The sequence below is a fragment of the Microcaecilia unicolor genome, chromosome 4, assembly GCF_901765095.1.
Source record: "Microcaecilia unicolor chromosome 4, aMicUni1.1, whole genome shotgun sequence".
Classification (NCBI taxonomy): Eukaryota; Metazoa; Chordata; class Amphibia; order Gymnophiona; family Siphonopidae; genus Microcaecilia; species Microcaecilia unicolor.
The window spans coordinates 34369383-34513561 of NC_044034.1; the positions used below are offsets into that span (position 1 = coordinate 34369383).

The 144179-nt window shown below is 45.0% G+C and overlaps 1 protein-coding gene across 3 annotated transcripts in view; it reads right to left on the bottom strand.

The window, feature by feature from the left end:
- The window catches only part of LOC115468420 (disks large homolog 2), a 361629-nt gene extending 359260 nt beyond the window's left edge, over positions 1-2369 (bottom strand). For 2 of the 3 annotated variants that reach the window (XM_030200108.1, XM_030200106.1), the window contains exon 1: positions 2224-2369. The gene's annotated coding sequence lies outside the window, so the exon portion shown is untranslated. Of the gene's footprint in view, positions 1-2013; positions 2087-2223 lie in introns of those variants that run through there. The other variant, XM_030200107.1, reaches the window with a different exon arrangement.
- Positions 2370-144179: the final 141810 nt, after the last annotated feature.

Genomic DNA, 144179 nt, shown 5'->3' on the forward strand with positions numbered 1-144179 from the left:
TACCGCAGGAACCCTTATCGGGGCTCCCCGCCACATGGTAAGAGAACTCTTACCGCATTGGTCATGTTTGTCTGGGGGCGTTTTACACGCTGCGGTAAAAAGGCTCCTGGTGTGCGGTAAAATTGGCCCCCACCGCTGGTGCAGGGTCCTTTTTCCTGCAGCTTGGTAAAAGGACCCCCAGTGTGACTATTGATGGCCAGGGAAAGTCATTGAAGATTTCCAAAATTGCAGTAGTGTACTTTAAGTTCTGTTCCTAGTAATCTGCTACAAGGGCCTGGACGTCAGGCAGTGCAAAGTATGTCAAACTCCGATCTTCCACAGCAGCAGATTTGGCGTTCAGAATAGTGGCGTAGCCACAGGTGGGCCTGGGCCCACCCAGTTAGGGCTCAGGCCCATCCAACAGTAGCACATGGTAATGAAAATGCTGCTCTCCACAATACTGGTACCCAGTGGCGTTCCTGGAGGGGCTGACACCCGGGGCGGATCGCCGATGCACCCCGCCCCCCCGAGTGCAGCTTGACCCACCTCCCCCGGTGAAAGTACACCCCCCCATGGGTGCACGCCGCTGGGGGGGGGGGCGGTGCCGCGCACCATTCAGCGTCGGTCGTTTCCATGCTCCGTCTGTCCCGGAACAGGCTACTTCCTGTTCCGGGGCAGAGGGAGCATGGAAACCAACGACGCTGACCGGCGCGCGGCACCCCCCCAGCGGCGTGCACCCAGGGCGGACCGCCCCCACTGCCTCCCCTTGGTACACCACTGCTGGCACCTTTGCATTTTCAGTTTTCAGCACATGCCTGCTGCAGACTACCAAGGTGGAGACTGGAGAGAAGCATTTTCCCACCAGCTGAGATATTTTTTTGATGTGGGTGTGGGGAAGAGAACATTTGGTGCCCACCCACTTCTTGCCTAGGCCCACCCAAAATCTGCTGTCTGGCTACGCCCCTGGTTCAGAATATCCACAGTGAATATTCATCACAATTATTTCCATCCATCCATCCATCCCCTGACCCGGAGTATCACTGTTTAATTTGTGCATTTCGATTGTGCTGAAAACCAAAGCTCTCTGTGGCAAAAGTTTAGCACATCCCTGGCAGAAGATTATTGCAGGATGCTTCAGCGCAGTTTTGAATCTGCACAAACAATTTGAGCAGATAAAAGGGCCACATCTCACATAACCGCCTGGAGACCCAACAACAGGTGACATACTGCAAAGCCCTCTTGATTTCTGGAGAAATCTAATATACTTGCCTAATTCCGGCCACACATCATTGCTAATAAACTTCATTTACTATCAGTGTAGCTATTGTAATCCATCAGTCTATTTGCTAAAACAGAAATAAGGTGCAGCACTGCCAGAATGACACGCTAACTCTGACTGACTGTCATTATTTGTAAGTAACCTACCTTTTCAGTTACAGTAACCTGACATCTAAGTCTACAACTGAAAAGCATGCAAATATCCGCATATTTAAATCAGAAAGCAGTTATGGCACTAAACTAGGCAGGAGACCGATAAACACACACCATCGGGAACTAAAAATGCTCACCCCCCCCCCCCCCCCGCACCCCAGGTAACACGATTCAGACGTTAAATCCTGCTTCATACTTCTAGCCCCTTCCATAAGACCAGCACTTATATTTTGCTCACTATGACTCCTTAAATCTCACTGCAGAGCACACTGCAATCTTCCACCGCTCATGCAACTCCATACCAGAAATAACTGAGCCCTCTTGAGACCTACAGGGGGAAAATATGCCGACGGATTAGCCACACTTCAATTGGCGTCCAAGTTTTTTCATCCTCCACCATAATAGCCGTGCAGCACTTCCCTGGCAAACTGAAAACCATTCAGACAACTGGGTTCAAAACTGTGCTGAGATGGACGGGCAGAAAGCAACCTGGCAACTTTAATCATGGAAAACCTCTCAGTGACAAGGAGAACGGATGCAGGGCAGAGAAAACACGATACAAAAAGCTAGCAGGCAGCTGAATCAGCCGTGCACCCCACTCACCGAACGAGTTACACAAACGCACAGCAGCAGAGACGCAGTTCCTTCACACTCCCAGTGTCTCACTTCACACTTGCCTCGATAAGTAAACCGAGAGAGACTGAAAGATAACAACGCCAGCTCCCAGACTTTCCTGTTTTCTCTAATCGCAAAGGGTGGCCGGGCAGAACGTGCACCGCCCACGGATATCCCCGTTCTACTATAATAACTTACCCGGATAAATACATCGGGGCTGGCAGCAGTGACAGACACTACTGTGGTGATCTCAGGATGCACAAGTAGAAGCGCGCGGAAGACACATTGTCAGTGTCACGCCTTACACTATGCTAAAGCTCGCTGCCAGTACCTTGTTAAGGTGGAAGTACAGAGTGGGATGGGCCGTAAAGGGCAACGCCCAGTCCCTCTCCCCCTTTAGAAAGAACTTCGAACGAACAGCAACCTCTGCTAAGAAATGGGGGGGAAATATCCCCTGAAATGAAAATATACATTTTGAACCGAGTCATTAGTTATGCAAATCTGAGTTGATTTTATCCGAGATTCAAGCTAATTGCAAAAAAAAAAAAAGAAAAATCATCTTACATCTTCATCGCTTCAGGAAAACAAAGTATTAGCCTATCAAGGCAAGCTGAAGCTACGGAGAAGCACTGTTACACTATTTTAAGACGGGAGAATAGGAAACCCGTCGGGTAACAGGGTCTTTAGCAGACTATTATCACTACAGAACAGGATCCATTTACCTGCACTGGCCAGCTATTTTTAATTTTAATGTTACGCTCTTCTCTGTGAATGTTGTGCTAATTCACTATTTCAGAATGCATGCACAGGAGAAATTAAAACAGCCCATTTGGGTGAAAGTGACTCTGAACAGAGGTCCAGTTTCCTACAATGTGACTGCCTGGCAATTTAATCTGTGGCAGAGGGACTCAGCCTTTTTTTTTTTCTAGTTTATGATTAGAACATCTTCCAATGTGGTATATATCATTCAGTGTAAAAAATGTAACGAAGGATGCTATATTGGAGAAACAGGCCAGATGCTTAAGACGGGTTTTACTTCCATTGCTTTCAATGGAAGTAATTGAGCCAGCCGGGTTTTACTTCCATTGCTTGGAAAGCAATGGAAGTAAAACCCGGCTGGCTCAATCCGTCCTCCTTTTTCTGGAGCCATATGGTAACCCTACATAGACATCACATGAACAATACAGCCAGTAGGGCCCCCACCCCGGTGGGACAGCACTTCACAGAACCAGGGCACTGTACCAATGATTTCACAGTGAGAATACTGAAAGGTAACTTTAAAACCATACAAGAACGTAAGACCTTTGAAGTCAGAATGATTGAATATTTTAACACCCAACAGAAAGGACTTAACAAGGATCTGGGGTTCCTAGCCCATTATAAACCATAAAGCTGTATTTCTCTGTTGATCACCCCACCCCACCCCTCACCTATCCACACCCATCCTGTTAGAATATCAATGATATGCTTTGATGTCCCCATGCATACCTCCGACCCACCCCCATCCTCCCACCCTGTCAGACTGTCATAGTAATGCTTGAATGTTTTCACTTATATACACTGTCAGCTAGCACATTTGCTTATTTCCGATCTGACGAAGAAGGGCAACCTTCGAAAGCTAATCAAGAAATGTATTAAGTTATGTCCAATAAAAAAGGTATCATCTTATTTTCTTTTCCATGTTTTATTTTGTTTGATTTCTATTGATAACCTTAAGAGTGGACTAACACGGCTACCACACTCCTCAACAGAAACCTAGGAACCAGGAAAGTCAGATTCAGATCTCCAATAAAATTCCTCATGACCTTAATCAAGAAATTTGAGTTCCATTAAGTCAAGTTTTAACATAGGAGCCAATGCAGCATGGGGAAGTCATCCTAAAACCATTGCACTAAATAGTAGTCAATGCAAATCTCTGTATAAAAATAATTATCTTAAAATTAAAAAAAAAATTGCACTAAAATCTAGCTGCTCCCATCCAATCCAGATAGTTATGGCAACAGCAAGCAGCTACTACTAATCATTTCTAAAGCGCTACTAGATGTACACAGCACTGTACACATTATATGCAGGTACTCTCTCTGTCCCTAGTGGGCTCACAAACTAAGTTTTGGTACCTGGGGCAATGGAGGATTAAGCGACTTGCCCAAGATCACAAGAAGCTGCAATGGGAGTTGAACCCAGTTCCCCAGGATCAAAGACTGCTGCACTAATCACTAGGCTACTCCTCCACTCCCATCCAGTAATTCAGAGAATTGTTGTATTCAGCAGGGGCGTAGCCACGGGTGGGCCTGGATGGGCCCAGGCCCACCCACTTTTGCTACAGGCCCGCCCCGCCCGCGACAGCCCCCTGCACTGACCTGAAGCGCGTTCTCCCTCTAATCCAGCACCGGCAATCATAGCCAGCCTTCTACCACGTCCAGCAGGAAGTTGCAGAGTAGGCAGGACGCGCCTGAGAAGAAGCTCCGACGACGTGCGCTGGACGTGGTAGAAGGCTGGCTGTGATCGCCGGTGCTGGATTGGAGGGAGAACGCGCTTCAGGTCAGTGCAGGGGGCGATTGCGGGTGGACACAAAATGTGGTGGTGGCGGCGGGCGGGGGTGGATGGTGGAGAGGAAAGAGGTCTGTGCCCACCCAGTCCACCCAAAAATTAATCGCTGGCTATGCTACTGGTATTCAGTGCACTTTTTCTAGTGAAAAAGGTGCCGGTACTCAAATGCTAGGCCACCCTTCAGGCGTAGGGGTAATCACTGAAGGACCCTCCCCACAATAGCCAGGCCCCCTGCAACCAGTCACAGAACCTATGACAAGGCAGGAGTGGCTTAGCAAGGGATGGCGGGAGGGGCGGTCCGCCCCAGTTGTCAGCTCAGGGGGGGTGCTCCCTGCCAACTCCCCCCTTGGCGAATCGACACCCCCCGACCAGCTCCCGCACCCTACCTTTAAAAAGAATATCGGGAGGCGAGGCGCAGCGCCTCGCACCTGCCCTGCACGTAAAAGAAATGTGGACCGTCGGGTTTTCCCTCGCTCTATCTGTCCCGCCCTCCGCTGACACAACTTCCTATTTCCGCAAGGGTGGCACAGATAGAGCGAGAGAATGCCCGACGGTCCACATTTTTTTTACGTGCAGGGCAGGTGCGAGGCGCTGCGCCTCGCCTCCCGATATTCTTTTTAAAGGTAGGGTGCGGGAGCTGGTCGGGGGGGGAGGTGTCATCGTGCTGCACCCGGGGGGGGGGGGGTGCAACGGCGAACCGCCCAGCCCCGGGTGGCAGCTCCCCCTGCTACGCCACTGCAAGGCAGAATTGGTGTGTAGAGCCTGAGCTCTTTCATTAAAACTTGGGGACCATGGGTCAATTTTAGCAGACAATGGAAAAGGTGCCGGTACTCAGTACCCCCAAGTACCCCCTCAAAAAAAGCCCTAGTTGTATTGCAATCTCTTCATCTCAATCACTCTGACTCAGTCTCTTAGTCTCAACATGAAATCATGATTCACCTACAAGGCGTCTTCAGGAGACTAAACCGTAAAATTCCATATACAAACATTAACAACCTCTCCCCCTTTTCAACACCTCATAAACCCCAAACAATAACTTAAACTTATTGATTGGGGGTCACTCTGTCTGTGGCCATTGTGTGTACTGTCAATACTTTATAGTCACAGACAGAGTTGTTATCCCTAATATTGATAGGGAATTTAGACTTCGTCATAATACTGATTGCATTTCTCAACAAGTTGTATACGATATCAAATGTCGACATGGCCAAATGGTATCTGGGCCAAACGAGAAGATCAATTAAACAAAGAATTGCTCTGCATTTAAGCAATTTACTGGTCGATAGGAGTGAAGCGCCCCTTGTAGTTCACTGGCGTTTAGCAGGACATTTAGTTGATGATTTGCAATTTGTGGTTTTACAGCGTATTCAAACGTCGAGAGGAGGAGATGCTTCAGCATTGTTGGTGAGAACAGAGCAGTGTTTGATTTTTACTTGGAATATGGTAGAACCTTTTGACTTTAATAGGGAAACTGAGTGGGCTCACTTGTGATGGTGTCGTTCCATGGCGTTATTTTACATCATTTCCATTATTAGTATCACAATGAGATAAAAGTGGGAGGACGACCAAGGATTCCAAAGGCTGAGAACATGTAAAATAATAAAGATATTTATTAAGGTATAAAGACTTGACACAACGTTGTGTTTCGGCCGTTAGACCTGCATCAGGAGTCTTGTTATCAAATACCTTGGGAGCTATTGATGAAGACAATCCTCAAGACAAAGAGGGTCTTTAAAAAGACCGTTGTGGAGGTAAGTGTTCTTGGTGGTCTCGATGGACTACGCACTTGTAGTAGATTACCACAATTGGCAAAAGGCTGTATCAAAGAGCTGTCTTTGTTACAGCCTTTTGCCAATTGCGGTAATCTACTACAAACGCGTAGTCCATCGAGACCACCAAGAACGCTTACCTCCACAACTATCTCATTGTGTTGTTGTCCGTGGGGTGTTTTGAGTTCTCCGTCTTTTGACGGATTTCTTTCCCCCACTATTAGTATCAGACACCACCAGGGCTTGTGTTTAAAGCACCCTGTTGAGGTAACTACCAGGCCGGTGTTGTCCGTGAGAGATTTGGAAATACTTCTGTTTGGTAAGATATGTTTAAGTTATTGTTTTGGGTTTATGACGTGTTGAAGAGGGGAAGAGTTGTTAATGTTTTTATATGGAATTTTACAGTTTAGTCTCCTGAAGACGCCGTGTAGGTGAAATATGATTTCATGTTGAGACTAAGAGACTGAGTCAGAGTGATTGAGATGAAGAGACTGCAATTCTTCCATCCTCTGAATTGCTGCTAGCTGTTGTCAAGTGATTGGATTGGAACAGTCTGTGAGATGGAAGCAGTTCGACCAATATTATCAACGCAAGCACATTTATACTTTTGAGTTTCCTGGAGGTGAAGATTTATCATAACCAGTGACAGACTGTTGCACCCTTTGATATTTGAGACACTGCTAATAATGATATTCCATGTTTCAATTTCTGTATCCTTTCATTTTGTGCATGCTTAAGCATTGCTGGAGTGGGAACAATTATTGACTTCGCTGCCACATTTGAATTATAGCTAGTTAGTCAGAGAGATTGGTTTTAGGGTTGGTTTCATGAATAAAGTTTGTTATAGTATGATTTTGTTGTATTATTTTGATTTAGTGTGTGATTTCTTTGTTACTGATTTGCATATTCATTGGGTTATCAATAGAAATCAAACAAAATAAAACATGGAAAAGAAAATAAGATGATACCTTTTTTATTGGACATAACTTAATACATTTCTTGATTAGCTTTCGAAGGTTGCCCTTCTTCGTCAGATCGGAAATAAGCAAATGTGTTAGCTGACAGTGTATATAAGTGAAAACATTCAAGCATTACTATGACAGTCTGACAGGGTGGGAGGAGGGGGGAGGGTGATCAACAGAGACATACAGCTTTATGGTTTATAATGGGCTAGGAACCCCAGATCCTTGTTAAGTCCTTTCTGTTGGGTGTTAAAATATTCAATCATTCTGACTTCAAAAGTCTTACGTTCTTGTATGGTTTTAAAGTTACCTTTGAGGATTCTCACTGTGAAGTCACTGGTACAGTGTCCTGGTCCTGTAAAATGTTGACCAACAGGCGTGGGAACCCTGCTGGCACCAGTATTGTTCATATGATGTCTATGTAAATTGAATCTTGTCTTAAGCATCTGGCCTGTTTCTCCAATATAGCATCCTTCGTTACATTTTTTACACTGAATGATATATACCACATTGGAAGATGAGCAAGTGAAAGATCCCTTTATGTTGAATATCTTTCCTTGTAACACCCAACAGAAAGGACTTAACAAGGATCTGGGGTTCCTAGCCCATTATAAACCATAAAGCTGTATGTCTCTGTTGATCACCCTCCCCTCACCTATCCACACCCACCCTGTTAGAATATCAATGCTATGCTTTGATGTCCCCATGCATACTTCGTACCCACCCCCCTCCTCCCACCCTGTCAGACTGTCATAGTAATGCTTGAATGTTTTCACTTATATACACTGTCAGCTAGCACATTTGCTTATTTCCGATCTGACGAAGAAGGGCAACCTTCGAAAGCTAATCAAGAAATGTATTAAGTTATGTCCAAGAAAAAAGGTATCATCTTATTTTCTTTTCCATGTTTTATTTTGTTTGATTTCTATTGATAACCTTAAGAGTGGACTAACACGGCTACCACACTCCTCCATATTCATTGGGGAAATCCTGAAAATCTTGCCCACCCCTGTACATTTCTATGCATATATCAATTTGCGCTATGATTACTCTAACGTTTTGTATACAGATATCACTAAGGCAAACTTAAAACATCTGCAGGCTCTTTAGACTACCACTGCTAGGGTTCTATGTCGGTCAAAGCAACATGACCGTGTGACACCTTTGTTGAAGCAATTACATTGGTTTTCTATGACTCTAGAATCAAATGTAAAATATTGACTCTCATACACAAGATATTCTATGGTAACATGCTTGGCTACTTGTCGTCGCGGATCATCCCGTATACTCCTATCTGGACTCTTAGATCTCTTACAGACAACATACTTCTATTGCCTCATTCATCCAAAGTCAAATGGGAGTCAACTAGATCCCGCGCCTTCTACTTTTCAGCACCTGTGCTATGGAATTCTCTGCCAAAATATCTTAGAATAGAAAAACTAAATACATCTTCCAGGATTGCCCTGAAAAATTATTCATTTCATGTGGCATTTGGCAACCGATGATCCTGCAGCTGGAGCACATGTGGTGGGGGCAGTGTCAAGCTAAATGCAAAGCATTGAAAATGAAGACTAAAAGAGAATATGAAGAAAAACTGGAGACAAAAGCTCATAGCAATAACTTTCTCAGGTACTTCAGAAGCAGAAAGCCTGTGAGGGAATCCGTGGGACCGTTAGATCATGAGCGACCAAAAGAGGCACTCAGGGAGGACAAGGCCATAGCAGAGAGATCGAATGAATTCTTTGTTTCAGTCTTTACAGAAGAAGATATACGAGATCTACCTGTACAAGAAATGGTTTTCAATGATGATGATGCAGAGGAACTGAAAGAAATTTTGGTGAACCTGGAAGACGTACTGAGCCAAATAAACAAGCTAAAGAGTGATAAATCACCAGGACTGGATGGCATACACCCCAGGTTACTGAAAGAACTCAAACATGACATTGCTGATCTGATGTTAGTGAGCTGTAACCTGTCATTAAAATCATCCATAGTACCTGAAGATTGGAGGGTGACCAATATAACGCTGATTTTTAAAAAGGGTTCCGGGGTGATCAGGGAAATCATAGACTGCCAGGGAAAATAGTGGAAGCTATTATAAAGAATAAAATTACAGAACACATAGACAAACATGGTTTAATGGGACAGAGTCAATATGGGTCTTGCCTCACCAGTTTGCTTCATTTCTTTGAAGGCATAAATAAACATGTGGATAAAGGTGAGCCGGCTGATGTAGTATATCTAGATTTTCAGAAAGTTTTTGACAAAATTCATCATGAGAGACTCCTGAGAAAATTGAAAAATCACGGGATAGGAGGCAATGTCCTTCTGTGGATTAGGAATTGGCTATTGTACAGAAAACAGAAGATTGGGTTAAATGGCCATTTTTCTCAATGGAGGAGGGTGAATAGTAGAGTGCCGCGGAGATGTGTACTGGGACCGGTGCTATGTAACATACTTATAAATGATATGGAAAATAGAATGACGAGTGAGGTAATTAAATTTGCAAATAACAAAATTATTCAGAGTTGTCAAAACATATGCAGATTGTGAAAAATTAAAGGAAGTCCTCAGAAAACTGTCATCCAAATAGCAGATAAAATTTAATGTGGACAAATGCAAAATGATCCACACTGGGAAGAATAATCTGAATCATAGTTACCTGATACTAGGGTCCACCTTAGGAGTCAGCACTCAAGAAAAAGATCTAGGTGCCATTGTAGACAATACGCTGAAATCTTCTGCCCAGTGTGCAGCAGTGGCCAAAAAAGCAAACATGATGCTAGGAACTATTAGGAAAGGGATGCAGAATAAGACCAAGAATATTATAATGCCTCTGTATCGCTCCAGGATGCAACCTCGCAGTATCTCAAAAAAGATATAATGGAATTAGAAAAGGATCAAAGAGAAGTGATCAAAATGATAAAGGGGAGTGGAGGAGTGGCCTAGTGGTTAGGGTGGTGGACTTTGGTCCTGAGGAACTGAGTTCAATTCCCACTTCAGGCACAGGCAGCTCCTTGTGACTCTGGGCAAGTCACTTAACCCTCCATTGCCCCATGTAAGCTGCATTGAGCCTGCCATGAATGGGAAAGCACAGGGTACAAATGTAACAAAAAAAAACAAAACTCCTCCCTTATGAGGAAAAGCTAAAGGGGTTAGGGCTCTTCAACTTGGGAAAAAAGACAGCTGAGGGGAGATACAATTAAGGTCTATAAACTCCTGAGTGGTGTAGAAGTGAATCAATTTTTCACTCTTTCAAAAAGTACAAAGACCAGGGGACACTGAATGAAATTACATGGAAATAGGAGGAAATATTTTTCACTCAAAGAATAGTTAAGCTCTGGAAGTTTCTGCCAGAGGATATAACAGCGGTTAGCATATCTGGGTTTAAAAAAAGGTTTGGACAAGTTCCTGGAGGAAAAGTCCATAGTCTGCTATTGAGATGGACATGGCGAAGCCACTGCTTGCCCCACGACTGGTATCATGGAATGCTTCTGCCAGGTACTTGTGATCTGGATTGGCCACTGTTGGAACCAGGATATTGGGCTGTGGCGACGCCGGTAATTGGGAAAAAAATGGGAGCTGGGTAGACTTCTATGGTCTATGCCCTGATCGTCACTGAATAGGTAGGGATGGGCTGGAGTATAAATTTTAAGGGGCTTTGATGTTAGCTTCAGAACTTAGTACAAGAACAGTACTGGGCAGACTTCTACGGTCTGTGCCCTAAGAAAGGCAAGGACAAATCAAACTCGGGTATACATGTAAAGTAACGCATACCATGTAAATGAGTTTATCTTGTTGGGCAGACTGGCTGGACTGTACAGGTCTTTATCTGCCATCATTTACTATGTTACTATTAGGCTTATTTTCGAAAGAGAAGGGCGCCCATCTTCCGACACAAATCGAGAGATGGGCGTCCTTCTCTCAGGGTTGCCCAAATCGGCATAATCAAAAGCCGATTTTGGGCGTCCTCAACTGCTTCCCATCGCGGGGATGACCAAAGTTCATAGGGGCGTGTCGGCACCGTAGCAAAGGCGAGACTGGGGCGTGATTATCAGATGGGCGTCCTCAGCCGATAATGGAAAAAAGAAGGCGTCCCTGTCGAGCACTTGGTTGACTTTACTTGGTCCATTTTTTCTTGCGACCAAGCCATGAAAAGGTGCCCGAACTGACCAGATGACCACTGGAGGGTATCGGGGATGACCTCCCCTTTCTCCCCCAGTGGTCACCAACCCCCTCCCACCCTAAAAACAAAATTAATTTTTTTTTTGCCAGCCTCTATGCCAGCCTCAAATGTCATACCCAGCTCCATGACAGCAGTATGCAGGTCCCTGAAGCAGTTTTAGTGGGTGCAGTGCACTTCAGCCAGGCGGACCCAGGCCCATCCTCGCCCTACCTGTTACACGTGGTGGTAAATGTGAGCCCTCCAAACCCCACCCAAAACCCACTGTACCCACATGTAGGTGCCCCCCTTTACCCCTTAGGGCTATGGTAGTGGTGTACAGTTGTGGGGAGTCGGTTTTGGGGGAGCTCATCACCCAAGGTAAGGGAGCTATGCACCTGTGAGCAATTTCTGAAGTCCACTGCAGTGTCCCCTAGGGTGCCCGGTTGGTGTCCTGGCATGTCAGGGCGACCAGCGCACTACGAATTCTGGCTCCTCCCACGACCAAAGGGCTTGGATTTGGGCATTTTTGAGATGGGCGTCCTCGGTTTCCATTATGGTTGAAAACTGTGGACGACCATCTCTAAGGTCGACCATCTCAACATTTAGGTCGACCATCTCTAAGGTATTATCGAAACGAAAGCTGGACGCCCATCTTATTTTGATAATACGGGATTCCCCTCCCCTTCGCGGGCCATCCTGCGAGGACGCCCTCATGAAAACTTGGGCGCCCCGTTCGATTATGCCCCTCCACGTTACTCAGTATGGTTATTCTCATGTTCTTATGATGCTACATGATGTGTGCGTTGCCTTTGAGTGAATGACCTCCGATTGGTACTTGATGTGTGTGCTGTTCTGTCCTATCAAAAATGTTGTTCTTTTTCAAAGGCCTTTTTTGGAATTTTATGTAAACCTCCTTGACTCATACAGGATAAACCTGTGTTATTTTCAGTTTGCAGGTAGTAGTGAAGAGGAGGCGGGAGGGGATCCGGTACCCAACTCACATGCGTACAAATGCTAATTTTATGGAACTGAGTTGTGGATTTAGAATAAAAGCTGAGTTTGCACACTGTGGTGATATTAGTAAATAGCACTAATATTATGGGATTAAACACTATTGTAAAAAGTTCCTTGCTGGTTATAGCAGAAAGGAGTCAGGCTAATCTTGGCTGTATCTGAATAGATTTTAACCTAGGTAGCACTTTCCTTTGTTATGTAAGAGAATGCAATGCATGGTATAAAACCTCCTGACAATTGTATTGTGTTTCTCATATAATAGTACTCCCCCGGGCTGCTTTCCCCTTTGTCATTTATTGTTGATTTTTCTGAAGCAGGAAGGGTGGCAGTGGGGTGAGGAGACCAGCCTACTGTCTAGGCCTCCTTCCTTTGCATTCAGAAGTCATTTCCACCCACCTCCCTGGCTGGGTAGAGAACAGCATGCTTGCTTCCTAGTTCAGGAAAAGGGGGAAGGATAAAAAGCTTAAGGGTGGATGATCAGAAGCAAATGTGGGCGCTAGAGACTCTTAGCGCCGGACTAGCGCCTGCATTTGCTAGCGCTGGATGACCGGAGGGCTCTAGCATGGGGAGCACTGAGCGCACCAAAGCACAGCGCAAGAGGTAAGCAAATTCACATCAATTAAGTAATTATTCATTCCCTCACAGTGCTCAGAAGGATAGCGCCGAAACCCAAACTGTCTTACCGCCGCAGAAATAATGCCAGCTTTGAGTTGGTGTAAGGCAGTGGCATAGCTATGTGGGGCCACGGGGGACTGGGTCCCCCCCCAAAATTTCCTTTGGGCCCCTGGTTTTGTTGGTGGGGGTCCCAACATAAGGAGGAAGAGAGCAGGGCAGGCAATGCGGCGGTGCCGGAGACTGGCACAGGACAAGGCTTCAGCTGGCGGGGGTTGGGGACCCCCACCAGCCAATGTATTTGCTGCAGCAGTGGGTGGGGAGCGGCAGACTAAAATGTGCCCCCCCACCTTGGGCTCTGGCCCCCTACCGTTGCGAGGTCTGGCTACGCCCCTAAGGGTGCAGAAGAAGTCCCCCTCTCCTCCTCCTCCTCTCTCAACTGTTGCTTGATGTAGATTAGCACATGGGACAACCAATCCTGCTGTAGAAGGTGGGGCTCTGGGCTCAGGGGCCGCTTTTTTGCACTTCAGAGTGCTAGTGCAGGGACACCAGCTTGTTCTTTCATCTTGTCTTATGCGGTAAGGTTCTGGTTCCACTTGTCTTCCCCTCTGGTTGCTCTGTGAAGTTTCTGGTGGGCTGTTTCAGGGTAGAGTAGTTTTTAGAGTCTGTCTCTGTCGTATTTCTGCAGCGGCTTGTGCAGACCCTATACTGGCATTCCAGCTTTCTTCGCAGATTCTCACAGGCAGAGAAGTGCTGCTCATCCATTGGTTGTGGGCTCGGTTATGATGTAATTTAGGGCTGACTCCTGAAAGGTTGCAGAAATGATGTCAGGTTGCAGTCATAGGCTTGGAATGTTTCCCTGGAGTAGAGCTGGTTGGATTCATGCTCCGTCTTCGTGCCTAAGTGCATGCGCCAGGCACAATACAAAACAGCACACCAGAACCACTCCCGAATGCTCAACGCTTACAGCGCACCTATTTTTGCATGTAATTATCATTGAGCATTCGGGAGTGGTTCTGGTATGCTGTTCCAGTGCTGTTTCTCAGGCGCGGTTCAGTACAATCCGGAGTTTTGATCATCTGCACCTTAAAGCATTACTTCTCAACGTTCTCCTGGGGAGATTCCAGCCTTGTTTTCAGGATTCCCACAATGAATATGCATATTAGTTGGGCACCTGGTATATGCAAATCTATTGCATGAATATTCATTGTGGTAATCCCAAAAAACTGGCTGTCTAGCTGTGCCTCCAGAAGAGGGATGAGAGAAACTACTCTAGAGAGAGCTTTCATTGCAGTTGGCAGGAACATCTCCTCTCCCCTAGGTGTGGTCAAGGCCTGAGTAGTCCATTATCAAGAAAAAGATTATTATGGACCACCCTTTTTCCATGAATTCCACCAATGTGATCAATGTTCTTAGGCTTGTAAAACCCAGGGCCGGTCTTAGCAAGTGTGGGGCCCTATGCAGACCAATTTGGTGGGGCCCCATCCTAGCCCCGCCCCACTGTAGCCCCGCCCCACTGTAGCCCCGCCCCTACCTCCACCCCATTGATAAGATTATTCCATTTTTAGAACTTTATTTATGAAATTTCAAATAAAGACATGTAACTTCCGCAAGGGCGGGACATGAGGGAAGGCTGGCCAATGGACGAAGCGACTTTTCTTCTTTCACAGACGCGAGGAGGCACTGCCGCTTGTAGCTTTTTAAAAAATGCTGGGTCAGGTGAGGTGCCGGCGGGTCGGGTGGTAGACGAGGGTCGTTTGGCGGGTCGGGGAGGGGGGGCTCAGACGGCTGGAGGGAGGTGGAGCAGGGGAACGAGGACTGGAGAGTCGCGTCGCTGGACATGGAGGGTGTTGGAATGTAATTGTATTTTACATGCATTGCCTGTCACCTATTATTTCTCTGTGATTACTCTGTGACCTCTGATGTGAATTACTTAGAGAGGTCACACAGCTATGCAACTTCCTGTGGGGGTTAGATGCAGCAGATGCAGCACATGGAGCACATGGAGCTCATGATCTCTCCTAACCTGAGAGGATCTATGGTGGTGTGAGCATCCATTACCATCTAAGCACATGGAAGGAGCTGATAATACAAATGTATAGTAATATGTATATATAAGCCTGTCTGATTATAATCTAACTGCAAACTGTGAGTAAACAGATGTTTTGTTACTTCAACTTTAAAGTGACTCAGCAGTGAATTATTCAGGGATGAATGAGAGAGAGATGAAGAAAGAAATTAACATTTCTAAAGCTGAAGCTGTGTGTACTAAAATCTGCTAATTATTTACTACAAATAATCCAACAAAAGGGTTATGGGCCCAGGGCTCAGGAATTGAAAAAGAAGAGAAATATTACCAGGCAGAAAAAAGGCCACATTTTTCTCTTAAGTTTTAAAGGAAAGATTCAGTCTGTCTCTCTCTCCCCCCACACAGCAGACAGAAGGCTAAGAAAATGGCTGAGGGAAGAAATTCACCATTTTTCTATTCTCTCAAGGTGCCTAAATTAACTGAGTTTAATTATCAGCAGTGGGAACTAAGATTCATATGTCTCCTTCGAGCAAAAAGGATTAAATATATGCTTAGACCAAGACAGAACAGCTGAAAATATGGCTGAATGGGACAATGCAAACTATTATGTGAAGTGCATGCTTTTGGAAGCTCTCTCAGAGAAACAAGCCATATTAGTGGAGGGAAAAGATACACCAAAGGACATTTTATATAAACTGAGAACTATGTATGCAACTACATATGCAAAGCAGCAACCAATTTGGCTGGCAGAGTTGAATGAAACCAAATTAAGGGATAAAAGTAAATGTAATGATCACATTATGCATCTTATGTCTTCATTTCAAAAGCTAGAACTTTCTGGAATTCCCATGTGTGATGCATTGAAAAGAGCATTTCTTTTTACCTCACTATCAAAGAAGTTTGATGTTTTTAGGTCTGTAAATGAGGCCATTGAAGGGCAATCTTTTGAACAGACAACATCAAAACTAAGGCAGGAATGCATAATAAATGATTCTGAGGAGATGTGTTCTCAAAGCAAGTCAGAGAGAAATGAAACAAATTTCTTGGCAAAGAACAGAGGAAGGCGGAGCTATGGGAAAACTCCACCCAAGGGCAAGCTGATTTGCTACTCATGTGGAAAGGAGGGACATGTATCTAAATGGTGAAAGGAAACACAAAACACTCCCTCTAGCTCACCTAAGCCAATGGAACTAAAGAATTTTCAAACCAGGAAATGTATGAAGGACAAAGATAAACACAAGGGCTTTCTAATGGCAGAAAAATCTTTGACTATGGTAAATAATAATTCAAATGAAAGTACTTGGATTTTGGATTCGGGGAGCACATGCCATTTAACCAATTGTAAGGATTTCTTTCAGGAAATGTGTCCAGAGGAAGGTATTCTTAAAACTGCAAACGCAGGGACTGCTCAGATCCAAGCAAAAGGAATTGGATTCTTAAAATGCAAAGTGTCTAATGAAGTTAAAGAAATTCCTGTAAGTGATGTCTTGTATATTCCCCAAGCAGTTTGCAATATGCTTAGTGTATCTACATTAGATAAGAAGGGATTTGTGATTCATTTTGAAAACAGTAAGTGCACAATCTCTAAAAATGATGAAGTGTATGCTGAAGCTTTTATGCATAATGATGTTTATAAGCTGAACATTTCAGGTGAAGCCGCACATATGGCGCAAGTAAGGAAGAATGATGGTAAATGTAGTCTGGAAATCTGGCACCGCCGCCTGGGACATCGTGATTCTAAGGTGATCCAGGATCTTTACAGTAGGCAACTAGCCACAGGCATTCAGATAAGTGCAGATGCTGGTAAAATGGAGAAATGCATAGACTGTGTTACTCAAAAAGGTGTGAGACCCTCATTTCCTGCATACACAGGAAATAGGAGTAATAAAGTGCTGGACTTAATACACAGTGACTTATGTGGACCGTTTAATATCCCATCATTGGGAAATAACAGATTTGTGCTAATATTCTTGGATGATTTCTCTAGATATTGTGTGGCCTATTTGCTGAAAGAAAAAAGTCAAGTCACAGACATGCTGAAGAAATACGTAGCCATGGTGAGCAATAAATTTGAAAGAAAACCAAAGGTTCTTCAGACCGACAATGGTGGTGAGTTCACTTCACAAAGCATGCGCACATTTCTACAACAAGAAGGCATTCAACATATCACAACAGTAGCTTATACACCAGAGCAAAATTCTGTTGCAGAGAGAAAATTTAGGTCAATTGTGGAAATGACCAGATGTATGCTGTCAGATAGCAATCTCCCTAAAAGACTATGGGGGGAAGCCATTCTCACAGCAGTGTACCTACAAAACAGAATGCCAACTAAAGGCGCTGAGCGCACACCACATGAGACATGGCATGGTAGGAAGCCAAACCTGTCACACATAAGAACATTTGGAAGTACAGCATATGCTCATGTACCAAAGCAAAGAAGGCATAAGCTGGATTCCACAACAGAAAGGGGCATTTTAGTTGGCTATGCTCCAGGACACAAAGGATATAGAATTTTGAATCTGAAAACTGGCATTGTTGGCATAAGACATGTTACATATTTTGATGAAAACAAAAGGGTTGATAAAGGCTGGATTATCCCAGATGAGCCTTATCATCCAGAATATGAAACTAGAACCATAATAGACATGCCAGTGTATATAAATGCCATACCAAGGCAGATGTCTGAAAGCAACTCATCTGTATCTAACGAGGAACAGGCAGAGGAAGCAGACACAGAAAGGATCATTGAAGAAGACAGTACAGTTGGAGAAGGGGAATCAATTGGAGAAGAACTCTCAGATTTAGAGGATGCAGAAAGGTCAGACCAACCTGTTGTCAGACGCTCATCCAGGGAAAACAAAGGTGTTCCACCCCCAAGACTGTCTTACCTAACAAAGTCAGCAGAAGCTCAAGAGCCCTTAACATGGGATGAGATTGAGAAAATGCCAGCAGAAGAAGCTGCTGAATGGCGTAAAGCTGCACAAGAAGAAATTGATGCATTGGATAAAAATAATACTTGGATTCTTACAAAATTACCTCCTGGCAAGAAAGCTATAGGATGCAAATGGGTATTCAAGTTAAAAAGGAATGCACAAGGAAAAGTGGAAAGGTATAAAGCCAGATTAGTGGCAAAGGGATATCTTCAAAAATATGGAGAAGATTTTGATGAAGTGTTTGCACCTGTAGTGAAACACACGACAATTAGAACACTTCTGAGCATTGCAGTCTCAAAAGGCATGCAAGTCAAACACATTGATGTGAAAACAGCGTTTCTTCACGGAGATATAACTGAAGACTTGTACATGGAACAGCCAACAGGTTTCATAAATACAAAACAAAGACAGCTAGTGTGTAAATTAAACAAAGGTCTTTGTGGATTAAAGCAAAGTGCAGAATGTTGGAATGAAAAATTGCATGAAATATTGGCAAATTTAGGATTTAAGCAAGGTGAAGCAGATAAATGCTTGTACACTAGGTGCAGAAATGGACCATATGCATACATTTTAGCTTTTGTTGATGATCTGCTCATTGCAAGCGAAAGTGAGCAAGAGTACAAGGACATTGTAAAATATTTAAACCTCAATGTTGAGATAAAAGAACTTGGTAATGTGTCATACTATCTTGGTATAGAAATTGAGAAACAAAATGATGGTTCTTATCTTCTAAGCCAGAAGCAGAAAATAAATGAGCTTATTGAAAGTTTAGGTATGCAAGATGCCCAAGTTGTAAGCACTCCCATGATCACTGATTTTCTGAAGGATGAAACAGTAAGAGAACCTTTACCAGATAACATCCAATATAGATCAGCCATAGGTAAGCTTTTATATCTAGCTACCACATACAGGGCTGATATAGCAAATGCAGTAGGAATTTTGAGCAGAAGGGTCAGCTCACCTACCAAATCAGATTGGACTGCAGTTAAAAGGATGGTAAGGTATTTAAAGGGTACCATTGATTGTAAATTAAAGATTTCAGCCAATAGTAATCCAAAACTAATATGTTACTGTGATTCAGATTGGGCAGGGGATCATTCTGATTATAAATCCACAAGTGGATATGTGTTTATGTATGGAAATGTACAAATTTCATGGGCCAGTCATAAACAAAGTATTGTGAGTCTGTCTTCTACAGAAGCTGAATACGTGGCCGTATCGGAAGCGTGCAGAGAACTGATGTGGATTGAAAAACTTTTGCTGGATTTCGGAATAGCTGAAAAGAGACCAATCCAGATAATGGAAGATAATCAGAGCTGCATCCGACTGTCACAGAATGACAAGGTTCAGTCACGCACCAAGCACATCGCAACGAAATACCACAACGTGCGAGAGTTGGCGAAAGAAGTGGTCATCAGTCTACACTATTGTCACACCAGTGAGATGACAGCTGACATCATGACCAAACCGTTACCCAGAGAACATTTTGTGAATTTGCGTATAAAGCTTGGACTTTGTATGAATAAATAATTGCATGACAGTTATGCATGAGAAGGGGTTTGTTGGAATGTAATTGTATTTTACATGCATTGCCTGTCACCTATTATTTCTCTGTGATTACTCTGTGACCTCTGATGTGAATTACTTAGAGAGGTCACACAGCTATGCAACTTCCTGTGGGGGTTAGATGCAGCAGATGCAGCACATGGAGCACATGGAGCTCATGATCTCTCCTAACCTGAGAGGATCTATGGTGGTGTGAGCATCCATTACCATCTAAGCACATGGAAGGAGCTGATAATACAAATGTATAGTAATATGTATATATAAGCCTGTCTGATTATAATCTAACTGCAAACTGTGAGTAAACAGATGTTTTGTTACTTCAACTTTAAAGTGACTCAGCAGTGAATTATTCAGGGATGAATGAGAGAGAGATGAAGAAAGAAATTAACATTTCTAAAGCTGAAGCTGTGTGTACTAAAATCTGCTAATTATTTACTACAAATAATCCAACAGAGGGCAGGTGAGCATTGGCAGTGGTAGGAGAGGCGAGGCAGACTTGAGGCGGGCCGCACGGGGCCCCCTTAGGTGCGGGGCCCTATGCGGCCGCCTCGGTCGCCTCTGCCTAAGACCGGCCCTGGTAAAACCTACGTTACAGACTGGAAATCAAAGAAGATATTGTGACCTTGTGTTGTTGCAGTTCCCCTACCTCCTAAAGAAAATATGAGAAGCAGTGAGTGAACACATGTACAAGGAAAATATAGTACTCTGGCATAGGTATATTGATGACATGCTCATGATTTGGCAGGGTAAAGAAGAAGAATTACGTTTTTTTGTGGACTGGTTGAACTTCAGAGACAAAAATTTAAAATCCCAATGGGTGTTTGATAAGAAGGTAGTCGCATTTTTGGACATTAGTATTAGATATGCTAATAATGGTCTTTTCCACCTCTTTATATAAAAAACTTAGACATTAACAACATCTTACATTCTTCGAGGGGATGAAGGCATAATATTCTCACATGTGAGTGACATTATCCACAAAGCCTGTTGCGGACACTGCCATAGTGTACTGTCACTTTAAAACTGAGGCAGTGCTCCCACTGTGCATGTGTGGGTGCCTTTCTGCCCGACGCTCGAGCAGAGGTTGGTTTTCTAATCTCAGTGCGTCAAACTTTTCTATTTTGATGCCTTCCCTTTTCGGGACATTTTTGCTCTGAAATCACTCTCTTTTGTCATTGTATAATTTACTTTAAAACTCATTTTTTCCCCAGATTTTTTCAGTTTTTCGATTTTTAGCCTTAGGGCCCTCTGAGGCCTTTTTCTGACCGGGAAGCATCCACCTTTTTCGATCAGATGAAGGGGCTCTGCTTTTGAATTTGGGCAGATAACCCAGCTGATGGGTGAAGGCAGTTAGTGGAAATCAAACCTTGTGTTATACCTTAGAAACTTGCATGCACACCTATGCAGGTTCCTTAGGAGCAGAGTTTACTGATCACCACTGCTCATATTAATCAGACAGCTGTTACACTTGTCAAATCCATCTCCACTCCTTTTCTTCTGAGAAACTGACCAGCTCTGGTAAAGATAACGCCAAGGAAAACACACCAAAATGACTTTAAACAATAGGTCAAGAAGTGCAACATTCTAGATTTGTAGGCCATTAACCTTTTAAAGCATATTTTGAGAATGTTTTTAATTATCTAAGGAGCAATTTTCAAAACAGCTCACATAATTGCAAACTAACTGAATGCTTTAGAGTGGGAAGGGAAGTGGCAGCCTTTCAGCAAACACATGTGTGGAAGTCCTGCACTTCCTTTTTTCCTTAGTTACTGAGCTGCTGTTTAAGAGAAAGGAACAATGCTGGACCATTGGGGAGGGGAAGGGGGATGAGACAGTGGATGTTATATTACGATGGAGGGTGGGGGAGAGAATTCTGGGCTATGTAGAGGTAGAAAGGGAGAGGGAAGGAAGATAATGAAGGGAGAAGAGGAGGAAGAGACAGGGGGAGATGCTGAACCCCCAAGGGGGATGGGAAGGAAGAACTGGACTATGGAAGAGAGTGCTGGATTTTGGGGAAGAGAGGGGGCAGGGAGATGCTGGAATAGGAAGATAGAAAGGAAGGGAGAGGAGATGGGGGAAACCAGACTAGGAGGGGAAGAGAGACAAAGAAGATGCTGGACTGATGGAGAAAGAGAGGGGAGATGCTGAATTAAGAGAGTGAGGAGAGAGAGGGTCATATTGAACTGGAGGAAAGAAATAGGAAGATGCTGGACTGGGTGGGGAAGAGGGACAGAAGAGATACTGGACTGAGAGGGTAGAAAGAGAGAAAGGAGATGCTGAACTAGGGGGAAAAGGGGCGGGAGAAGATGATTGATGGAGGAGAGAGGGGAGATGCTGGACTAGTTGGGAGGAAGACAGAGAGAAGAGAGATGCTGAAATAGGGGAAGAGAGATAGAGAGATACAGGGCATTGTGGAGCCAGGAGGTACAGGCCATGGGGGAATGGGTTAGTAAGGGTTGATTGAGAGGAGGATAGAATTAGAACTGGGGAGGTGGTAAAAAGGGTAGTCAGATACTGGGTGTGGATAACAGACAGGAGAAAGGGACTGGGGAGGGTGTGAAAAACAATTGATGAATGCTGGTATGGAGGTAAATGCAGAGAGTAGAGGTGGCATGAGTGTGTATGCCTAAAATGCAGAGATACACAGGTAACTTACAGCATTCTACAAGTTACACTCATAAGTGTGAGTCTCTCTCATGCTCCACCCAGACTCTGCCTATGTGTATGCATGCCTACCTGAAAATGCAAGTATTTTAGTATTTACATGCATATCTGCACTCATATGCACATATATACCATTATTCTAATCATTTATGCATGCAATCCTGCAAGTCATGTTTCCCACAGTTAATGTGGAGGTTTAGGAGTTCCTGCCAGTTAATTTCTGCAATTAACACAGGGAAAGTGCAAAACCCTTACCATTCTTTTGTAAGTAGGACCCTTACAGGCTTATTTTCGAAAGAGAAGGAAGCCCATCTTTCGACACAAATCGGAAGATGGGCATCTTTCTCACAAGCTTGTCCAAATCGGTATAATCGAAAGCCGATTTTGGACGTCCCCAACTGCTTTCTGTCGCAGGGACAGCCAAAGTTCATGGGGGTGTGTCGGAGGTGTAGCGAAGGTGGGACTTGGACGTCCTTGACCCATAATGGAAAAAACAAGGACGTCCCTAACACTTGGATGACTTTACCTGGTCCTGTTTTTCTTATGACCAAGCAACAAAAAGGTGCCCGAACTGACCAGATGACCACCGGAGGGAATTGGGGATGACCTCCCGTTACTCCCCCAGTGGTCACTAACCCCCTCCCACCCTCAAAATAAATCTTTAAAAATATTTTGTGCCAGCCTCTATGCCAGCCTCAGATGTCATACTCAGCTCCATCACAGCAGTATGCAGGTCCCTGGAGCAGTTTTAGTGGGTGCAGTGCACTTCAGGCAAGCGGACCGAGCCCCATCCCCCCACACCTGTTACGTTTGTGGAGGAAACAGCGAGCCCTCCAAAACCCACAAGAAACCCACGGTACCCACATCTAGGTGCCCCCCTTAAGGGCTATAGTACTGGTGTACAGTTGTGGGTAGTGGGGTTTGGGGGGCTCAGCACACAAGGTAAGAGAGCTAAGTACCTGGGAGCAATTTATGAAGTCCATCGCAGTGCTTCCTAGGTGCCCGGTTGGTGTCCTGGCATGTAAGGGGGACCAGTGCACTACAAATGCTGGCTCCTCCCATAACCAAATGTCTTGCATTTGGTTGTTTCTGAGATGGACGTCCTTGGTTTCCATTATCGCCGAAAATCAGAAACAACCAAATCTAGGGACGACCAAATTTAAGGATTTGGACATCCCTGACCGTATTATCGAAACAAAAGATGGACGTCCATCTTATTTCAAAAATACGGGTTTCCCCGCCCCTGGTTGGGGACGTTCTGCGAGGACGTCCTCATGAAAACTTTGGACGTCCCTTTCGATTATGCCCCGCCATGTGTCACAGATCCCTACTCTCCGACATCACTTTGCATTATTCTACATTAAATTTCATTTGCCATTTGAATGACCTGAAGACGTATGAGGAGAGACTTGCTGACCTGAACATGTATACCCTGGAGGAAAGGAGAAACAGGGGTGATATGATACAGACGTTCAAATATTTGAAAGGTATTAATCCGCAAACAAACCTTTTCTGTAGATAGGAAGGCGGTAGGACTAGAGGACATAAAATGAGATTGAAGGGGGGCAGACTCAAGAAAAATGTCTTGAAGTATTTTTTCATGGAGAAAGTGGTGGATACTTGGAATGCCTTCCCGCGGGAGGTGGTGGAGATGAAAACGGTAACGGAATTCAAAAATGCATGGGATAAACATAAAGGAATCAGTTCAGAAGGAAGGGATCCTCAGAAACTTAGCGGAGATTGGGTGGCAGAGCTGGTGGTGGGAGGCGGGGTTAGTGGTTGGGAGGCGGGGCTAGTGCTGGGCAGACTTTTATGGTCTGTGCCCTGAAAATGGCAGAAACAAATCAAGGTCAGATATACACAAAAAGTAGCACATATGAGTTTATCTTGTTGGGCAGACTGGATGGACCATGAAGGTCTTTTTCTGCCATCATCTACTATGTTACTATCACGCTTATTTTTGAAAAAGAAGGGCGCCCATCTTCCGTCACAAATCGGGAGATGGGCGCCCTTCTCTCAGGGTCACCCAAATCGGCATAATCGAAAGCCGATTTTGGGCGTCCTCAATGCTTTCTGTCGCGGGGACGACCAAAATTCATGGGGGCGTGTCGGCAGTGTACTGGGGGGACTGGCGGCGGGACTGGGGCGTGGTTAAAAGATGGGTGTCCTCGGCCGATAATGGAAAAAAGAAGGGCGTCCCTCACGAGCATTTGCCCGACTTTACTTGGTCCCTTTTTTTTCAGGACCAAGTCTCGAAAAGGTGCCTGAACTGACCAGATGACCACCAGAGGGAATCGGGGATGACCTCCCCTTACTCCCCCAGTGGTCACCAACCCCCTACCACCCAAAAAACAAAATTTTAAAAACATTTTTTCCAGCCTCTATGCCAGCCTCAAATGTCATACCCAGCTCCATCACAGCAGTATGCAGGTCCCTGGAGCAGTTTTTACTGGGTGCAGTCCACTGCAGGCAGGCGAACCCAGGCCCATCCCCCCCCACCTGTTACACTTGAGGTGGTAAATGTGAGCCCTCCAAAACCCACCACAAACCCACTGTACCCACATATAGATGCCCCCCTTCATCCCTAAGGGGTATGGTAGTGGTGTACAGTTGTGGGGAGTGGGTTTGGGGGGGGGGGGGTTGGTGAGCTCTACCCCCCAGGTAAGGGAGCTATGTACCTGGAAGCAATTTCTGAAGTCCAATGCAGTGCCCCCTAGGGTGCCCGGTTGGTGTCCTGGCATGTAAGGGGGACCAGTGCACTATGAATGCTGGCTCCTCCCATGACCAAATGCCTTGGATTTGGTCATTTTTGAGATGGGTGACCTCAATTTCCATTATCGCTGAAAACCGGGGATGACCATCTCTAAGGTCGACCTAAATGTTGAGTTTTGAGTGTCCCCGACCGTATTATCGAAACGAAAGATGGACGTTCATCTTGCTTCGATAATATGGGTTGTCCCGCCCCTTCGCGGCACCGACCTTAGAGATGGGCGCCCTTAGAGATGGTCATCCCCGTTCGATTATGCCCCTCCAAGTTACTATGTTACTATGTTTTACTATGAATGACTTACAATTTGAGGCAGGACAAAAAGCCATCAGGTGAGGGACTGCAGAAAATCCACACAGCTAAGGGATTTCTCAGGACATGGGAACCAGAGTCTTGGGTTTCTGGAAATCAACTCTTTGAAAATCTGACTCTTGGTGCCTTGGATGTTTTTAAGTAATAATTGTAATTGCAGAACCATGAATGCTTGTGTTCAGGGTAGGTCTCAGCAGTTTATGCTCAAGAGCGGGATAGAGGGAAATTATGCATTGGTGCCTGCTGATACATACCACTTGTGCCCCTAAAGGTACAGACTACCAGCACTTTTGAGGGTGTGTTCACTTAGGTGTGTAAGCGGAAGAAACTTCAATATAAAGCAATTCATATTGCTGGATTCTCTTATCAATTCACTGAGATGGAACTCCCTTCCCAAACGATTATGTCATACAACTGACTCATATTTCGCAAATTGCTAAAAACTTACTTGCTAAGATCATCTCTCACTGAAGAAAGCAACTGAGTCACTGTATAATCATTAAGATGTACTATTCGTGTTGATTCTACTGCATGCTATCCTTGTTAATTACATTGCATTCACATATGTTTCTGACAGTATATCTAATGTAACTTGGACTTGTCAATCGTTCTACATTACTGTAAGCCACATTGAAACTGAATTTGCTTGGGATAATGTGGGGTACAAATGTCATAAATAAATAATCTGTTTTCATTCTATGGGCTACAAAGGGTACAGTACATTTGATGGGTATCTTGGACTTATTCCTAGTTTAGAGGTCTCAAGAAAGCAAAAAAAAAAAAAAATGCAGGGGTCCTTTTACTAAGGTGCACCGAAAAGTGGCCTGCGCTGGTGTAGACACATGTATTGGACACGCGCAGCTCCATTTTTCAGCGTCCCTGCAAAAAATGCCTTTTTTTTTTAGCCGAAAATGGATGTACAGCAAAATAAAAATTGGTGCACGTCCATTGTGGGCCTAAGACCTTACCGCCACCCATTGACCTAGCGGTAAAGTCTCACGCGTTAACCGGGTGGTAATCGTCAGCATGCGTACAATGCTGATTATTGCCCAGATAACACAGCACACCAAACATTTTCCGTGGCACGAGGGGCGTAGCTACGTGGGCCACGGGGGCCTGGGTCCCCTGTAGATTTGGCCCTGGACCCCCCTGCCGATGACCCTCTGGACCCCCTCCCGCCGCCAACCCGCTGTCGCCTACCTTTGCTGGTGGGGGACCCCAACCCCCGCCAGCCGAGGTCCTCTTCTTCCTTCGTTCTGTTTCTGAGTCTGACGTGCAGGACGTCCGACTTAGAAACAGAACAGAACAGAAACAGAACGAAGCCTTGACGTCCTGCACGTACAACATGCAGGACGTCAGACTCAGAAACAGAACGAAGGAAGAAGAGGACCTCGGCTGGCGGGGTTTGGGGTCCCCCGCCAGCAAAGGTAGGCGACGGCGGAGGGTTGGCGGCGGGAGGGGGTCAAGAGGGTTGTCATCGGGGGGGGGGTCAAAGTTGGTGGCGGGGGGGGGGGTCGGCAATGGTGGTGGGGTCAGCGGCGGCGGGGGGGGGGGGGGGCTAAAATGTGCCCCCTCACCTTGGGCGCTGGACCCCCCTCCCGCCGGTTTGGCTTCGCCCCTGCGTGGCACACAGTGGGCGTGTGTAAAAAATGAAATTACCTCCAAGGCTATATGGTAGCCGGGCGGTAGTTCAAAAGTGATGCACTTAGGATGTGCATAGGTCCCCCCAGGCTATCTAAGGGGAAGAATTGGTAACTGGGAAAGTAGGTAGAGGGGAACCCGATGATGACAAATGTATGAGGGCTCTAGCTGTCTCTTTCTCCAAATATCTGTATGCCTTTCTGAAAACCTTTTGGAGAGCTTGCAAATATATTAAATAGGAGATGACTATTCCTCTCTGTGACAGTAGGTATTCGGGAATACCTCCTAGAATCTTCCTGGAGATGAAAACTGCCTTCGTGTCTCGAGTCCTTATTAGCTCATGCATCAAAGGATTAAAAGGGAGAGAACTTCCGTTCACGAGGAGGCGATTTTTCAATTCTCTATGCATGAAAGTGGACTCCGCAACAATGATACTGCAGCTCAATTGTACTGTAAATTAATCTGGCCATATGAGAGTACAACAGTGCAGGGGTCTGCTATAAATAGAAACAGTAAAGCAAAATGTTCGTCTCTGCAAATTCTCCACAGAGTCATCTATTCCTATGTTCATTTCCAAGTGGCAAGGGGAATTCTATACTGATTAGAGGACAGAAGCTTAAGAATTAGTAAGGTTCTTAACAGAGGAGATAAGTCCGTTAAGGAAAAACTCCAGAGACATAGGGGGGAGCATGCCAGGAATTGATATGAATATTGTTTAGATCATGTCATCTGTGTTATTAGCTAGGAAGGTTTAGTGGGAATGCAGTTCGATTTACATTGGTACCCAGGGGCAGTCAACACAAACAGCAGGTAAAAACGGCAAAACAAAATCATATAATACAGACAACACCAAAAATCAATCATTCAGTTATTAAAAATAGTTATTTATTGCCGCTTAACATAAAATGCATTATTTTACTTTGGTTCTCGGTCTGAACTGCAGAAATATTTTTATTAATCAATCAATCCAAAACTCTGCTGCGCCGACTCATCTTCCGCCAAAGTCGCTATGCCCACATTAGCCCTCTCCTTAAGTCACTTCACTGGCTCCCTATCCGTTTCCGTATTCAATCCTAACTTCTCCTACTGACCTATAAGTGCATTCACTCTGCCGCTCCCCAGTACCTCTCCACTCTTGTCTCTCCCTACGTCCCCCCTCGGGTACTCTGTTCTGTGGATAAATCTCTCTTGTCTGTCCCCTTCTCCTCTACTGCTAATTCAAGACTCCGTTCCTTTTATCTCGCTGCACCTCACGCCTGGAATAGACTTCCCGAGCATGTACGTCTAGCCCCGTCTTTAGCCGTTTTCAAGTCCAAACTCAAAACCCACCTCTTTACCACTGCATTTGACTCCTAACTCACTTACCCTGTCCTTTATTCTCACCTCTTCATTCCCTTACCCTTAATTGCTCTGTCTGTTTACCTGTCTTATCTAGATTGTAAGCTCCTTGAGCAGGGACTGTCTTTTGTTTATGGTGTACAGCGCTGCATATGCCTTGTAGCGCTATAGAAATGATAAGTAGTAGTAGTAAGTAGTAGTATTATTTGTGTGCTTGTTTAGTCTTATATGTGTTTGTATACTTTGTGTATTGGTTTCAAACTGTATTAAAAATTTTACGCTGCAATCCACTGAAATTTCTGGATCAGCATAATAGAAGTATTTTAAATAAGCAGATAAAAATGAGGGGGTCCTTTTACTAAACCGCGTAAGGCTCTACATGCGCCTATCACGTGTCAAAATGGAGTTACCGCCTGGCTACCGCGTGTATCTTGCGGTAATGTCATTTTTGGCGCATGTCCGATACGCACGGCCAAAAAATAATTTTTATTTTTGGAATTACGTATCAGACGCACGGCAAGTGGCACTTGACGCGCGTAGGTCATTACCGCCTGGTTACCGCATGAGACTTTACCACTAGGTCAATGGCTGGCGGTAAGGTCTCAGACCCGAAATAGACGTGTGGCAATCTTCGTTTTGCTGCATGTTCATTTTCGGCAAAAATTTAAAGAAGGCATTTTTTTTGCAGGTGCGCTGAAAAATGATTTCTGCGCGCGTCCAAAACATGGGCCTACACTACCGCAGGCCATTTTTCAGCACACCTTAGTAAATGGACCCCTAGATTAGAAGGCAGTTTCTGGTGGAGTTGCTTTTACACAGAAAAATCAGAAAATAATCATTAGAACATAAGAATAGCCAAACTGGGTCAGACCAGAGGTCCACCTTGCCCAGTATCCTGCTTCCAACACCAGCAATCCAGATCACAAGTACTTGGCAGAATCTCAAATAGTAGCAAGATATTATGCTATCGATCCCAGGGCAAGCAGTGGCTTCCCCCATGTCTATCCCAATAGCAGACTATGGATTTTTCCTCCAGGAACTTGTCCAAACCTTTTTTTTAAACCCAGCGTTACTAACCGCTGTAATCATATCATTGTGTTGTTAAAATGTACAGGCCTGATATTCAACCACCACTGGTGTTATCCCCGTAAATTCAATGCCGGACCATGTCTGGGCTCCGGCATTTAATTTACGGGTATACAGGGCTGGTGAAAACAAAGCTGATTAAGTACGATATTTAGCACTTAATTGGCTATGATGAACCGCATAAAGAAAGGACTGGTGTTTATGCAGGTACCTTGGCTGGTTAAGGGGCTCTTTTTGTTGGAATGTAATTGTATTTTACATGCATTGCCTGTCACCTATTATTTCTCTGTGATTACTCTGTGACCTCTGATGTGAATTACTTAGAGAGGTCACACAGCTATGTAACTTCCTGTGGGGGTTAGATGCAGCAGATGCAGCACATGGAGCACATGGAGCTCATGATCTCTCCTAACCTGAGAGGATCTATGGTGGTGTGAGCATCCATTACCATCTAAGCACATGGAAGGAGCTGATAATACAAATGTATAGTAATATGTATATATAAGCCTGTCTGATTATAATCTAACTACAAACTGTGAGTAAACAGATGTTTTGTTACTTCAACTTTAAAGTGACTCAGCAGTGAATTATTCTGGGGTATATGAGAGAGAGATGAAGAAAGAAATTAACATTTCTAAAGCTGAAGCTGTGTATACTAAAATCTGCTAATTATTTACTACAAATAATCCAACAAAAGGGTTATGGGCCCAGGGCTCAGGAATTGAAAAAGAAGAGAAATATTACCAGGCAGAAAAAAAGGCCACATTTTTCTCTTAAGTTTTAAAGGAAAGATTCAGTCTGTCTCTCTCTCCCCCCACACAGCAGACAGAAGGCTAAGAAAATGGCTGAGGGAAGAAATTCACCATTTTTCTATTCTCTCAAGGTGCCTAAATTAACTGAGTTTAATTATCGGCAGTGGGAACTAAGATTCATATGTCTCCTTCGAGCAAAAAGATTAAATATATGCTTAGACCAAGACAGAACAGCTGAAAATATGGCTGAATGGGACAATGCAAACTATTATGTGAAGTGCATGCTTTTGGAAGCTCTCTCAGAGAAACAAGCCATATTAGTGGAGGGAAAAGATACACCAAAGGACATTTTATATAAACTGAGAACTATGTATGCAACTACATATGCAAAGCAGCAACCAATTTGGCTGGCAGAGTTGAATGAAACCAAATTAAGGGATAAAAGTAAATGTAATGATCACATTATGCATCTTATGTCTTCATTTCAAAAGCTAGAACTTTCTGGAATTCCCATGTGTGATGCATTGAAAAGAGCATTTCTTTTTACCTCACTATCAAAGAAGTTTGATGTTTTTAGGTCTGTAAATGAGGCCATTGAAGGGCAATCTTTTGAACAGGCAACATCAAAACTAAGGCAGGAATGCATAATAAATGATTCTGAGGAGATGTGTTCTCAAAGTCAGTCAGAGAGAAATGAAACAAATTTCTTGGCAAAGAACAGAGGAAGGCGGAGCTATGGGAAAACTCCACCCAAGGGCAAGCTGATTTGCTACTCATGTGGAAAGGAGGGACATGTATCTAAATGGTGTAAGGAAACACAAAACACTCCCTCTAGCTCACCTAAGCCAATGGAACTAAAGAATTTTCAAACCAGGAAATGTATGAAGGACAAAGATAAACACAAGGGCTTTCTAATGGCAGAAAAATCTTTGACTATGGTAAATAATAATTCAAATGAAAGTACTTGGATTTTGGATTCGGGGAGCACATGCCATTTAACCAATTGTAGGGATTTCTTTCAGGAAATGTGTCCAGAGGAAGGTATTCTTAAAACTGCAAACGCAGGGACTGCTAAGATCCAAGCAAAAGGTATTGGATTCTTAAAATGCAAAGTGTCTAATGAAGTTAAAGAAATTCCTGTAAGTGATGTCTTGTATATTCCCCAAGCAGTTTGTAATATGCTTAGTGTATCTACATTAGATAAGAAGGGATTTGTGATTCATTTTGAAAACAGTAAGTGCACAATCTCTAAAAATGATGAAGTGTATGCTGAAGCTTTTATGCATAATGATGTTTATAAGCTGAACATTTCAGGTGAAGCCTCACATATGGCGCAAGTAAGGAAGAATGCTGGTAAAATGGAGAAATGCATAGACTGTGTTACTCAAAAAGGTGTGAGACCCTCATTTCCTGCATACACAGGAAATAGGAGTAATAAAGTGCTGGACTTAATACACAGTGACTTATGTGGACCGTTTAATATCCCATCATTGGGAAATAACAGATTTGTGCTAATATTCTTGGATGATTTCTCTAGATATTGTGTGGCCTATTTGCTGAAAGAGAAAAGTCAAGTCACAGACATGCTGAAGAAATACGTAGCCATGGTGAGCAATAAATTTGAAAGAAAACCAAAGGTTCTTCAGACCGACAATGGTGGTGAGTTCATTTCACAAAGCATGCGCACATTTCTAGAACAAGAAGGCATTCAACATATCACAACAGTAGCTTATACACCAGAGCAAAATTCTGTTGCAGAGAGAAAATTTAGGTCACTTGTGGAAATGACCAGATGTATGCTGTCAGATAGCAATCTCCCTAAAAGACTATGGGGGGAAGCCATTCTCACAGCAGTGTACCTACAAAACAGAATGCCAACTAAAGGCGCTGAGCGCACACCACATGAGACATGGCATGGTAGGAAGCCAAACCTGTCACACATAAGAACATTTGGAAGTACAGCATATGCTCATATACCAAAGCAAAGAAGGCATAAGCTGGATTCCACAACAGAAAGGGGCATTTTAGTTGGCTATGCTCCAGGACACAAAGGATATAGAATTTTGAATCTGAAAACTGGCATTGTTGGCATAAGACATGTTACATATTTTGATGAAAACAAAAGGGTTGATAAAGGCTGGATTATCCCAGATGAGCCTTATCATCCAGAATATGAAACTAGAACCATAATAGACATGCCAGTGTATATAAATGCCATACCAAGGCAGATGTCTGAAAGCAACTCACCTGTATCTAACGAGGAACAGGCAGAGGAAGCAGACACAGAAAGAATCATTGAAGAAGACAGTACAGTTGGAGAAGGGGAATCAATTGGAGAAGGACTCTCAGATTTTGAGGATGCGGAAAGGTCAGACCAACCTGTTGTCAGATGCTCATCCAGGGAAAACAAAGGTGTTCCACCCCCAAGACTGTCTTACTTAACAAAGTCAGCAGAAGCTCAAGAGCCCTTAACATGGGATGAGATTGAGAAAATGCCAGCAGAAGAAGCTGCTGAATGGCATAAAGCTGCACAAGAAGAAATTGATGCATTGGATAAAAATAATACTTGGATTCTTACAAAATTACCTCCTGGCAAGAAAGCTATAGGATGCAAATGGGTATTCAAGTTAAAAAGGAATGCACAAGGAAAAGTGGAAAGGTATAAAGCCAGATTAGTGGCAAAGGGATATCTTCAAAAATATGGAGAAGATTTTGATGAAGTGTTTGCACCTGTAGTGAAACACACGACAATAAGAACACTTCTGAGCATTGCAGTCTCAAAAGGCATGCAAGTCAAACACATTGATGTGAAAACAGCGTTTCTTCATGGAGAAATAACTGAAGACTTGTACATGGAACAGCCAACAGGTTTCATAAATACAAAACAAAGACAGCTAGTGTGTAAATTAAACAAAGGTCTTTATGGATTAAAGCAAAGTGCAGAATGTTGGAATGACAAATTGCATGAAATATTGACAAATTTAGGATTTAAGCAAGGTGAAGCAGATAAATGCTTGTACACTAGGTGCACAAATGGACAATATGCATACATTTTAGCTTTTGTTGATGATCTGCTCATTGCAAGCAAAAGTGAGCAAGAGTACAAGGACATTGTAAAGTGTTTAAACCACAATGTTGAGATAAAAGAACTTGGTAATGTGTCATACTATCTTGGTATAGAAATTGAGAAACAAAATGATGGTTCTTATCTTCTAAGCCAGAAGCAGAAAATAAATGAGCTTATTGAAAGTTTAGGTATGCAAGATGCCCAAGTTGTAAGCACTCCCATGATCACTGATTTTCTGAAGGATGAAACAGTAAGAGAACCTTTACCAGATAACATCCAATATAGATCAGCCGTAGGTAAGCTTTTATATCTAACTACCACATACAGGGCTGATATAGCAAATGCAGTAGGAATTTTGAGCAGAAGGGTCAGCTCACCTACCAAATCAAATTGGACTGCAGTTAAAAGGATGGTAAGGTATTTAAAGGGTACCATTGATTGTAAATTAAAGATTTCAGCCAATAGTAATCCAAAACTAATATGTTACTGTGATTCAGATTGGGCAGGGGATCATTCTGATTATAAATCCACAAGTGGATATGTGTTTATGTATGGAAATGTACAAATTTCATGGGCCAGTCATAAACAAAGTATTGTGAGTTTGTCTTCTACAGAAGCTGAATATGTGGCAGTATCGGAAGCGTGCAGAGAACTGATGTGGATTGAAAAACTTTTGCTGGATTTTGGAATATCTGAACAGAGACCAATCCAGATAATGGAAGATAATCAGAGCTGCATCCGACTGTCACAGAATGACAAGGTTCAGTCACGTACCAAGCACATCGCAACGAAATACCACAACGTGCGAGAGTTGGTGAAAGAAGGGGTCATCAGTCTACACTATTGTCACACCAGTGAGATGACAGCTGACATCATGACCAAACCGTTACCCAGAGAACATTTTGTGAATCTGCGTATAAAGCTTGGACTTTGTATGAATAAATAATTGCATGACAGTTATGCATGAGAAGGGGTTTGTTGGAATGTAATTGTATTTTACATGCATTGCCTGTCACCTATTATTTCTCTGTGATTACTCTGTGACCTCTGATGTGAATTACTTAGAGAGGTCACACAGCTATGTAACTTCCTGTGGGGGTTAGATGCAGCAGATGCAGCACATGGAGCACATGGAGCTCATGATCTCTCCTAACCTGAGAGGATCTATGGTGGTGTGAGCATCCATTACCATCTAAGCACATGGAAGGAGCTGATAATACAAATGTATAGTAATATGTATATATAAGCCTGTCTGATTATAATCTAACTACAAACTGTGAGTAAACAGATGTTTTGTTACTTCAACTTTAAAGTGACTCAGCAGTGAATTATTCTGGGGTATATGAGAGAGAGATGAAGAAAGAAATTAACATTTCTAAAGCTGAAGCTGTGTATACTAAAATCTGCTAATTATTTACTACAAATAATCCAACACTTTTACTAAAGGGATGGCGCGCAGCAACAGGCATGCTGTGGGCCAATCTGGAACTACCATCGGGCTACCGCAGGAGCCCGGCGTTAGTTCCCACACCCAGCATGCACCATTTGTGGTGTTAGGAAAATATTTTCTATTTTTGTAGCATCGGTGCTTACCCGGCGGAAATCGGGCAGCGTGGGAGTCCTTACCGCCACCTCAATGGGTGGAAGTACTCCCCCCTGAAATGTCTGCATGGTAAGTGGTTCACTTGCCACACGGCCATTTCTTTTCAGAAAAAAAGGACAGCTTTTTACCCATCATGGTAAAAGTGGGCCTTAGCGAGTGTCAAAACCACACGTTGATGCTAGCACAGGCCCCTTTTTACCGCAGTTTAGTAAAAGGACCACCTCGGAACACCCCCAAAATAGCCAGTTTAACGTTGGGCTCTAACTGGACATTTTCAGCAGCACTGTCCAGTTAAGTGTCGCTTAATATGTCTACTTAGCCCTGGACAGGCGATTTAAATGCTCAGGAGATTTCATTTTGATTGGGTTGGATTTACATTTGTCTGTGTATGTAATCATTGCATTAAAAAAAAAGATACATTTCTTTAACATGAAATTCAGGGGTCCTTTTACTAAGGTGCGCTGAAAAATGGCCTGCGATAGTGTAGGTGCGTGTTATAGATGCGCGCGGAATCATTTTTCAGTGCACCTGCAAAAAAAATGCCTTTTAAAAAAATGTTGACCAAAAATGGATGTGTGGCAAAATGAAAATTGACGTTTGTCCATTTTGGGTCTGAGATCTTACCACCAGCCACTGACTTAGGGGTAAGATCTCACGCGTTAACCAGGAGGTAAGGGTCTATGCGCGTCAACTGCCTTTTACCACCCGGTAGCGCCGCACTGATGCACATAGGGGATGCGCACCAAAAATGAAATTACCGCAGTAGCCGGACGGTAACTCAGAACTGGCACGTGTTGGGTGCGCATAGGCCCTTACATGGCTTAGTAAAAGGGCCCCTCAATTAAGTGAATTTACATAGAACAAGAGATTGTATATTGAAAGAACACCAACAAAAGCACACCGACCTTCAAAACTTGCGATTTCTTATGCAGAAAAATAATACTCCCATCAAAAAACAGCATGAGACAATGCTACTGATTTAAGATACTGTCTTCAGGAGACGGGTTCACAGGTTGGAGAGTGAAATAGAATCTGTGTTTAAATTGGTGAAAGCCTTCTTCAAAATGGGAACAAAAGAGAAAGGACTGATGACAGGCATTGTTTAAAAAGGTTATGAAAACTGCTATTTTGTTCCCACGTGCATAAAAACAAGATAATCGAGCTGGGAGAACATAAAAGATTCTGACCCTTATTAACCCAGGCTTGGAACACAAAGAGGGGCATAATCGAACGGGGCGCCCAAGTTTTCCTGAGGGCGTCCTCACAGGACATCCTGGCGAAGGGGCGGGGAAACCCGTATTATCGAAACAAGATGGGAGGCCATCTTTCGTTTTGATAATATGGTCGGGGACGCCCAAATCTCAACATTTAGGTCGTCCTTAGGGATGGTCGTCCCCAGTTTTCGGCGATAATGGAAACCGAGGATGCCCATCTCAGAACAACCAAATCCAAGCCATTTGGTCGTGGGAGGAGCCAGCATCCGTAGTGCTCTGGTGTTCTGTCCTCCGACAGCCTCGCACTAGTTTATAACGTGATCCTAAAATGTGTGTAATGCTTTTACTGTTATTCTCAGCTCTAAGGACTATCATTGCTGCAGTTTCTCACTGCAAAGATACATGAGCAATGCACTGTGGGTAATGTAGTTCGCAGGCTGTGCAACATAAGTACATAAGTAATGCCATACTGGGAAAAGACCAAGGGTCCATCGAGCCCAGCATCTTGTCCACGACAGCGGCCAATCCAGGCCAAGGGCACCTGGCAAGCTTGCTTGGCTGTGTAAGAACTGTTCCAATGGTTGTGAGGCTGCCCAGACCTCCTCTCTCTCTCTGCCAAGCTTGGCTCTTTTGTCTTCCTGCTATCATTTCCTGGTCATTCTCACTATCTCTGTCCTGGGAGGTCAGCCAGGTATGACCTTTCCCTCCAATCGAGAGCCGCCCTCTAGGACCACCCCTTGCTACCCGATGGAAGGCTCTGTCCCCACTGGTCTCTATCTGCTCCTCCCTGAGCCTGTGTGAAGCCTCAACACCTCTTTGCCCCTTCAGCCATGAGGCATTCCACCACCATCTAGCCAGAGACATGGAGCATGCATCATCTTATTCCAGACAGCTATGTCCTGCTGAAACTCCCTGTAACGAACCTGTTTTTTTTACCTTGAAAATATCTCCTCCCTAATGAGATATCACACATTCCAGTCACCCAGCTTTGAACCATTTCTACCTGTTCAACTATCCTTTCCCCCCTGCAATATAGCTACCTCTCCTCAGATCTCCACCCCCAACAGCTCTCAGATTAAGGAGTCTTGGTGTCCTGGAGCAGCACCTCTGAACATCTATCTGTGAGTAAATTATTGTCACGTCTGTGGCCGTGACCACCCTCAGACTTACTTTGTTCCTGGGGGTCAGCTTCCTAGCTGGCTCCTGTTTCGTCTGTCTGTCCTTTCTGAGCTAGCTCTGGCTCTCTGTGCTGGCTGCATCCAGCAGCATGACACTAATTGCCTCACTATACTGCACCTGTGGGTGTTGCCTGGGTTAGCTCTCTCTCTCTCTCTCTCTCTGTGCTGGCTGCTTCCAGCATGACTCCAATTGCTTCACTACACTACACCTGGGTGTGGGAAGCCTCTTTGCAGATCCACGTGGAACACTCACACGCTATTCTATAAATGGGCACATGCGTGTGTTTTCACGAGGAACTGCCATTTCTGCCGTTTTGGTGCCTTGCATCTGTTACAATGCTTTTCACTTGCCACAGATACAGCATAGAAGTAGTGCCTAGCATTCAGCACCATATATACAATATCCTCCATACTGTATATTTCAATTATCAAATTTCTTAACATTTTTAAGTAGAGGAGTGTGGTAGCCGTGTTAGTCCACTCTTAAGGTTATCAATAGAAATCAAACAAAATAAAACATGGAAAAGAAAATAAGATGATACCTTTTTTATTGGACATAACTTAATACATTTCTTGATTAGCTTTCGAAGGTTGCCCTTCTTCGTCAGATCGGAAATAAGCAAATGTGCTAGCTGACAGTGTATATAAGTGAAAACATTCAAGCATTACTATGATAGTCTGACAGGGTGGGAGGATGGGGGTGGGTAGGAGTTAGAATATCAATGATATGCTTTGATGTCCCCATGCATACCTCTGACCCACCCCCATCCTCCCACCCTGTCAGACTGTCATAGTAATGCTTGAATGTTTTCACTTATATACACTGTCAGCTAGCACATTTGCTTATTTCCGATCTGACGAAGAAGGGCAACCTTCGAAAGCTAATCAAGAAATGTATTAAGTTATGTCCAATAAAAAAGGTATCATCTTATTTTCTTTTCCATGTTTTATTTTGTTTGATTTCTATTGTTAACATTTTTAGAAATCTAAAAGAGGCCCTTTTACTAAAGGGTTGCCAGTGTGGGGTCAATAGTCAGAAGATTTATGTGGTTAAAATGGTCCTTTAACTCCATAAATCAAACTGATTAAGTCAAGGACGTTATCAATGTGGGCTACCCTTAAGATGAGTTATTTTACCAATAACTTCTGCTATTTTAGCACAGGTCTCATATTAATAACCCAGATTAATAGTAAAATAATTAATCTTAATAGCAGCCCACATTGTTAACTTCCTCCCAAAGGATTTTATTTATGGGGATTTAGTCACCACCTTTATAAAGAGATTCATCTCATCCAAAAAAAATTGCATAGTGTAGCTGGGTCACCCTTCCAGGACCCAGCCAGGCTCAACGCTGCTCAGCTGCCTTCTCCTTCACAGGGCTGCTGCCTCTCTCCACAGCAATCTGGCTGCTCTGAGCCTCAGCTCCAGGCCCTGAGAACTTCCAGGACTCCTTCCTCCTTCCGTTCCTTTCACAGAGGCACATTCAAAGCACAAGTTTATAAGTAAGAGCTTTTATTTTCTTGCTTCAGGTCAACATACAGGTAAATGCCCAGGAACACCTTAACTCCAGGTTGTTTAGGGCTTGCTGCCCAAAGCACAAGTCAGGTTCAAAACAGTCCATATAACTTCACTTGACCTAAGATTACTTCTCTTAGGGAACAGTACATTATCAGAAAGAAAACACAGTAGCTTGGTAGGGTGCAGCCCAGACCTTTTCAGTATGAAACAGTTTACACAGTCTTTCTTGCAGCTCCTTACAGCACAGTTACACAGCTTCGTTCCCACCTGGTTCAGGCTGGGGTCTCAATTGTGCCCAGCCCTCTTTCTCTCCCAGGGCTGCACCTGTTTCCAGGGCCGCCAAGAGCAGGGGCTGGGCCCGGGACAAGGTCACCCCCGGGCCCCCCCCCCACCCGAGGTCGCCGCCCACCTGAAGTTGCCGGACCCCCCCTCCACCCGCTACCGGGCCCGCGCCAACTTCTTTCACTTCGTGCAAGCAGCAGCAGGGCAGACCTCTCCTCCTTCCTTCCGTGCTCCGCCCTCGCGGACGCTACGTCAGGTGAAGGTGGGACACGGAAGGAAGGAGTGGCCTGCCCTGCTGCTGCTTCTTGCGCAAAGTGAAAGAAGGAGACTTAAGGTTAGTTCCGGAGCGAGGAGAGGAGACGCGAGGAGGGCGGGCGGGCCACACTGCAGCGGTGGCGCCGGCCCCCCCCCCCCCCCCCGAGGCCCGGGCCTGGGAACTCTTGTCCCCCCTGTCCCCCCCTCTCGGCGGCCCTGCCTGTTTCCTCTTTAGTAGAGATCTCCCCCAGCGCCTCAGCCTCTCTCCTCCGGTCTTCCACCAGTCTCTCCAAGGCACAGCTAGCCACCCTCTTACAGCAGCTTTTTGGGTTTGAGCCAGAGCTCCAATCTCCATCTGTTCCTCCTCTAGCCCTTCAGTAATCTCCATTTTATCCTCCTCTTCAACTTCCCCTGCCCCCAACCTCTCCAGCTGGCCCTCCTCACCTTCCTCAGAGACCATTTCCCAATCTTCTATCTCCTCCCCTAACTCTTGCACAGCCGGGTGGGGAAGAGAAGGGATTCTGGGACTGGTAGTTCCTCCCCTTCTTCCTTAACCCAGCCAACCTCTCTGCCTCCGTTAGCCCAGCTTTCTAAATGTGGGTTTTGTGCACATGAAATCTGCCCCGTTGGGATTCCCCGGCTCCCTGCACCCCCTTTCTTCGTGCCTTCCTGGATCCCCTTTCACCTGCACTGTCACAATAGATTTATAGAAATAAAAAGGGGACACCCTCCTCAATTTTAAAAAGGGGTTAGACGGTTTCCTAAAGGCCAAGTCCATAAACCACTACTAAATGGACTTGGGAAAAATCCACAATTCCAGGAATAACATGTATAGAATGTTTGTACGTTTGGGAAGCTTGCCAGGTGCCCTTGGTCTGGATTGGCCGCTGTCGTGGACAGGATGATGGGCTCGATGGACCCTTGGTCTTTTCCCAGTGTGGCATTACTTATGTACTTTATTATGGAGTAGATTGAAGACCCCTCCTGATAATGGTTGTACAGAACTGAAGAGGGTATGCGAAAAGGACCTGAATATAACAATTGTACAGAAGAACTGGGTGAAATTTTGGTCCTCTATTTTTCATATCCTGTTATCTGCATCTATTACTCAGTCCATGTTTTTTTCTCACCCCCCAGTTAAGCTTGAGAAAGTGTCAGATTATTCTAGTCAATGTTGGTCATGTATGAAAGATGTAGTTACACTTCCGCATATGCCAGGAGTTTTTTTGTTTAAATTTATATATTTATTGGTCACCTGATATCTTAGGCACCCATCAGCCCCTGGCAGTTCCAGTTTCTCTAACAAAAGAGGATGTTTCTAGCTTTGAAAATCCTGATAACTAATTAGCATGATAATTCAACACTGTTGATGCATATGTGGTGGAGCAGTGTCTGCAAGGCACAGAGACATGAGGCTGCAGAGCTAGAAATAAGGAAATATATGCTTTTTATGCCAAAGAGTGGCAAACATTGGTTTTGTATATGTCTGAAGCTCTATAATCGGTACACAGTGTAACAAATAGCTATTACACTGTTGTTATTTTTTTAAAAATTGATATTATATTTGTTTGAAATACTAATAAATTTGAAATCAAACAAAAAAGGAGCTGGGCAGTGGTGTGTCTCAAGTGGGCTTTTCAGAATTAGTTAACTTAGCGCTAACCAGCAAAATCTGTACTGATAACTAGGGATGGGCATCCAGAGTTTTTGTTTTACGCTTGTTTGTTTTTATGTGAATGACAATGATTGCCATTAAGAGTGCACACGATCCCTCAGATTCTATTCAGAAAAATTTGGGCACAGATCCCGGATAATTAATCAGCTGTTAACAATCAATTATTGACATTAATTGACACTAATTAGGACTTACACACGGCACTGTTTATATGCTGTTCTGTAACAATGCGCACTTAAATGGTCTTGTATGCAACTCAAAAAGGAGTGCAGCCATGGGCAGATCAGGGGTGTTCCTGCATTTTATGGGCCCCTTTTACCTAGCTGCGGCAAAAGGGGGCCTGTGCTGGTGTTGGCATGCGTTTTTCATGCACACCGAGGCCCCCTTTTACCGCAGTGGGTAAAAGGGAAGTCTTTCTTTCCTGCAGAAAATGGCTGGGTGGCAAGTAAAGCACTTGCCACATGGCCATTTCGGGGGGGGGGGGGGCCCAATGAGGTGGCAGTAGGAGCTCCTGCACTAACCTGGCGGTAACCAGGCAGCTCGCGACACTGCCCGAATCCTACCGGATACACCCCGGCGCTACAAAAATAAATATATTTTTGTACCACCGGATATGATGGTGCGCTAGGGGTGGGAAGTACCACTGGGCTGCTGCGGTAGCCTGGCAGTTCTTCCTGTTTAGCGAGGGGTAAGCCCTCGTTGGGCTTACTGCTGCTTAGTAAAAGGGGCCCTATATGACCTATCTCGCTATATAATAATTTGTTCATCTGCATCCCTGGCTGGCTGGCTGGGTTCGTAACCGTATGCAAATCAGCTGACGTCAGCTCACCTCCAGCGTTCCCTTCCCTCTCAGTGTCCCGCCCTCGCGGAAAGACGAAATGACGTCAGAAGAGGGCGGGACACTGAGAGGGAAGGCAAGGGAAGGCTGGAGGCGACGCGACACAAGCCGAGCCTGCCGCTTCTGTGACCTGAGGTATGGATGGGAGGGGAGGGGAGAGGAGAATCGCTAGACATGGATGAGATGGGATGGGAGGGCAGAGGAGGGGAGGGGAGAATCGCTGGAAATGGAGGGGAGGGCAGGGGAGAGAGACAAGAAAATGCTTCGACGATAGCCGTCCTACGGCCCGTTTCATTTGTTCCGAAACGGGCGTTTTTCCTTGTTTTAGAATTATTTAGGCATGAAGATTTACACCAGGGTTCAGTTGGTGTAAATCCTTGCACCGAAAGTTAGGCGCAGATCCTGGCGCTAAGTATTATTCTATAAATTGCGCCTAACTTTGCATGCCATTTATAGAACAGAGCTGAGTGATTTGTTTTCGGCACCACTTATAGAATTTGGTCCAATATGTGCAAATAATGTGCATTCTTTAAGGAGACAGCACACTGTCCCCTATAGATGATGCCTAGATTTGCACGCCAAAATTTGGGCATGCTCCCAAGATGTACACACAAATTAATGGACGAGTGAGCCAATTAACATTAATAACTGGGCGATAACAAACCAGTTATTGATGTTAATTGGCACCCATTAAAATTTGCGTGCACGTCTCACTGCATGCTATTCTATATGGCCTAAACGCCTATCTCTAATAGCACATAACTCAAAAGGGGGCATAATTAGGGGTGTTCCGAAAAGTTATGAGCGTTGTTACAGAAAGAATATTGCCTTAGTGTGCTTATCTTGGACGCCAGTATTTACATTAGCTTTCAGCAGGCATGAGTCCGGTGTCCAAAGTTAGGTATGCGAATCAGTGCTAAGGACTAGGTTCTATATATCACGCCTAAAAAACTGGCACTGAATCAAAATAGGCCTAGGCATAATTCTATAAAGTATGCCTAAATTTAGGCATACTTTATAGACGAAGAGGCATATTTTCAAAGCACTTAGCCTTCCAAAGTTCCATAGAAACCTATGGAACTTTGGAAGGCTAAGTGCTTTGAAAATATGCCTCTAAGCCTAATTTCCACATGGTTTAGGGATGCCAAGCACCTGTCTGCGTGACTAGATTTAATCACGGGCAGTTATGCCAAGAAAAACTGGAGTAAATGCAGAAGCCTAAATTACACGCAGACTGGGTATACTCTATAACAATGCGCATACATTTTAGAAACGTCCATGACCCACCCATTCCACACCCACAGCCATGCCCCCTTTTCAACTATCCAGCTTATTTTCGAACGAGAAGGCCGACCATCTTCCGACACGAATCGGGAGATGGCCGGCCATCTCCTGAAGCCGGCGAAATTGGTATAATCGAAAGCCGATTTTCGCCGGCTTCAACTGCTTTCCATCGCAGGGCCGGGCAAAGTTCAAGGGGGCGCATGATTACGAGATGGCCGGCTTCGGCTGATAATGGAAAAAAGAAAGCCGGCTCTGAGGAGCATTTCGCCGGCTTCACTTGGTACATTTATTTTTAGGACCAAGTCTCAAAAAAGTGCCCCAACTGAGCAGATGACCACCGGAGGGAATCGGGGATGACCTCCCCTTACTCCCCCCAGTGGTCACCAACCCCCTCCCACCCCCCCAAAAAATTTAAAAATAAAATTTTTTCCAGCCTCTATGCCAGCCTGAAATGTCATACCCAGCTCCATCACAGCAGTATGCAGGTCCCTGGAGCAGGTTTTAGTGGGTGCAATGCACTTCAGGCAGGTGGACCCAGGTCCACCCTCCCCTACCTGTTAACACTTGTGGTGGTAAGTGTTGAGCCCTCCAACCCCCCCCCCAAAACCCACTGTACCCACATGTAGGTGCCCCCCTTCACCCCTAATGGCTATGGTGGTGGTGTACAGTTGTGGGGAGTGGGTTTTGGGGGGGGGGATTTGGGGGGCTCAGCACCCAAGGTAAGGGAGGTATGCACCTGGGAGCAAATTTTGCAGTGCCCCCTAGGGTGCCCGGGGATCAGTGCACTACAAACACTGGCCCCTCCCACAACCAAATGCCTTGGATTTGGTTGGGTTTGAGATGGCCGGCCTCGGTTTCCATTATCGGCGAAAACCGATGCCGGCCATCTCAAACCCGGCCATCTCTGACATTTGGCCGGCCTGAACCGTATTATCGAAACAAAAGATGGCTGGCCATCTTTTTGGATAATACGGTTTGGGACCGCTGTTTGCGGTGCCGGCCATATAGATGGCCGGCGCCGTTCGATTATGCCCCTCCACACGACTTTGAATTTACAGGCAGCACATTATAGAATACGCTTAGACAGTTCTGCATGTAAATTCTAATTAATGACAATTAGTGTCAATGATTGCTTGTTAAATGGCAATTATCAGTACTGATTAGCTTAAGTAATTAAGTTGTGCGTGAAAACCCAAAATATGATTGGATTTGAGAACATAACAAGTCACACTATATAAAATGCGGGAGTAAATACTATTCTATAAAGAGCATATGCCCCTTAAAGAATCACACGTAGCACTGATATTTTTCTGGTGCTGAATTTTGAGCGTCATTTACAGAAGTCCCCCCTGTAGCTCATGCTCTTATGGGTGGACGACATTTCTTTCAAAAAACAACCCATCTCTAACTCTGTTCACGTAAATTTAATTACACAACCTTTGCGATGTTGGATTTTATCAGATATTCAGCTACACCTTTAACTAGTAGAGTTTGATGTTCTAACTAGCACCAGAGTTTGCAAATATATTCATGCATGGTAAATGGCAAGTAAAGCATGTTATTCCATTTGCAAAACTTTGCATTCATTATTGGCTGTTTTAATGCACACTGTTCAGCTATTCTGAAATTCAGTACAACATCTATTAAAAAAAAAAAAAAACCTAGGCATTGAGCTACATCATTATGTAAAAGAGATCAATCCTCATGTTCTTATAGCAAAATAATAAGTTAAAACCTGTGGATGCCAACGCAGAGCTTTATTATTGCAAGAAACTTAATTACACCTCAGGGAGGTGTACTTAAGTTTATTTGCGATAATGGTTGCATTAACACAAGGAATTTAATGTGCAATATTTACCTCCAAACTCATATGCCTGCAACTAACATTTGCACTTAGCATCAATTAACATGCAAAAATACCCTGTTATCAGAAGTTAATATATGAGTGTGCCTAAATACTTGAACAAGATGAACCAATATGATTATCTGGATAACTTTCTCTCGCCTACTTTTGTTAAACATCACTGGGAGTTATTCTCAAGAAAGCAGAGTCTACAGTCAGTGGGAAGCCATTGGAAGACCTGCGGAGACCTAGCACTGGAGTGCCTGTGAGTACTACTCAGTCCGTTGGAGTAGAGGTGATTCCTTTGCATCAACCAGAGGTGTTCAGTTTAAAAATTATCTGGGATGCTATTTCAGCCTTACAACTGACTTTGAGTACGCAAATTGTGACATTTTCCTCGGTTTTGAAATCTGTGTAACCTGAGTCATTAGAGATGAAGATGAAAGTCTCTGATTTAGAGAAGAAGTCAGAGGATTTTGAAGGGAAATTGCAGACTTTGGAAACACATGGGGAGATATGGACGAAAGACTGTCCGTCTTATTTTCGAAAGTGATCGCTGGCCATCTAACGACATAAATTGGAAGATGGCCGGCGATCTCGCGAAAGCGGCCAAATAGGTATAATCGAAAGCGGCTTTTTTTACAGCATCGCCGCTTTCCTGTCGCCTCACCAGCGAAAGTTCAAGGGGGCATGTCAGTGGCGAAGCGAAGGCGGGACATCGGCGGGCATGGGCGTGGCTACCAGATGGCCGGCTTTCGCAGATAATGGAAAAAAAGCGGCGTTCAGCTGTATTTCGCTGGGTTTACTTGGTCCTTTTATTTTCACGACCAAGCCTCAAAAAGGTGCCCCAACTGACCAGATGACCACCGGAAGGAATCGGGCATCACCTCCCCATACTCACCCAGTGGTCACCAACTTCTTCCTACACTAAAACAATAAAACTAAAAAACTTTTTTGCCAGCCTGTATGCCAGTCTCAAATGCCGTACCCACCTCCATGACAGCAGAATGTGTTCTATCCTCTGACAGCCTTTCCCTGGTTGTGATGTGGCTCTCGGGTGAGTGTGACACCTTTTCTGTTAGGTGCACTGCAGAGTCACATCAGCAATGCATTGTGGTGGGTGTAGGGTAGTGGGCTCTACTCCCATGGTGCTTTTCCTCCTGCTAACTGGGTCAGAGTGTGTCCAGTTTTGTTTCCGGTAGTCCATGAGGTAATGGCCATTTTTGTCAGTCAGTTTTAGATTCCTTTCATGTGTTACCCACGTTAAAGAACTTAGTTCTTACCTTGAATGTTGCTGAAAGAGGGCATTGTACACCATTCTGCCAGCTCTGACCTACTGCTAATCTCAGTACCAGGGAGACTCTTTGCCAGTGGGGCACAACCTCTGATCTGCAGTTAACTGTGAGTAAACGTGCTTATTCAAATAAAGGACTTTTTCAAAGAGATTAGTCTTCGGGTGTCAACTGGTGTGCCAAGGTTATACAGCAGCAACAAGTCCTAGAGGCCTGCGTGTATGCAGGTCCCTGGAGCACTTTTAGTGGGTACCGCAGTGCACTTAAGGCAGGTGGACCCAGGCCCATCCCCCCCTACCTGTAACACTTGTGCTGGTAAATGGGAGCCCTCCACAACCCACTGTACCCACATGTAGTTGCCCCCTTCACCCCTAAGAGCTACGGTAGTGCTGTACATTTGTGGGTAGTGGGTTTTAGGGGTTGGGGGGTTGGGGGGCTCAACACCCAAAGTAAGGGAGCTATGCATGTGGGAGCTTTTTCTGAAGTCCACCGCACTGACCCCTAGGGTGCCCAGTTGGTGTCCTGGCTTGTCAGGGGGATCAGTGCACTACAAATGCTGGCTCCTCCCACAACCAAATGCCTTGGATATCACCGGGTTGGAGATCGCCGGCATTTTTTTCCATTATCGCTGAAAAACAAAACCCGCCATCTCAAACCTGGCGAACTCTGGCATTTGGCCGGGCTAAACCGTCTTATCAAAAGAAAAGATGGCCGGCCATCTTTTTCGATAATACGGTTCCGGCCAGCTGTAGCGCAGTGTCCACACATCCAACAGGATTTATATCCGGTATACTTGATGTTCGGGCAGCTGGATGCTGATACTGATGAAGTCCTGGTACTATGAACTACGATTGAACAATAAGCCCCCTATTTACAAAACAAGACAGGAGGGTAAGTTCTTAAAAAGATTTTCCTTGCTATTTGACATTTAAAGCATTGAGATATGGAACCTGTAGCAATATAGACCGTAGTTGGAGGGTTTTTTTGTGATGGAATGCATGAAGTACGGGTTGGTACTCATATACAGAAGATTCTAAGGCTTTTTCCTCCACTACTGGCTAATGCTGTTTGAAATTTGTTCAATACATTCTATGATATTATATTGATGGATTGGTTTTTGGTTTGTTAATGGTTTTATCCCCATTCCTCTTTTTTGATTGTGTGTTAAAAAAAAAAAGGTTTGGACAAGTTCCTGGAGGAAAAATCCAGTCTGTTATTGAGATGGACATGGGGGAAGCCACTGCTTGCTCTGGGATTGGTACCATGGAATGTTGCTACTATTTGGGTTTCTGCCGTGTACTTGTGACCTGGATTGGCCACTGTTGGGAGCAAAACACTGGGCTAGATGGACCATGGGTTTGACCCAGTGTGGTTATTCTTATGCTTCCCATCCAGACTCCACCTCCAGATGGTGCTTAAGCAGTCTGCCTAGGAAAATGCTGCTGAAAATACAGGTAACAGCCAGTGAACAGTTCTTATCCAGGTAGGAATCACTCATTCCTACCTGGGTAAGTTTTGCTGAAATTTCAGGCCCATCGTTTCCAAACCAATTGCTTTGCAATTATTGTATAGTTTAATGTATGCATCAGATTTATTTACCAATAGGCCTACAAATCCAAGTTTTCTAACATTAATACAACATAATTAATTGTAGTCACTCACGTACTGGTATTCACAATTTGTTTGGGAGGAGGTTAAAAAATATATTTATTTTATGATGAGGGCCCATCACACTTATTGCCTAGAGTCCATCAAAGGGTTAATCCTACCTCTCCCGGCTGTTTAAAATGCTTTGAATATTAACCCCATTATTTTTTTATTTAGTTATTTATTTTTAAATACGTTTATTCCACTCTATCCCTAGTTCTAGGTGGAATACAGATCAGCATACACAATAACTCATATATTAAAACAGCAAAATATAAATGTATGCTTCTTTAATTTTTCTAAGAGTCATCTTCTTGCTTTGTTTTATATTACTACATCATCATTTTAAAAAATATTTGACAAATAATTGGTTATGGAAAGTATTTGGAATTTGAAATCAAACATATAAATGGCGAGTGACCCACTCACTCGCAAATGCGCAGTAGAGACTTCCCTCTCTGTCCCGCCCCCGCGTCAATACGTGATGACGGGGAGGGGGCGGGACAGAGAGGGAAACTGCACCGCCGAGGTTGCTACCGCTCCCTCCCCCACTCGGAGTCGCCGCCGCCACCCCTCCACCCGGCCCGGGCCCTCTCTTCCCTTCTGAACTTACACATCCATTCGCCGAACGCAGCAACGCACATCAGCTGAGCTGCAGTGAGCCCTTCCTTCTTTGCCTGTGGCCCCGCCCTCCTGTGACGTAACGTCAGCGAGGGCGGGACACACACAGGCAGAGAAGGAAGGGGCAGCTCAGCTGATGTGCGTTGCTGCGTTCGGCGAATGGATGTGTAAGTTCAGAAGTGAAGAGAGGGCCCGGGCCGGGTGGAGGGGTGGCGGCGGCGGCGACTTCGCGGGGGGGAGGGTAGCGGTGGTGACCGCGGGGGGGAGGAAAACCTCAATACCAGCCCGTTTTTACGGGCTCAATGGCTACTTGTATTATGTTATCCTCTGGTAAAGGGTGATCCTTCTACTTCTAACTTAACAGAATTTCTTGAGCAGTTTCTAGGTCTGATTTCAACCAGAGCCACCTTAGGATGTCTTGTACCAAGTTGCACTAGTGTTTTTAGCTTAGTCGTTACATTTTTGGAGGAAAAAGACAAATTTTTAGTATCAAGATCTTATTTTTCTAAGAATGATATTTTATATCGTGGCTAGAAAATAACCAGTTTTCTAGACTTTACCAGATATATCAACTCCAGCGGAAACAATTTCTACAATTAAAACCCCGTGTTTTGCCATTGATGATATTTTTAAAATGTAGAATTCTAATTGAGAGACTGTGTAGGAAGACGAGAAGACTTGAATACCTGTGATTTGAATAGTAGATTTACAGGGGCGGGAGAGGGGTGGAGAAAGGGAGTTGAGAGGGGGGGTGAAGAGGGGGGTATGGGAAGGGGGGTAGGACACAAACATGTTTGAAACACATCTTTTGTTAGTAGCGTTATTAATATGTTAATTCCTTAAAAGAACGGAGCATAATTGTACACTGTTCATTTACCTGTTATCAATAAAATGATTGAAACAAAAAATAAATAAAATTGTAAACCCCCAAAAATATATATAAAATGTTTTCATGTGTGTACTCTGAGCCCTAGGAAGCCTTTCTGCTTGACCGATTGTGAAAAATTGTTCGTTGAGAATTTCCTTTTTATTAAGGGAGGAGTAATTCTCTTGAGGATTTTTTTTGCTGTTTTTACTTTTGCTGTTGCTCTGTGATTAATGTAATTTTTCCTATACTGCAGTACATAGATTGAATAGTCTACATTGTATAATGACTATTTTAGTTTTTTATGTTTTTGTTTTAAATTTCCTCTCAACCAGGCATTCAACAAGTACTTCGCTTACACTCCCACCCCAAACACGCCCAATTTTCTTACAATCATTCCCCAACCCTCACACATTTGACCCATCTTAGATCACCTCGACAACCAAACATCAACACCGACATTTATCGAAAGAAAAACTTGTTTATGTTGATAAATACAGATGCAGTCGAGTCAATGAACATAAAAGCAAATACTGCACATAGAACAACAAACAATTCTTACATTCAAGTATGAAATCAATATCAATGTAGTTAACGATTACACAATAAGAATCATAAACTACTCTTTTTGTGTGCTGATAAATTTAAAAAGAATGTTGAGAAAAAGAAAACTCAAGGAATGTTGCACATATTACAGTAGCTTGTGGTAGAAATAAAACAAACCTTTTATATGAAGACTGAATACTGGAAGAAAGACTGAGGAATACTGTCATTGTGTCTCCATGAAACTGAAATTGACTATTTCCAAAATATAACTTATGAATAAAGTCCTATTCTGATTCCAGAAAGAAGGCACTCAAAGTTGCACAGTTTGCTATTTCTTTCCTAGATAACTCAACTAAATTTAAGTTGTGCAGGGAGTTTGACACCTCTAGAGCACCCTCGCAGGATCAATCTGACGAACAGATCCTGCTTCATACTACATAGTACATTCTATGTAAAGCTAAAATAGCTTCAGACTTCATCTTGACTCAAGTCCCTCTAAAATATATTTTTTTAACATTTCAAATGGACAGATCAGCATATTCCTGGGGTAATTTGAAGATGGTAGATTCTTATCTATCATCCATCTCTGGCCGTCTTCAAATCTAAGCTAAAAGCCCACCTTTTTGATGCTGCTTTTAACTCCTAACCCTTATTCACTTGTTCAGAACCCTTATTATTCAGAATCCTCACTTTAATATTCCCTTATCTCTTGTTTGTCCTGTTTGTCTGTCCTAATTAGATTGTAAGCTCTGTCGAGCAGGGACTGTCTTTTCATGTTCAAGTGTACAGCACTGCGTACGTCTAGTAGCGCTTTAGAAATGATAAGTAGTAGTAGTACTTATATCCCATAGCATTTTCCATTCTCCAGTTTACAATGGAGACCAAAATTATTTTTTCACTAAAGCTAAATAGGCATTCCTTACAAGTTCCAGCTTTTCTTTAAAGAAAGATACTGTTAAATAATATTCCCCATTCTATTCCAAAAAATATTTTCGCTACCTCACCAGAAAAATAGTAAAACTGGGAGTGCCAGGATGTAAGGGTAGCCTTTATTCAGGTCATAAGGTTCCATAGCTGTAAATTGGGAACAAGACCTGCATCTCCTGCCAAGACCTGATGCATGGGCAGTGACTTGAGCATCCCAACCCATGGCCATGTGTACTGATAGCACTCTAGACTCTCCAGTCACCTTCAGGCTTGTTTATCAGTAACCGACTTGAAACTGGAAGACATGCTTCCGATGCTCACTTTGACATATTCAGAATGCAAGCATGCATCTCTGAACCTCATCTGAAGGTCAGAAATGGAGGAACCCACTTTGATGGACACAATACCTACCACTGACTTAACGGTAAGGTCTCACATGCTAACCGGGCGATAAGCGTTCAACATGCGTCAACTGCTAATTACTGTGGGTAAGCACCACGCAGTAGAAAATAGAAAATATTTTCTACCGCGTGTTTTGTTGGACATGTGTAGGCGCCTAGACGCCTTTGTAAAAGGGCCCCAATGGTTAGAGCAGCAAGTTAAGAACCAAGGCAAATCTGGTTCAAATCCCACTGCAGCTATAAACTTCAATTGTGAGCCATGGACAGAAAAATACCTACTGTACTTGAAAATACACCACTTCATTAGCTTGTAGACGGCATATAAGTAAATACAAGAGCTTGAGAGCTTTTATCGTCAGAAGAGTTATTTTCAGGTCTATATTTTACCTGAGTAACTTCTTAGCTACCCACTAAAACTCAGGTATAATCAGAGACTGGAACAGCAAGGCGGAAGGCGGGGGGCAGAGGTCTACAAAAGGTTGACTAATAGCCTGGAACAACTGGATGAGTAAGAGGAGCTCGTAGAGGTGAGATGTCAATGGTTTATATACACAGTTCATGGATTACAGAGTACAAATTACATATCATTTCTGCACTTCTGACTTTCGCCCTCATGATTCTACAGCTTTCTGTATATTATTCAGTTCTTCAAGTTAATGGCAAGTAACGTATTTAGTCAAAAAAGACATGCAATTTCACTTTTTCTTTTGGGATAATTGTACGTCTTATTCCATTTTTATAAGCAAAAGTACTTCCCATAACCATTCTGGGACATATCTCTAAGCATTCTCTTGATTTGTTTTATGAAGAAAAAATACATGTAGAATACCATTACAGTGTTTTGTATAAACTGATCATGAGAACTCTTTGGTCCTTTTACAAAGGTGCACTGAAAAATGGCTTGCGGTAGTGTAGGCGCAGGTTTTGGGTGTGCGCCGATCCATTTTTCAGCGTGCCTATAAAAAAAGGCCTTAAAACTTTTTTTGCCGAAAATGGACGTGCGGCATAATCAAAATTGCCACGCGTCCATTTTGGGTCTGAGACCCTACCGCCAGCCACTGACCTAGCGGTAAAGTCTCACATGTTAACCGGGCAGTAATGACCTGCGCGCGTCTGATACGCGTGGCCGAAAATAAACACTTATTTTCAGATGCGCGTATTGGATGTGCTGCAAAAATGAAATTATCGCAAGAGCCATGTGGTAGCCGTGCGGTAACTCCATTTTGGTGTGCTTTGGGCTCGCATAGACGCTTATGTGGCTTAGTAAAAGGGCCCCTCTGTGACTTGCTTCCAGAAGCGTTGGAAATTGTTAGGGCTGGTCACTCTTAAATTAGGAAGACTGGCTGTGGGAAAAGTTGGCCTTTGCATGCCCTTATGCAGGTATTTCCCACATGCTAAGGCTATTTTTCTTGCAGCAGGAAAATGGCCAATTTTCTATTTTTCATATTAATGGCTATGCACTAATGTTATGTTGTACAAAGAACCTCACAGATCCACTTATATCTCTACAAACAGGCGGAAAAGGACCTCAGACCGCTAGATGTTACAACTGCCACCTGGTTTGTGGCTGTTCAGCACATCCAAAGCGCAAAATGAATCATTGATCCAAATAAAACCCCAATAAACCCCGGTATAAATCTTTATTCAAAACTTTTAACTGTAATGTCCATTTGTGTGTTATTTTTTATCTCTTACTTTTACTGACTTTTTATATCATAAACTTAAAAGCAACTTGAGAATGAAAATATGGCACTTATCTGGAACAGTGGAGGGGAGAAGTTTTGAGACATGGTTCTGCAATGAGTGTGACTGACGATTTTGGTGAAACAGGTGCCTGTAAGGATCTTCTGTTCCAGATTAATGCTTATATTTTCATTCTCACGTTGCTTTTAAGTATATGATATAAAAAGTCAGTGAAAGTAAGAGATAAAAAAATAACACACAAATGGACATTACAGTTAAAAGTTTTGAATAAAGATTTATACCAGAGTTTTTTTTGGACCAGTGGTTGAGTTTACACTTTGCATGTGCTTAAGAGCCATAAACCAGGTGGCAGTTGTAACATCTAGCGATGTCTGAGGTCCTTTTTTCCCCCCTGTTTGTAGAGATATAAGGTGGATCTGTGAGGCTCTTTGTACATTATAGTTTTGCACTATCAAGACTGAGAGTACCTCAGGTTTTTTTGCCATTTTTTGGGGGGGTGTTATATGCGCTAATGTTGCCAGAAGCACACAGCCATTAACAAAAATCAGAGCATGATCGCTTACTGCCACCCATTTTGTAGGTGGTAAGGGCTTATTTGCCAATCCTGTACTAATTGGTTAGCATGCAGTAACGAAGATGGGCTAACTGATTAATGCACAAACACCCACTCTCTACCCTGACAAGTCCCCTCAATATAGCACAGAAAGGGTACAAAGTACAGAACAAGTCCAAAAATCAAAGAAAAGCACAAGGGGCCTTCAAAATCGGGACACAATTTATTTATTGATACACTTTGAACATCGATTTATTCCTTAATGACCCGACACGGGTCGTGTTTCGGCCCACAGCGCCTGCTTCAGAAATCAATGGGGTATTGTTCATTGAAAGCAACTAAAGCTTTCTTCTTTGATGATAACAGGATGGATGATTGTCCCTCTGTGTCGGGTCACTAAGGAATAAATTGATGCTCAAAGTGTATCAATAAATACATTGTGTCCCGATTTTGAAGGCCCCCGGTGCTCTTCTCTGATTTCTGACATGTCCCCTCCACAGAAAAACATAAAAAAAAATTCATTTGTATGCTGTTTGCACATGGTGATGCCCAACTTACTACAGGACGCTTGAGCGCGTTCCGCAGTAAGCACTTTTAAGCTGCATTAGGCATGTGTTAGCAGCTGAGTAAAGGGGCCCCTTGGAGACTGATGTTATTCCCTCTGAGTCACTGGAGGAGACCCATTGACCTGCACTGTTTCTGCACATAGAACCAGTGACTCCACTCCCAGGGAATCAAACTGGTCCCCAGGATTAGAAGAGTAGTTGTTGGGAGCACAAGAGTTACTTGGCTGTGTTGCTAGAGTCAGTAAAGTACTGCATACTTGGAACAATGTGAAAACTGAGAATATTAGACTTGAACCGGAGTGTGATGACCTGGATTGGAAGTTTCTGCAACTGGACTTGGTTGTGAGTAGCTGTTTGAACTGAAATGACCTAGAACTGATATTTATCCTCAGTTAACAAAAGAATCATATCGTTAGGTGAAAATACTGTTCACAGAAAGAGTGTCACACATCTAGTACATCACTAGGATATCATACCATAATTTAAGCATAAGAGACTGGTGTAAAAATTGTGTATGTCACAAAAACACTTCCTAAGAAAAACACCATATGCAACATGAGCTCTGTTTCTGGAGTGGAGTAGCCTAATGGTTAATTAGTGCAGCAGCCTGAGAACCAGGGGAACTGGGTTCAATTCCCACTGCAGAACAGCACTTAAGCTCAGGGATCACACTAACATTTAGGTGTGGATATATGCACCAATAAAAACATGGTGAAAATGCTCGTGCCTATATTTAGGTGTGGAGCTCCCTTATTCTATAGTTATGCTATTACTACTACTTATCGTTTCTATAGTGCTACTAGATGTACGCAGCGCTGTACACTGGACATATAAAGAGACAGTCCCTACTCGAAACAGCTTACAATCTAACTAGGACAGACAAACAGGACAAATAAGGGATAAGGGAATTTAGAAGGTGGGAAAGATAAAACATACAAGAGTACTGTACAAGTGAATAGGGGTTAGAAGTTAAAAGCAGCATCAAAAAGGTGGGCTTTTAGCTTAGATTTGAAGATGGCCAGAGATGGAGCTTGACGTACTGGCTCAGGGAGTCTATTCCAGGCATATGGTGCAGCAAGATAAAAGGAACAGAGTCTGGAGTTAGCAGTGGACAAGAAGGGTGCAGATAAGAGAGATTTACCCAGTGAACAGAGTTCCTGGGAGGAGCTTAGGGAGAGATAAGAGTGGAGAGGTACTGAGGAGCTGCAGAGTGAATAAACTTATAAGTCAATAAGAGGAGTTTGAACTGTATGCGAAAATGGATAGGGAGCCAGTGAAGTGACTTGAGGAGAGGGCTAATATGAGCATAGCGACACTGGCGGAATATAATTCGTACAGCAGAATTATATGAGTAACTAAAAGTCACACCCACAATCCGTCCACTGCCCTCCCATTTCTCCACTCCTTTTTCTGACTTGCGCCTAAATTTACACGTGTACTTGTGAACTGAATCTAATTAGTGCCAGTAATTGCTTGTTAAAAAGCCAATTATTCATTATTCAATTAAAATGCACACACAAATTGGGCATGTATTTTTTGCGCTTTTCATACAATTAGGGGATTAATGGCTGGATTTTCAACCAACATGGCCGCCAGATTACGTTAGGGCTCCTTTTACAAAGCGGTGGTAAGCCCAATGTGGGCCTACCCCTCACTAAACAGGAAGTACCACCGGGCTATTTATTTTTGTAGTGCTGGTGTGTACCTGGTGATAATTAGGCAGTGCCATGTGCTGCCTGGTTACCGCTGGGTTAGTGCCAGAGCCCTTACCACCACCTCAATGGGTGGCGGTAAAGTCTCCTTCTCTGAAATGGCTGCGCAGCACGTGCTTTACTTGCCGCACAGCCATTTCCTGCAGAAAAGAAAGACCTACCTTTTACCCAGCTGTGTTAAAAGGGAGCCTTGGTGCACGTCAAAACACATGCGCCGATGCCAGTGCAGGCCCCTTTTGCCGCAGCTTGGTAAAAAGGGTCCTTAAAGTTTAATATTTAATGTTTAAGATAAGTTTTAATATATCATCATTCGGCATTGCCAGCAAAGCACTTTACAATACTACAACATAAAAAGGTATTAAAAGGAAAATTTTATAATTTCATTCATTATATCATTATGATAGAAAAGTTGAACGGGTAGATGTGAAGCATCTGTTCATGCTTTCCAAAAATACTAGGACTAGGGGGCATGCGATGAAGCTACAAATGTAGTAAATTTAAAACGAATCGGAGAAAATTTTTCTTCACTCAATGTGTAATTAAACTGTTGAATTCATTGCCAGAGAATGTGGTAAAGGCGGTTAGCTTAGCGGAGTTTTAAAAAAGTTTGGACGGCTTCCTAAAGGAAAAGTCCATAGACCATTATTAAATGGAGTTGGGGAAAATCCACTATTTCTGGGATAAGCAGTATAAAATGTTTCGTACTTTTTTGGGATCTTGCCAGGTATTTGTGACCTGGATTGGCCACTGTTGGAAACAGGATGCTGGGCTCAATGGACCTTTGGTCTTTCCCAGTATGGCAATACTTATGTACTTATGTATTGTAAAGATAAAAGCAATAGTAGTAAAAGAGATAATTATATTTTCTATGGAGAGGAAAGAGAAAAAGAAATCTACCAGATTGACAGGTGACCACGCTGCTACTATCCATTTAGTTTAGTCCTGATAGTCAGTAGGTTAAAACTAAATAGAAAACTTACCCACAATGGGACAATTTTATTAACAGGGAAACTCCAATTAGGAGTCTGGAGGGAGCAAGTAGGAGCTTAATCTACTCTCGTTTATAGAATACTAGTATATTAAAATGGCTAAGGCTGTTCAGCTTGGAGAAGAGATGACCGAGGGGAGATATGATAGAGGTCTATAAAATACTGAGTAGAGTGGAACAGGTAGACGTGAATCGTTTGTTTACTCTTTCCAAAAATACTAGTAAAGGGGGCACGCAATGAAGCTACTAAGTAGTAAATTTAAAACAAATTGGAGAAAATATTTCTTCACTCAATGTGTAATTAATCTCTGGAATTCATTGCCAGAGAATGTGATAAAAGCAGTTAGCTTAGCAGGGTTTAAAAAAGGGTTGAATAACTTCCTAAAAGAAAAGTCCATAAGCCATTATTAAGATGGACTTGGGAAAATCCACTGCTTATTTCTAGGATAAGCAGCATAAAATCTGTTTTACTGTTTTGGGATCTTGCCAGGTACTTGTGACCTGGATTGGCCACTGCTGGAGACAGAATACAGGGCTTGATGGACCTTTGGTTTGTCTCAGTATGGCAACGCTTATGCTCTTATGTTCACTTATACCAATCATAGAGCACCTTAAGTGTGACATGGGCCTATGTTCTGCCCATGCTCTGCCAATGTGTACCCCTCCCCCTTACAAACACATGCTACGTAATTTCAGTGGGTAAATGCAGAATTGTACTTAGGTATCAGGTTAATTAATAAATTGGTGACTCCTTTTTGGTGCCCTGATGCAGCATAAAGCATGCCAATTCTATAATAGAATCAGCGTGCCCTAATTCTGTTACAGAGCACTTGCACAAACCCCCACTTGCTTGCCACAAAGCGTGCCTGCTTATCCCAAGACCATTTTCTCTGTAAGAGAGAACGATGTTGCACTTAAAAATTGAACCTCTTCCCTGACGAAGATTTGAAACGTGGCCATGCTGGCGGAGGTTCTCTCTACACTGAACGCTGTGCTGCCAATTAAGTAATACTAGGATTTTGAGTTGAAATATTCTGAGCATAAGAAAGCTTTTGAAACAAAGGGAAATTCATTGAAAATTGTGGATCAATGACGACTTGCACATCGCTGCTTTATGAAGTTGTACAGGCGGTGTTGATGCAGTGTGTTCTGATGATCCCAGAAAAACTAACCAGGAACAGCACAGCACCATAAGCACCAGAACATTATAAATATTGTAAATGAATTTAACGCCCATAGGGGTTGTGTGCCTACAGAGAGTAAAATACAATAAATCCATTCTGTCTTCGCGGCAATTAGGTGGTGACACTGGTCATTGGGAAGCAAAATCGGTGCTGTGCAGACTTCTACGGTCTACACCCTGATCGTGACTGAATAGATATGGATGGGCTGGAGTGTAAATTTTAAGGGGTTTCGATGTTAGCTTCAGAACTTTTAGTACAAGAAGAGTGCTGGGCAAACTTCTACGGTCTGTGCCCTGAGAATGGCAAGGACAAATAAAACTCGGGTATAAAGTATCACATGCCATGTAAAATGAGTTTATCTTGTTGGGTAGACTGGATGGACCGTTCAGGTCTTTATCTGCCGTCATTTACTATGTTACTATGTTACTCTTTGGGGTTCTACATGGAATGTTGCTACTCATTGGGATTCCGGAATCTTGTAACTCTTTAGAATTCCAGAATCTTCAGAACTTTTAGTACAAGAACAGTGCTGGGCAAACTTCTACGGTCTGTGCCCTGAGACTGGCAAGGACAAATCAAACTCGGGTATAAAGTATCACATACCATGTAAAATGAGGTTATCTTGTTGGGCAGACTGAATGGACAGTTCATGTCTTTATCTGCCGTCATTTACTATGTTACTATGTATGTTACTATGTTACTCTGCTAGTGTATGATAATGAAAGGATTAATTAAGTGCCTGGGACTGTGTTTTTATCCCAAGACAATGGCAGTCATAAGGAGGTGTGCCTAGATGTACCAATCCATATACACAATTTATAGTATTCTATAAACTGCATACGTAGGTTGTGTAAATAGCTTGGAAACTCTGTTTGTTAAAAAAAAATATATAAAGCAAGGTTAAAAGCGATGTTGATCAGCGCATGTTTGCTGACAATTCCAAAACTGCCAGCAATCAGCAGCATCTCTCAACCGTTCACAAGTTGCTAAGCAACCTGTGATCATTGACTCTAAAAGACTGCCAACAGGTTGCCACAGCAACTAATGGCAACTTCTTAGGATGACTGGCTTGCTTGGAGTTCTGAACCGCAGTACAGTTTCTCGCTCTTAGCGCTAGCTGAAATGGCAGTGTTTCACAGAGCCAGTCCATTGGTTTACAGCTGTAATCGTGAGAGGCTAAGGGAGATGTCAAATTACCCAGTTCCAGGCTGGAGATTTTGGGACAGTCCTGGATTTCTGACCACCCCCTCCTGGTGCATTATGGGACTTGCAGCGCTGATTTCAATGGGCAGGATCAGACACTACAAAATCCCACACTGCTCTGGGATGTAAGTTCAAAACCACAAATTGGGCACACGTCACACGCTCAGCCATGGCTTGGGCCCCCCAAAATTTCCTCTCGGCCCCTGGTTTTGCTGGCGGGGGTACCCAACCCCCACCAGCTGAAGCATCGTCCAGTGCCAGTCTCCGGCACTGCCACGTTGCCCTGCTCAGTCTTCCCCTCACGTCCAGCACGCTCCTTTTAGTGAAACTGAGCATGCTTGTTTTTGGTCTTATGTTAGCGCTGCTACAAAGAGGCCCAGTGGGAGAGAGAAACATGGCTGGAAAGGGTAGGGGAAGGGGGAAAGGGTGTCCAGAGGGAGGTGTTCAGATAGAGCAGAAGGTAGAGAAATAAGAGTGAGGACAGTGGAGGGTACAGAGAGAGAGAGAGAGCCAGAGAGAGATGGGGAGAGAAAGAGGGGACATGGAAAAGAACCCCCCCAATCTCCCTTCTAGCCACCCTGACAAAGCCCCCTCCTTCCCTTCCCTTCCCCTCCCCCCAGCTCACCGCCATGAAGAAGTCCCCCCACCTCCCCAGCAGGGCCGTGCCACCACAGTAAGTGGGGTAAGCATGGCAGGGGGGCACCATCCTCTGGGGGGGCGCTGCTGCACCATGCTTACCTCGCCCTGTCTAGCCATCCCTTCGCTCAGTGTTCCGCCTCCTTCACTAACGCTGCGCCTGTGCTGCCGGACGGAGGTAAATTTAAAAGAAAAAAAAAGGAAAGGGATGTTGGGGAGGGGGGGAGAAGAGGGCGGGCAGTTGGGACATGGGAGCGGGAGGGCAGGGGAGAGAGGAGCATGGATGCGAGGGCAGGGTTATGGAAGGAAGAGAGGGGAATTGCTGGATAGGGATGAATGGAGGGGGCAGGGGACAGAGGAGCATGGATGGGAGGGCAGGGCCCAGGGAGAGAGGGGAATTGCTGGATAGGGATGAATGGAGGGGGCAGGGGACAGAGGAGCATGGATGGGAGGGCAGGGCCCAGGGAGAGAGGGGAATTGCTGGATAGGGATGAATGGAGGGGACAGAGGAGCATGGATGGGAGGGCAGGGCTCAGGGAGAGAGGGGAATTGCTGGATAGGAATGAATGGAGGGGGCAGGGGACAGAGGAGCATGGATGGGCATGGATGGGAGGGCAGGGCTCAGGGAGAGAGGAGAAATTGCTTAATATGGATGGATGGAGGTGGGCAGGGGGCAGAGGAGCATGGATGGACATGGATGGGATTGCAGGGCCCAGGGAGAGAGGAGAAATTGCTTAATATGGATGTTTGGAGGTGGGCAGGGGACAGAGGAGCATGGATGGGAGGGCAGGGCTCAGGGAGAGAGGGGAATTGCTGGATAGGAATGAATGGAGGGGGCAGGGGACAGAGGAGCATGGATGGGAGGGCAGGGCTCAGGGAGAGAGGGGAATTGCTGGATAGGGATGAATGGAGGGGGCAGGGGACAGAGAAGCATGGATGGGAGGGCAGGGCTCAGGGAGAGAGGAGAAATTGCTTAATATGGATGGATGGAGGTGGGCAGGGGGCAGAGGAGCATGGATGGACATGGATGGGATTGCAGGGCCCAGGGAGAGAGGAGAAATTGCTTAATATGGATGTTTGGAGGTGGGCAGGGGACAGAGGAGCATGGATGGGAGGGCAGGGCTCAGGGAGAGAGGGGAATTGCTGGATAGGAATGAATGGAGGGGGCAGGGGACAGAGGAGCATGGATGGGAGGGCAGGGCTCAGGGAGAGAGGGGAATTGCTGGATAGGGATGAATGGAGGGGGCAGGGGACAGAGAAGCATGGATGGGAGGGCAGGGCTCAGGGAGAGAGGGGAATTGCTGGATAGGGATGAATGGAGGGGGCAGGGGACAGATGGGCATGGATGAATATGGATTGCAGGGCAGGGCTCAGGGAGAGAGGGGAATTGCTGGATAGGGATGAATGGAGGGGACAGAGGAGCATGGATGGGCATGGATGGGAGGACAGGGCTCAGGGAGAGAGGAGAAATTGCTGGACATAGAGGGGAGGGAAGAGAGATGAAGGAGATGAAATGAGGGAAAAGGAAGACAGGAGAAAAATTGCACTTGGATGAAGAAAATAGGCAGAAGCTGAGGACCAGAAATGAAGAAGAAAGGAGGAAAGGAAAGAAATGGAAAGGAAGCCCTGGAAACGGAGTTAAGAGGACAGATAGCAGCAGGCCAGCATGATCAGAAAAAGAAAGTCACCAGACAACAAAGGTAGAAAAAAAAATCATTTTATTTTCATTTTAGTGTTTGGAATATGTCCACTTTGAGAATTTACATCTGCGATCTTATTTTGCAATGTACAGTATAGCAATTTGTTTCTAAGAATATTGCTGACAATTCCTGTCAGTGTGGCAAGTTGTGAGCGATCATTTTCACGGGGGGGGGGGGGGGCAACTGATAGTCTGCAGGGGGGGCGCCAAAGACCCTAGGCACGGCCCTGCTCCCCAGAATGCCCCTCCCACACCAACCCTCCCCTCCACCATGTCGGTAGGCCCCCCATGCCTACCTGTTGTCCGTGGTGGTTTGTGGGGGTCACTGGGGGCAGGAGTGAAGACCCCTCGCTCCTGACCCTTGTTGCTTCCCTAAGAAAATGGCTATTGTGACTTCTGCTGTCCTAAATTTAGTATGTGGTTGCTGGAACTGAATATTGCTGACATCTGCTTAGCCCTGGGCTCCTCCCTAACACTGCCCTGTACTGCCCCTAACTTGCCCATTTTTTTATGGGTGGTCAAAGACAATATTTAGTGACACTGCATGTTTTAGTGCCTCTGAATATCTCGGGGTAGGTGGCCACAGGTGATATAAGCGGCTAGAAGCCTCTCTTGCCTGCTTAAATTGCTTTGAGTAAAGGCTGGTGGAGGAGTGGCCTAGTGGTTAGGGTGGTGGACTTTGGTCCTGGGGGAACTAAGGAACTGAGTTCGATTCCCAGCACAGGCAGCTCCTTGTGACTCTGGGCAAGTCACTTAACCCTCCATTGCCTGCCGCATTGAGCCTGCCATGAGTGGGAAACAGCAGGGTACAAATGTAACAAAAAAATAAAAAATAAAATCAAGATGATATTCAGATACATATAAATGACCTCTTATACAATACCTACTGGAAGAAGAGTATGCACTTTGACATGGGGGTGCATACTTTGTTGGCAGGTGTCTACAAGGGTGGAGTTTGGGCAGAATGCATGTGCACATACATACATTATAAAATACTAGTAAAAGAGGCCCGTTTCAGAGCAAATGAAACGGGCGCTAGCAAGGTTTTTGTCGCGAACACCCCCCCTCCCCCCTCCCTGGCCAACCCCTTCGTTGTTCTGCCATAGCTCCGCCCCCAACGTCATGACGTTTGACGCGAGGGCGGGGCCCGGAGCGATTTCCCACCACCCCCCCCGCCTCCCTGCCTCCCTCCCTGCCAACCCCTTCGTTGTTCTGCCATTGCTCCGCCCTCGAGGGCGGGGCCCGGAGCGATTTTGGTGGCTTCACCACCACGAACCTTCGAACCTTTTTGAAGGAAGTCAGGGCTTGGCTTCACTGACGTCAGTGTCCTCAGAACGTTGAGGGTGAGTTTTATTATAGTAGATGCTAGAGATTGTGGCAGCCATTTTGGTTATATAGCCATGACGGGCAGGAGCAAGTGGGCATCACTCTTGCCTGTAGGATCCCACTGGACCACTCTTGCCTGTAGGATCCCACTGGACCACCATGGCCTATGAGGTAGAACTGGGGTATGGGGGCTTGGGCAGGATTTCTTGGGGGGGGGGAGAGGAAGGGCAAATCAGGCCGGGGGGGGGGGGATTGGAAGGCTATACACAGAGTCCAAGACTCGAAACTTGGTTAATAAACTTTCTTAGACTACACAGCATCATTCTATTATCGTTTTTTTTTTTTGTCACCTTCGCTGTCTCCTGAGGATCTGGAATAAGGACCAGACCACTAATGCAGCCTTCACAGGAGAAATAAGGTGAAATAAGGTGGAAACCATCTATCCAGGAGAAGAATTAGGCCAGAGAACCCCAGTAGTGAATCCCAGTGAGGAAGGGATTGTATCTGAAGACTCAAAGCACCCTGCTCCCAGTGACATCATCTACTTTAAATCAGCCCCTCTCTGGACACAGGGTCCAGAATGTGAACAGCTGTTAAAGGTTTTTTTTCTGTAAAAAAAATTATTTTCTAAAACAGGGGATATACCAGAGCTGCTACTACTGTTACTTCTAAAGAGTCTGTAAAAGTGTTGAATTCTACTCTGTTTCTATTAATGACTGTAGTTATAAGGTGACATTGTCCAAAGTTGTACCTGCCTCATCCAAGTTAAATAAAGATTGGTTGGAATTTGCAGCTACTAGCCTGCCTTCCAGTCTATTTACTACTATTTTAGCATTTCTATAGTGCTACAAGGCATATGCAGCGCTACACAAACATAGAAGAAAGACAGTCCCTGCTCAAAGAGCTTACAATCTAATAGACAAAAAATAAATAAAGTAAGCAAATCAAATCAATTAATGTGGACTGGAAGGAAGAGAGGAGGGTAGGTGGAGGCGAGTGGTTACAAGTGGTTACGAGTCAAAAGCAATGTTAAAGAGGTGGGCTTTCAGTCTAGATTTAAAGGTGGCCAAGGATGGGGCAAGACGTAGGGGCTTAGGAAGTTTATTCCAGGCGTAGGGTGCAGCGAGACAGAAGGTGCGAAGTCTGGAGTTGGCAGTAGTGGAGAAGGGAACAGATAAGAAGGATTTATCCATGGAGCGGAGTGCACGGGAAGGGGCGTAGGGAAGGACGAGTGTGGAGAGATACTGGGGAGCAGCAGAGTGAATACATTTATAGGTTAGTAGAAGAAGTTTGAACAGGATGCGAAAACGGATAGGGAGCCAGTGAAGGGTCTTGAGGAGAGGGGTAGTACGAGTAAAGCGACCCTGGCGGAAGATGAGACGGGCAGCAGAGTTTTGAACCGACTGGAGAGGGGAGAGGTGACTAAGTGGGAGGCCAGCAAGAAGCAGATTGCAGTAGTGTAAACGAGAAGTGACAAGGGTGTGGATGAGGGTCTTCCATCTTGCTGACCCTGTCCCTGATTTAGCAAACAGTCCTAAAATTAATTCAAAGTAACCCATCATGATGCTCACTGGGCAAACAGGGATTACAGATGCAATGCGTGAGGTAGTGCGGACAAAAACAATGAAAGAATTCAAAAAAGCATGGGATAAACACAGAGGATCCCATATGGCAAGAGGATGGAATATAAGCATTGAACATTTTAACTCAAAGGACTGTGATTCTGAAAGCATTTTAGATTTCCGATCTAGAACTTCTCTAACATAAGCACGCGCCTGTGGAACGCACTGCCACAAGTGGTGAAAACAACTTACGATCACCTAAAATTCAGAAAATTATTAAAGACTCACCTGGTCGGAAAGGCATATCCGACTGACCCAACTTAAATGACTCAACCCTTCAACACTTCACTATCAAAGATCGTATTGGACATTAACAAACCCTTATACCTCAAACCCAACTTGATTGAATCCTATCTTCCCTATCCCACTACGACATTTTGTACTTATCCTGTACCGGACTTGGCGAATGCCTTCACAGTATTATGTAAGCCACATTGAGCCTGCAAATATGTGGGAAAATGTGGGATACAAATGTAACAAATAATAATAATAATAATATAGGTTTTCATTATGCAAAATCAACCCAAATAATCAGAAAATATTGTAAGATGTTAGTACCGCATTATCAGAAATGACTGTTATATAGCAGTTACAGAACCAGGGGGGGGGGGCTGAGCCCAAAGAAGGGGTGGGAGCACACTATTTTGCCCTGCTCCCATTCTCCACTTTCTGCCGCCCTGCTGACCGTGTCCCCCAAATACCTGAGCTGGTGAGGATTCCTGGCAGTCAGCAGCACTTTCCATGGGCCACTGCTGTGCTGACCCCCCCCCCCCCCCAATGCACATGCTCAGTTTATGCATATGCACGAAAACCAAACATGCATGGGGGCAGCTACTACTACTACTTATCATTTCTAAAGCGCTACTACACGTACGCATCGCTGTACACTTGAACATGAAGAGACAGTCCCTGCTTGACAGAGCTTACAATCTAATTAGGACAGACAAACAGGACAAACAAAAGATAAGGGAATATTAAAGTGAGGGTGATAAAATAAGGGTTCTGAACAAGTGAATAACGGTTAGGAGTTAAAAGCAGCATGAAAAAGGTGGGCTTTTAGCTTAGATTTGAAGATGGCCAGAGATGGAGCTTGACATACCGGCTCAGGAAGTCTATTCCAGGCATATGGTGCAGCAAGATAAAAGGAATGGAGTCTGGAGTTAACAGAGGAGGAGAAGGGTGCAGATAAGAGAGATTTACCCAGTGAACGGAGTTCCCGGGGAGGAATGTAGGGAGAGATGAGAGTGGAGAGGTACTGAGGAGCTGCAGAGTGAATGCACTTATAGGTCAATAAGAGGAGTTTGAACTGTATGCGGAAATGGATAGGAAGCCAGTGAAGTGACTTGAGGAGAGGGCTAGCATGGTAGTGGCCCATGGAAAGGGCTACTGCCTCACTGCCCTCCCATGTATTGCTGGAAACTGAGCATGTGTATATGTATGTGGTGGGGAGGGGGGATGGCTGTTGCAGCGGCGGCCCAGCGCTCCTGACTGCCAGGCCACCAGTGGAGGACCTCTTCATTTGGCAGGTCTTAGGGACCCCTGCCAGCCATAACAGCAGACGGTGCCGCAATTCTGGGGGGGACCAAATCCAAAGTAGGGATCCCAGGCCCCCTCCCTTGGCTATACCACTGCAGCTGTAGATACTTGTTTTTAGAGACTGGCTTTCTCTATTATGCCCCTGGATTAAATTCAAGCATGATTAAACCTCACAAAATATATATTTCAATTATAATTGCAGGCACACAAAGCCCATCTTCACTTTAGAGTCAAAAATAATTAATTTCAAAATACGTCTCCGGAAATATGAAAATTTCACATTACCTTTATTAACAAGACTTTGGTAGAATTATGTTCCAGCTAAAAATAGAATGTACCAGGATCTTGAATATTCCAGAGAATACATTTGAATATAATATACAGAATACTGCAGCTAAATGTCTCTCTCTCTCTCCCTCTCTCTCTCTCTCTCTCTCTATCTATATATTCAGATTTTCAAGTTGTTTATTAATGCTTTCTTCCTTGAATTGTGCAATATCCTCTCCATTACCAGATATGCCCTCGTGACTACCGAAGAGAAGTATTTATTTAGCACATTCACTTTATCCTTATCACTCTCCACATAGTCAACCCCAGACTACACCCTTCCTGTTTCAGATAGCCTGAAAATTCTCGGAGTTACAATTGACCAAAATCTCACACTAGAAAGCCATGTGAAGATTACAACAAAGAAAATGTTCCATTTAATGTGGAAACTCAAAAGAGTAATACCTTTCTTCCCAAGAGAAATATTCCGCAGCCTGGTAGAATCAATGGTGTTAAGCCACCTAGATTACTGCAATGCAATCTATGCTGGATGCAAAGAACAAATCATTAAGAAACTCCAAACTGTCCAAAACACAGCAGGCAGACTCATATTCGGAAAAACGAAATACGAAAGCACCAAACCCTTAAGAGATAAACTACACTGGCTTCCACTTAAAGAACGCATTGCGTTCAAACTCTGCACTCTAGTTCATAAGATCATTCACGGCGAGGCCCCGGTCTGTATGTCAGACCTCATAGACCTACCACCCAGGAACACAAAAAGGTCAGCACGCACATTCCTGAATCTCCACTACCCCAGCTGCAAAGGACTAAAATATAAATCAACATATGCATCCAGCTTCTCCTACATAAGCACGCAACTACGGAATGCACTACCAAACATCGTAAAAACAATGCACGACCTAACAAACTTCCGAAAATCACTAAAAACCAACCTGTTCAATAAGGCATACCACAATGATCCATCCTAAATACCAGACAACAAAACTTATACCAGAACTGGACAAAACCGAACGTCACTAATGAACTTTAATGCAATATCACTTTGTATTCCTCATTCCGGAAATGGCGATCGCCATCACAGAATAATGTAAGCCACATTGAGCCTGCAAATAGGTGGGAAAATGTGGGATACAAATGCAACAAATACACACACACTCACACATTATATATATATATATATATATATAATGTGTGTGTGTATGTATACACACACAGACATAATAATGTATATATACCACAATTATTTTTTTTAATTTATGGCAATTTTTCTTTGGAGCATTTATTCAAGGAAGGAAAAACAGTAGAATTACTACTACTACTACTTCTACTAATCACTTCTATAGCGCTACAAGGCATATGCAGCGCTGTACACCATACATGAAAAGACAGTCCCTGCTCAAAGAGCTTACAATCTAAATAGGACAGACAAACAGACAGAATAACTAAGAGGTAAGGGAATTAAAGAGGTGGGGATAAAAAGGGTACAGGGCAAGTGGTTAGGAGTCAAAAGCAGCATTAAAGAGGTGGGCTTTTAGCCTGGATTTGAAAACGGCCAAAGACGGGGCTAGACATACAAGCGCGGGAAGTCTATTCTAGGTTGTGGAGGAGTGGCCTAGTGGTTAGGGTGGTGGACTTTGGTCCTGGGGAACTGAGGAACTGAGTTCAATTCCCACTTCAGGCACAGGCAGCTCCTTGTGACTCTGGGCAAGTCACTTAACCCTCCATTGCCCCATGTAAGCCGCATTGAGCCTGCCATGAGTGGGAAAGCGCGGGGTACAAATGTAACAAAAAAAAAAATTCCAAGCATGAGGTGCAGCGAGATAAAAGGAACGGAGTCTGGAATTAGCAGTAGAGGAGAAGGGGACAGACAAGAGAGATTTATCCACAGAATTGAGTACTCGAGGGGGGGCGTAGGGAGAGACAAGAGTGGAGAGGTACTGGAGAGCAGTAGAGTGAATGCACTTATAGGTCAGTAAGAGAAGTTTGAATTGAATGCGGAAACGGATAGGGAGCCAGAGAAGTGACTTGAGGAGAGGGCTAATGTGAGCATAGCAATTCTGATGGAAAATGAGTCGCGCAGCAGAGTTTTGGACTGATTGAAGAGGAGAGAGATGGCTAAGTGGAAGGTTGGTGAGAAGCAGGTTGCAATAATCTAGGCGAGAGGTGATAAGAGTGTGGATAAGGGTTCTGGTAGAGTGCTCAGAGAGGAAGGGATGGATTTTGCTGATGTTGAGAAAGAAACGACAGGTTTTGGCAATCTGCTGAATGTGAGCAGAGAAGGAGAGAGAGGAGTCAAAGATGACCCCAAGGTTACGAACTGATGAGACAGGGAGAATGAGAGTGTCATCCACAGAAATAGAGAAAGGGGGGAGAGGAGAGGTGGGTTTAGGGGGAAAGATGAGAAGCTCGGTTTTGGCCATGTTAAGTTTCAGATGACATTGAGACATCCAGGCAGCGATATCAGATAGCGATATATTGATCTGGATGCTGGTTGAGATTTCGGGGGTAGAAACGTAGATCTGGGAGTCATCAGCATAGAGATGGTATTCAAAGCCATGAGATGATATCAGAGAGCCAAGGGAAGAAGTGTAGATGGAGAACAGGAGAGGACCGAGAACAGAACCCTGAGTTACACCAATTGGTAGTGGGATAGAAGTGGAAGAGGATCCACCAGAATGTACACTAAAGGTGCAAAGTGAGAGGTAGGAGGAGAACCAGGAAAGAACAGAGCCCTGGAACCCAAGTGAAGACAAAGTATCAAGGAGTAAGCTGTGATCAACAGTGTCAAAAGCGGCGGATAGATCGAGAAGGATGAGGATAGAGTAGAGACCTTTGGATTTGGCCAGTAACAGGTCGTTGGAAACTTTTGTAAGTGCAGTTTCAGTTGAATGAAGAGGGCGAAACCAGATTGGAGTGGGTCAAGAACAGTTTGAGATGAAAGAAAGTCAAGACAGCGGCGGTGAACGGCACGTTCAAGTATCTTGGAGAGGAAGGGGAGGAGGGAGATGGGTCGATAGTTGAAAGGACAGGTAGGGTCAAGTGAAGGCATCTTAAGGAATAATGTGACCATGGCATGTTTGAAGGCATCAGGAACAGTTGCAGTGGAAAGTGAAAGATTGAGGATATAACAGATAAAAGGGGTGAGAGTAGGAGAGATGATGATAAGAAGGTGGGTAGGAATGGGATCAGAGGAACAGGTAGTTTGTTTTGAGGAGGAGAGGTGTTGTTTCCTCATCAGTGATTTCGGGAAAGGAGGAAAAGGACAGAGGGGTTGGGGAGTTAGGGGAACGGACAAGGGGAAGGAGAGGTGGGGGTGGCTTGGTTGAGAATTTGAGGTTTATCTTCTGAACCTTGTCGTGGAAGAACTCAGCTAGGGTCTGAGGAGATAGTGAGGGGGGAGCTAGAGATGGAGGCACCTTGAGGAGAGAGTTCAGTGTGCCGAAGAGAAGTCGAGGGTTTGAGCCAAGAGAATTAGTCAGCTGGATGTAATAGTCCTGTTTGGCAAGCAAAAGAGCAGATTGGAAGAAGGTCAGCATGAACTTGAAGTGTATGAAGTCAGCAAGGGCACGAGATTTCAGCCAGTGGCGTTTTGCGGAGTGGGCACAGGAACATAGGTAGCGGATTTTAGAGGTCAGCCAAGGCTCGGGTTTGGTACGCCTTATAGGATGGGGCATGAGTGCAAGCGTGTCTAAAGCAGAGGATAGAATAGTATTGTAGGAAGAGACGGCTTCATTGACAGATTTGGATGGTGCAGTGGTAGAGAAGAGGTTCGAGACACTGGAGGATAGAGTAGTAGGGTCAATAGCCTGAAGATTCCTAGATAAGTTGGTTATGATTGGACGGGATTGGGCAGGAGGAAGTTTATTTATTTATTGCATTTGTATCCCACATTTTCCTACCTATTTGCAGGCTCAATGTGGCTTACAGAGTTCTGTTATGGCATTGTCATTTCAGGATATCATATACATTTATTGATGAGAGCAGGTTAAGTAAAGGGAGAAGAAAGATTTAAGAGAATAGTAAAGAGGGTAAATGATCAAGTTTAGGATGGGTTGGTGAAGTGATTCAGTAGAGCTATGGGTTTAAGTGTGAAGGTTATTAGATGATGGTCAGAGAGGGGAAGAACTGAGGCAAAGGGACTGGAGGGAGAGCAGTTATAGGAGAAGATAAGTTCAAGACAGTGACCATTTTGGTGAGTGGGGGAAGTAGAGCATAGTTGGAGATCTATTCTTCCTGTATCTCCCTTTTTCTCTATAGCTGCCCCTCCCCCCCATTTCCCCAGCATCCATTCTCTCACCTCACCCTTTACTGCACCCAACATATGGGCTTTTGTTCCTGTCTCTCTGTCCACAGTGCCATCCCTCCATCTCTCCCCTCTGTTTCTCTCTTCCTCTCCTCCTTGCTCCACCAGAATTAGCTCCCTGCCTTTCTTCTTCTTCTCCCCTCCCCTCAGGTATATGCTTTTCTCTCTATTTACCCTGGCAACCGCCACAGTCCCTAACCAACTAGGGACAAAGAAAATATAATACCTGTATGTGTAATATCATGTAAACTGCTTTGGTTGTCCCACAGAAAGGAAATATATCAAGAATCAAAAACAAAAACAGAGGTAAAACAGTAAAAAGCAGTTCCGTCACTTTCTTCCTTCCCAGTGTATCTCCCTAATCAAATGAATATTGAAAACTCACAGGCAGCATATCCCATCAATCAGAACTAATGGGTCCTTTTACAAAAGTGCGCTGAAAATGGTCTGCAGTAGTGTAGGCATGGGGTTTGGGCGTGCGCAGGTCCATTTTTCAGTGCACCTGTAAAAAAGACCTTTTATAAATTTTTCCCGAAAATGGACATGTCACAAAATCAAAATTGGCGCGCATCCATTTTGGGTCTGAGACCTTACTGCCAGCCATTGACCTAATGGTAAAGTCTCACGCGGTAACCATATGGTAATGACCTAAGCGCGTCAAATGCCACTTGGCGTGCGTCTGATATGTGCATCTGAAAAATATTTTTCAGACGTATCGGACACATGCCAAAATTGAAATTACCGCAAGAGCCACATGGTAGCCAGGTGGTAACTCCATTTTGGCATGCGTTGGGCGTGCGTAGACGCTTATGCAGCTTAGAAAAAGGGCCCCTATAAACTCATCCCAACCTTTTTCCTAACACACTGGTTTGCAAAGCTGGTCCTGGAGGCACCCCGGCCAGTCAGGTTTTTAGGATTCCCACAATGAATATTCATGAGAGAGATTTACATGCAGTGGAGGCAAAGCATGCAAAGCACTCTCATGAATATTCATTGTGGGTATCCTGAAAACCTGACTGGCTGGGGTGCCTCCATGACCAGGTTTGGGAACTACTGACCTAAGGAATTAAGGAATTAATACCTTTTCACATCAATAAGGAAATAGTGATCCCTATATATTCTGTCCAAAACCTCATGGGAATCCACATGAGAAAGCTCTCCAAACTTTAGACCAGGGCACGACCACATTTGAGGTAATGACCTGGGCAGGCCTACCATAAAGACATAAGTACATACATAAGTGCATAAGTATTGCCATACTGGGAAAGACCAAAGGTCCATCAAGCCCAGCTTCCTGTTTCCAACAGTAGCCAATCCAGGTCCAATCCAGGTCACAAATACCTGGCAAGATCCCAAAAAAGTACAAAACATTCTATACTGCTTATCCCAGAAATAGTGGATTTTCCCCAACTCCATTTAATAACAGTCTATGGACTTTTCCTTTAGGAAGCCATCCAAACCTTTTTAAAACTCCACTAAGCTAACCACCTTTACCACATTCTCTGGCAATGAATTCCAGAGTTTAATTGCACGTTGCGTGAAGAAATCTTTTCTCCAATTCATTTTAAATTACCTACATTGTAGCTTCATCACATGCCCCCTAGTCCTAGTATTTTTGGAAAGCGTAAACAGACGCTTCACATCTACCCGTTCAACTCCACTCATTATTTTATAGACCTCTATCATATCTCCTCTCAGTCGCCTTTTCTCCAAGCTGAAGAGCCCTAGCCGCTTTAGCCTTTCCTCATAGGCAAGTCGTCCCATCATTTGGTTTGCATCTCCAGAAGGTCATGCACTTTCTGTGGCTGCGCGAAGGGGGTCATGGCCACAGAATGATTGATAAGCACTGCTCGAATGTAATCAGGTTCTTGTGTACTACCTCAAAAAAAGACACAATTAGGAAGTCTACACAGCTTTTTTGTTTCCTTTAACCCCCAACCAACTTGGCTTACCAATCGCATAAACCAGTCTTGAAAACTGGCTGGCATCCTACATCCAATTTTGTTATGAACAAGTTGGTACACCACTGAGTTCTAAAGTAAAGCTTCACCAAATTCAAGCCTTTGCAGCGAAAGTGGCTGTCCTAAAACTCATGTCGCTGGATACAATCTGTAAAGCAGTGACATGGTCATAGGAAAATAAGAGTAGCCATGCTGGGTTAGACCAATGGTCCATCTAGCCCAGTATCCTATTTTCAAAACAGTGGCCAAGCCAGGTCACAAGTACCTGGCAGAAACCCAAATCGTGGCAACACACCATACTACAAATCCCAGGGCAAACAGTTGCTTCCCATTTCTGTCTCAATAGCAGACTATGGAGTTTTCCTCCAGGAATTTGTCCAAACCTTTTTCAAACCCAGATACACTAACGGCTGTTACTATATCCTCTGGCATAGGAGCCAACTTTTCAAAATTATTGGGGGTGCTAAGCCCAATGGAAATGACCCCTCCCTGGACACATACAAGGAATTTTCTCAATATTGGGGGTGCTCAAGCACCCACAGCACCCACAGAGTCAGCTCCAATGTCCTCTGGCAAAGAGTTCCAGAGCTTAACTATTCGTTGAGTGAAAAATATTTCCTCCTATTTGTTTTTAAAGTATTTCCATTTAACCATCTCGAGTGTCCCCTCGTCTTTGTACTTTTGGATTACTGTGTGGGTCAGGCCACAATAAAAGACTGTGCTTCAGTCAAGCTCTACTGACTATCTGATGTAGCGACTGTCACTTTTTAAGCAGGGCTGCCGAGAGGGGGGGCAGGGAGGTCAAAATTCCTCAGGCCCGGGCCTCCAAGGGGGGGCCCCGCACCGGGGTCTCTCTCTCTCTCTCTCTCCTGCTCCTGACGGGACCAGAGTGATTTTGTCCCGACAGGAGCAGGAGAGAGAAAAATCCGGCACCAGGCCCCCCCTTGGAGTCTGGGGAGGACCCGGAGCTTGCTCCAGCGCTGCTGTTCTGCCCATTGCTGAGCGGCTGCTTTTCCTCTCAGGCGCGCATGCTCGTTTTGAAACGTGCCGAGAGGAAAAGCAGCCGCAGGGGCAGGCAGTCAGCGCTGAAGGATGATGTCTTCTGCTGGCAAGGCCTCGGGATCCCCGCCAGCCAAGGTATTTTAATCCTGTTGTGGCAGCGATTGGGGGGCGGCAGCAGACAACGACCAGGGTGGGCGGCAACAGCCCTGCCCTGGCAGCAGCAGCCCTGCCCCTGGCTCGGTTCGGTCTCTCAGCGGCCCTGTTTTTAAGATGTGGGCTGCACTACCGTGTTTCACCGAAAATAAGACAGTGTCTTAAATTAATTTTTGCTCCCAAAGATGCGCTAGGTCTTATTTTCAGGGGATGTCTTATTCGGGAGTAGTAGAGGGACTGTGGCGGTCGGGAACAGTATTGAAGTGGGGGGCGGTATCCTGCAGGAGTAGGCCGTGGCTCGCCTATCTGCCCACAGTGACCGCAGGACTCGAGCGGAGCAGAGCCGCCCTGGCCGGGCTGGGAATGGAGGAGGGGTATGCACTAGGGAAGGTAGTGGAATGTGGAGCTGGGCTGCTCTGGCTGGGGGTCTCGGGAGTTTGTGAGAGGGCTTAGGGCGCAGGATCATCCCTACCGTATTACAAACGTTAAAAAGAAAATTCTACGGTAGCTCTGTTCCCCGTTGGTGGCGCTTTATGTGCTCCTCCTGTACATTTGCAACACTTTCCATCCTTCTAGTCTGACTTAGCCCTTGGGCGATGGAGCAGCGCCGAAAGGGCTCGGTTATTCATTTTCTTTTCTTTTATTATTTCTGCAAGGGGGATGTTTCTTTTCTTTCTGGGCTCACCGGTAGGTAGTTGATCTTCACAAAAGCGTGAAGGAGGATGGTAGGAGTCCGCTGGACGATAGATTTTCCACCTCAGTCTTGTTTCTTGCATTTTTTTAATGTCATTTCGTCTTTGGGTTACAGCGAAAAAAATGAAGGTTTCTGTGTCCATGTCCCATCAGGGCCAAACAAAAACTTTGCTAGGTCTTACTTTCGGGGGAGGCCTTATATTTAGCAATTCAGCAAAACCTCTACTAGGTCTTATTTTCAGGGGATGTCTTATTTTCGGGGAAACAGGGTACTATTTTGGACTTTGTTTAAAGATGTGAGCAGTCCTAAGTTTGGGAGTCACCCACTTGGGTGCCTAAGTCAATCCTGCTTTGTCGACAGGAAAAGCACTGCTGCTCATCTGTAACAGATGTTTTCCGTAGACGGCAGGATGGATCAGACACGCAATCCCTCCCACTTCCCCAGCAGTTTCTTAAATGTTTTGAGCTTTTGGACGAGCACAGGTGCTGAGGAGACCATTGTGCACAGGAAGGGCTGCGCACGCTCAGAACTTTACACTATGCTCCCAGACAGCTGTTGCATCCAGGTGATATGTGATAATGTCATCCACTCGTGTGCCTGATCAATCCTTCTTTTTATAGAAAACAACTGTTATAAATAAGCAACAATGATTTTTCATCTATAAAGAATACTTTATACTCAGAAAAAGTCTCATTCGCTCTCTCTCTCCCCCTCTCCTTATTTTACCATAATTGGGTTTGTGCAAAGATGTTCTTGATAGATCTTAATGCTTCCCTCTCTTCATGTTTCTCTCTCAATATTTTTTTCAGCGCCACACAAGACAAATGAACAGTAATATGTTGTAAACAAACTGCTTCTCTGACATCAGTAAAATACCTGTATTGGTCACATAAGCACTCAACCATGTATTATTTTATTGGTATCAGTATTTATGCAGGAACTGAATTTTTCCATATCCTGGATTGTTTTGCCGTCTCTTTATTATCTTCTCGCTAATGGCACTATTTCTTATCTACCGTTAGTCTATCAGATCGAATGATATTACTATGGCAACCTCCCACTCATTACTCCTGTAATTTCTTGTATCAGACTACTGAGGTACGATTAGTATTAAAACATATTCCTGGCTTCTTTATATTTGAAAATGCAGCTGAGACAGGAGAAGGATATCAACTGAGATGCGCAACAACAAAAATAAAAAAGAGAAAACCAAGCAGTCCCACGGGAAACAAAGTAGGCAAACAAAAGGGTGGGCACAGGCCGAAACATGGGGCCTGTGTCGAGTCCACCCTTCAGTGAAGTTTGCTGCTGTTATTGATATGTTGTCTTCAAGCAAATGCTGTTATCTACTATAATAAAACTCACCCTCAACATTCTGAAGACAACGTTCTGAAGTCACTCAGTCACTCCCTGAAGGGTTCATGGATTCATGGTGGTGAAGCCACAACACTGATCATGTCTCTCTGCCCCGCCCTCGCATGACGGACCAATCAGAAAAAACACCCTCAACATTCTGAAACACAAAGGGCCATCACAACACCGTTCCCAGGCAACACTAGGCAACGTAAGACGGACCAATCAGAGGAAACTACGTGACAATAAGGGAGGAGCATTCCCCAGCAGAATGGCTCATTATCTGTGCAGCACGGAGAGCACAGAACCACCGCTGGAAAAAACAAAACAAAACAAAAAAAGACACACATCAACAACCTGCACACACACCGCACTCACACACACACACACACACACAAAATAACTCTGTGACACATACACACACACAAAAAAAAAGCCACATGGTAGCGCCCGTTTCATTGGTTTCGGAAACGGGCCTTTTTTTACTAGTTTTATATAATAAAATCCTTGATTCATCACAACTTGGTCATTCCCACCCTCTTGTTTGCCTATCAACTGAGATAGCAATTTAGAAGAGCATGGGTGTTGGGGCTTACTAAGAAAACAGGGAAGATGTGTTATTATCAACCTAAATAGCACTGCTGTGATACTTGATTGTAGATTGTAGCTTGGAAGTCTTGAACCTTTTTACTTAGACTACGAGCATTTGTGCACGTAGCTTTCCATGTGCTAAGTGAGTTTGGGTGTTTTTTTTTTATATTTCCATGCAGGGCCGGTCTTAGCAAGTGTGGGGCACCATGCAGACCAATTTGATGGGGCTCCACCCCCACCCTAGCTCCAGGGCCGGCCACCCCTCCCTCTGAGCCCCCGGGTTGCTCCCTCCGAGCTCCAAGGCCCCCTTCCCCCTAGGGCCCCCAGCTCCAGGGCTTCCCCCCTAGGGCCCCAGCTCCAAGGCCCCCTCTTTCCCTCCCAGCTCCAAGGCCTCCCAGCTCCAAGGCCCCCCTCCCTCTGAATTTTAAGTTACCTCGTCGACGTCGGGTTACAGCGCCGGCAGGTAGCAGCAGCAGCTCAGTGAAAAGCGTGCGAGCTGCTCGGTGCTTCAGGAGCCTTCCTTTCCCTCGCTCAGATCTGGTCCCGCCCTCATGGAAACAGGAAATGAGGGTGGGACCAGAGCTGACCGAGGGAAAGGAAGGCTCCCGAAGCGCCGAGCAGCTCGCACGCTTTTCACTGTTGCTGCTACCTGCCGGCCGCTGTAACCCGACGTCGACGAGAGGTAACTTTTAAAATTCAGAGGGAGGGGCTCGGGCGGTCAGGGCAGGGCGACTTCAGGCGCGCCACGTGGGGCCCCCTTGAGCACGAGGCCCTATGCGGTCGCCTCGCCCTAAGACCGGCCCTGTTTCCATGACCTTTCCCTCTGCCATCATGTTTATTCTGGGGGTGATTTTCCGAAATCCCATTTCCTTTTGTCACCCCCACCCTCTAGTTTAAATTTCTAGAAACATACTGTCTGAACGTTAACCGGGCACCAGTCTGAATATTAGCCTGGTGCCTGGTTAACTTCCAGGTGACCACTTATACCTGGATGTTCAGTGCTGGGAGCTGCGCATGCTCCGGCACTGAATATCTGGGGTCAGTTCAGCCCATGGCTGTGAGCGGCTCAGATGCCTTTTACTGCCACGAGCTGAATATTGGGTGGATTGTTTTTATCTGTCCACATAAAAAATGAAATTCCTTAATTCTCTTATTTGTCTGACTTGAATAGATTATAGGCTCCATCCCCAAAATTCTATAAATGCACTTAAAACTGAGTGTGCAAATTTAGGAGCACACCCAATTTGTGCGTGCAATTTAATTGAATAATGAGTCAATTAGTGTTTATAATTGGATGCTAAAAATCAATTATTTGGCTTTAATTGAAACTTACATGTGCATTTTCAGTTTTGTGGCTCTGAAAAGGGGGATGCAGCCATGGGGGGGGGGGGGGGGGGGTCATGGGCGATCCTAGAATTTATGCGTGCTAAGGGGGATCAGCGTCTAATTTAGACATGAGGATTTACACCAGGGTTTACTTGGTGTAAACTCTTGCGTCTAAAGTTAGGTGCTAAGGGCTAGATTCTATATATCACACGTAAAAAATCGGTGCCAAAAAAAATACGCCTAGGAGTATTCTATAAAGTACGCCTAAATTTTGGTGTACTTTATAGAATACTAGTAAAACAGGCCTGTTTCTGACACAAATGAAACGGGCGCTAGCAAGGTTTTCCTTGGAGTGTGTATGTTTGAGAGAGTATGTATGAGATTGACTGTGTGAGAGAGAGAGTGAATGTGCAAGTGTGTGTGACAGAGAGAGAGAGTGAGACTGCTGGGTGCAAGTGTGTCTCTTCTGTCCCCCCTTCAGCCACCCAACGATTCTACTTTTTCCCTTGCCCCCCTCCAGCCACCCACCGATGTTCTTCTCTCCCCTGCCCCTCCTCCAGCCACCCAGCGAGTCTCCTCTGTCCCCTGCCCCCCTCCAGCCACCCAGCGAGTCTCCTCTGTTCCCTGCCCCCCTCCAGCCACCCAGCGATTCTCTTTTTTCCCTTGCCCCCCTTCAGCCACCCAGCGATTCTCCTTTTTCCCTTGCCCCCCCTCCAGCCACCCAGCGATTGCCCTATCTCCCCTGCCCCCTCTCCAGCCACTCCTCCACTTTAATCAGCATATATTAAATTCCCCCCATGTGCTACAGAAAAGCACCGAGCACATCCTCCTATATAATAAAACACACCTCCAACGTTCTGAAGCCGTAGTTCCGGAACGTTGCAGGAATGCTTCAAGGCTTCACTTTCTCGGCTTCAGAACGTTGGAGGTGCGTTTTATTACATAGGATGTCAAAATTGTCATGCGGTTTATAGAATATGCCAAGCGCCTGTCCGCATGACTAAATTTAGTCACAGGCAGTTATGCCAATTTAAACTTGGAGTAAATGCCAACACCTAAATTAGGTGCGGACCAGGTGTATTCTTTAACAACATGCATAGATATTAGAAATGCACGTGACCTGCCCATTCCATGCCCATGGCCACTCCCCCTTTTCAACTATACGACTTAGAATTTACATGCATCGCTTTACAGAATACGCTTAAGATAGTTGTGCATGTAAATTCCAATCAATGCCAACTAGTGCTTGTTAATTGGCAATTGTCGGCACTGATTGGCTTGTTAGTTAATTAAGTTGCGTATGCAAATCCAGAATATGACTGTATTGGTGCGTGCAACTTAAGTTATGTTATATAGAATCCGGGGGTAAGCGTATTCTATAAACAGCATGTTATTGGGGTTTTTTTTTTCAGCACATTTAGTCCTATGCATACATCTAGTAGCACCATCAAAATGATAAGTCGCAGACAGCAAAAAGAACATTAACCCCTTAAAAGCACTTTTGTATGAGAAATTTAATTGAGCTGGCATTTAAAGTTTCTGGCAGAACGTTAAAACTTTTCTAGTGCTGTTATATAATAGATTAAAAGAAGATAATTAGATGCAGTTGACATTCCTTCTGATATTCAGCTCACAGTAGTCAGCAATTTTTTGTTCAACAGCAGGCCACCACAGGGTTTTTTTCTGCCTACATATTCGTTGCGGGCTGTACCTGGATCACTTAAAACCTCAAAGGCTCACCAAAGGTCTACAACCATCAAAGTAATAAGCAGACCCAGCATTCACTCTAAGCTCTTTTGGGCAGGGACTGTCTTTTCTTCATGTTAAATTGTGAACCGCAAAACAGGTGGTATCTTACGCCTGCTCACCTGCAGAGGATATTCCCGAACTGTTCGGATAGATGCTGGAGTAAGTGTGGTCACAGGGGCACCATGGGGCACATATGGTGGGACTGTGTCAGGGTTCGAGCATTCTGGAGGGCGGTCCACTTCAGGCTTCAGAATTGGTTGGGGTGCACAATTCCTTGGGCTCCTGAGGTTTTCTTGTTTTCTGCCCGGATAGCACGCTTAGCGCCACATCAGCAGAAACTGGCGAACCAGGTAGTTGCCACAGCAAGGGTGGTAGTGGCTTCCAGTTGGAGACGTGAGGGAGTACCCCCGGTGGCTAAGTGGCTGTATAAACTGAGATATGTGAGAGAGATGGAGAGATTACTTGCTGAGCGTAAGCACCACATGGGGAAGTGGCACTTAGTATGGAATCAAATTCCGGACGGTGCTCTGTGAGACCTTATTGGTTATTGAAGTGATTGTACCGAAAGTACTTAGGTTATTGTATCCACCATGGGATGGGCTGGGAGGGGGGAGGAGGGAGGGGGAGGGGGAGAACTAAAAAAATTTGAAAAAATCTGAAGTTTTGTACTGTTTTTGAAGAAAAGGCGAAACTGTTGAGTGCTATATGGACAGGAGGATTCCTTGAAGATCAGTTTCAGTAGTGGAACATTGCTTCTTGTTTGACAATTTTGTGTATCATTTTTTTTTTTACTGACTTTTGCTAGTTGTGATTGTACAGTTTCATTGCACAATAAAGACTTCTTGCAAATAAAAAAAAAAAATTGTGAAGCGCAGCGTACGACTGGTAGCGCTATAGAAATGATTTATAGTAGTAGTAGTATATTGACACCAGGACTTGATAATGGTTTTCAACACCCAGTGTATAGGTGTATCCCACTTGTGACTGGTGTAATCATTGACAAAAACCCCCAACTACCAAAAACTATGTATATTATTATTATTATTATTATTATGATTAATTACATTTGTACCCCGCACTTTCCCACACATAGCAGGTTCAATGTGGCTTACATAGAGGGACATAACTGAACGAAAACATCTATCTCCATGGGCGTTTATCTCCGAGAACGGGTCCGTGAAGGGGCGGACCGAACCGTATTTTTGCAAAAAATAGACGCCCATGTTTTATTCGACAATTTGTGAGCTGGGCGTTTTTGTTTTTCAGTGATAATGGAAAATGAAAGCGCCCAGCTCAAAAACGAATAAATGCAAGGCATTTGTTCGTGGGAGGGGCCAGGAGACGTAGTGCACTGGTCCCCCTCACATGCCAGGACACCAACCGGGCACCCTAGGGGGCACTTTTACAAAAACAAAAAAAAAGGTCAAAGAGCTCCCAGGTGCATAGCACCCTTCCCTTGGGTGTTGAGCCCCCCAAATCCCCCTCAAAACCCACTGCCCACAAGTCTACACCATTACTATAGCCCTAAGGGGTGAAGGGGGGCACCTACATGTGGGTACGGTGGGTTTGGGGGGGTTGGACGACTAAGCATTAAGCAGCACAATTGTAACAGGTGGGGGGGGGGTGGGCCTGGGTCCACCTGCCTGAAGTCCACTGCACCCCCTAACAACTGCTCCAGGGACCTGTATACTGCTGCCAGGGAGGTGGGTATGACATTTGAGGGTGAAAATAAAAAGTTGTGAAACATCATTTTTTTGTGGTGGGAGGGGGTTAGTGACCACTGGTGGAGTCAGGGGAGGTCATCCCCGATTCCCTCGGGTAGTAATCTGGTCATTTAGGGCATTTTTTGGGGCCTTATTCGTGAAAAAACAGGGTCCAGGAAAAGTGCCCTAAATTCTAGCTACAAACGCATACTTTTTTTCCATTATCGGCGAAAGGCGCCCATCTCTCCTCGGCCGATAACCACGCCCCAATTCCACCTTCGCCACGCCTCTGACACCCCCCCGTCAACTTTGTACGCTTCCACGATGGAGTGCAGTTGCAAACGTCCAAAATCGGCTTTCCGTTATACCGATTTATTCGTTTTTGTGAGATAAACGTCTATCTCCCGATTTGGGTCGAAATCTAGGCGTTTTTCTCTTTCAATTATAAGGTGGATAGTAAACAGAATTACAAAGTCTTGAAGGAGAATGTTACAAGTTGTAGTAAAACTAGTAGTAGTGGGGTTTTGAGGATATGTAAATTGAGCATGGAGAGGTAAACAAAGATAGGATGAGCAACTTTTTTGTGCAATTTTTAAAATTTTAATAATTTGATCCTAATTTTTATATGGTACAAAACAACCAAACAGAATGAATGGCAGTTGGTCTAAAGATTCAGAATGCAATGTCACATATCTGCAAGGTATCTGATGAGCTTGCAGAGAAGTGACAAGACTTCTGGTCTTCCCAGCTTACAGATGCTGGGGTTCTTTTACTAAGCCGCGGTAAAAAGTGGGCTGCGGTAGTGTGTTTTTGGCGTGCGCTGGACCATTTGTTTACCACAGCTAGGAAAAAAGGCTTTTTTTTAAAAAAATGGGGGGCAGTAAATGGCCATGCGCTAAAATTAAAAGTAGCGAGTGGCTATTTACAGCCTGAGCCCTTGCTGCCACTCAACGATCTAGCGCTAAGGGCTCACGCGCTACATGCCCCCCACTGTAGAAAATAGAAAATATTTTCTACTGTGAGAAACTGTGCGCACCAACTTCAAAATTACCGCCAGGTGGGCGTGCTAACCGGGCAGTAGTGTCGATTTGGCACATGTTACATGCGCAGTAGCCCAACCGCCGCTTTGTAAAAGGGTCCAGCTGATGGTTGTAAAGGAAATACAGGCTTGCTGACTACACCAAATTTTCTATGACATTTCCCACCTCTTGGAGACACACTTGGTTGAGAACCACTGGATTAGATTAGATTAGAATTCTGCTATGGTCAATGGACATTGTTAAGAACATAAGAAAAGTGTCAGACCAATAGTCTATCTAGCCCAGTATCCTGTTTCCAACAGTAACATAGTAACATAGTAGATGACGGCAGAAAAAGACCCGCACGGTCCATCCAGTCTGCCCAACAAGATAAACTCATGTGTATACCTTACCTTGATTTGTACTTGTCTTTTTCAGGGCACAGACCGTATAAGTCTGGCCAGCACTATCCCCTCCTCCCAACCACCAGCCCCGCCTCCCACCACTGGCTCTGGCACAGACCGTATAAGTCTGCCCAGCACTATTCCCCGCCTCCCAACCACCAGTCCCGTCTCCCACCGCCGGATCTGGCACAGACTGTATAAGTCTGCCCACCACTATCTTCGCCTCCCCACCACCAACCCCTCTTCCCCCCACCGGCTCCACTCCAGTGGCCAATCCAGGTCACAAGCATCTGGCAGAAACCCAAATAGTAGCAACATTCCATGCTACCAATCCCAGGGCAGGCAATGGCTTCTACCATGTCTATCTCAATAGCAGACTATGGACTTTTCCTCCTGGAACTTGGCTAAACATTTTTTAAACTCAGATACGCCAGCCGCTTAGGACAAGCACAGGACTCCTAGAGAATCTTGCAATCCTGAACTTGTAAGTCTGACCCTCTCTCCTCCTTCTCAAGTACTACGGATGCTGCTGCAGCATGCATCCCTGTCCTTGGACAGCCTGGGGAATAGAAGACCTGAGGGGTGAACTAAAGCCAGAACCCTCCGCAGGGCACATCTCTGTTTTATGATGAAGGCTTTTGGGATTCTTGTATTCTTTTAGGCTACTCTGGCTGTATTTTTTTCATTTTGCTGTATTCACCTTAGTTAATGGAGTAGGGTAAGTCTCAACCATATATACATATGTGTAAGCGTAAGTAGAGGGCTACCATTGACTTCAGCACTGGGGAAAATAAGGGAAACTATTATAAAGAATAACATTACAGAACAAGTAGACAAATGTGATTTAATGAGACAGAGTCAGCATGGGTTCAGCCAAGGGAAGTCTTGCCTCACCAATCGGCTTCATTTCTTTGAAGTCATAAATAAACATGTGGATAAAGGTGAGCCAGTTGATGTAGTGTGTATAAATTTTCATAAAACATTTGACAAAGTTCCTCATGAGAGACTCCTGAGAAAATTAAAAAGTCAAGGGATAAGAGGCAATGTCCTTCTGTGGATTAGGAATTGGTTACTGGACAGAAAAAAAAGAGGGTAGGATTAAATGGAAAATTTTCTCAGCGGAAGAGGGTGAATAGTGGAGTGCCACAGGGACTGGTGCTATTTAACATATTTATAAATGATCTGGAAAATGGAACGATGAGTGAGGTGATAAATTTTCAGGTGACACAAAACTATTGTGAAAAACTGCAGGAAGACCTTAGGAAACTGGTTAGACTAGGCATCCAAATGGCAAATGAAATTTAATGTGGAGACATGCAAAGTGATGCACATTGGGAAGACTAATCTGAATCATAGTTACCTGATGCTAGGGTCCACCTTAGGAGGCAGCACCCAAGAAAAAGATCTAGGTGTCATCGTAGACAATATACTGAAGTCTTCTGCCCAGAGTGCAGCAGCAGCAAAAAAAAGCAAACAGGATGCTAGGAATTACTAGGAAAGGGATCGTGAATAAGACTGAAAATACTATAATGCCTCTGTATCGCTCCATGGTGCGACCTCACCTTGAGCATTGCATTTAGTTCAGGTCGCTGTATCTCAAAAAAGATATAGCGGAATTAAAAAAGGTTCAGCCACCAAAATGATAAAGGGGAGGGAACTCCTCCCATATGAGAAAAGGCTAAACAGGTTAGGTTAGGGCTCTTCAGCCTGGAAGACAGAGGACTGCGGGGTTGGGGGGGGGGGGGGGATATGATTGAGGTGTATAAAATCCTGAGTGGGGTAGAATGGATACAAGTGAATTGATTTTTCACTCTTTCAAAAAGTACAAAGATCAGGGGACACTCATTGAAATTACATGGAAATACTTTTAAAACAAATAGGAGGAAATATATTTTCACTCAAAGAATAGTTAAGATCTGGAACTCGCTGCCGGAGGATGTGGTAACTGCGGTTAGCGTATCTGGATCTAAAAAATGTTTGGACAAGTTCCTGGATGAAAAGTCCATAGTCCACTATTGAGATGGACACGGGGGAAGCCACTTCTTGCCCTGGGATTGGTAGCATGGAATCTTGCTACTCTTTGGGGTTCCGGAATCTTGTTATTGCTTGGGATTCCGGAATGTTGCTACTCGTTGGGTTTCTGCCAGGTACTTGTAACCTGGATTGGCCACTGTTGGAAGCAGGATACTGGGCTAGATGGACCATTGTTCTGACCCACTATGGCTGTTCTTATGTTCATTCATTTAACATTTAGAGGCATCTGATCACTCCATTGCCCCGCCTCTGCTCGTATCCACCATTGCAGCTACTAAGACTATGTTCTGCACGTTTCTGCTTCCTTTGTTATAGGATGACTAAGTCACTGACTCATGGTTCTGTTGTGCTCTGCCATTTATGAATAGCAGTCATTCATAAATCATTAAGTAAACTCATTCACAACCTGGTGTGGAGATGTTAGCAAACGGCATCATTCAGTCATGACAAGCACTTCCAAATCTTAGCTCATTGCCACTACTCATAATAACAGTTTGCATATAGAACCATTCCTAGACAGAATGCTTTATATGACAGACATCTACATGGAACCTCTCCAGAAATTCAGAGTCTTAATAGTAATTTTGTCAGTTGTATATGACAGACACTGAAAAGGGAGTAGCGAGAAACAACATTATTATTTTTATTCATAAGTTACAGATTTCTGGAGCACACGAGAAGCTACTTCTCAAATTGTTGAGAAAGAGCTTAGGTGCAATTAACATACATAGAGGGGCATATTCGAAAGGGGTGCCCAAGTTTTCCTGAGGACGTCCTCGCAGGACGTCCCGGCGAAGGGGCAGAGAAACCTGTATTATCGAAACAAGATGGGCGTCCATCTTTTGTTTCGATAATACGGTCGGGGACGCCCAAATCACAAAATTTAGGTTGACCTTAGAGATAGTCGTCCCCGATTTTCGGCCAAAATGGAAACCGAGGACGCCCATCTCAGAAACGACCAAATCCAAGCCATTTGGTCGTGGGAGGAGACAGCATTCGTAGTGCACTGGTCCTCCTGACATGCCAAGACACCAACCGGGCACCCTAGGAGGCACTGCAGTGGACTTCACAAATTGCTCCAAGGTGCATAGCTCCGTTACCTTGTGTGCTGAGCCTCCCAACCCCCCACCTCCCAAAACCCACTTCCCATAACTGTACACCACTACCATAGCCCTAAGAGGTGAAGGGGGGCACCTACATGTGGGTACAGTGGGTTTCTGGTGGGTTTTGAAGGGCTCACATTTACCACCACAAGTGTAACAGGTAGGGGGGAATGAGCCTGGGTCCGCCTGCCTGACCTGCACTGCACCCACTAAAACTGCTCCAGGGACATGCATACTGCTGTCATGGAGCTGGGTATGATATTTGAGGCTGGCATAGAGGCTGGCAAAAAATATTTTAAAAGTTTTTTTAGGGTGGGAGGGGGTTGGTGATCACTGGGGGAGTAAGGGGAGGTCATCCCCGATTTCCTCCGGTGGTCATCTGGTCAGTTCGGGCACCTTTTTGAGGTTTGGTCGTAAAAGAAATGGACCAAGTAAAGTCGCCCAAGTGCTCGTCAGGGTCGCCCTTCTTTTTTCCATTATCGGTCAAGGACGCTCATGTATTAGGCACGCCCCAGTCCCACCTTCGCTACGCTTCCGACACGCTCCCGTGAACTTTGGTCGTCTCCAGGATGGAAAGCAGTTGAGGACGCCCAAAATCGGCTTTCGATTATGCCGATTTGGGCGACCCTGGGAGAAGGACTCCCATCTCCCGATTTGTGTCGAAAGATGGGCACCCTTCTCTTTCGAAAATAAGCCTGATAGTAACATTAGATGACGGCAGATAAAGACCTGTATGGTCCATCCAGTCTGTCCAACAAGATAAACTCATATGTGCTACTTTTTGTGTCTACCTGACCTTGATTTCTCCCTGCCATTTTCAGGGCGCAGCCCATAGAAGTTTGCCCAGCGCTAGCCCTGCCTCCCAACCACCATTGCTGCCACCCAATCTCTGCTAAGCTTCTGAGGATCCCTTCCTTCTGAACAGGATTCCTTTATGTTTATCCCACGCATTTTTGAATTCCGTTACCGTTTTCATCTCCACCACCTTCCACGGGAGGGCATTCCAAGTATCCAAGAGCTCATCTATGATATTCTCTTTGGCTAGTTCTTATGGTAGTGCAAACTTTATTCATTTGTGTTTGCTTATCTGCCTTTCAAAGATAATCATCAAGGTGGTATATAAGTGAGGGGTCCTTTTACTAAGCTGCGGGAACAAGGGTCATGCGGTAGTTGCAGGGGCTGTTTATTCTGCGTGCCAGGGCCCTTTGTACTACCCTAGATAAAAAGCCCCCCCAAAAATAGCCATGCATAAGATAACTCTTATCATGCGGCCATTCAGTTTGGGAGCACTTACCGCCCCCTCCTGAGGTGGTGGTAAGGGCTCCTGCGGTAACCCGGCGGTAACCTGGCAGCGTGTGGCGATGCCCGATTACCACCAGGTTAGCGCTGGTGCACTAGAGAATTGGTGCACACTGGAGCTAGAACTAATAGTGTGCGGTAAGCCTGAGTTGGGCTTACCACCGCTTTGTAAAAGGGCCTCTGTGTAAGGAAAATTACAATACCTAAAATATGCAAAAATACTAAAACTGTAAGTTAACATTAAGCTTAAATTAAAAGAGAAAAAAATGAAATCAGGTGTATTATTTCCACTAATATTGGACAATAAGTATGTTTCCAACGAAATTAATTGACTATACACCATCTTGGGTTTGAAGAAGCCAACCAGACTATCAATGTGGAACAATGATTCACATAAATATTAACTGGGGATAATCAGGTTAATACCACGTTTTCTTTGTTTACTGTTGTTTAATTGATCTCCTTGTCTTGTTTCACTCTCCCTATTTATTTTGTGGTCTAAGAAAGAGAAAGATTGTATATAATCTATCTAGTTGAGATTGTTTTCCTCTAATATTGTATTAATGTACAGTCATCTCTGTATTACTGTTTGCAAGTGACCCTTGTAAAATGAAAAAGTATAAATAAATGATTTTTAAAAAACATTCAGCTTAAAAATACTGGGGGTAATATTCAGCCCGTGGCAGTAAACAGCTTGTAAACTGCTTCCAGCTGCTGGCTGACCTAACCCCAGATATCCAATGCTGGAGCACGTGCAGCTCTGATCGTTGAATATCCGAAAATGGGGTCCTTTTACTAAAGTGTGCTGAAAAATGGGGTGCGCTAGTGTAGGCGTGTGTTTTGGGTGCACGCAGATCCATTTTTTTCAGCATGCCTGTAAAAAAGGCCTTTTTAAAAATTTTTGTCGAAAACGGGCGTGCGGCAATATAAAATATTGGTGCGGTCTCACGTGGTAACCATGCAGTAATCGTCTACGTGTGCAGAATGATGATTACTGCCAGGTTTCCACCGCGTGCAGGAAAATTAAAAAAAAATTTCCAGCACACATTGCAGACACGCGTAAAAACCAAAATTACCGCCCAGGCCACACGGTAGCCGGGAGATAACACCAAATTGATGCGTGATGGGCGCATATAGATGCCTACGCTGCTTAGTAAAAAGGCCCCTATGTCTGCTGAGAGTCTCCTGCTTCATTAAACCCCGCTGAGCTGGCCAGTCGCCAATATTCAGCAGCATTTAACTGGGTAGTGCAGCTGAATATGTCCGCTAACCGATCATTCCTTAACAGGCTAGGTTAGGGGCAGTCCAGTAGCACAGCCAGCACTCAGCCTGTTAGTGGCAATATTCAGTCCACTAACCAGTTACATGAAATAGGAATTGAAGGTTCGGACCTTAACTGTTTACTGCTTTCTTGGGGAATAGACAATATATTGTTGTGAAAAAATAGAATAGAATTGACAATTTGGCAGTCAAAATGTGGGGTCCCTCATGGGCTGATGATCAGAAGCAAACGCAGATGCTAGAGGCTTTTAGAACCATGGGGCCTGCGTTTGCTACCGGCCCATGATCAGAGCCCCCGAGCTTGTGAAACAATGCGCTCACGGGCTCTGAACACAACTAGCATGCAAATGCATGCAAAACAGGGCTCAGTGCAAGTAGTATGCAAATGCATGCTAAGCATATTCCTCCCCAATGATCAGCGAGCAGCGTGGTCCGCAGCAAACCCTACGCCAGCTTGGAGTTGTCGTTAGGGTTTGCAGACCATTGGGGAGGAATGGTGAGCCCTGTCCAGCATGCATTTGCCTGCAAGCAGGCCCCCATTCCCCCCCCCCCCATGCAGCCCCCCATGCAGGAACAGGAACCCCGACCCCCCCAGCGACACAGAGGCTGGAGGTCCAGCAGACCTCCAGCCCCTCCAATCCCCCTTGGCACGAATTCAGGGGGAGTGGGGCTGGTGATCCGGTGGGTCGCCAGCCCCCCTAACCCCCCTAGCATCCCCCCAAGTAAGGACCTGGTGGCCCAGTGTATCGTGAATCAAGCCCCCCCCTACCTGGTGGTCTAGCGGCCTTCTTCCACCACCCCCTACCTTTGTTGGAGGAGGGAGGTAGACTCCCTCCTCTTCCAGCAGCACTGCCTTGAAAATAGCAGCGCCCTGCCCTGCCCAGTGCATCCTAGGATGCGCTGGGCAGGGCTTCACACCATTTTTCCCTTATATGATGTAAAGCCCCACCCAATGGTGTGGCTCGGGGTGGGGGTACTAGGCCACCAGGGCCATGCTGTTTGGGGTCCGGTGGTCCCAGGGACCTCCAGCCCCTGTGTTTGACAGGTCTGGGCTTTTGATCATAGGGGTGGTAAAGCCCTGCACTGTTCCAGCGCTATTTTTAGAGCGCTGTTTGGAACAGCACGGGGTTTTCGATCATCTGGGCATCAGGGATCTCCTCTGTTACCTCAATTATTCAATGTATATATGAGCTCTTTAAGAGGACATTTAAAAGATATGAATATCTTTTTTCGTTATCGTATGCAGATAATATATTTGTTCTCTGTCCCCACACAGCACTGGGAATATTTTTGGATTTGGTATTCCATGACCTGCCAGTTAGCTCCCTTATCGAGGGCTAGTGTTAGGGGGCTGCAAATGGGACACAATTGCCTTGGGTCTCCATATTGTCTCGGACCCCGGGATTTCTAACATCAGACCTGCCCTTATTTTTCCACATCTCATATGCTGACACACATTGCTCTGAGTAGGGGATTCAGTCTGCAGCTGCCTGCAATTGATAGGGAGAAGTTCACATTAGCTTTTCAAGTCATTTTTCTGCATTAACATCAGTCATTGAATCATGTTGCCAGTGGCAGCCTCTGTTCTAATCATCTGACATTTGATATGGAAAGATGAATGCCCCTTTGTCAATTTATTTCAGCTTGAAATGATCTGTCCTGGTCCAAAGGTCTAGAAGACATATGAAAGAATAACTTTACTTTATTTGTGATCTGAGCTTTTATGACCATTAGAATAAGAAAAATCCAACAGTTTTTTTTTCTGCAGCTAAGCTTCACATCCTTTGAGAAAACGTTTTTTATATGTCCTGCACTTGACAGCACAGTTAAAACTCAGAAATCACGCTTATTCCTTAATTTCTGATATCATTAGTCTATGTTTATTTATCATCTAATAAAGACTAAAGAGACCAGTATTCTAAGGGTTTAAACTCCACAGCTCCTATCTTGGCTTCTGAAAATTTATTAGGCCTGAGTTCCTAAATTTGTACTCGTTTTCATTAGGCCTCTATCAGGGGCGTATCTGTGTGGGGCCACAGGGGCCTGGGCCCCTGCAGATTTCGCCCTGGACCCCCCTACCGTCGCCAACTCTCCCCGGCCGTTGCTATCGCCTACCTTCGCTGGCGGGGGACCCCAACCCCCGCCAGCCAAGCCGAGGTCCTTTCATTTCTTCCACTGCAGTCTGCAAAGCTGGCGCCAAAAGTTTCTTCTGAGTCTGACGTCCTGCACGTACAACGTGCAGTGACATCAGAAGAATCTTTCGGCGCCAGCTTTGCAGACTGCAGTGGAAGAAATGAAAGGACCTCGGCTTGGCTGGCGGGGGTTGGGGGTCCCCCGCCAGCTGAAGGAATTCTTTTAAAGGCAGCCGGCAGCGGCAGGAGGAAGCGGACCTCGGCTGGCGGGGGTTGGGGTCTCCCGCCAGCGAAGGTAGGCGACAGCAACGGCGGGGGAGGTTGGCAATGCCAGCGGCTGGGGGGAGGGGGATCGGCAATGGCGGCGGCAGCAGTGGCGGCGGGGGGCTATAATGTGCCCCCTCACTCTGGCCCTGGCCCCCACTACCGCCGCAGTTCAGATATGCCCCTGGCCTCTATATTTGGGACCCTAAAGCATGGCTGCCAAGGATGAGAGAAAAAAGAAGTACTGAGTGCTAAGCATCTAAATTAGACCTCTAAATCTAAATAAATGACTAGCAATCCTTAAATTTAGATGACATTTTCAGCTACAAATTTAGGGGCCAATATTCAGCATGGTTTAAATGGGGAGGAGAAGGTTCTGCATGCTTAAACCGATCTGAGTGGGCCTGTTGCCGATATTCAGTGACACTTAACGAGGCAATACAGATGAACATCGGCACTAACCAGCCATGTAAGAACCGCCAGAAAAAGGGCCATTCAGAGCAAGAGTCAGGGAGAAGCCAGCAGGTATGTGGGTGTCTGATCCCACCTCTGCTGGGAGATTGTTCCACACAGCCACCACCCTTGCAATAAAAAACATCCGTCAACCAGTTCCTGATTAGGAACTGGTTGACGGACAGATGCCAGAGGGTGGTGGTTAACAGAATTCGCTCGGATGAGGGAAAGTTGAGTAGTGGAGTGCCTCAGGGATCGGTGCTGGGGCCGATTCTGTTCAATATATTTGTGAGTGACATTGCCGAAGGGTTAGAAGGTAAAGTTTGCCTTTTTGCGGATGATACTAAGATTTGTAACAGACTGGACACCCGGGAGGGAGTGGAAAACATGAAAAAGGAACTGCAGAAGCTAGAAGAATGGTCTAAGGTTTGGCAATTAAAATTCAATGCGAAGAAATGCCAAGTGATGCACTTAGGGAGTAGAAATCCACGGGAGACGTATGTGTTAGGCGGTGAGAGTCTGATATGTACGGATGAGGAGAGGGATCTTGGGGTGATAGTATCTGAGGATCTGAAGGTGACAAAACAGTGTGACAAGGCGGTGGCCATAGCTAGAAGGTTGCTAGGCTGTTTAGAGAGAGGTGTGACCAGCAGAAGAAAGGAGGTGTTGATGCCCCTGTATAAGTCGTTGGTGAGGTCCCACCTGGAGTATTGTGTTCAGTTTTGGAGGCCGTATCTTGCTAAGGATGTAAAAAGAATCGAAGCGGTGCAAAGAAAAGCTACGAGAATGGTATGGGATTTGCGTTACAAGACGTATGAGGAGAGACTTGCTGAAGAAATGCCAAGTGATGCAGGGGTGATATGATACAGGCGTTCAAATATTTGAAAGGTATTAATTTGCAAACGAACTTTTTCAGCAGATGGGAAGGTGGTAGAACTAGAGGACATGAAATGAGATTGAAGGGGGGCAGACTTAAGAAAAATGTCAGGAACTATTTTTTTCACGGAGAGAGTGGTGGATACTTGGAATGCCCTCCCGTGGGAGGTGGTGGAGATGAAAAAGGTAACGGAGTTCAAAATGTGTGGGATAAACATAAAGGAATCCTGTTCAGAAGGAATGGATCCTCAGAAGCTTAGTGGAGATTGGGTGGCAGAGCCGGTGGTGGGAGGCGGGGCTAGTGCTGGGCAGACTTCTACGGTCTGTGCCCTGAAAATGGGAGATGCAAATCAAGGTCAGGTATTTTTGTTACATTTGTATCCCGCGCTTTCCCACTCATGGCAGGTATACACATATGAGTTTATCTTGTTGGGCAGACTGGATGGACTGGATGGACCGTACAAATTTAGGGACCAATATTCAGCATGGTTTAAATGGGGAGGAGAAGGTTCTGCATGCTTAAACCGTCATCTACTATGTTAGTCACGTTCCCTAGATCAGTGGTTCTCAAAGCTGTACTGGGGGACCACCTGGCCAGATGAGTTTTCAAGATATCCACAATGAATATGAATGAGGTAGACTTGCAGACAATGGAGGCAGTGCATATTCATTGTCGATATCCCCAAATCTTGACTGGGCCATGCGGTCTCTGAGGGCTGGATTGAGAACCCTTGCCCTAGATTAGTTCTGAGTCTGCCCCCTTTCACCCTCATCCTATGTCCCCTTGCTCATGAGCTGCTCTTCAGAGTATGGAAAAGGGGTTTTATAAGAATTCCCAATTATTTATTGACCATGTCTTGATTTTCAGATGTATATATTTCTTCTTTGTATTCCTTTTGCTAGACAATATGTAATGTTTGATTTTCTACAGAGATGCCTTAGATTGGTTATTTCTATTTTTGCTTTGTTCAATCCCCAAAGGGTTTTTTTTTTATTTGTGAAGTATGGATTGTTTTTTTTCCCCTTTAATTATTTTCCTTTATTATTCTTCTCTCATTTCTACCTCAGTTGCAGTTTTCAAGATTACCTGTTGGCATATCTATTTACAATTTATAAAGACAGCAGAAATAAATCATCTTCAGAAAGTCCCATCTTGACTGTTTCTTTGGCATTCTCTCTCTATGGTATGAGGACATACAGTGCCTTACCACAGTTATGACAGGTGTTCAGAAGAAAAAAAAAATCCCCTACTGATTACATAAAAGCCAGTCATTTCTGAAGACTCTTTGGAAAAGCTAATTTTAACTTGAACAATGACGGCAAAAAAAAATCTGTATCTTAGTGTTTTTTTTTCCTCGTCTCTTCTAAATACTTTTCTCTGTAAGTGGTCACAACACGGCTAAATCTTATTTTTTTTTCCTTTGTTCAGGTGCTGACAGAGCTGTTCAGTTCTTGGGTTTAATTTATCCCCTCAGTGAAACAGCGGAGATGACAACTGCTGTTGGAAGCCTTTAAATAGCATAATCTCAAAAATATAAAATCCAAGAATGGAAAACAAACTTTCCAGTTGGTACCCAAGTAAATACAAAAGTGCGAAACCCCTAAGAGAGAAACTGCACTGGCTCCCGCTCAAGGAACGAATTGAGTTCAAAATCTGCACGACTGTACACAAAATCATCCACGCAGATGCCCCACTCTATATGTTAAACCTAGTGGACCTACCGCCAAGAAACGCCAAAAGATCGTCCCGCAAATTCCTCAACCTGAACTTCCCCAGCTGTAAAGGAATAAAATACAAACAGGCTTATGCTACTACCTTTGCGTACAAAAGCACACAATCTTGGAACGCACTACCCATGGCCCTGAAAACCATAACCAATCTAACCAACTTTCGCAAAGCTTTGAAAACACATCTCTTCAACAAAGCCTACAAAAGTCACCCTCAATGAAACAAATCATTCCTTAAACACCCAAGTACACCAAAAAACACCTCTCACACCATCTTATCTAACACCTTTCCATCTAAATCCTCTCTCACCTTTGCTTATGATCGACTGTGTTTTTTTAAATCATGTAACGACGTTATCAGATCTATACTCTGTAAGCCACATTGAGCCTGCAAAAAGGTGGGAAAATGTGGGGTACAAATACAATAAATAATAATAACCTTTGAAACGTAATACCACATTTTATCCACAAGAGTTTCTTTCTTTAACATATCTAACACTGAGGGGGAAGTTAATAAACTGAAGTAAACTATAGCATTTTACCATCGCTTCATTTATTGTGGAAGTCACTAATCTGAGGTAACTCAGTACTATAGGTTACTAATGCCCCTGACAAATGAATTATGCAAATTATTCTAAACTTCCCAAGATGCATTATTTCTCTCCCTGGAAACACTGAGCTGCTAATATGCAGCCTGATACTCCTGGGAGCATTTTCAAGGGCTAAGTGCTATATAGTAACATAGTAGATGACGGCAGAAAAAGACCTGCATGGTCCATCCAGTCTGCCCAAGACAAACTCATATGTCTATACCTTACCTTGAATTTGTACCTGTCCTTTTCAGGGCACAGACCATATAAGTCTGCCCAGCAGTATTTCCCGCCTCCCAACCACCAGTCCCGCCTCCCATCACCGGCTCTGGTACAGACCGTATAAGTCTGCCCTCCCCTATCCTCGCCTCCCAACCACCAACCCCTCTTCCCCCCACCTGCTCCGCCACCCAATTTCAGCTAAGCTTCTGAGGATCCATTCCTTCTGCACAGGATTCCTCTATGCATATCCCACGCATGTTTGAACTCCGTTACCGTTTTCATCTCCACCACCTCCCGCGGGAGGGCATTTCAAGCGTCCACCACCCTCTCTCCGTGAAAAAATACTTCCTGACATCTTTCCTGAGTCTGCCCCCCTTCAATCTCATTTCATGTCCTCTCGTTCTACCGCCTTCCCATCTCCGGAAAAGATTCGTTTGCGGATTAATACCTTTCAAATATTTGAACGTCTGTATCATATCACCCCTGTTCCTCCTTTCCTCCAGGGTATACATGTTCAGGTCAGCAAGCCTCTCTTCATACGTCTTGGAACGTAAATCCCATAGTATGTGACATCCACTCCCCGCCTCTGGAGCAGCACCCTGGACCCCCTTATAGTTCCTCTGCCCTGTGATCCCCTCAACCCCTTTGAAGGCATCCTTTGTACCTACCAATTCACATAAGACACCCTCCCCCAGGGCCCTATCAGAGGTTTTCTTGGTCTACAGGCTGGGGCAACAGCAATACTCTTATGGGTACCAGATTCAAAATGGCATCATTTGACCCTCTATTGGTGGTATAGGGGTCAAGTTGCCAAATAAGGGCCACAATTACATTAAGGTAGGGTTAATTCTATAAGACGCTGCTAGTTTTGGGTGGGGGGAAGGCGTGTAAATGGTGGTATTCAAGCAATTTATGCTCATAAGGGGCCACGTACATACGTAAATGGCCTCTTATAGAACATCAACTAGTGGTAAAGGAATCCACTGAAAACTAAATGATCAAGGGGTAAAGGGGGCATTTAGGGAGGACAAGGCCACATTGGAAAGACTAAATGAATGTCAGCTTCAGTCTTTACTGAAGAGGATGTATGAGATCTTCCTGTGTCAGAAATGGTTTTCAAGGGTGAGGATACGGAGGGCTGAAACAAAATCTCAGTGAACCTGGGAAACTTACTGAGGAACAGTGGCGTAGCCAAGGGTGGGCCTGGGTGGGCCCAGGCCCACCCACTTTGGGCTCAGGCCCACCCAGTAGCGGAATGCCTATGATTTGGCTAGCAGGGATCCCCAAGCCCCACTAGCCGAAAACTCCCAACAACTGTCCCTCCTGCATACCAGCCTTCCTTCTGATGTATTCCCGCCTATTTTGAAACAGGAAATTGCATCAGAGGGAAGACTGTGGGGCCAACATGAGCAGTGTGTATTAGTTGCTGCTCACTGCCGGTGAAAATCTGCTATTTAAAAGGTATACGGGGTAGGGGGGATATTTGAGAGACTATCCACCTTATAATTGAAAGAGAAAAACGCCTAGATTTCTACCCAAATCGGGAGATAGAAGTTTATCTCACAAAAACGAATAAATCGGTATAATGGAAAGCCGATTTTGGACGTTTTCAACTGCACTCCATCGCGGAAGCGTACAAAGTTGATGGGGGCATGTCGGAGGCGTGGCGAAGGTGGAACTGGGGTGTGGTTATCGGCCGAGGAGAGATGGACGCCTTTCGCTGATAATGGAAAAAAAGTATGCGTTTGTAGCTAGAATTTAGGGCACTTTTCCTGGACCCTGTTTTTTCCACGAATAAGGCTCCAAAAAGTGCCCTAAATGACCAGATTACCCCCAGAGGGAATCGGGGATGACCTCCCCTGACTCCCCCAGTGGTCACTAACCCCCTCCCACCACAAAAAATGATGTTTCACAACTTTTTATTTTCACCCTCAAATGTCATACCCACCTCCCTGGCAGCAGTATGCAGGTCCCTGGAGCAGTTGTTAGGGGGTGTAGTGGACTTCAGGCAGGTGGACCCAGGCCCATCCCCCCTACCTGTTACAATTGTGCTGCTTAATGCTTAGTCGTCCAACCCCCCCAAACCCACTGTACCCACATGTAGGTGCCTCCCCTTCACCCCTTAGGGCTATAGTAATGGTGTAGACTTGTGGGCAGTGGGTTTTGAGGGGGATTTGGGGGGCTCAACACACAAGGGAAGGGTGCTGTGCACCTGGGAGCTCTTTTACCTTTTTTTTTGTTTTTGTAAAAGTGCCCCCTAGGGTGCCCGGTTGGTGTCCTGGCATGTGAGGGGGACCAGTGCACTACGAATCCTGGCCCCTCCCATGAACAAATGCCTTGGATTTATTCGTTTTTGAGCTGGGCGCTTTCATTTTCCATTATCATTGAAAAACAAAAATGCCCAGCTCACAAATTGTCGAATAAAACATGGACGTCTATTTTTTTCGAAAATACGGTTCGGTCCGCCCCTTCACGGACCCGTTCTCGGAGATAAACGCCCATGGAGATAGACGTTTTCGTTCAATTATGCCCCTTTATATGGCATGCAGGCAAGAAAGTGAGAGACCAAATCACTTGTGGGACAGGGCGGAATTCTTCTGCCCATCCATCTTGGGCCCAGGCCCACCCAAATGTGGGTGTCTGGCTACACCCCTGCTGAGGAAGATGTGGGGAGACAGTCATGCCAGAAATGGTATTTAATGGTGGTGAGACAGAGGAACTGAAACAAATCTCTGTAAACCTGGAAGATGTAATAGGGCAATTTGACAAGCTAAAGAGTAGCAAATCACCTGGACCACATGATATATGTCTCAGAGTAATGGTAGAACTAATAAATTGCAGATCTATTATTAGTAATTTGTAATATATCTTTAAAATCAAATGTGGTACTGGAAGACTGGAGGGTGGCCAGTATAACACCAGTTTTTCAAAAGGGTTCCAGAGGCAATCCAGGAAATTATAGGCAGGTGAGCTTGATGTCAGTGTAGAGAAAAATGGTAGAGACTATTATAAAGAACCAAATAACTGAACATATACATAGGTATGGATTAATGGAACAAACATGGATTTAGCCAAGGAAATCTTGCAAAACTAATCCACTACATGTTTTTGAAAGGGTGAATAAACATGTGGATAAAGGTGAGCCAGTTAATATTGTGTATCTGGATTTCCATAAGACATTTGACAAAGTACCTCATGAATGACTCCTGAGTAGATTAAAAAGTCACAAGATAAGAGGAAGTGTCCTATTGTGCATTAAGATCTGGTTAAAAGATAGAAAACAGAGTTGTGTTAAATGATCAATAATCTCAATGGAGAAAGGTAAATAGTGGGGTTTTCCGGGGATCTATGTTGGGCCCACTGCTTTTTAACATTTATAAATGACCTAGAAAGAGGAATAATGAGTGGGGTATTTAAATTTGCTGATGGCATGAAGTTAAATCACAAGAAGCTTACATGAAGACCTTGGAAGACTAGGAGACTGTGCATTCAAATGGCAGATGATACTACCAGGGAAAAGGAACCCAAAACTATAGTACTACTACTACAAACCATTTCTATTGCGTTCCCAGTCGTACGCAGCGCTTCACAATTGAACATGAAGAAAAGACAGTCCCTGCTCAAAAGAGCTTACAATCTAAATCAGGCCAGACAGACAGGACAAATAAGGGATAAGGGTAGGACAGACAGATAGGACACATAGGGAAAAGGGACTATTGAAGAGAGGAAGACAAGATAAAGGTTACGAGCAGGTGACAAGTTAGGAATTAAAAGCAGCATCAAACAGGTAGGCCTTTAGCCCGGATCTGAAGGTGGCCAGGGATGGAGCTAGACGTAATGGCTCAGGAAGTCTATTCCAGGCATAGGGTGCGGCGAGATAAAAGGAACGGAGTCTGGAGTTAGCGATGGAGGAGAAGGGTGCAATTAGGAGAGATTTACCTAGTGAACAGAGTTCCTGGGAAGGAGTGTAGGGAGAGATGAGGGTGGAGAGGTAGTGAGGGGCAGCAGAGTGAATGCACTTATAGGTTAATAAGAGGAGCTTGAACTGTATATGGAAATGGATAGGGAGCCAGTGAAGTGACTTCAGAAGAGGGCTGATATGGGCATAGCGACTTTGGCGAAATATTAATCGTGCAGCAGAATTTTGAACAGATTGAAGAGGAGAGAGATGGCTGAGTGGAAGACCTGTGCAGTAGTCCAAGCGAGAGGTGATGAGAGTGTGGATGAGGGTTCTAGTAGCATGCTCAGAAAGGAGAGGGCGAATTTTGGCGATATTATAGAGGAAGAAACGACAGGTTTTAGCAATCTGTTAAATATGTGCACAGAAGGAGAGGGAGGAGTCAAAGATGATAGCTATATGATTCAAGGTTCTACATTAGGAGTCACCATCCAGGAAAAGGATTTAGGTGTCATTGTAGATGATACATTGAAATCCTCTGCTCAGTTTGCAGCGGTGGCTTAGAAAGCAAATAGAATGTTAGGAATTATTAGGAAAGAAATGGAGAATACAACTGAGAATATTATAATGCCTTTATGTCACTGCATGGTTTGACTGTGCCTCAAATATTGTGTGCAATTCTGGTCACTGCATCTCAAAAAAGATATAGCAGATCCAGAAAAGGTATAGAGAAGGGCGACCAGCATGGTAAAGGGAATGGGAAAAATTCCCTATAAGGAAAGTCTAAAGAGGCTAGGGGGCTCTTTTACTAAAGATTAGCTGAAATTATCTGCAGCAGGGCCCATAGGAATAAAATGGGCCCTGCTGCAGATACCTCGATCTAATCTTTAGTAAAAGACCCCCTAGGGCTCTTCAGCTTAGAGGAAAGATGACTGAGGAGAGATATGATAGAGGTCTATAAAATCATGAGTGGAGTGGAAGTAGACGTAAATCCCTTGTTTACTCTTTCCAAAAGTTCAGTGCTGCCATCTGTTGATGAATTATGGAAGTGGAGGCATTACTTTTCATTTAACCGTCATGGAAAGTGCTGAGTTACATCAGTCTTTTTGTAGACATGTAGTTTTAAGAAAGATTGCTGCCATTTGCATATAGGGAAAGTCATGTGTATTTCACATGACCCTATGCATGTTTTACACAAGACTGTGTTCAGTTGACCTTTTATAAAATCGGCTGGAAACCGAAACATGATAATTTGGATGTTTCATTCCCACCTCAATGCCCTATGTAAAATGGGGATTACTGAATTTTAACATGGCGGCACATATGATAAGTGGAGTACAAATGGACTGATATAATTTTTATTTCCTGGTAAGGGAAACTTCCAGATTTACTAGAATTTATTCTAAAGTGGCTCCATGATGTGTTAAAACAATATTACTGCCTTACACATGCTACCGCTGGAATAAAATAGGCTAGACATAAATGTGAAATCAAAAATAAGAAAGCAGGACACTGAAAAGTCAGGATAATATGATATATCACCACTAGAGAGGTTATCTTCCCTGTCAGGAGTTAGACAGCTATGCCATGGCAGCGGCCTGTCGAATCGATCAAAGCTGATTTTTCAAGCAGCTGCCCAGCCTGGAAACCGAGTGCATGCAATAATCAGTTCCATCCCTCGCTGGAGGCAAATTTGCATAGAAGCAAGTCATTCAAATAGCTGCTTTCACTGATTTCGCTCACCACAAGAGCCATGCAACTTATAATTTGAGCATAATTTGATTTTATATATGCCCCATACAGAAAATCAAATGAAAATAGATGGATTGCAGTCTTCAAAGCTAAGTGCCAGTAAACATGAAAACATACAAAAAAGATTTAACAAATCTTTCAGACACAATTCAAGCAAGTTCGGGCCCTCTAATATCAGAATTTGCCCACCACCTCCCAGACATTATAGCGTTTTTAATTCATTTAATTTCATCAGCTCCATTCTTTTTTCTATTTCAGAACTGCTGCGTTCTGCATTTGTGTGTCAAAACAAAGCGTGCATTAACTACTCATTCAACATCAATATATACAAGAATGCAACTTATTGGGTCATTTATATACACAAGCGTTTTTCGATTAAAGGATATTTAAAGGGAAGAGAGAGAGGGAGAATGTGATTCTGCAAGAGATCTTTAGGAATCCATTTCCACATCTGCAGTGCAGCTTACGATCTTTGTTTTGTTTACCTTGGATCAGTAACTGGCCGATGCTCAGAACTCCTGCGGTAAAGCCAACAGCTCAGAACCTAAACCGCAGGAACAGCGCAGAAAACTAGCTTACCAATGCTCAAAGGAAATGGTATTCAAATCATATGTGTGCTGTAAAAGCAAGAGCAAGGGGGGGGGGGGGGAATGTGATTGGCACATACGCAGAAGAGTTTTGCGGTAAGCTCAGCTCTTGTGCGCATGCGCCAGGCAAACCCGAAAGCGATTCACACATTAGGCACCTGTTTTTCTGCACCTTTAAATATAAGCTTTTCCATTTCTTTTTTTTTTTTTTTAATTGGAAGGCCTATATTTAAGTGCAGGAAACAGGCACTAACGTGCGCTTTCACTTTCGAGTTTGCTCGGATTTGGATTAGTACAGGGGCGTAGCTAGACCTTACGGTGGGAGGGGCCAGAGTTCAAGGTTGGTGGCACATTTTGAGTACCGCCCCACCGCCCCGGCGCCACCCCCCACCTCGCTTCGATTTGCATCGCCTCCCCTCCACCGCCACCACCACCACCTCGCGCCTTCTCGCACCCCCCCCCTCACCTCGCAAATACCTTCGCTGGATGGAGTCCCTGACCCCCGCCAGCCGAAGCCTTCTTTCAGCGCCGTCTCCAGCGCAGCCGCGTTCCTGCCCTGCTCTTCTTGCTCCTCCTGTCCCGTGCATGCTGACACTCCTCAGTTTCATGTAAAGGAGCGTCAGCGTGCACAGGACAGGAGGAGCAAGAAGAGCACGGCAGGAATGCGGCTGCGCCACAGATGGCGCTGAAGAAGGCTTCAGCTGGCGGGGGTTGGGGACCCCCACCAGCCAAACCAGGGGCCCGGACATAATTTGCGGAGGCCCAGGCCCCCATGTCCCCTCGTAGCTACGCCCCTGGTGCCGGCGCTTACAGGCTTGCACAGGCTTTCTTCCACTTCCAAAAGAAATCAAAACCAGCAGATTTTAAAGACTCGTGAGAAATTCTCTCTTCAAACACCCTAACACCTACTCCGAGCTGGTGTTAGGTTTTCAGTGGTAAGGACGGCTTTCTTTTGTGCGCTGTTCTCTGAGCACTGGGAGGGAATAGGAAATGACCTCATTAACATCTATTTGACTACATTTGCCTGTTATTTGCACTAATCTTTGGCGAGCACGTTGTCTCCCGCACTACAGCCCTCTGAGCATTCTGCGCTCACTAACGTTGGCTCCAGTCCGGCGCTAATTGCCTCTAGCGCCGGCGTTACGTTTTGAGCATCAGCTTGTAAATTGCAGAGAGAGAGAGAGGGAGAAAGATCATGGCTAATATTATTCTTTCCAGCCCTTCTACTTTGGTAATGATGTAACAAGTTGCCTAGATTGAGAAGGCAAGAAGGTACCTTACTTGTAGCCTTTTTAAAATGAAGACAGATAGGTGCCTACGGTGTCCTTTTAAAGAGTGCTTATGTGGGTTTTTCCCATGTGCTAAGGCCGTTTTAACTGAAGCCATAAAAAAAATGGCCTTTTCCTATTTCTTGCATTAATGGCCATGGGCTAATATTGCCATTAGTGTGGATCTGTTTTGACCGATTACCACTTGTGCACTCGCCACCCATTTTTTAGGTGGAAAGGGCTCACACGCTACTCATATGCTAACCAGTTATCATGCGGTAAATGTAGCTGCGTTATCTGGTTAGCGCAGGAATGGCCAATCTTTGCACCCTGACACACCCCCTCAAATAAAAAATTCACACAGCGCAGGCGCATTTGTTGAGAATTTGAGAGCCTCTGTGCATCCCATGGTCTGCCATTTTAAGCTGTGTTAGACGCATGTTAGTGATTAACGCAGCTTAATAAAAGGACCTCTATGTGTCTATGAAATGCAGACAGGTTAATTCAGTCCTGGATGTATTCCTTGACATGCATAAACTTGTACTTCTGATCTTTTTTATTGATTTATACAGGAAAAGAGCGACTGCAAGTCCATGGGTATAATGGGACAAAACGAGGCCTAGACCTACTGGTCCCAATAAAGCATATCGAAACATAGTAACATAGTAAATGACGGCAGATAAAGACCTGTACGGTCCATCCAGTCTGCCCAACAAGATAAACTCATTTTACATGGTATGTGATACTTTATACCCAAGTTTGATTTGTCCTTGCCAGTCTCAGGGCACAGACCGTAGAAGTCTACCCAGCATTGTTCTTGTACTAAGCTCTGAAGCTAACGTTGAAGCCCCTTAAAATTTACACTCACAATCAGTCACAATCAGGGCATAGATCATAGAAGTCTGCCCAGCTCCCGTTTTGTTTCCCAATTACCGGCGTCGCCACCCAAACTCCGCCAAGATTCCGTCAAACCATTCCTTCTAAACAGGATTCCTTTGTGTTTATCCCGCGCATGTTTGAATTCCATTGCCGTTTTTGTCTCCACCACCTCCCGCGGGAGGGCATTCCACGTATCCACCACCCTTTCCGTGAAAAAAATACTTCCTGACATTAGTCCTGAGTCTGCCCCCCTTCAACCTCAGTTCATGTCCTCTAGTTCTACCGCCTTCCCATCTCCAAAAAAGGTTAATTTGCGGATTAATACCTTTCAAATATTTGAACGCCTGTATCACGTCACCCCTGTTTCTCCTTTCCTCCAAGGTATACATGTTCAGGTCAGCAAGTCTCTCCTCGTACGGTTTGCAGTTGGTAACTATCATTTGAAGGCACAGTTTAAATTAAACCTAAAAATGCATTTAGGGGGTAAATTCATTAAGCAGCGTTAGGGCCTTAAGTCACGTTATTTGACCCAAATGCCAGTTGACAAAAAATACTGCAGTGGTATTTGTCATTTCGGGTTAGGCAGTAATACTCGGTAAAATAACCTCAGCATTGTGCAGGGGTTAATTCACCACCCAGAACCATCAGGCCACAAAGCCACATCCCTATGCTTCTGGGACACCAAAGCAGGGTCCCCTTGGCTTCCGGGCCTCCCCAACTCAAGCACCCCTCCCCCTCCCCACAAGATCAAGCCTCCTACTCCCTCACCCTAATGGCAGCCATTAGGGCTACCTCAACATCATTGGTGGTCTTGGGGGGAGGGTCCTCAAGTAGGAGGGATGCCCAGTTGCTCCCGCCCAGTCTGGCGTGGCATCCAAAATGGTGCCCTTAGCGATAGTATTGCGCAAGTACCGCTAGGGATTATAGTTCCATATAAGTAAACATTTCCTTATATGGAAATATGACTCTTAGTGTTAGTAGGGGTGCCATTTTGTAGGTGGCACCAGACTGGGCAGGAGCGACTAGGGATTGATCCTGCCCAAAGACCACCAGAGACCCCTCGGAGCACCAGTGATGCTGAGATAGCCCTTTGAAGGGGCAAGGGCTACCCTTCAGGTGGGGGAGTGGGGGGGGGGGCTTGATTTTGTGGAGGGTGGGTGGGGCTTGAATCTGGAAGTCTGGGTGCCAAACTGTGTCTGTGTGTGGGGGGGGGGGGGGGGGGAGACAGAAGCCAGGGATGGACCTTGCTCTGGCCTCCCGGGAGCACTGGAACATGGCTTTGTGGCTGTTGCTCACGGGTAGCATAACTCATTTACCATGCGATTCAGCAACCTGCAGTACCGGAATCCTGCAGTTTGCTGAATCCGGTGGCAAATCAAACCGTGGTAGAAGGTGAACTTTTACTGCACCTTGATGAATTCCCTCATTACTGTAATCGAGCAATCACAGAGAAGTGGTCTCCTAAATAATTTGTCTCTGCGGAGCTTTTGGGTACCCTTTCCTGCCACACCTCCTTTTGAACATGCTTTCACCCCTTAATTTTTTTCAGACATGGTTGTTTCTTATTTCCAGGTAGTAATATAATTCTCTCAGTTGCTCCTTTCTTGTTTTCATTTCATAAAGAGGGGATGATTACCTGCTCTTTTCACTGGACAAGAATATGATGTGTCTTCTTTGTATTCATGCCTTCCTTTTCTCCGTCTCTTGGCCTTCTTATGCTATCTGATAGCTCTGTCTTCCTTGCTGCTCTCTGTACTTCCACTGCCTCTCTCCTGGTCTCCCTTTCCTCTTTTCTTTTGATGGCTACCCTCTCACTATCCCAGGGTTTCCCTTTATCCTCCCCTCCCCCCCCCCACCTTCCTTCCTTCCTTCTCCTCAGCAGCCAGTAGGATGAATGGAGTGAATTGTCTCTTTCATTTGCAATATTACAGTGGGATCCAGTGGCGTAGGAAGGGGGGGGTGGGGTGATCCGCCCCGGGTGCACGCTGCTGGGGGGGTGTCGTCTCCGTTGGTTCCTTGCTCCCTCTGCCCCGGAACAGGTTACTTCCTGTTCCAGGGCAGAGAGAGCAAGGAACCAATGGAGCCGACGCAGCTCCCAGCGACGTGGGCTCGGGGGTGGATTGGTCCTCCCGCCTGCCCCTCGCTGCCAAAGTAAGTTACAATGCGCTCCGGGGGGGGGCGCCGTGCTGCACCCGGGGGGGGGGGTGCGGCGGCGACCCGCCCCGGGTGCCAGCCGCCCCCGCTACGGCACTGGTGGGATCCATCAGTTTTCCCTATAATTTTTTTTCTCATGCCGCCCTACTCACACAACGTCCCACTGGCCAGTGACAGGAAGATTACTATGGGATTTTAGGACACTCCAAACTGAAACCCAAATGCAGACAGTTTGGGGTTTTGAATTCAGATTTCCAAAATAAATTAGAGGTAGATATTCAGCCGTTGGTGGTCAACTACTTTTCTTTTTTTTTTTTGCTTCTGCTACTGCTGGCAGTGTTATTCCTAGATATTCAGCGCCAGGCCATATCCGGGAACCACCACTGAATATCTGTGTTTAGGCAGTTAAATGTTGACCGTCCACAAAATATCCATTTTTGGACAGTTAAATCACTTTGAATATCGATCTCTCAGGGTCCCTTTTACTAAGCCGCGTAATTGTCTACGTGCGCCCAACGCACGCCAAAATGGAGTTACTACTACTACTACTACTTAACATTTCTAGAGCGCTACTAGGGTTACGCAGCGCTGTACAAATAAATGAATAAGGACGGTCCCTGCTTAGAAGAGCTTACAATCTAAAGGACGAAATGTCAAGTTGGGGTAGTTAAGATTTCCTGAGAAGAGGTGTAGTGATTAGGTGCCGAAGGCGACATTGAAGAGGTGGGCTTTGAGCAATGATTTGAAGATGGGTAGGGAGTTACCGCTCGGTTACTGCGTGGCTCTTGCGGTAATTTCATTTTTGGCGTATGCCAAGTGGCGTTTGACGCGCATAGGCCATTACCACCCGGTTACCGCGTGAGACTTTACCACTAGGTCAATGGCTGGCGGTAAGGTCTCAGACCCAAAATGGATGTGTGGCAATCTTCATTTTGCCGCTTGTTCATTTTTGGCAAAAATATTAAAAAAGGCCTTTTTTACAGGCGCGCTGAAAAATGGATTGGTGCACACCCAAAACCCGCGCCTGCACTACTGCGAGCCATTTTCCAGTGCACCTTAGTAAAAGGACCCCTCCTTTCCTGTATTGGCACAGAGTTCTCTGCCTCTGACGTTCTCATGTTTTTGAGGGTTTGGTTTTCTGGAGCTGAAAATATCTTTTTTTTTTTTACATTTGTACCCCACACTTTCCCACTCATGGCAGGCTCAATGCAGCTTACATGGGGCAATGGAGGGTTAAGTGACTTGCCCAGAGTCACAAGGAGCTGCCTGTGCCTGAAGTGGGAATTGAACTCAGTTCCTCAGTTCCCCAGGATCAAAGTCCACCACCCTAACCACTAGGCCACTCCTCCACGTCTTCTCTCTATCATCTCTTCACACTGCTAAGAACCGTTACGCTTTTTCAAACTTCAATCATTTTTAAAATATTATTTTTATAACCTTGAGCTTAACTCCTGATTCTGGCAGTAGGTTGTCTATAAACCACCAAATGATAAAGGGAGTAGGGATTATCTCTGCCACACTGTCTTGTGCGTTAATTTACGGCATCAGTTCTGGTCACACAGCTTCCTGGATTTAATCTTATTCTGAGACAGAAAAAAAAAACCACCACTTGAAAAAACAAAACAAATGCTTTAAAGATACTGCAATTCAATTTATACTTCAAAACAGCTGATACACTTCCTAATTAAACAGGCAATCAGTTAGTAACTCCCATTAGGTTGAAGTTAAAAGAGGGCATTATAAATAACAGAGAGTCTAAGAGTAAGTAAAAATCAATAGCAAATAATGACTAGCCCAAATGTCTGTGGAAACGAGAGGATTAAGCTGCATTTATAAAGCACTCTCTAATCACAAACAGTTTTATTAAGCATGCATACACAGAAACATAGCAACAGAGAAAAATGAAGGCAGATAAATACCACATGGCTTATCTAGTCTGCCCTTTGAGATCCTATGTATTGGTCCCGTTTTTGTCTCCACCACCTCCACAAGGAGACTGTTCCACGAATTTACCACCCTTTCCGTGAAGAAGTATTTTCTCAGGTTACTTCTGAGTCTATCCCCCTTTCACCTTCATCCTATGCCCCCTCATTCCAGACCTTCCTTTAATTTATTTATTTGTTACATTTGTATCCCACATTTTCCCACCTATTTGCAGGCTCAAAGTACCTAGATTGTAAGCTCTTTGAGCAGGGACTGTCTTTCTGTGTCTCATGTTCAGCGCTGCGTACGCCTGGTAGCGGTATACAAATGTTATTAGTAGTAGTAGTACATAGTACACTAAAGGCGTTCGCCAATTACGGAATGAACAAATACAGTAATGTTGTGGTAGAATAAGGTTCGTGTGTACAGACACATTAGGGAATCGTAGAGAGGAAGAGTTATTATATGTCCACTACGAGCTTTGGTTTCGTTGTGTTGCAGGGTACAGGGCATTTAAGTTGGGTCGGAAGGGTATGCCTTTTTGAACAGGTTAGTTTTTAATGATTTCCGGAAGTTTAGGTGATCATAAGTTGTTTTCACGGCTTTTGGTAGTGCGTTCCATAGTTGTGTGCTTATGTAGGAAAAGCTGGATGCATAGGTTGATTTGAAAGAGACTCGCCTTCCGTGCATTTATGCCACATAGGTATTTAAATGTCTCTATCATACCTCCTGCCTCGCTTCCAAAGTACACACACTGAGATCTTTAAGTCTGTCCCCATAGTGGAGGAGTAGCCTAGTGGTTAGGGTGGTGGACTTTGGTCCTGGGGAACTGAGGAACTGAGTTTGATTCCCACTTCAGGCACAGGCAGCTCCTTGTGACTCTGGGCAAGTCACTTAACCCTCCATTGCCCCATGTAAGCCACATTGAGCCTGCCATGAGTGGGAAAGCGCAGGGTACAAATGTAACAAAAATAAAATAGATACTATTGGAGATTCTGCATGGAATGTTGCTACTATTGGAGATTCTACATGGAATGTTGCTATTCCACTAGCAACATTCCATGTAGAAGCCTGCACGGCCACATTGGTGATCTGCAAGGGCCGACTTCTACATGGAATGTTGGAATAGCAACATTCCATGTAGAATCTCAAATAGTAGCAACAGTGGAGGAGTGGCCTAGTGGTTAGGGTGGTGGACTTTGGTCCTGAGGAACTGAGTTTGATTCCCACTTCAGGCACAGGCAGCTCCTTGTGACTCTGGGCAAGTCACTTAACCCTCCATTGCCCCATGTAAGCCGCATTGAGCCTGCCATGAGTGGGAAAGCGTGGGGTATGAATGTAACAAAAAAAATGCACTTTATGATGAAGATCACAGACCAGTTTACTAGACGCCCTCTGGACCGACTCCATCCTGTTTACATCTTTTTCAAAATATGGTCTCCAGAATTGTACAGAATATTCTAGATGAGGTCTCACCAGAGCCTTATACAAAGACATCATCAGCTCGTTTTTCCTACTGGCCATTCTTCTCCCCATGCGCCCAAGCATCCTTCTAGCTTTCACCATCGCCTTTTCTACTTGTTTGCCCCTTAAGATCGTCACATACGATCCCACTCCTTCTCTCATCCACAAATGTTTTTCACCCCCCTAAACTGTACCGTTCCCTCGGATTTTTGCCGCGCATTACATCTTAGCTGCCAATTTCCAGACCATTCTTCAAGCATATCTGGAAGAAAAGTACACGCGAATGCAAGATGGTCAGCTCGGATGCGTCTTTTATTTTTCTAACGGGAATTCTTTTTCACGGTGTTCATGGTTTTAGTCCGTCCTGTATTAACTTTAGCTAGAACTGCTCTGGCTTAATAACAAGGGGAGGGAAATTACCAAAATCCTTTGTACATGGGGAGGGGCATTTTCGATATGACATCTAAGTCGGACTTTGGACGTTTTGCACTAAACATCCCAAATCCGAACAGCAAATGTAACCATTTTCAAAAAAGCTAAGCGTCTTTTTTTTTTTTTCCTTCAAAATATCATTTGTCACAAGGTTTTCTGCTCTGGGCGTTTATCTTTTCAGGCCATTTTTGAAAAAAAAAAAAAAAAAAGCACAAGTGAAAAACATTGAATATCAAGCCATTGGGATGTAGGAGGGGCCAGTTGATTATATTGAGGATATTCTGGAGATGGGGCTGGGATGAGGAAGAATTCAGTCAGTATCCCAGAACACAGATACAGGTTTACCTCCTGCCCAGTACCTCCCAATGAACCTCCCTCCTCCTAACCCCCCATCCTTAAGATTACCTTTAAACCTTGTGCTTCCTCCCTAGCAGGTTGCCTATACAATATCAGCTGGGGAGTAGGGGAAGGGATGGGAAGGAAGAGTGTTCTTTTAGGGATAGCGCTGCCTGGGTAACTTTTTGTAAAACCTGAAGTCAGATATTCAGCTACATTTTGGTTATTTAAGTTGGGAGAAAGAGAGGAAAGCCTGGGATCAAGGGAAAAGAGGTGTCTGGATGAAGTTTTGGTAGAGCTGCTAAACCATATATAGCTGCTTACAGTTTAGTTTGTTAAGGTGATTTAAGGGTGCCATACACATTAATGTGCATGGTACAGCCGCCTTTTGCATGCTAAAAATAGTATTTTTTTTATTTACCAGGATTTAATTACGCCTTTTTGAAGGAATTCACTCAAGGCGGTGTACAGTAAGAATAAATCAAACATGACAATTACAGCAGTAAAAATATTCAAGAAACAATACAAAGTATGGCATAGTTTATACAAAAGTCTTACTAGGCAGAGTAAAAGAATCCCAAGAGATGTTTGATTGGACTCACAAATGCATGCAACTTAAAGAATGTCATATGCAAATAGGGGAGGGGGCGGAGGCTTGCAAGCTCTTGCTAAATAGCACAAGCAGTGCTACACAGTTTTGCTAATGCCTGCTAAACAGTCAGCAGTTATCAGCTAGACCCTGGTGTAAACTAGTTATCATGCACTGGCTTGCAGACCCAGAAGGGCAGACTACCTATCAGTCTGCCAGCTCTGCAGAAAGGCTGAAAATCAGCTTTTGACAGCTACTCAGCCACTGATCTCGGTCTATGCCCAGTATGAAACACATCCTAATGGTTAGAACAGCAAACTGAAAGCAGGGAAGCCTGGTTCAAATCTCTCCCTGCTGCTCATGAGCTTAGGCAAGTCACTTGCCCTTCCATAGCCTCAGGCTCCCGCTTAGTTTGTGATGGAAATACCTACCATACCTGAATGTAACTTGCCTTGAGCTACAACTGAAAAAGGCTTGAAATGAATCCTACATCCCTTCCCTTTCCTCTCTGAGCACACCACCCGCAGTGGCGTACCAAGGGGGGGGGGCAGTGGGGGCGGTCCGCCCCAGGTGCACGCTACTGGGGGGTGCCGCGGCGCGCGCCTGCTCTGAGTTCGCTGACTTCTCGCGTCCGCTGCAGCTCCCTCTGCCCTGGAACAGGTTACTTCCTGTTCCGGGTCAGAGGGAGCTGCAGCTAATGCGCGAAGTCAGGGAACTCTGAGCAGGTGCGCGCTGCGGCACCCCCCCCAGCAGCGTGCACCCGGGGGGGTCCGCGCTGCATCGGGGGGGGGGGGGGGGCGGGGCGCCGCCCTGGGTGTCCGCTCCCCTAGGAACGCCACTGACCGCCCGAACTCTCATCCACTGTCTCATTACCTCTCGCCTTGACTACTGTAACCTACTCCTCACTGGCCTCCCACTTAACCATCTATCCCCCCTTCAATCTGTTCAGAACTCTGTTGCGCGTCACATCTTCCGCCTAGACCGATATGCTCATATCACCCCTCTCCTCAAGTCACTTCACTGGCTCCCGATCACGTACTGCATACAATTCAAGCTTCTCCTACTAACCTACAAATGCACTCAATCTGCAGCCCCTCATTACCTCTCTACCCTCATCTCACCTTACGCTCCTACCCGTATCCTCCGCTCACAGGACAAATCCCTCCTCTCAGTATCCTTCTCCACCACCGCCAACTCCAGACTCCGCCCTTTCTGCTTCGCCTCACTCTATGCCTGGAATAAACTCCCTGAGCCCATACGCCAAGCCCCCTCCCTACCCATCTTCAAATCCTTGCTCAAAGCCCACCTCTTCAATGTCGCTTTCGGCACCTAACCATTGTACCTCTATCCAGGAAATCTAGACTGCCTCAATCTTGATTGACTGCACTTTTTGTCCTTTAGATTGTAAGCTCCTTTGAGCAGGGACTGTCCTTCTTTGTTAATTGTACAGTGCTGTGCAACCCTGGTAGCGCTTTAGAAATGTTATATAGTATTTCAGAATCCTGCTGCAGAAGATATTTGTGAGAAGAGAATGGTGGTTCTGAGTCAGCAGTAGGAGAGTGTCTACCTTCTTCTAGTTTTTTGTCCTCTACCACTACTTAATGTTGATTTGACCTCTCAAGACTTTAGTAGATTTCTTGGTTCAAAACAGAATCCTGGCATGGACTGAATAGTTGAAATTTACGGGGTGGAGTAAGCGGATTTGGCTGCAGCTTTACTGATCCTGACCGGGAACCTTAAATTCCAATTCTCAGGGTTATTTCCTGAAACTGTGCTCCCAGTTTGCCACAGAGCAGAAAAGTAGCCATTGTGAGGGTCTCCAGATGGGCCTGGGTTACACAAGGAATAGAAACATTGAAACATGACGGCAGATAAAGGCCATATGGCCCATCCAGTCTGCCCATCCTCTGTAACCCCTAACTCTTCCTTTTCCTAAGCGATCCCACGTGCTTATCCCATGCCTTTTTAATTTCTGACAGTTTTCGACTCCACAACCTCCACCGGGAGGCCATTTCACGCTTCCACAACCCTTTCTGTGAAATAATACTTTCTTAGATTACTCCTAAGCCTATTCCCTCTTAACTTCATCGAATGCCCCCTCGTTCCAGAGCTCTCCTTCAGTTGAAAAAGGCTCACTTCCTGTACATAAATGCCTTTGACATATTTAAATGACTCTATCATGTCTTCTCTCTGCCTCCTTTCTTCCAGCGCATGATGACAGTTTAAAAAATGCAGCGAATGATGACAGTTTAAAATATGCAGAGAGAAACTGCCAGTTACACAAAAAAGGGTTATAAAAATTATGGCAATATAGGTTTCAAGCTCTTAAAAGACTGTGGCATTCACAGAAATAAGAAGGGATATGGAACACTGAATTAAATGTCATCATAACTAGAGACAATGGGGAGCCAGGAAAACATGTTTATAAGCTTTGGCCTTTACGGAAGAATTTTGGCCTTTCAATCTAATTTTACTCTGACCAGTTCCATCTCGGCTTTTTCAGTTCTAATTTGAGTTAACCCTCTTATTTCCTGTGGGGCTATATGTCTAGGGGTGGGAGTTATCATAACAAGGTGATTCCCTGTCCTCCAAACCTTCCTGTTCAGTACAGTTGGGTATTTTAGGTAGTGCATCCCTTTTTCATTTTCTTCTAGTTCAACCAGAACCACTGCAGAGATTCTGGTGCTATGAGCTTTTATTCACATATACTTAGGGATTTCCCCCTCCCATTTCAATAGACTCTCTCCTCCACTGTCATTGCAGCGGCAGTCTTGAAAGCCAAGAACCATGCAACAAGACTCCTTCTGGAACCCTGTGTCATGAGTTCTACATCCAGCCACTAGGTGTCACCCTTAAGAAGGACTAGGACTCCCTCCCCTCCAGGAGCTGTGAACATTGTCTCTACAGCATTCCCAGCCAGAGCTATCCTGGGGCTAAGCAGTGCCCTGGGCTGCAGGGGGCGCCCCCTCTGATGCAAATGGGCTGCAGAAGTCCCACCTGATGTGGTCACCATTGGTACCAGAGTAGTACTGAAGCAGTGGTACAGTAGCTAAGTTCTGCCACTGTAATGATAGCAGTGGTAGTGTCACAGTGACAGTGGCAGAATGGTGGCCTCTGGACCTGGTGCCACAAAAGGTTACCCACCTTGCCCCCCTCTAATGATAGCCCTGTTCCCAACTTTAGCTGCTCCCTGCTCAATCTGGGAATGAAACTAAGGTCCCTCCACATAGCACCATGCAGCACTGCCACTGCAGTGGCCCACTTGATATTTATCTACGTCGTCCTATCACTGCTGCCCTTCTAAGATCTTCCTGGTCGAGATGTCTGTATCAAATATTTTCGGTTCAGTTACATGTCTAAATTTAGAATATTATAATTTATTTATTTGTTGCATTTGTATCCCACATTTTCCCATCCATTTGCAGGCTCAATGTGGCTTACATTGTTCCGTCATGGCTATCGCCATTTCAGAGTAAAAGATACAGTTGATAATTACATCACAAACATGGGAGACATAGTGGAAATCAGGTATAAAGAGATTACATATGGAATAACAGATAAAGCGGTAATGCATTAAAGTTCATATGGTGGATCGTTGTGGTATGCTCTGTTGAAGAGGTAGGTCTTCAGTGATTTCCGAAAGTTGATTAGGTCGCGCATTTTTTTCACGTCAATGGGTAATGCATTCCAGAACTGTGTGCTTATGTAGGAAAAGCTGGATGCATGTGTTAATTTGTATTTTAGTCCTTTGCAGCTGGGGGAGTGGAAATTCAGGAATGTGCGTGCTGATCTTTTAGTGTTCCTAGGTGGTAGGTCTATGAGGTTTAACATGTAGACCGGGGCATCTCCGTAAATGATTTTATGATTTTATATGCTTTTTAACAATCTAGGTGCGAGAATTTACACCAGCTCTATGGATGGTATATATATGCAGTCATGCCTAAAATACAAGTGCTTATTTGACCTGTTACGCTAGTGGAGGAGTGGCCTAGTGGTTAGGGTGGTGGACTTTGGTCCTGGGGAACTGAGGAACTGAGTTCGACTCCCACTTCAGGCACAGGCAGCTCCTTGTGACTCTGGGCAAGTCACTTAACCCTCCATTGCCCCAGGTACAAATAAGTACCTGTATACAATATGTAAGCCGCATTGACCCTGCCATGAGTGGGAAAGTGCAGGGTACAAATGTAACAAAAATAAAATAGATACTATTGGAGATTCTACGTGGAATGTTGCTACTATTGGAGATTCTACATGGAATGTTGCTATTCCACTAGCAACATTCCATGTAGAAGGCTGCGCAGGCTTCTGTTTCTGTGAGTCTGACGTCCTGCACATACATGCAGGACGTCAGACTCACAGAAGCAGAAGCCTGTGCGGCCACATTGGTGATCTGCAAGGGCCGACTTCTACATGGAATGTTGCTAGTGGGACTCTGGGCAAGTCACTTAACCCTCCATTGCCCCATGTAAGCCGCATTGAGCCTGCCATGAGTGGGAAAGCGCGGGGTACAAGTGTAACAAAAAAAAAAATAAAAAAATAGTATTCTATAAAGGAAAATAGGTACCTTCTTTATAGAATTACCTGAAGTCACCTAAAATAGGTACCCCAAATATCTGAAGGTAACAATCTTACAGGAAAAGTAACCATCTAGGAACCACTAGAAAGGAGAAGAATGAGGAGGAGTGTAAAGAGTATTTGAAGTCCAAAAACTTTGATGTACATTATCTTTTCACTTTTGTATTACTTTCTAATTCCCCCCCCCCCCCCCCCCCCCTTTTACAAAGCCACACTAGCTGCTGCTGGTTTGTTTCACACCGGTAAATGGCCGAGATTGTCCCAGGCTTCTTATTTTATTTTCCCTTTCCTGTTATCCTTTATTTTTAATTTGTAACTTTTCCTTTCCTATTTTCCTCATGTGTTTTGTACTGTTTCAGTCTGTTATGTTTTCCCTTTACCTATACATTTTTAGAATTCTAGACCGCTTAGATTTCCTTGGAAAATATGTGGTATTTCGAATAAATTGAACCTTAGACCAATAATTGGATGCTAACAAACAATTATTGATGTTAATTAGAACCAGTGAGGATTTGCTTGTGTATCTGGCTGCGTGCTATTCGAGACCACTGGGCGCTCAAACCCCTTAGCACGCAACCCAGAAGGGGGCCTGGCCATGGGAGGGGCATGAGTAGGTCAAGGGTGTTCTGAAAAGTTGGGCACAGCGTTATAGAATATAGGGGATCCATGCCCGACTTGCGTGCCAGGATTTATTCCAGGTTTCAGCTGGCATAAGTCCAGCACCTAGAGTTGGGTACAGGAATCCGCTACTCTAGAAAGGGCGCACATCCTTTATCGAATGGTGCTTAGCTTCAATTTTTTTCTGGCACCAAATTTTGAGAATCCAAAAAGGCATATCCTATCTAATAAAACACACCTCCAACATTCTGAAGCTGACTCCGTGGCTGAGGCATTCGTGCGTTGTGCTGTAAGGCTCCATCTTCTGAACGTCATGCACAAGGCCCCGCCCCTGAAATTCGGGAGGGGGATGACCCTGAAACTCAGAAGGAGGGAGGGGGACGACCCTGGAACTCGAAGGGAGGGAGGGGGACGACCCTGGAACTCGGAAGGAGGGAGGGAGACGACCCAGGAACTCAGAAGGAGGGAGGGGGTGTCACACACACACACTCGCACATTCACTCTCTCTCTCTCTCTCACACAGTCAGTCTCACACACAATCTCTAAAACATACACACTCTGAGGACAACCTTGCTAGCGCCCGTTTCATTTGTGTCAGAAACGGGCCTGTTTTACTAGTATCCTATAAATCTAAATACTACAGATTAGACTATGTAAATTACAAATACATACCTTGTCTGTAGTTTGTATTCTTTCATTGATTTATTTCTAATATAATGGTATCGGACCATCAGAGGTGAACTTCCATAGGGGCCCTTTTAATAAGCCGCGTAGGTGCCTACGCGCGCCCAACACATATCAATTTGGGATTACTGCCCGGCTACTGTGTGGCCCAGGTGGTAATTTCATTTTTTATGCGCATCTGATATGCATACCAGAAAATACTTTTTATTTTCTGGCGCACGGCTCTACCGGGTAGTAAAAGGCATTCTACGCATGTAGACCACACGGTTAATGTGTGAGATCTTACCACTAATTCAATGGGTGGCGGTAAGGTCTCAGACCCAAAATGGACATGCACCAATTTTCATTTTGACGCACGTCCATTTTCGGTTAAAATTTTTAAAAAGCATTTTTGCAGGTGCGCTGATCTGAGCACGTCCAATACATGCACCTACACTACCGCAGACCTTTTTTTAGTAAAAGGACCTATTAGAGATTTATGTCTCATGCTCGTTTTTGGAAGCCGGTGATACACATATACAGTGGTGGAAATAAGTATTTGATCCCTTGCTGATTTTGTAAGTTTGCCCACTGACAAAGACATGAGCAGCCCATAATTGAAGGGTAGGTTATTGGTAACAGTGAGAGATAGCACATCACAAATTAAATCCGGAAAATCACATTGTGGAAAGTATATGAATTTATTTGCATTCTGCAGAGGGAAATAAGTATTTGATCCCCCACCAACCAGTAAGAGATCTGGCCCCTACAGACCAGGTAGATGCTCCAAATCAACTCGTTACCTGCATGACAGACAGCTGTCGGCAATGGTCACCTGTATGAAAGACACCTGTCCACAGACTCAGTGAATCAGTCAGACTCTAACCTCTACAAAATGGCCAAGAGCAAGGAGCTGTCTAAGGATGTCAGGGACAAGATCATACACCTGCACAAGGCTGGAATGGGCTACAAAACCATCAGTAAGACGCTGGGCGAGAAGGAGACAACTGTTGGTGCCATAGTAAGAAAATGGAAGAAGTACAAAATGACTGTCAATCGACAAAGATCTGGGGCTCCACGCAAAATCTCACCTCGTGGGGTATCCTTGATCATGAGGAAGGTTAGAAATCAGCCTACAACTACAAGGGGGGAACTTGTCAATGATCTCAAGGCAGCTGGGACCACTGTCACCACGAAAACCATTGGTAACACATTACGACATAACGGATTGCAATCCTGCAGTGCCCGCAAGGTCCCCCTGCTCCGGAAGGCACATGTGACGGCCCGTCTGAAGTTTGCCAGTGAACACCTGGATGATGCCGAGAGTGATTGGGAGAAGGTGCTGTGGTCAGATGAGACAAAAATTGAGCTCTTTGGCATGAACTCAACTCGCCGTGTTTGGAGGAAGAGAAATGCTGCCTATGACCCAAAGAACACCGTCCCCACTGTCAAGCATGGAGGTGGAAATGTTATGTTTTGGGGGTGTTTCTCTGCTAAGGGCACAGGACTACTTCACCGCATCAATGGGAGAATGGATGGGGCCATGTACCGTACAATTCTGAGTGACAACCTCCTTCCCTCCGCCAGGGCCTTAAAAATGGGTCGTGGCTGGGTCTTCCAGCACGACAATGACCCAAAACATACAGCCAAGGCAACAAAGGAGTGGCTCAGGAAGAAGCACATTAGGGTCATGGAGTGGCCTAGCCAGTCACCAGACCTTAATCCCATTGAAAACTTATGGAGGGAGCTGAAGCTGCGAGTTGCCAAGCGACAGCCCAGAACTCTTAATGATTTAGAGATGATCTGCAAAGAGGAGTGGACCAAAATTCCTCCTGACATGTGTGCAAACCTCATCATCAACTACAGAAGACGTCTGACCGCTGTGCTTGCCAACAAGGGTTTTGCCACCAAGTATTAGGTCTTGTTTGCCAGAGGGATTAAATACTTATTTCCCTCTGCAGAATGCAAATAAATTCATATACTTTCCACAATGTGATTTTCCGGATTTAATTTGTGATGTGCTATCTCTCACTGTTACCAATAACCTACCCTTCAATTATGGGCTGCTCATGTCTTTGTCAGTGGGCAAACTTACAAAATCAGCAAGGGATCAAATACTTATTTCCACCACTGTATCGTCATCAGTCCAACCATTAATTTTCTTATAATACTTTAAAAAAATTTAACAATATTTTTAGTGATAAATATTCTTCATATATTTTATGCTTAGTTGTCAAAATGTTTTATATTTGCTGCAGTAGTGGGTGGGAATCGGCAGGGCGGTGGAGGGGGGGGGGGGTGAGGCGGCATACTAAAATGTATCCCCCACCTCGGGCACTGGCCCCCTCCCACCGCAAGGTCAGGCTACGCCCCTGCTCCATAGACAGAGTTGCCTAGGACAATTTGATGGCAAAGACTTATTTTTTGTTGAAGTAGCAGAAATATTACACGAAAGGATTTAAGGACTTTTTTTTTTTCACTCATCTGTACTGTTTTCCAGGCTGTCATAAATGAGCTCGTTCTATTGACCAGCCCCAAACACAGCTTCTGGGGCAATATGATTGTAACATATGAAATCCATAAATAAACTGCAATACAAGATACGTGATGGCATAACTGGGCCAAAAAGAAAGATGTATAGCGGTAGGTAGAAGAAGATGATCCTGTCAAGAGAAAATCACAGCTTCAGTTCTTTGAATGTTTAATTTAAGCCTGTGATCTCCTATCCACTTTGGAAGAATGTTCTACAATTGCCTGGGGGTGATATGGCTCAAAACTAGAAAGTAGCTGGAAATCATTTGCATACATGAATCTTTGCTGCTAATGGACCCAAAAGGGCATGGAATAAGATCAGAGTTAGGATAGAGCCCTGAGGAGGTATGAAAAGCAAAAGAGTCTTGCTTGAAAACAGGAACGGCTCTGTTCTCTAAAAAGAGTGAAACCAGTCCAGAGCTATTTTGTTGAGCCCCAAGATTTGCAAACTCTGAAGCCCTTTTACTAAGCTGCGTAGGCGCCTACACGCGCCCAACACGTATCAAATTTGGAGTTACTACCCAGCTACCACGAGGCCCGTGTTTTAAAATATATACCACAACTCTCTGACTCAAGAAGACTCCGACTCTGTCTGTCACTCTGTCTCTGACTGGCTGTGGCTGGAAGCTCAAGCTGGAACTGGAACTCTCTCAACTCTCTCTGCCTGTCCCGCCCTTGAAGAAGGAAGTTGTCGCGGGGGGTGGGCCGCATCATCAGTGGCAGACCAGGACTGTCTGTCACTCAGGAGGACCGAGCAGGACGGATCTACTGCTCTGCTGCAGACAGTCTGCGGTGCTCACGCACGCAGCACGCATCGCGACCATCACGCCACGTGGCCTGGGGGGGGGGGGGGGTCAGAGGTGCGGACTCCCTCAGGAGGAGAGGTACGGTCCGGAGTGGCGACTGGGCGAGCAGGGCCAGGGAGGCTGCAAGTCTCTGGCAGGCAGCCGGCTCACGCGCAGCAGAGCAGTCTGGCTGGGTCTGGGTTGCGGGTGGTTGGCAGCGGACTGTGAGCGCCGGTGCGGGAGCGGAATGGAGCGGAGGAGGCAGAGTTGAGGTGCGCCGTGTGGGGCACCCATAAGCGCGAGGCCCTATGCGGCCGCCTCGGCCTAAGACCGGCCCTGCAGGTGGTAATTTCGTTTTTTTACTTTCCTGCGCATGGCAGAAACCGGGCGGTAATCATCATTCTACGTGTGTAGACAATTACCGCACTGTTACCGTGTGAGACCTTGCCGCTAAAGTCAATGGCTGGCGGTAAGGTCTCAGACCCAAAATGAATGCGCACCAATTTTCATTTTGCCACAGTTCATTTTCGGCAAAAATTTTAAAAAGGCCTTTTTAACAGGCGCACTGAACTCGGCCCACCAACATCATTTTCTTGATCCGCAGAAGCTCCAGGTGAAGTCCTCCAATAGGATCCATTTCTCTGCTGTGACTGGTCTAACTGGGAGCTTGAACAGCACGGCACCAGAAGTTGAGGCTGTTCCCACAGTATCAAGTCTCAGGATACTTAATACCGCGAGACCAACCTCAACTTCCAGTGCTGCACAGCTCAACCTTGTGGTGAAACCAGTTGCAACAGAGAAGTGAATCCTATGGGAGGACTTCACCCACAGCTTCTGCAAGCCACTCACTGCAAGGAAGCAAATCTCCATCGAAGGAGAGGGGAACAAGACAGGGTGAAGGCGGTGGAGGAATATATAAGAGAGGGTGTTCTCCCTTTCCTCCATTCTTTCCATATTTTTGGGGATTACTAGCAGAGCAAGTCCCTGTAGAGAGTCACTGGGGGAAGGAAGCCCAGCTCAAGGGGAATACCTTTGGAATAAAATGCTGAGAGAAGGTGCATTGAAAGGAAGAGTGACAAGTGGGGAGGAGATAAAGCTGATAGCTTGGCCTGTAGGTTTTTTTTTTTTGTTTCAGCAGTTAGCTTAGCAGGGTTTAAAAAAAGGTTTAGCTAATTTCGTAAAAGAAAAGTCCATAGCCATAATGAAGATGGACTTGGGAAAATCCACTGCTTATTTCTCAGGTAAGCAAATTAAATCTGTTTTACTGTTCTGGGATCTTGCCGGGTACTTGTGACCTTGATTGGCCGCTGTTGGAAACAGGATACTGGGCTTGATGGCAACACTTATGTTCTTATGCATGGAGGGAGCCCATTCTATAATGGAATGTAAGCACCTAAGTTCCTTTATAGGATACTAGCATAACCAGGTATCACTATGCCTAACGAGTAGAGGCGATCACTCACTCATGCCATAGAGCTGCTATAAGTGTTAGTGCCTAAGTGTGACAGCAATGTGTGTAACTTAGAAGGCCCGATATTCAGACCATAGGAGGTAGCCAGGCTAACTCCTGTGGTTGCCACTGAGCCAGGATATTCAACGCCGATCCATTTCCGGTGACTGGCATTGAATATCCGGGGGTATTTTTTACCAGTTTAAATTTAATCGGCTATGCTGATATTCAGCACTGGCCGGCTAAGTGTAAACTGTCGAAAGATATTTCACCTATTTTGGTGCCCTAATTTGGCCACCAAACTTAGTCAGCGATGAACTAAATATCGGCGGATAGACAGTTATATTGTGCGATATAACCGGCTATCCGCAAAGCGCTAAATGGCAATATTCAGCAGGAGATAACCGGCTATCTGCCGCTGAATACTGCCAGATAGCCGGCTAAGAGCCGTTCCTGGCCAGTTAAATGGTTTTAAATATCGGGCAGATAGTATTCTGTAAGTTGTGTGCATAAGAGGGAGATCCATCTATGCCCTGCCCATTCTCTGCCCCTGTGTATACCTCCTTGCACTTATGCACTAATTACATGCATTGGTACAGAAAAGTGCTTTGGTGGCAATGCTACAGGAAAAAGTGGGTGATGGACCACAGTTTCCAGAAACAAAAGAGACAGTCTTGAGTTGAAAAAAAATCTTTTTTGGTAAAAGACTCGACACAACGCTGTGTTTCGGCCGCTAGGCCTGCTTCAGGAGTCTAAAAACAAATATACATTTATAAATAAAACAAATTTACATGATTTGTAGATGCAAAATTGTTGTATTTATAAATGTGTATTTCTTGTGTCGACTCTTTTACCAATAAAGATTTTTTCATCTCAAGATGGTCTCTTTTGTCTCTGGAAACCGTGGTCCATCACCCACTTTTTACTGTTGCCTGTGTATCCTCGTGGGACTGTAGAGTTCTCCGCTTTTGCAGGTTTTTGTTGGTGGCAATGCTACCAAAATATATATAGTAACATAGTAACTGACGACAGATAAAGACCTGAACGGTCCATCCAGTCTGCCCAACAAGATAAACTCATTTTACATGGTATGTGATACTTTATATGTATACCCGAGTTTCATTTGTCCCTGCCTTTCTCAGGGCACAGACCGTAGAAGTCTGCCCAACACTCTTCCTGAAGCTAATGTCGAAGCCCCTTAGGCATAGACCGTAGAAGTTTGCCCAGCATTGGTTTTGCTTCCCAATTACTGGTGTCACCACCCAATCTCCACTAAGATTCTGTGGATCCATTCCTTCTAATCAGGATTCCTTTGTGTTTATCCCACACACGTTTGAATTCCATTACCATTTTCATCTCCACCACCTCCCATGAGAGGGCATTCCACATATCTACCACCCTTTCCGTAAAAAAAATATTTCCCAACATTACTTAGATCCAGCATCCCCCCTTCCCCACCCCACCCCCGGTCCTCTACTTGCCTCGGATTCACTGCTATGGCTGGCAGGTAGCAGTGATCGAGAGACCTGCTATGCCAGTCACCGGTGCTTCTTCCTGCCGCGTCCCACCTATGTAGAAACAGGAATTTACTTCACAGGAGGCAGGACGGCGGGTAGAAGGACCTGTGGGGGGGGGGGGGCATAGCAGTCTCTCTCAATCGCTGCTGCTGCTGCCAGCCAATGACTTTACTTTTGACTGATGGTGCCGGGGGGGGGGGGGGGGTCCTTAAGATTGTTTGTCCCGGGCCTAGCGTTGTCTCTCAGCGGCCCTGATGCTCTCACGAGTGGTTGAGAGGAGCTCCCCTCTCTAAATGGCAAGTAATACACAGGTGGAGGGCACAGTGCAGTCTGACATGAGAGTTACTGAATTTGTAGTGAATCTCATGGGGGGGGGGGGGGGGGTCAACACCCATTCACAGCAAACTACTGAAGACCAAGTCAGGCTTCATCTTTGTCTCTGTACTAAGTTTGCATCTTCTACAGAAGTTGCTCCTGACATGAATATGAGCCTAGGACCGGACTCAGTAAACAGCACCCAAAGTTAAAGCGCTGTTAAGATCCGCACCAGTGGCGTAGCTACGGGGGCCATGGGGGGGCCTAGGCACCCCGGTTTGGCTGTATAGGTGCTTAAGTGCACCCTTATGTGCTTAAATGACATTACTCTAAACATTTATGCATGCAGCGTGCATGCTAATGTTAGTGCCTCTGTTCCAGAACTGTCCCTTTAAATGTCTCCCTCTGAAGATCTTTACTAAGCTCTTCTTTCCTACATGCTAAAGCCTTGTGTCATGGTGTCCACCTCGTTTTAATGAAAGCAAAATGAAATGGCCTTAACTATTGAACATTTTCAGGTGTCATTTCGCCTAGCTATGTAGGTTATGTGCTGCCACCTGGTGTTGGAGTTCTGAATTGTTTTGCTGTTTTTGGAAGGTGGAACTTGGTTCCGATAACTGTCATAAGATCTTCTTCCTTGCAGCTTTGACCATCCATCACTCAGTTTGCAACTGAATATTGTCTGAACCCCTCATTTAGGGCTAATTTTTAAACTCTATACAAGCATATAAGAAGGCACATGGGGAGACGGGGTAATTCTATAAAGCAACCTGTACTTAAATTGGTAAAGTATGAGAATGTGGCAACCTAACGGGCTGATGCTCAAAACCTAATGCCGGCACTAGAGGCGATTAGTGTGTCCTGAATGCTCTAATGGTTTCACTGCCAGCACTGAAACCATTGGCGCAGACCGCATTTAAATGTATGTAAATGTGGTGATTATAAAGCCTGTAATAATGCTTAAAAAAAGGCTCTGGCCAAAACCTAAAGCTGAGGATTGATTGAGAGAAGAGGTATCTAACGGCACCCATGTTCTCTCACCAACCCGACCACCCTGCCAAGGACGGGCTTCCCCAAAAATGTGTGCCTGAGCCCCCCCCCCCCCCCCAAAAAAAACAAAAAAAAATCCCCAATGGTCTGGTGGACTCCTCCCAGTCCCCCTCTATTACTACTACTACTATTTAGCATTTCTATAGCGCTACAAGGCGTACGCAGCGCTGCACAAACATAGAAGAAAGACAGTCCCTGCTCAAAGAGCTTACAATCTAATAGACAAAAAATAAATAAAGTAAGCAAATCAAATCAATTAATGTGGACGGGAAGGAAGAGAGGAGGGTAGGTGGAGGCGAGTGGTTACAAGTGGTTACGATTCAAAAGCAATGTTAAAGAGGTGGGCTTTCAGTCTAGATTTAAAGGATCCCCTCTCACAAAGAATAGCCTTCTGGTCCAGTTGGTCCACTGACCCGACCTAGCCCGACCCAGCAGACCCCTGGCCAGGCCGAGCCCGACACCCCAGTCGGCAAATGCCTACTCTTTCCTGACTCTGGGCCTGCACTCTTCAAAATGGTGGCACTCTACCCCTGCTTGGTGCATTCTGGGATGCACTGGGTGGGGTCTATGTGATTTGTACCTGGGCCCCTTGACGTGAAGTCCACTGCACTGACCACTAGGCTGCCCCTCTGCTCTGCTAGGATGTCTGTGTGGCCAGTTTACTAAGCAAGGGTGCCAGACAACCATCCCTATGGCTTCTTTTTACGTGTTTTTCTCTAGTACTTTTTTTTAATGATACCTATAAAATATGTATAAAATCATCTGGAAATTAGAGATTATTAAAACAAAAAAAATAGACTTTTTCCAGTTCGAAAATTGCTATGTTCAGGAATTTGGAACTACCGCAGGAGCCTAGCGGTGGCTCCCACCCCCAACGCATACCATTCCTGGCGCTAAAAAATATTTTCTATTTTTGTAGAGCCAGTGCTTACCAGGCAGTGGATATCACTGGGTTAGTGAGGGAGTCCTTACTGCCACCTCAATGGGTGGCGGTAACAGGGGCATAGCCACGGGTGGGCCTGGATGGGCCCAGGCTCATCCACTTTTGCTACAGGCCCGCCCCACCCGCGACAGCCCCCTGCACTGACTTGAAGCACGTTCTCCCTCCAATCCAGCACCGGCGATCATAGCCAGCCTTCTACCACGTCCAGCAGGAAGTTGCAGAGTAGGCGGGACGCGCCTGAGAAGAAGCTCCGACGACGCGCGCTGGACGTGGTAGAAGGCTGGCTATGATCGCCGGTGCTGGATTGGAGGGAGAACGCGCTTCAGGTCAGTGCAGGGGGCTGTCGCGGGCGGGGCGGTCGCGGGTGGACACAAAATGTGGTGGCAGCGGCGGGCGGGGGGGTGGACGGTGGAGAGGAAAGAGGTCTGTGCCCACCCAGTCCACCTCTAGGCCCACCCAAAAATTAATCGCTGGCTACGCTACTGGGCAGTAAGTGTCCCCCCCCCCCCCCGAAATGGATGTGCGGCAAGCGTTTCACTTACCGCATGTCCATTTCTTCTTGAGAAAAAAAAGACAGCATTTTTTCTAGTGAGTTTGCTGGTTTAAAGTGTTATGAGAAGCTTAACTTGTCCTTGTTCTTTTTCTTAATATCCAACTTCCCTTTGGATGTTTAATTTTGGATCCTTCGGTTTCGTGGACTAATGATCCTAAATATAGTGCAGTGGCGAAGCCACAGGTGGGCCTGGGTGGGCCAGGGCCTACCCACTTAGGGCTCAGGCCCACCCAACAGTAACACACGTTTAGCGGTAGCTGGTGGGGATTCCAAGCTCCACCAGCTGAAGTCTTCCCCCTGATGGTAACAAAAATGCGACTCTCCACGATACCGGCACCCACGCATTCTCAGTTTTCAGTGCATGCCTACTGCAGAGTGCCAAGGTGGAAAGAAGCATTTTCCTGCCAGCTGAGATATTTTTTTGGTAGTGGTGATGGAGGGGAGAACACTTGGTGCCCACCCACTTCTTGTCAAGGCCCACCCAAAATCAGTTGTCTGGCTACGCCCCTGATATTAGATTGTAAGCTCTTTGAGCAGGGACTGTCTTTCTTCTATGTTTGTGCAGCGCTGCGTATGCCTTGTAGCGCTATAGAAATGCTAAATAGTAGTAGTAGTAGTAATATAGTGTTAACATTTCCTACAATATTTATAATTTCTTCTCTATTTGTATTTATGCTTATAGCTAGGCAAGTTTCTTTTCAAAGATGTTTTGTTTTTGTAAACTTTAATTGCATAAAAAAAAGCTAACCAATTAGGTTGGACCACATCAATACCTGTCCTAAAGTTAACTGATTATGTAATCAGGTTAACTTTCTCTGGACGGAACCATTGGACAGATTTTGCTAGTCCAGGGGTCCTTTTACTAAGCTGCAGAATGCGCTGGCTTAACGCAACTCGAAATAACTTACATGGGATGCGCTCAGGCATCCTGCGGTAAGTTCCTAATCTGCGCAGGCTACCTGCACGCTAAAATGTACCACGGGGGAATTCCTGGCAGCAATTGGCAGCGCAGCCACGTTGGGTGGCACTGCATGGTTACCGCGTGGGTAGCGCATGAGCCCTTACTGCTAGGTCAATGGCTGGCGGTGAGGGCTCAGGCTGTACGTAGGCACGCGCTAGTTTTAATTTTTAAGCACGCCCATTTCCCGGCCCATTTAAAAAATGGCCCTTTTCCCAACCATAGTAAAAAGTGGTAACTTACAACAATACAGTAAGATGCAGCAAATACTAATGCAAAGTAAGGTAATCTAATACTAAAAATATTCAAGCATTAGCATGTAATATTCAAAAAATGCTGAAAGAATCTTTTTCTATGGAGAAAAGCCCTCAGAAACTAAAGGATTGTAGCCTTTAGTGAGACATGGTTAGACATTCAAAACCGGTACTTAATTTCTATCATTGGGCTGAAAACGTTTTCAAACGTTCTACGGGGCCACCGTTTCACCCCTTTGAGGCTTCTCCAGGAACTAGCGCCATTTTTGAGAGAGAGACAAGAACGAATATTATTTGGTATCTTGATCTTAAAGCACTAGTTCCTGAAGAAGCCTCAAAGGGGTGAAACGGTGGCCCCGTAGAACTTTTGAAAAAGTTTTCAGCCCAATGATAGAAATTAAGTACTGGCTAATGCTTGAATATTTTTAATAGTAAAAAGTGGCCCAGTGCACACCAAAAAGACACGCCCACATTACCACAGGTCACTTTTTACCACAGCTTTGTAAAAGGACCCTTACATTTATTTAAAACTTGATATACTGCCTAATGCCAAAAGGAGGAGCTAAGCGGTTTACAATAAAATTTTATAATAAAATAAAATTTAAAAAAAATACTCCATTTTAGATAGGACTGAAAACAACCAACCATACACAACCATTCATGATAATCATTACACACTTCAAATCAAAAAAGCTGTGTACCAAGGATCACATCGTTGACTGAAAAATAAAAAGGAATTAATCAAAGGCTTGTTGAAAATAACGAGCATGTAAAAGAACGTCAAACCTTTGAAACGACATCTCAGATCACAGAGTACCTGGTAGAAAGTTCCACAAGGAAAGAGCCAAACAGGAAAAAGCAGAGTGTCTAAGTAGCCTCATAATTAATAAACCTTGGATTAGGTATAACCAATCTATGCGAATCAAGAGATCTAAGTTTACGAGCAGGAGTATAAAGAATGACTGGATTAGATAAGTACAAAGGAACACCAGAGTAATACACCTTATGGACTAAGAAAAAACTAAATTTGATAAGAAGCCAATGTAATGGATATAGGGGTCTTTTGCAAAGGCGTGCTAGCATTTTTAGCGAGCGCTAATGATTAGCACGCGCTAAATGCTAGAGATGCCCTTAGAAATATATGGGTGTCTCTAATATTTAGAACGTGCTTATTTTTAGCATGCGCTAGAAACGCTAACGCGCCTTTGTAAAAGGACCCTATAGTAAAAGGGATGCGTGTTCCCACCTATTAGCCTTACAAAGAAAGCCAGCAGCGCAGTTCTGAAGCGTTTGAAGTCTTTTTAATTGAGATTGTGGTAAGCTTGCGCAAATCACGTTAAAGTAATCCAAACGAGACACCAGCAATGTGCTGTATGTAATGATTGAAAACAGGTGCGTAGCAAGACTTCAACGGTAGGAGGGTCCAGAGCCGAGGTGAGGGGGCACATTTTAGCCCCCCCCCCAATGCCGCCGATCCCCCCCCCATTGCCGACACTGACCCCACCCATTGCCAACACCTCCCCCCTCGCCCACCCGCCATTGCCGACACCTCCAACAACTTTGACCTCCCCCCCTGCCGATGACCCTCTCGACCCCCCGCCCGCCGTCGCCTACTTTTGCTGGCGGGGGACTTCAACTCTCGGTGGCCATTTTGAATCGGCGGCCAGATCAACAACAGGAAGGATGCATGCAGGGCAGCGCTCCGGGCAGGAAAGAGGGGGCTCTTTCCTGCCCCGAACAGGTCACTAGACCACCAGGGCAGTAGTAAAGTAAGGGGAGGGGGGTGACGGGGTGTGTGACAGGGGGCAGGGGAAAATGTGACAGGGGGCGGAGCGAGGGCGTGAAAGGGGGCAGAATGGGAGGATGAAAGGGGGCGTGGCTGGGTGTGTGGTGGGGCGTGGCATGTGTCCTCCTTTTGGGGGGGACAAAATATGACCTCGCTCTTTTCCACTCTTCTCCTGGGCAGTGACAGCAGTACTCATAGGCTGCATGCGGCCTGCACCGGGGCTTTCTCTGTGAACCGTCCCACAGGAAGTTGTGTCAGAAGGGGGTGGGATGGTTCACAGAGAAGCCCTGGTGCAGGCCACAGGCAACCTATCAGTGTCGCTGCTGCTGCCCGGGCGAAGATTAGAGATGATTTTAAGGCATGGGGTGCGGTCTTACAGGGGGTGCGTACATAACACACACACACCTGGAATAAATAAGCCACTGACACCTGGATTTTCAGCAGCATCTTAGCAAGACTCTTTTTCTGTTATCAATATCACACCGCCATTTAGCCCTGACAGCATCTGATCAAGACAACTTTAGGTTTATTTTTCATCCTATCAAAGAAAAAGCACTTGATTATATGAAATAAAGGCAGCTACAAGGAGTTGACAAACAGCTGAGCATTACTGTTCTGTTTTGTCAGCCCTGGGTCTTTCTTAGTCAGGCAATGAACACCAAAAAGCTATAAACATGACGTCACCCACCTGTAAGCTGAATTCCTCCTTTAGTTTCCCTTTTTCAAATGATACACAGAGATAAAAATGATGCCAACTCCATCATGAATGTATAAAGTCTTAAGCCACTCAATTTCTGAAAATGAGGTCTCTACCTACCTTCGGGCTGGTATTGTGCTATAATGGCTACTGTTTGTCCTGCGCCTTTCAGTGCTGCCGCAGCCTGCTCATGAGAAGCACCACAGAGATCGATACCATTCACCTGCCGGAGAGTTATAAACAAGACATGATCTAATCAAGCTGCTGTATAGATGTTAAAGAGAGAGAAAGAAAGAACAATTTTCAAACAGCTCACATCAGTGTAAAATACGCTAATTTTCAAAAAGAAACATAGGCCATTTCTCTTTGAAATTTAGTAGAAAGCATGCTCATTAAGAGGGTAATTTATAAACCATTTTCACCCATAAAGGGGCTCTTGTAAAAATATGCGTGGTGGAAGCAGGATCATGCTTGTACATAACATTCCCTCTAAGCTGTGCGGGAGTCCTCCACCAACATTCTTGCCAGTAGTGGCGCTGTTCAGTATTATATTTTCAATAGCGAAGGACTGGCATATTCTGCAGGACTCCAGAGGACCTGCCTTTCCCTAGAGATTAGAAGAACCTGTGGCATACCAAGGACGGGGAAGATTATAAGGGGTTGCTTCCAAATGCACCATTCCCTCTTTTAAGTATAGTGCAGCCCCAAGCCTTCCGTTCTGCGTCTTCCTCCAGCCTCCAACCCCGCCGGGCCACTTTGCTGCTTCTCCTCCTCCAGATGAGCAGCAGCGGCGGCAGACAAGATACAGATATCAGGATCATGGGGGTCTGCACTCTACCTACCCATTTCCCTTGGCTGCCGACCCCGCCCCTTTGATATCACTTCCAGTTCCGCAGCAGAGCCAACAGCCTCAGGTTGGTAGAATGCAGGTCCCGCGATCATGATAATATGTTTAACTTGTTTTGCTGTTGCAGTCGTTAGTTGGAGCAAGAGAGGGAGCATCAACATCATGGGGGGGGGGGGAGAACAGACAGAGGAGATACAGTTGGAGAGAGGGGAGATGCTAAATCATGTAAAAAGCAGAGGGATCACTGGATGGAAGGGAGAGAAAGAGGGCAGATGACATATGGAAGGCGGAGAGGGCAGACAGTGGACATAAGAGGCAGATAAAAAGGGCAGACGCTCAATGGAAGGGAGAGAAAGGACAGAGGCTGGACGGTGCTGAATCCAAAACTGAAACCAAAATTCAGTTGGCCTCTATCACATATGTGTAACGGTTTGCAAATGCATGCACACTCAGGAAAGAGTGTACACTGCAAAATGAAAGCATGCTTTTGAAAAGTATGCACTCTTTCAAAAGAGTACACAATATTAATAACATGTAAACAAACACATGAAATTTAGTGTTTTTCCCCCCTCTGTTTTCATTTGAAAACAACATGCAGCAACATGGAGAATGTCGTTGATATTTTCCATGTCGTTTCAAATGAATGAAGGCATCCATGTGGAAAATGAAAAGAATCAGACCATTCTTCCCAAGATCTGTCTTCCGTAGTCTAGTTCAATCACTCGTACTCAGTCAACTGGACTATTGCAACTCATTATACGCAGGATGCAAGGAACAAATACTGAAGAAACTTCAAACGGCCCAGAATACAGCAGCCAGACTCATCTTCGGAAAACCAAAATACGAAAGTGCAAAACCCTTACGGGAGAAACTACACTGGCTACCACTCAAGGAACGCATCACTTTTAAAGTATGCACCTTAGTCCACAAAATCATTCACGGTGAAGCCCCTGCATACATGTCCGACTTGATCGACCTGCCACCCAGAAAAGCTAAAAGATCGTCCCGAACCTTCCTCAATCTCCATTCCCTAAATGCAAAGGCATAAAATACAAAGCACTGCACGGATCGACTTTTACATACATGAGCACACGATACTGGAATACACTACCCCGCAGCCTGAAAATTACCTACAAACTGACCAACTTCCGCAAACTACTAAAGACTTATCTCTTCGAGAAAATCTACGGCAAGGATCAAAACACATGAAGCCCACACAATCTCATAGACACGCACCAATACACTCTCTGAACCTCTACTCCCGCTCTCTCACCACTCTTAAACCCTACCCACTGACAAAATTGTCAGACCTCCCCGTTCCCTCGATTATGTTTTGCCCCCCTCTCAACTCACCCCTGTTATTTCCACTGTCCGATCCCCTAAGAATATCTTGAACTTACTCTGTCTTATATAATTCTTCACAATGTAATCCATAACTGTACTGCAACCAACTGCACTTCCATCTTTTACAATGTATTGTAAGCCACACTGAGCCCGCAAATAAGTGGGAAAATGTGGGATACAAATGCAAATAAATAAATAAATAAATAAAATAAATAAATAAATCAGAGCAGACAGGGTGATGATAGTAAGGAAAGCTTTATTGGTAAACAAAGCAATTAAAAACAGAACACCTGCCGCAGTCATGTTTCATTGGCACAGTAACCCCCCCCCCCCCCCTCTGGCGGGAATAGTGCATTGAGGTCCTATAATGCTTATGATGAGGTGAATGAATTACACCATAAGGTAATGTTGAGCTCTTGAAACTGCCCCCAGCTGTGTGAAACAGGCCGTGTCAGGTGTTCTATCTCTCTATATAAAACGCACCTCCAACGTTCTAATAAAGCCGGAACTTCCATAATAGTGTAGATCGCTTTTGCCCATGAGTATGTGCCCCGCCCTCGCGTTACAACGTGATGACGTCGAGGGCGGAGCACTCACACTCAGCAACTCACCATCGGAGGGAGAGAAGGAGGGAGGGTGGGGGATTACCTTGCTAGCGCCCGATCATCATGACGTCGAATCGCATCGCTCAGATGCATAACGGACCTATCCACCACCCAAACAACATCAATCACCGGTGCAGAGAAGAAGAGAAATGTGGCTGTCGTCAGCACAGGTACGCGACGGCGAAGGGGGAGGGTTTTCTGTGGGAAGGGGGGTCGGAGGGGGTGTGGAAATTGGAGGGATGGGGGAATCTGGAACTCGGTGGGAGGGGCGTGAGGGGCGTGAGGGGGCCTTGAACTGGGAGGGAGGGACGGGTGTCAGGGGGCCTTGAACTGGTAGGGAGGGAGGGGGGTCTGCAACTCGGACACAAGGGAGGGAGGGGGTCTGGAAATCAGAAGGAAAGGAAGGAAGGAAACAAGGGAGGGAGGGGAGTCAGGGAGGGAGGGTGGTCTGGAACTCGGGAGGGAGGGGGGTATGGAACTCGATGGAGGGGGGGTCTGGAATTCGGGAGGAGGGAAGGAGGGGGGTCTGGAATAAGGGAGGGGGTCCAGGGCCGAGCCTAGGGTCTCTGGCGCCCCCCCTGCAGACTATCAGTTGACGTCAGAAGAATGTGGAACACAGCGAAGGGAAGGCTAGAGACGTCGGGAGCGCAGCGCCTCCTCCTTCACTGACGCTGCGCTGCCAGAACCGCCACGGAGGTAAATTTAAAAAGAAAAAAAAAGAAAAGGGATGTTGGGGAGGGGGGGAGAAGAGGGCGGGCAGTCGAACAATGGGAGCGGGAGGGCGAGCGAGGTGAGCATGGTGCGGCGGCGCCCCCCAGAGGGGAGCACCCCCCTGCCATGCTTACCTCGCTTACCGTGTTGGCACGGCCCTGGGGGGGGGGGGGTCTTCAGACAGGGAGGGAGGGAGGAGGGGGGAATACCTTGCTAGCACCCGTTTCATTGCCTACCGAAACGGGCCTTTTATACTAGTTTTTAATTATTTTGTTCACCAATAAATTCTTCCTTACCGTCATCACCCTGTCTGCTCCGACTCCTTCATTCCTTTTTTCTGTTTTCTGGGATGTTTCAAATGAATGCACCTCCCTAGTCATTATCGCTTTGGACACAGTCACGCACAGAGACTGCAGAGGTTATCTGCCCACGCTGAACTAAACTGGATATTTCTGTTTTAGGAACTAGACTGAACTGAGAAAGTCTGGTGGTCTTTTACTAAAGTGCATTAAGTTTTGCAGTTACCAACCCTTAACAGGAAAAATTCATGCACAGTAAACGCAAAGGCAGCGCAGCAACTATTTGGGGGCGAGGTGTCTAGCATGTCCTCTGCGTATCCCAAGATGGAAATAATAAGAGCAGATCAATAATAGATATACGTTAACTTTTATTCGTGCAATAACAATCTCTGTATGTCGCCCGACAATGGCCATGTCTCGCCCAATATATTAATAAAAAAGGAAACATTAAACTAGATGATGTATGCAGAGTGGCATCAATCTTTCATAATATAATAATGATGTATGCAAAATAAAAGTGTATATATAAAAAACTCTGGATAAAGATAGAAGAATGTCACCATTTATAGTTTTATGTGCCTGTATTTGCCATTATCCTTATCCTTATTTTTACTCTAGTCCTTTCTTCTTATTACATTGTTTTCTGACATGTCATGGTGTTGTTATTTTTATATATTTATTATTGTTTTTTATTATTATTATTGTTGATTTATTTATTTTTATTTATTGTGAACATTTATATCCCACATAATCCCACCAAGGCAGGCTCTATGTGGCTTACAATGCTAAGGAAAAGTACATCACAATAAGTCAAGTGCAAATCAGGGTAGAAAGTAGGGGGGGGGGGGGAAGAGAGGGAATCAACAGGGGAGGGGAATGCGGGGAGGCAGAAGATCAAGCAGTAGAGGTGTAAGATCGATCACACAGGTAGGTCTTTAAGGATTTCTTGAACAGGCTGTGATCGGATGTCTCTTTTATTTTTGATGGTAGGTTGACTTTGTATTTTGTTTTTAATTTATTGTTTTGTAGTCCCTGATGCAGCCCTTTTGGGCGAAACACAGCCAGTGTCGGGGGACATACAGAGATTGTTATTGCACGAATAAAAGTTAATGTATATCTATTATTAATCTTCTCTTCTTATTTCCATCTTGGAGTCTGCAGATCGTTTGCCTTGCTGTTTTTTGGGGGCTCTGCATATCCCATGCAGAAATGTTCTGATCGCACTTAGGCCCTGATGCTCAGAAGCAAGTGCAGGCGCTAGAGGCCATTAGTGCTGAACTAGAACCTGCATTTGCTCCTGCCGAATGCTCAGAGCCAATGCGCGTATGAAACAACAAGCTCGCCAGCTCTGGGTGCAATGGGCATGCAAATATATGCAAAAGAGGGCCTCCCACATTCCTTCCCAATTCTCAGCGGGCAGCATGCCAAACAATGGTTGTACGTGCAGGATGTCAGACTCACAGAAACGGAGCTCGTTGCTGGCTGATCTGCAAGGCTTCGTTCTGTTTCTGTGAGTCTGATGTCCTGCCCGTACAACCCTTGTTTGACTGAGAGAAACAGAAGTAAGCCTTGCGCCGGAAGAAGAGGACCTCAGCTGGCGGGGGTTGGGGTCCCCCGCCAGCAAAGGTAGGTGACGTGACGGCGGGTTGGCGGCGGGAGGGGGGGTCGAGAGGGTCATCAGCAGGGGGGTCCAGGGCCAAATCTACGGGGCCCCAGGCCCCCGTGGCCCCACATAGGTATGCCACTGCTCTGCCCATGCCCTGCCTAGTTCCCACCCCTAAGATACAATGCACTTAGGGCGAGATTCAGTAAATAGCTCCTAAAAAAAAATCAGTGCTGAAAGAATCTTGCTTAAGTGGTATTCCATAAGCCACGCCTAAAGTTTGGTCCAGTTTATAGAACAGTGCTTAAGTGTTATGGTTGCGCTTACATTTAAGTGTGACTGTTTGCACCAATGAAAATGTGGTGCAAATGCCCGTGCCTAAATTTAAGCACCCGTAATCTGTAATTATTTGCTTAACTCAAAACCACGCCCCTGTTCCAGCACAAAATGCCCATTACCGTCCCCTTTCTGTGCTCACCTTTTTGAGCTGCTCATAAATTTTAAGTGTGGATCCTGCGCCTAACTTTACGCACATACCACCCAATTAAATCTAATTAGTGCCGATAACTGCTTGTGAAAAGCCAACTATTGGTACTAATTAAGCTCACTATTCAATTAAATTGCGCATGCAAATCAGAACCACGCTTAAATTTGCGCATGCAGCTTTTGGCAACCTTTGTAGAATCAGGGGGTTAATGTGTGAATGAACGCATGCTGTTAAACCAGTGTAGAAAAAGCCCACGGCTAATGCATGCTAATTTATATATTGACTCCTTATAGCTTTTAGTAAAAGGGCCCCTTTGTATCATATTAAACTATAAAGAAATTGTGCACATTGAGTTTTACTTCTGATCTATTATTTTGTGAAGCTTAACAAGACTGATGTTATATTCATTTTCAAAGTGCATTTTTGCTCCAGCGAAGATTATGTTTAAACGGTTTATTGAGTTTTCACACAAATCAAAACAATACAGTCTTGTGCACAAATAACAGCATTGCGACGAAACAACCCAAATCTATTCCAGACCAATCTATTACATTCTTCAAACTCCCTTCTCCCCCCCCTTTCCCCCCCCCCTTCCGCTACAGCGAAGATTAATCTGTTCCATATATTGTCCATGAGAACCAAGTACACTGCAGATTTAAAACCAGTTTCAGTAGAAGCAATTAACAATCCTGTGTTATCTTGCAAAATTTACTGCCAGATTAAGAACCCAAATTAAATTTTCCTGTGTCTCCTGCCTGCATGAATAAGAAGCCACAATGTTGGCAGGAAGTTGTAGACATAAATAACAAATTTACAATACCAATTCATGGGTGCCATATTTTTCTTACCAGTAAACTACAATTAAATATTTTTCATTATAATTTTTTTTACATAATTGATTATTATTACAATGTTCCTGCTTTATTCAAAGTTGTTAAATTGCACGATCAATGGAGCCGACTCTGTGGGTGCTGTGGGTGCTTGAGCACCCCCAATATTGGAAAACTTCCTTGTATGTGTCCAGAGAGGGATTATTTCCATTGGGCTTAGCACCCCCAATCATTTTGAAAAGTTGGCTTCTATGTGCACGATGATTATGAAAAATTGCAAGAGGACCTTATGAGACTGGGAGACTAGGCATCTACATGGCAGATAATGTTTAATGTGAGCAACTGCAAAGTGATATATCTGGAAAAGAGGAACCAAGGAACCCAAACTATTGGTGCAAGGTCACACATTAGGAGTCATTGCGCAGGAAAAGGATCAAGGTGTCATCGTTGATGATACGTTGAAAAACTCTGCTCAGTGTACAGCGGCAGCGAAGAAAGCAAATAGAATGTTAGGAATGATTAGAAAAGGAATGGAAAATAAAAATGAGAATGTTATCATGCCTTTGTATCACTCCATGGGGCAAGCACAGCTTGAATACCATGTGTAATTGGGAATGGGGCTTGATATACCACCTTTCTGTGGTTCTTGCAACTACATTCAAAGCAGTTTACATAGTATATACAGGTACTTATTTGTACCTGGGGCAATGGGGAGTTAAGTGACTTGCCCCGAGTCACAAGGAGCTGAATCCAGCTCAGTTCCCCAGGATCAAAGTCCGTTGCACTAACCACTAGGCTACTCCTCCACTAGCAACATTCCATGTAGAAGCTTGTCCTTGCAGATCAGCAATGTGGCCGCGCAGGCTTCTGTTTCTGTGAGTCTGACGTGCTGCACGTATGTGCAGGACGTCAGACTCACAGAAACAGAAGCCTGCGCGGCCGCATTGCTGATCTGCAAGGGCAGGCTTCTACATGGAATGTTGCTAGTGGAATAGCAACATTCCATGTAGAATCTCAAATAGTAGCAACATTCCAGAATCTCAAATAGTAGCAACAGCAACATTCCATGTTGAATCTCAAATAGGGAAATGGAAATGGGACTTGATATACCACCTTTCTGAGGTTTTTGCAACTACATTCAAAGCGGTTTACATATATTTATTTTGTACCAGGGGCAATGGAGGGTTAAGTGACTTGCCCAGAGTCACAAGGAGCTGCAGTGGGAATCAAACCCCGTTCCCCAGGATCAAGGTCTGCTGCACTAACCACTAGGCTTCTCCTCCACTAGAAACATTCCACTTAGAATCTTAGGTACGTATTTGTACCTGGGGCAATGGAGGGTTTAGTGACTTGCCCAGAGTCACAAGCAGCTGTAGTGGGAATTGAACCCAGTTCTCCAGGATCAAAGTCCACTGCACTAACCACTAGGCTACTCCTGATTCTGGTCACCACATCTCAAAGAAGATGTAGCAGAATTAGAAAAGATACAGAGAAGGGCAACGAAAATGATAAAGGGGATGGGACTACTTCCCTATGAGGAAAGGCTAAAGCAGCTAGAGATCTTCAGCTTGCAGAAGAGACGCCTGAGGGGAGATATGATAGAGGTCCATAAATTATTGAGTGGAGTGGAATGGGTAGACATGAATTGCTTGTTTAATCTTTCCAATAATACTAGAATTAGGGACAAGCAAGGAAGCTACTAAGTAGTAAATTTAAAACAAATCGGAGTAATTAAACTCTGGAATTTGTTGCCATAGAATGTGGTAAAAGCAGTTAGCTTAGCAGGTTTAAAAAAAGGTTTGGCTAGTTTCCTATAAGAAATGTCCACAAGCCATTACTAAGATGGACTTGGGGAAATTCCACTGCTTATTTGTAGGATAAGCAGCAGAAAATCTGTTTTACTGTTTTGGGATATTGCCAGGTACTTGAGACCTAGATTGGCCACTGATGGAAACAGGATACTATGCTTGATGGACCTTCAGTCTGTCCCAGTATGGCAACATTTATGTTCTTATGCCTGAGTGTAATCAAATGTGTTTGTTATAAAGAGGGTACCCTATATGTTGTAAAGAGATTTGTTATAGAGAAAAAGTATTTTATCAGCACAACAGTTATTAAAAATCTTACTGTTGTTTGAGTATTTCACATTTTGTTTTTATTGCCTGCAACATGCAAACTGTTAATTGGAAAATATACAGTTGCCTGTGAGGAAGTGAGAAAACAGAGGGAAAGACTGGATACATGAATGAGAAGAAGCCCTTGGGAAAAGCTACACCGGTAAAGATGTAGCAAGGCAATTATCAGATGATCGACAATTCCAGAACAATGAACACAGCTGAATGCTGAATTGAGACTGGGTGGAAGGATCAGAAAGAGTACAATTTTAAGAACAAATACTTTCTCTCTGATGAGTCATGCTACTAAGTTCAAAAGGCTTCTTGTCCTTCTACCACGGACATAATCTTACATCATGTCTGGAGCTTTGCACTAGGTTCTGACAAAAACTCAGGCATGTTTTATGTTGATGAATGAACACATGGGACACTTTTCTGTCTTGGAACTAATGTTGCTTGTCAACCTGAATAAAAATGTCCCTGAGGACCTCTGAGTCACTTAAAAGTGTGTGTTCACCTTTAGCTTCTGAAAGAATTGCACCTTACTTCATGAACGTGCCTATAACTATCTACCAGCTGCGAATATTTATTTATTTATTTATTTATTTATTGCATTTGTATCCCACATTTTCCCACCTCTTTGCAGGCTCAATGTGGCTTACAATATATCGTGAATGATGGAAATATATTAGAAAATAGACATTTAGTGTTACAGAAGAATCTTTGGTAACATGATAATGATAAGACATGATAATAGTATTACAAGCAGATATTATAAGACAGTTCTGAATATGTGTGGAGGAGTTGTGTATATTCACATTGGTTGGTCTTTGTGGTAAGCCTTGTTAAAGAGATGGGTCTTCAGTAGTTTGCGGAAGTTCGTTAGTTCGTAGATCATTTTTAAGTTGCGCGACAGTGCGTTCCATAACTGTGTGCTTAAATAGGTAAAGGTTGATGCGTGCATTAATTTGTATTTTAAACCTTTGCAGTTAGGGAAGTGCAGATCAAGGAATGTGCAGGATGATCTTTTGGCATCCCTGGGTGGTAAGTCTATCAGGTCCGACGTGTAGGCTGGTGCATCTCCGTGAATGATTTTGTGAACTAGGGAGCAAATTTTGAACGTGATGCGTTCTTTAAGTGGGAGCCAGAGTAGTTTTTCTCGTAGGGGTTTAGCGCTTTCGTATTTTGTTTTGCCGAATATGAGTCTAGCTGCGGTGTTCTGGGCTGTCTGAAGTTTCTTGATTATTTGCTCTTTGCAGCCGGCATAGAGTGCGTTGCAGTAGTCTAGATGACTAAGCACCATTGATTGTACAATTCCATAGCACAGGTGCACATAACATTTATGTGTGCATTGCACATATACACTGTATATACATGTGCACATATATGCATATACGCCAGTATCTGCATTAGTGATAGTCTATAAATAGGCATGTGTTTGGGGGAGGGGCACAACATGAACAAGGCGTCCACTTAGGGCCAAATTCTAGAAGTGGCACTTATAAATCAGTTCTGAGGTTTTCAATTTATTACCAGAGTACAAACTCAGAAATTGCTTACATAAAGTACTCCTTACACCATAAGTATCTTCAACATATTTATTGCATTACATATACCTATTTCTTGCCCTAGTGGTTAGGGTGGTGGACTTTGGTCCTGAGGAACTGAGTTTGATTCCCACTTCAGGCACAGGCAGCTCCTTGTGACTCTGGGCAAGTCACTTAACCCTCCATTGCCCCATGTAAGCCGCATTGAGCCTGCCATGAGTGGGAAAGCGCAGGGGACAAATGTAACAAAAATAAAATAGATACTGGGGGGCGTTACAAGATGGCTGCCTGAGTACTGCTAGAGGAAACGAGTGGTAGCTGAAAACTTTTCCTCTCAACAATATGCCACATATCAAGAGAAAAGGGGCGACGAAAAGCGTGATGCCAAAGGCTATGGTGTCGACCCCAGTGCAGCAGTCGCTCGATAGACTCTGGCAGAATGTTCCACCAGTGACCGGCATGGCGAGCCCGCTGTTGAGCCCCGACGGAGGAGCGTCGGCGTTCCTGGGCTGCGAGGTTTCTCTCACGCCGCCGGAGTTGGTCCCGCCTCCTTGCCCTGTTTCGACTCGAGGACCGGAAACCCCGCTGGATGCGGAAGGCGCTGCCGGTGGGATTTCGGTCAGCAAGGCACCTCGAAGATCGGACAGGGAGGACTTAGGGTCCCAGGAAGAACTGGGAGAGATTACCCTGATGGCGGTCTGAAAGGCAGTACAGGCATTGACGTTAGCCGTTTCAAACTCAACAAAAGAGTTTGCTGCAATAGTGAGTAAAATTGAAAAATTTGATCAATCTTTGGAGAAAATTAAGAACGATGTGGATGCCCAAACACAAAAGACACATGAGGAAATGACCGGTTTAAAATCCTCAGTGACGGCTTTAATCAAGGATAAACAAATAATTCATAGGAAAATTGAGTCAATGGAGAATTATAATAGACGTTTGAATTTGAGACTTTTGAACTTTCCCATTTTTCCTTTATTGAAAGCGAATGAGCTATTTTCAATGTATTTGAAGGATATCCTGCAGTTACCAGATTCAACCTTACCTCCTTATACAAAAATATATTATTTACCCCAAAAGAAAGTTTCATCTGTGGACTCTGCAGGATTGTTACAAGGGGAGGCTCAGAAACCTCAAAATTTAACTGCATTTCTTGAGGACTCAAACTTTGAGATTACAGACCGAGGAACATTGTTAGTTCAGTTTGTATTTGAGAAAGATTTGAATCATGTGTTTAAGTTATATTTCAAGAATTCTGTTAAATTGTTTTATGGACAAAAAATCTGGATGTACCCTGATGTTGCGAAGGCAACTCAGGAGAGAAGGAGACAATTCTTGGATTTAAGAAAGAATGTTAAAGCTTTGGGAGCATCGCTCTTGTTAGCTTATCCCTGTAAGTGTAGAGTTAACTTCCAGGGAAATAAGTATGTTTTTTCTGAACCATACCAGCTAAAAGTTTTTGTGGAAGCTAAGAGGATTCAGACCCCCATGGTGTAACAACATCAGACCAATTAAGATAGTTTGTGGAATAAAGGTTAGCCGATTTATTCAATTAATAGTTATGTTTAAAAAAACTTCTCCTCAACGTTTCTTAACGCCCCCCCCCCCCCTCCCACATTTGAGGTCTAAGGAAGAATGAAAATTGTCATATTTTAGACAAGGAAGTGTATTGTAATTGATTCTTGAAATTATTGCCTTCTGTGTTTCCTATGCAAGTTTGTTGTACTTGTGAAATTGAAAATCAATAAAGAATTTAAATCTAAAACCAAGCTACGGCCTCGGGGGTTTAACCCCTGCAAGTAAGGGTTCCAGATCAATAAGAATTGTTTTTTCCTTTTCGGGGCTCCTTTTGCCGCCCTGGCTTCCCAGGTTGCTAACTCGTGTATTTGGTTTCGCCATTGCCAATAGACTGGTGGCTCTGTGGATATCCACCGTTGAAGAATACTTTTACGTGCCACCAAAAAATAAATAAATAAAATAGATACTATTGGAGATTCTACATGGAATGTTGCTACTATTGGAGATTCTACATGGAATGTTGCTATTCCACTAGCAACATTCCATGTAGAAGGCTGCGCAGGCTTCTGTTTCTGTGAGTCTGACGTCCTGCATGTACGTGCAGGACGTCAGACTCACAGAAGCAGAAGCCTGCGCGGCCACATTGGTGTGACTCTGGGCAAGTCACTTAACCCTCCATTGCCCCATGTAAGCCGCATTGAGCCTGCCATGAGTGGGAAAGCGCAGGGTACAAATGTAACAAAAATAAAATAGATACTATTGGAGATTCTACATGGAATGTTGCTACTGTTGGAGATTCTGCATGGAATGTTGCTATTCCACTAGCAACATTCCATGTAGAAGGCTGCGCAGGCTTCTGTTTCTGTGAGTCTGACGTCTGTCAGGGAACCAGTGGAGCCGACAGGCACGTGGCACCCCCCCATCAGCATGCACCCGGGGCGGACCACCCCCCCCCCTTGGTACGCCACTGGCCCGAACTGACCAGATGACCACAGGAGGGAATCGGGGATGACCTCCCTTTACTCCCCCAGTGGTCACTAACCCCCTCCCACCCTAATAAAAATCTTTAAAAATACTCGTTTGCCAGCCTCTTTGCCAGCCTCAAATGCCATACTCGGGTCCATCGCAGCAGTATGCAGGTACCTGGAGCAGTTGTAGTGGGCGCAGTGCACTTCAGACAGGCGGACCCAGGCCCATCCCCCCCACCTGTTATACTTGTGGTGGTAAATGTGAGCCCTCCAAAACCCACCACAAACCCACTGTACCCACACCTAGGTGCCCCCCTTCATCCCTAAGGGCTATGGTGGTGGTGTACAGTTGTGGGTTTGGGGTTTGGGGGGGGATTGGGGGGCTCAGTACCCAAGGTAAGGGAGCTATGCACCTGCGTATGAATTGAATCCTGGAACGATACTTTGTCTACTCTATTTCAGTTTCTTACCTACAGCTTTACTTTTTTCTAAGATCAGCTTCTGATGCATAATTTTTGTGTAAAAGGTGGTATATCAAATATCGGAAATAAAATAAATAAATAAATAAATAAATAAAAGCAGTTGGGCTTCTCGAAGACATGCTCCTTGCGTAGGACACAGGAATTAGAACAGTCTCATGCTGCCACCTTGTGGAAAAGAAGAGAACTATTTAATAAAGTTTAAAATCGGAATTTGATTAAACACAGGATTACTGGGCAAATAATGATCTTTTAAAAATCACTTTTCTGATAATAGGGATATTTTATGAACAGGTATACTATTTTTTTTTAGATTTTGACTTGTTTATTTTAATCAATGATTTATAAACTATCTTACATTTGTTTACATTTACCATTTCTCTTTAACGTGAGTAACATAGTAAATGACAGCAGATAAAGACCTGTACGGTCCATCCAGTCTGACCAACAAGATAAACTCATTTTACATAATATGTGATACTTTATATGTATATCTAAGTTTGATTTGTCCCTGCCTTTCTCAGGGCACAGACCGTAGAAGTCTGCCCAGCACTATTCTTGTACTAAGTTCTGAAGCTAACATCGAAGCCCCTTAAAATTTACACTCCAGACCATCACTATCTATTCAGTCACGATCAGGTCGTAGACCGTAGAAGTCTGCCCAGCTCCCGTTTTGTTTCCCAATTACCGGCGTCGCCACCCAATCTCCGCTAAGATTCCATGGAACCATTCCTTCTAAACAGGATTCCTTTGTGTTTATCCCACGCATGTTTGAATTCCATTACTGTTTTCATCTCCACCACCTCCCGTGGGACAGCATGCCACATATGCACCACCTATAGTATTAAACAGCGTGAAAAATCGGCATAGAAAAAATAATACACTAAGTACTATTCCATAAACCGTGCTGAAAGACAGGTGCCCAAAAACTCGGTACCAATATAAATAGTGCTTAGTAATATTCTATACATCACGCTTACAGTTAGGTGTGGTTTACAAAATAATGCTTAATGCTAGGAACCGTGACTACATTTACACCTGTGTTTACAAAGGCGCACTATAGGCATTTTAAACACACGTTAAATGCTAACGCATGTCAAATGCTAACACGCCTATAGGAATGTATTGGCACATTAGCGTTTAACGTGCCTTAACTTTATAGGTGCGTTAAAAACGCTAACGTGCCTTAGTAAACATTCCCCTTAGCCATGATCATTTACACCAATGGAAACCTGGAGTAAATCCCCAAGTGTAAATGAGGCACAGATTCCGCTAATTTTATAACAATGGGCATACATTTTTTAAATGCCTCTGACCTGCCCATGCCCATGCTCCCTTTTTTAATCCCTGCACTAGAATTTATGTGCACCTCTTGATAGAATATGCCTAAAAAGATGCGCACGTAAATTCTAATTATTGCCAATTAGTGCCAATAATTACTTGTTATTGCACAATTATTGGCACTGATTGGCTCATTAATCAATTAAGTTGTGCACACAGATTGGACGTGCATCCAAATTTGTGTGACAACTCAAAGCATCCTATATATACAATCTGGGGGTTAGTGTCTAACTTTAGATATGAGGATTTACACCAACAGGCTCATTTTCGAAAGAGAAGGACGCCCATCTTTCGACACAAATCGGAAGATGGGCATCCTTCTCACAGGGTCGCCCAAATCGGTATAATCGAAAGTCGATTTTGGGCGTCCCCAACTGCTTTCCGTCGCAGGGGCAACCAAAGTTCACGGGGGCGTGTCAGAGACGTAGCGAAGGTGGGACTTGGGCGTGCCTAACACATGGACGTCCTCGACCCATAATGGAAAAAAAGGGCGTCCCTGACGAGCACTTGGACGACTTTACCTGGTCCTGTTTTTCTTACGACCAAGGCACAAAAAGGTGCTCAAATTGACCAGATGACCACCGGTTAGTGACCCCAGTAGTCACTAGCCCCCTCCCACCCTCAAAAAAAATCTTTAAAAATATTTTGTGCCAGCCTCTATACCAGCCTGAAATGTCATACTGAGGTCCATGATAGCAGTATGCAGGTCCCTGCAGCAGTTTTAGTGGGTGCAGTGCACTTCAGGCAGGCGGACCCAGGCCCATCCCCCCTTCCTGTTACACTTGTGGTGGTAAATGTGAGCCCTCCAAAACCCACCACAAACCCACTGTACTCACATCTAGGTGCCCCCCTTCACCCGTAAGGGCTATGGTAGTGGTGTTCAGTTGTGGGTAGTGGGTTTTAGGGGGGCTCAGCACACAAGGTAAGGGAGCTATGTTCCTGGGAGCAATTTATGAAGTCCACTGCAGTGCCCCCTAGGGTGCCCGGTTGGTGTCCTGGCATGTCA